Source organism: Diplotaxodon limnothrissa, linkage group LG23 (assembly GCF_057381915.1).
Source record: "Diplotaxodon limnothrissa isolate DT_005_m linkage group LG23, D_limnothrissa_male_GT1.1, whole genome shotgun sequence".
Classification (NCBI taxonomy): domain Eukaryota; kingdom Metazoa; phylum Chordata; class Actinopteri; order Cichliformes; family Cichlidae; genus Diplotaxodon; species Diplotaxodon limnothrissa.
The window spans coordinates 25,961,206-26,104,607 of record NC_140617.1 but is presented as its reverse complement, the minus strand read 5'-3'; the positions used below and the strand labels follow the sequence as shown (position 1 = coordinate 26,104,607).

At 42.1% G+C, this 143,402-nt stretch overlaps 7 protein-coding genes across 7 annotated transcripts; 3 read left to right on the top strand and 4 right to left on the bottom strand.

The window, feature by feature from the left end:
* Window positions 1-17,372: 17,372 nt before the first annotated feature.
* desmb (desmin b) lies at window positions 17,373-30,673 on the bottom strand. Its single transcript, XM_085348038.1, has 9 exons — window positions 30,099-30,673; window positions 26,214-26,274; window positions 25,423-25,518; window positions 20,789-20,950; window positions 20,555-20,680; window positions 20,243-20,463; window positions 20,029-20,072; window positions 19,544-19,629; window positions 17,373-17,414 (listed from the first exon to the last, which is right to left on the bottom strand). The coding sequence occupies exons 1-9, from the start codon at window positions 30,671-30,673 to the stop codon at window positions 17,373-17,375; spliced, it is 1,413 nt and encodes a 470-aa protein (XP_085204164.1).
* Window positions 30,674-39,525: 8,852 nt separating this feature from the next.
* On the top strand, window positions 39,526-56,126 carry dnpep (aspartyl aminopeptidase). Its single transcript, XM_085347586.1, has 15 exons — window positions 39,526-39,615; window positions 39,967-40,057; window positions 41,917-42,005; window positions 44,527-44,640; window positions 45,009-45,134; window positions 45,996-46,120; window positions 46,401-46,485; window positions 46,792-46,899; window positions 49,210-49,287; window positions 49,718-49,798; window positions 50,087-50,247; window positions 50,408-50,447; window positions 50,554-50,655; window positions 52,970-53,137; window positions 54,368-56,126. Exons 1-15 carry the CDS (start codon window positions 39,610-39,612, stop codon window positions 54,416-54,418), a joined length of 1,425 nt encoding a protein of 474 aa, XP_085203712.1. The 5' UTR covers window positions 39,526-39,609; the 3' UTR covers window positions 54,419-56,126.
* Window positions 56,127-56,899: 773 nt separating this feature from the next.
* On the top strand, window positions 56,900-118,044 carry ptprnb (protein tyrosine phosphatase receptor type Nb). The gene is made up of 23 exons (XM_085347571.1): window positions 56,900-57,103; window positions 84,534-84,584; window positions 90,609-90,719; window positions 91,704-91,809; window positions 91,884-92,046; window positions 92,257-92,659; window positions 93,214-93,357; window positions 93,582-93,616; window positions 93,944-94,131; window positions 95,581-95,667; window positions 96,525-96,604; window positions 97,918-97,982; window positions 98,117-98,326; window positions 100,390-100,686; window positions 101,467-101,614; window positions 103,264-103,337; window positions 103,603-103,680; window positions 103,787-103,906; window positions 103,992-104,158; window positions 114,226-114,279; window positions 115,256-115,320; window positions 116,980-117,053; window positions 117,762-118,044. The coding sequence occupies exons 1-23, from the start codon at window positions 57,004-57,006 to the stop codon at window positions 117,831-117,833; spliced, it is 2,892 nt and encodes a 963-aa protein (XP_085203697.1). The 5' UTR covers window positions 56,900-57,003; the 3' UTR covers window positions 117,834-118,044.
* Window positions 118,045-118,870: 826 nt separating this feature from the next.
* LOC146608196 (tubulin alpha chain-like) lies at window positions 118,871-123,756 on the bottom strand. The gene is made up of 4 exons (XM_085347408.1): window positions 123,704-123,756; window positions 121,215-121,437; window positions 120,054-120,202; window positions 118,871-119,968 (listed from the first exon to the last, which is right to left on the bottom strand). Exons 1-4 carry the CDS (start codon window positions 123,704-123,706, stop codon window positions 118,994-118,996), a joined length of 1,350 nt encoding a protein of 449 aa, XP_085203534.1. The 5' UTR covers window positions 123,707-123,756; the 3' UTR covers window positions 118,871-118,993.
* A 1,544-nt stretch (window positions 123,757-125,300) lies between these two features.
* LOC146608195 (tubulin alpha-1A chain-like) lies at window positions 125,301-126,746 on the bottom strand. Its single transcript, XM_085347409.1, has 3 exons — window positions 126,611-126,746; window positions 126,364-126,512; window positions 125,301-126,281 (listed from the first exon to the last, which is right to left on the bottom strand). Exons 1-3 carry the CDS (start codon window positions 126,729-126,731, stop codon window positions 125,301-125,303), a joined length of 1,251 nt encoding a protein of 416 aa, XP_085203535.1. The 5' UTR covers window positions 126,732-126,746.
* A 2,908-nt stretch (window positions 126,747-129,654) lies between these two features.
* Window positions 129,655-131,193, bottom strand: LOC146608194 (tubulin alpha-1A chain-like; the record flags this gene model as incomplete). Its single annotated transcript, XM_085348652.1, has 3 exons — window positions 129,655-130,626; window positions 130,702-130,850; window positions 130,953-131,193. Coding segments are annotated over 3 exons (1,362 nt in total), but the record flags the coding sequence as incomplete, so codon positions are not given.
* A 9,549-nt stretch (window positions 131,194-140,742) lies between these two features.
* LOC146608193 (leukocyte cell-derived chemotaxin-2-like) lies at window positions 140,743-142,010 on the top strand. Its single transcript, XM_085347512.1, has 4 exons — window positions 140,743-140,829; window positions 141,220-141,331; window positions 141,418-141,569; window positions 141,657-142,010. The coding sequence occupies exons 1-4, from the start codon at window positions 140,805-140,807 to the stop codon at window positions 141,914-141,916; spliced, it is 549 nt and encodes a 182-aa protein (XP_085203638.1). The 5' UTR covers window positions 140,743-140,804; the 3' UTR covers window positions 141,917-142,010.
* Window positions 142,011-143,402: the final 1,392 nt, after the last annotated feature.

The window sequence follows — 143,402 nt, the reverse complement described above, 5'->3', positions numbered from 1 at the left end:
TTCTCTGACATCATCACTAAAAACAGCCATAATGCTCGGGTCTTATTTTCTACAGTTGACAGGCTAACAAACCCTCCCGTGTCAGTGGCAGCTGAACTTCATTCGACCATGGCCTGCAATGACTTTGCCAAATTCTTCACTGAAAAAATCCAAAAAATTAGACAAGCAATTGGTACATCAACAGCAGATCCAGTTGACCACAACATATTACTCAAACGACTGGAGAACTGGACAGGTCTTTCAGGAACTGTACTAAACTGGTTCAAAACATACGTAGAAAACAGGAAATACTTTGTATCAATAGGTAACTTCACATCTGAGCAGACAAGTATCACATGTGGAGTTCCCCAAGGTTCCATCTTGGGACCCCTTCTGTTTAACATCTACATGCTCCCACTGGCACAGATTATAAACAACAACAAAATAAACTATCACAGCTATGCAGATGACACACAAATATATATCACAATGTCACCAGGAGACCGAGGCCCTGTACAGGCTCTTGGTAAATGCATTGAGGAAATCAATGACTGGTTGTGCCACAATTTTCTCCAGCTAAACAAAAACAAAACTGAGGTAATAGTCTTTGGCGCCAAAGAAAAACGATTACAGGTCACCAGAGAACTTCAATCTATACATCTAAAAACCACAAACCAGGCGAGAAATTTGGGTGTAGTGATGGATGCAGACCTAAACTTAGAAAAACACATTAAGACAATAACAAAGTCAGCTTACTATCACCTCAAGAATATATCAAGGATAAAAGATCTGATGTCTCAACAGGACCTGGAAAAACTAGTCCATGCATTCATCTTTAGTAGGCTTGATTACTGTAACAGCATCTTTACAGGTCTACCTAAAAAATCAGTCAGACAACTACAGCTCATTCAGAACTCTGCTGCTCGAGTCCTCACTAAGACCAAAAAAGTGGACCACATCAGTCCAGCTCTGAGGTCCTTACACTGGCTGCCTGTCCGTCAGAGGATAGACTTTAAAGTTCTGATGCTGGCCTATAAAGCTCTGAATGGTTTAGGACCAAAATACATCAATGACCTCCTGACCCAGTATGAACCATCCAGATCCCTCAGGTCATCTGGATCCGGTCTTTTATCAGTTCCCAGAGTCAGAACCAGACACGGAGAAGCTGCATTCAGCTTTTATGCTCCTTATATCTGGAACAAACTCCCAGAAAGCCTCAGATCAGCTGAAACACTCAGTTTATTTAAATCCAGGTTGAAGACTCACCTGTTCTCAGCTGCATTTGAATAAAGCACCAAATCCACACTTTAAGCTTAAATTTCAAAACTTACATTTAACTACTGATTTTATCTACTGTTCTGATTTTATCTGTTTTGATTTTATATACTGTTTTGTTTGTTTGTTAATTAGTTAGTTAGTTTATTTGCTTGTTTTATTCAATTTTAAATCATGCTTTTTATTTGTTCTTGTTTCTAATGTCTCTGTAAAGCACTTTGAATCACCTTGTTGTTGAATTGTGCTATACAAATAAACTTGCCTTGCCTTGCCTTGCCTTGCTGACAAGGAGCAACCCATGCAGCTGGGACGGACTAAATTCACCCGGAGCAGAAGACAACTGGTGGGTGAGTGTTTTGTGTGCGGGAAGAAGGGGCATTTCGCGGACTCCTGTCCCTCATGGCTAAAAGACTCAGCCCGTCAGTAAAGGTGGGGATACTGACGGGTGCGCCGGTGAATACATTCCTCCACCTCAGCTGCCCCGCTAAATTACGGTTTCTTTCCCGCACCCATTCTTGTGATGCACTAATAGACTCGGGAGCTGAACAAAGTTTTTTGGATGAGGCTTTGGCCCACAAGATGGGTTTGCCTGTTGTTCCTCTCCCTGAAACGCTCCAGGTGTCAGCGCTTAATGGCAGGCCTTTAGCCGCTGTCACTCACTGCACTCAAGAAATCACACTCACTCTCTCCGGCAATCACACTGAACAGATGTTCCTGTTTCTCTTCAAGGCACCTGACACACCCTTAGTTTTGGGATTCCCCTGGTTCCAGCGACACAATCCACATCCACAGATTGATTGGGCCAAGGGATGCATCGTAGGGTGGAGCACCCATTGCCATGAGCAGTGTTTACGCTCTGCTGTGCCGGGTTGCATGTCAGACGATCCTGCGGGGCCGCCCACTCGCCTCGACTTGTCAACCGTGCCAGCCGAATATCATGATCTAGGTCGAGTCTTTAGCAAAGACGGGGCCCAATCGCTGTCCACCCATCGTCCGTACGACTGCGGGATTGATTTGCTCCCAGGCGCCCCCTTGCCCACTAGCCGACTCTACAGTATCTCGAAACATGAGCGCGAGTCTATGGAGCGCTACATTACAGACTCCCTGGCAGCAGGCATCATCCGTCCCTCCACCTCTCCCTTGGGTGCAGGCTTCTTTTTTGTTGAAAAGAAAGATGCGTCCCTACGCCCCTGCATTGACTATCGGGGACTGAACAAGATCACTATCAAAAACAAATATCCTCTACCTCTGCTCGTCTCAGCTCTTGAACTCCTTCAAAGAGCCACCCATTTCACCAAACTTGATCTCCGCAATGCTTATCACCTGGTCCGCATCCGCGAGGGGGACGAGTGGAAGACGGCCTTCAACACCCATCTGGGCCACTTTGAGTACCTGGTAATGCCGTTCGGACTCACTAACGCCCCTGCCATTTTCCAAGCCCTGGTAAATGACGTCCTACGAGATTTTTTGAACCACTTCGTGTTCGTTTACCTTGACGACATTCTGATTTTCTCCAGGTCCAGAGCTGAGCATGTTAAGCATGTGAGACTGGTGTTGCACCGCCTGCTGGAGAATCGGCTGTTTTGTAAAGCGGAAAAATGTGAGTTTCATGCCTCAACTGTCTCTTTTCTGGGTTTCGTCATTGAACAGGGCCGGTTGCGAGCGGACCCGGCTAAGGTCAAAGCTGTGTTGGAGTGGCCTGTGCCCGGCACCCGGAAGAAGTTGCAAAGTTTTCTGGGATTCAGCAACTTCTACAGACATTTCATCCGGGACTTCAGTAAGGTGGCATTGCCTCTTACTCAACTCACATCGCCCAAACAGCCGTACCTGTGGTCTCCAGCAGCTCAGCAAGCATTCGACCGTCTCAAGAGCCTGTTTGCCTCGGCCCCCATCCTGGCCCAGGCTGACCTCGCCCTGCCGTTCGTGGTGGAAGTGGACGCTTCTGATTCGGGAGTTGGGGCAGTTCTCTCTCAGCGCAAGGCAGGTAAATTACACCCGTGTGCCTGTTTCTCCCGTCGGCTCACTCAGGCTGAAAGGAATTATGACGTGGGCGACCGGGAGCTTCTTGCCATCAAGTTGGCGCTGGAGGAGTGGCGGCACTGGTTGGAGGGGAGCGAACATCCTGTTATCGTGTGGACGGACCACAAGAACCTCGCCTACCTCCAAGCGGCTAAGCGCCTGAACGCCCGACAGGCCAGGTGGGCATTGTTTTTTGCACAGTTTAACCTAACCATTACCTACAGGCCCGGGTCCCAGAATACGAAACCAGACGCCTTGTCACGCCAGTTCGCGCCAGACACGGACCCTGAGGAGAAGGAGAGGCCCATTCTGCCAGCCTCATGCATTGTGGGGACCCTCACCTGGGAGATAGAAAGGGTGGTCCGAGATTCTCAGCGACAAGAACCCGAACCAGGCACCGGTCCAGCAGGTAGATTGTACGTTCCCTCAGCGGTCAGGGGTAAGGTCATCCACTGGGCACACACCGCACGGTTTACCTGCCATCCGGGCAGGAACCGAACTGTCACCTTTTTACAAAGACTGTTTTGGTGGCCCTCTCTCTCTCAGGACGTCCGGGAGTATGTGGCCGCATGTCCTGTGTGCGCCCGAAATAAGACGTCCAACTCCCCTCCATCGGGACTCCTCAGACCACTGCCTGTCCCCAGCCGGCCGTGGTCTTACGTCGCTCTGGACTTCATCACTGGCCTCCCTCCGTCCTCTGGTAAAACTGTTATACTCACCATCGTTGACCGTTTTTCTAAGGCTGCCCATTTTGTTGCCCTTACCAAACTTCCCACCGCTCTAGAGACTGCCCAGCTCTTGACTCAGCATGTTTTCCGCCTTCACGGCATTCCTCTGGACATTGTTTCTGACCGTGGGCCCCAGTTCACCTCTCGGGTATGGAAGATGTTTTGTACCGAGCTGGGGGTCCAGGTCAGCCTGTCTTCTGGTTTCCACCCGCAGACTAATGGGCAGACTGAGCGAGCGAACCAGGAGCTGGAGGCCATGCTGCGCTGCGTAGTTTCCTCCAACCAGTCGTCATGGAGTGAGCAGTTGGCGTGGGCCGAATACGCCCATAACTCTAGCACGTCGGCCGCTACGGGTGTCTCTCCCTTCGAAGCATCCCTGGGGTATCAACCCCCACTCCTCTCCATCACGGAGGGAGAGGTGGCCGTGCCTTCCGTGCAACATCACATGAGGCGCTGTCGACGGATCTGGCGGGCAACTCGAGCGGCCCTACTGCGTACGAGCGCTCAAAACAAGAGACTGTCTGACCGCCGCCGCGTCCCTACACCGGCCTATTGGGTGGGCCAGCAGGTATGGCTTTCCTCTAGGAACATCACTCTGCGGACTGAGTCCAAGAAGCTGGCTCCCCGGTTCCTTGGACCCTTTTCTGTGCAAGCCATCCTGAATCCAGTGACTGTCCGACTGGCCCTCCCGCGCAACATGAAGGTACACAACGTGTTTCATGTTTCTCAAATTAGGCCGGTCCGGACCAGCCCGTTGTTTCATTCAAAATAGTCAACAGGGTCGCAAAATAACTGCCCATGAACTGAGAAAAGTCAAGCGTCCAGCCGCCAAGATGCCACTTGCCACCAGTTTGGCCATATTTCAGAGATGCAACATCAGTGGAGTGCCCAAAAGCACAAGGTGTGCAATACTCAGAGACATGGCCAAGGTAAGAAAGGCTGAAAGACGACCACCACTGAACAAGACACACAAGCTGAAACGTCAAGACTGGGCCAAGAAATATCTCAAGACTGGTTTTTCTAAGGTTTTATGGACTGATGAAATGAGAGTGAGTCTTGATGGGCCAGATGGATGGGCCCGTGGCTGGATTGGTAAAGGGCAGAGAGCTCCAGTCCGACTCAGACGCCAGCAAGGTGGAGGTGGAGTACTGGTTTGGGCTGGTATCATCAAAGATGAGCTTGTGGGGCCTTTTCGGTTTGAGGATGGAGTCAAGCTCAACTCCCAGTCCTACTGCCAGTTTCTGGAAGACACCTTCTGCAAGCAGTGGTACAGGAAGAAGTCTGCATCCTTCAAGAAAAACATGATTTTCATGCAGGACAATGCTCCATCACACGCGTCCAAGTACTCCACAGCGTGGCTGGCAAGAAAGGGTATAAAAGAAGAAAAACTAATGACATGGCCTCCTTGTTCACCTGATCTGAACCCCTGTGGTCCATCATCAAATGTGAGATTTACAAGGAGCGAAAACAGTACACCTCTCTGAACAGTGTCTGGGAGGCTGTGGTTGCTGCTGCACGCAATGTTGATGGTGAACAGATCAAAACATTGACAGGATCCATGGATGGCAGGCTTTTGAGTGTCCTTGCAAAGAAAGGTGGCTATATTGGTCGCTGATTTGTTTTTGTTTTGTTTTTGCATGTCAGAAATGTGTATTTGTGAATGTGGAGATATTATACTGGTGTCACTGGTAAAAATAAATAATTGAAATGGGTATATATTTGTTTTTTGTTAAGTTGCCTAATAATTATGCACAGTAATAGTCACCTGCACACACAGATATCCCCCTAAAATAGCTAAAACTAAAAACAAACTAAAAACTACTTCCAAAAACATTCAGCTTTGATATTAATGAGTTTTTTGGGTTCATTGAGAAAAATGGTTGTTGTTCAATAATAAATTTATTCCTCAAAAATACAACTTGCCTAATAATTCTGCACTCCCTGTAGAGGGGGGGTGCTGTCATGGTCGGACGGTCCTTCCCGGGGCGACCTGCCTGTGTGTGTATGTGTGTGCTTCTCTCTGTCTCTCCTCCTCCACCCAGTGGCTGACACACCTGCAACTAATTTGCCACCCAGCTGTCACTGATCATCCTTCGTTGTGGGCTGAGGTATTTAACTGTGTGTCCGGATGGCAGTTGACGCTGGATTGTACTGGAAGCTCGGTAGTAAAGAGTGTTTGTTACTTGTAACATAGCTTTAGCCGACTACCCTTCTCACCTGTTGTTGTCGTCACTCGTTTGTAGGAGGAAGTGATACGGAGCAGAAGGTTGGAGAGAAGGAGCCCGCTGGATTAAGCTCTCGGAGGAGAAACACACTCGGATAATCACTTGGGAGACTCACCTGCACACCACTGGAAATTTGGAGATGATCACCGTTGAATTTTTGCACTTCGCTTTGTGTTTTGAGACTGTTTTTGAGCACTGTAAATAAACGCACTGTTTGCTTCACATCCAGAGCTCCGCGACTGAGTCCGTATTTCCCCATTACCCGTGACAGTCCCTCTCCTTTATAGAAGCGACCCCATCATAAACCCCCCCACGGTGTGCTGCAAACTCTGTGTCTGTGTCTATGTGCACGAGCACATGAATGCCTACATGTGAGCGTTTCCACGTGTCTATGTTGAGTGCTCGTGTGTGACTGTGTATGCATACCTGTGTGTATGTGTGAGTGCACATGAGTGAGTGTGCGTGTGGATGTGTGTGCGTGACAGTTAAAACACTGTGGGTGTAGGTGACTCCCTAGGTCATAAAACCCATCTCCCTTCCAGATCACAGTTATCCAGTTACAAATGTTGAGACCCCCACCCAAACATCCTCTGGGGAAATTCCACTCTGTGGGGGAGAGGTCTCCTACAATCTACTCCTAAGTTCACAACACAATGAGCCCTTTATTATATTAAGGGCAGTGTCTCTACAATAGTTCTACATTCTATGTTAGCACATTTCTAAACTCTAAAATAAGCTAAACACTCCTACAGGAGTCAGCACATAGGGGAAATCATTTTCGTAATTATAAATCCCTGGAGGCGCACGTCTGATTCACAAACAGTTGGGTACAAGATTTGGCCGTTTTTAAGCCTCCACGTTGTGAGTACGTTGACCATATGACCAAGATACAGCCAGAGGTTGCACATAACATTGACTTCTCCTCAGCACTTGCCCCAAAATTTGCTCTAGATGAACGGTTCACGATTGATGCCAGCTGTGCGTTGCCATGTAAATAGTTTTCATTTCATGTGTATGTACTTGCTAAGTACATGTGAACAGATCTTGAATAAAAAAAATAAACATACTTTTTTCTGTTTTATTGGAACCACTTTACAGAAAGTGCAATTATTTACAATGAACTGTACATGCAACACAGCAGTTTTATGAATATTCAACAAGAGCAAGTTTCATTTGGCCCTGGTTTGACAACCACTCTGGGGCACATATTCACCAAAACACAGCACACCTTAACAATCTTATCAAGCAGTGTTGTGTCTTCACCCTCACATGATATGAGTAATCGGATTGGCATTGTAGTGTGCAGCATTTTGAATTTGTTACGCAAACTACCTATTACTCGCTGAACATGAATTCTCAGGTGGGCAATTGCTCTCATTTGGGGATGGCAGAGAACTCGATATCCGCTCGTCTGACCGCTGCAATCCAAGCCTGACGTCCTCGTTTAGTATTATCGGATACATGAGATCCTTCCCGTTGCCTCCAGGAAGGGAAACGATGAAAAGAGAGCCCATTTTCCAGCTTCTTGCCTTCCCTATGTGATCTACCTCTGCAACCGACAATACAGTACGTATGCGCTTATGGATTTGGGAGCTGAACAAAATCTCTTCGACATTGATTCAGCCAAGCAATTAACTCTCCTGCTAATTCTTCTAGGTCCTTCCATGCCAGCTACCACATTAAACAGTCTAGTTTTTGTCCACATTACTCACCAAGCCAAACCTGTCCGTTTAATCTCTTCCGAAAATCACTGAGATACCATTTCCTTCTTCATTTTTCCCTCCCCTTTAATTCTCAACTATCCCTGGTTGGAGAAACACAATCTGCATATCAACTGTGCTGGGATCAGGATTTGGAGCCAGTTCTGTCTTGCTAAATTCCTGAAATCTGCACGAACTACAGGTTCACAAAGTCCACCTCCTCCACTCTCGCAACCCAGGCATCTTTCTTCTGTCCCAGAGGAATATCATGATCTTCAGGAAGTTTTCACTAAGGATATGTCACTTCCCCTGCACAGAACCTATAACTGTGCTATAGACATTTCCAGAGCTCTGCTGCCTTCGTGCCATCTCTACAACCTGTCGTGACCCGAGAGGTGGGCTATGGAAAAACATATTTGTGGATCATTGGCAGCGCGCATCATCTGTCCCTCCTCTAGGTGCATAGGTAATGCAGTTTTCTTTTTTTGTGGCCAATAAAGATAAGACACTGTGTCCCTGTATAGGTTACAAGGGTTTATTTAAATAAACTTTTTCACATTAAAAGAGATATATGCCTTATATCTCTTCTGCCTTGAATCACTTCAAGGGGCCACTGTTTTTGAGGAGGTTTCAGAGGAGGTTGGAGATTGTTACCATCATGGGCTCATCCGGTCAGGATGAGAATGAACAGTCAGTAATCACTTGCAGGTTTTGCGTTTTATTGAATAATGAACAAAGGAAAGACACAAATGGACTGCTATCTCTGAAAGGAAATAAAGTGTGATTTGAGTAACTCAGTAACTCAAAATAATGAACTCAGGAGACTCAAACAGAAACTCACCTCAGCTGCCGCCCAATGTGGGAGTGAAGAAAGAGTGAGCTGTAGGTGAGTGCAGTCCTTATATAACCGGTGACAGGTGAGTGCAATTAAGGGCAAGCACCACACCCTTTGGACTCTTTGGACTGTGAGAGGAAGCTGGAATAGCCAGAAAAAACCCACGCAATGATGATGAGAATGTTCAAACTTCACTATGTGCGAAATCCATCTCTTCTGGCTATAATCCACCTTCTTGGGGGTAATGAGGCTTTCCCAAGTCAGGGGAGGAATATAATCTTTTCCACGTGCCCCTGGTCTGCCAGTTTGACATGTCCAAACCCCCTCAATTGGATCCTTTTAATGTGGAGGAATCGATCCACGTTTGGATAACTTTTTCTCAATAATAAATAAAAATCTTTTAAAAACTGCATTTTGTATTTATGTGGGTATTTTTGTCTATGTTTTAGTTTTTGTTTGTTATGATCCGAAACATGTAAGTGTGACAAATATGTAAGAAAAAAAATCATGAAAAGGACAAAGTGCTGTACATGTAGGTTAGAATGTAGATTAACCTGTAAATAGGCAGCCTGGCTTTCATTGTTGGGCCTGTTGTGACTTTCTAGCGTCCTCCCACACATTCTGAACAAAATCGCTACCAGGTGGTGACCAGTTGACAGCACAGCTCATCTCTTCACCTGGTAATTAAACTCACCACCACAGTCTGAATCTTTCAGTCCCTAACCTGTTGGTACGACTCACTTCAACTAGTTTTCTTTTACACCTAATGTACTTGCGTGGCCATCATTATAGTAATGGGGCTGAGTGTCCTGTGATGTAATTAGCATGTGACACTAACGCTACAACAAAGGTGAATATCAAGGCGACGATATACCTGCTAGTCTGTGGGTTTTTGTCAGACTCATGGAAAACATGAAAAACCCTCATTGCCAGGTTTCAGAAATGGCGGTTTTGATTTTCATGAACTCATGAGACACTGTCATGATTGACTGCGTGATGCCGTTGATCGGCTGCATACAGTCTGTTGACGTCACATTCTTGGATTGCCGTGGATCAGTTGGAACCAATGTTCCCTCTAATTTTTCATGTGTCTTAGTGAACACACAAACTCCCTGAGCGATCCCTTGGACCACTATGAGCAACAGTAGACGTGTGCACTGTGGTCATGCCAGCATCGAATCCATCCAAGTTACATGGTTCATTAAAATAATCAAATTACAGCATTTACATTTATGTTAGACTACTTTTAATTAACTGCTTTAGCCCACTTACAATGAAAATTTTAAAAAAATCTTGTTCATGACCTGTGTAGTATGTGAACACTATTGGAAGTAAAAATAACTTGAACTCCAATTTTGAAAACACAACTTTCTTTCTTTCCTTTCTTTTTTTTTTATATAAAGCTCTGACTTGTATTATGAGTCTGTGGTCTGGGAGAGTCCTGTAGCTCTCTGTCTACAAAATACAGTATATAATGACCCTTGACTACACTACACACTAACTACACAAGATTTGCGCTAAACGTCACATCTCAAAACAACACCGTCACTCCTAAAACTTCCCCCTTCCTAAACAACTAAATGTTGCCATATCATTTTTTTATTGGTCCACATAGTAAATTTTTCAACAGTTTGAGCCAGTGTCTTATTCTGCTTTAAAAGATATGATTGATCATCTCAAAATCTCTGGTTCCCCGCATGATATTCTTCCTTCTCGTTTCTTTAAGGAAGCTTTACATGTTATTGGTCCTTGTATCTTATCTCTGCTGAATGCATCATTGTCATCAGGTTGTGTACCGTCTGTCTTTAAGCATGCTGTTGTGCAACCTATTATGAAAAAGAAAAATCTTGACCCTAATGCTCTCACTAACTACAGGCCGATCTCTAAACTCCCTTTTATTTCCAAAATATTGGAAAAGGTAGTTCTAAAACAACTTCAGGCCTTTTTAGATGCAAATGGTATTAATGAAAAGTTTCAGTCTGGTTTTAAACCTCGCCACAGCACAGAGACAGCCTTACTTAGAGTTTTTAATGATCTTCTTTTAACTGTTGATTCTGGATATTCTGTTGTCTTAGTTTTACTTGACTTGTCTGCTGCTTTTGACACGGTTAATCACAACATTCTTCTATCAAGATTGGAACATGTTGTTGGTCTCAAAGGTACGGTTTTATCTTGGTTTAAATCCTATCTCTCAGAGAGGTCGTTCTCTGTTGCTATGGGGCAACACTCCTCGGCTTCTGCCCCTATTTATTGTGGTGTGCCTCAAGGGTCCGTGCTCGGTCCTGCTCTTTTCTCTTTGTACATGTTGCCGTTGGGATTAATTTTTAGAAAACACAACATCTCCTTTCACTGTTATGCCGATGATATCCAGATTTATTTACCTTTGAAATCCGATGTGACTGCTTCTTTGCAACCTCTGTTCAACTGTTTGCATGAAGTTAAAATTTGGTTATCACATAATTTTCTTACATTGAACGAGAATAAGACCGAAATCATAGTCTTTGGTAGTCACACTCCGCTAGACCAGTTAGCTGACGCCCTAGGCCCTCTCGCTAGCCATCTTTCGTCCACTGTAAGAAACCTCGGAGTGTTCCTGGATGGCTCTTTTAAACTCGAGAAACAGGTGTCCACTGTGGTAAAAAACAGCTTTTACCAGTTGCGTCAGATTTCCAAAGCAAAGCCGTTTCTTCCTTTAAAAGATCTTGAAAAGCTTATCCACGCATTTATTACATCCAGATTGGACTACTGTAACTCCCTCTACTCGGGCCTCCAACACTCCTCTCTTTGCCGGCTCCAGTTAATTCAAAATGCAGCGGCGCGTCTTTTAACAGGTACGAGAATTCATGAACACATAACTCCAATTTTAGCCAAATTACATTGGCTCCCTGTTAAATATCGTATAGATTTTAAAATTCTTTTGTTCACTTTTAATATTTTGAATAATTTAGCGCCCAGTTATCTTTCTGATTTACTCCATTCATACAATCCCAACAGGGCACTTAGATCATCCAACCATAGGCTCCTAGCACAACCTAGGACTCGAATGAAGTCGAGAGGCGACCGGGCCTTTGCATCCGTGGCACCCAGACTCTGGAATAACCTCCCCATTCATATTCGCACTGCCGAGTCTATCCAGTCTTTTAAATTACGTCTTAAAACTTATTTTTTTACTTTGGCTTTTGATTCTGTCTAGTTGGCTGTTTTAGCTTGTTGCGTTGTTACCTATTGTTTGTTGTCCTCTTCTATTGTTTGTTTTAACTGTCTCATGTTTTTATTGACTGTGAAGCACTATGGTCAACACTGTTGTTTTTAATATGTGCTATATAAATAAATTTTGATTTAATTTGATTTGATTTTTCCACCAATAGGAAACGATGGGGGGTTTTGCTCACAGGCGGAGAGTACTTTTTAGCGCTTTCCTTATAAAACGCTGTTTTTACCGTTTCTTCCCGCTGTAATTGTGTCCTATCAACACAATTTAAAAACTGGTATAAAGTCCACACATTTTCTGTCAATTGTTTCGTCTGTCCTGCTCACATCTCCATTGGTTGTGCACGTTGTCATTAACGTGGCTTCACTCCACATCAGCCACGCCGCTTTGCTAGCTAAAACACCGGTGTTGGCACACAAGGACGCTGTCGTAGCCTGTCGACGTTGATTAGCTGCGTACACGAACGTGAATCGCATTATTGGCTGGACTATGGGATAAGGTGGCATCATTCTAATCCCATACTGGAGCAGCCAGTCACTTACTGACTCCCACTGCAAAAACAGAATTGTTAAAGTATTAATTTTAATTACAATTCAGGTTAGATTTTTTTTCTGTGCGAACCGCAGATTTTCTGTGCGCAGAGACCGTGCCAGCAGTGCGCAATTGCGCACACGCGCAGCTTAGAGGGAACATTGGTTGGAACCCTGGCAGAGTAGGTGCTAAAAAAGTACCTGGTACCAGGTACTATGACCTGATGGAAACTCTGAAAGTGTGGCAAGGCGTGGTGAGCCTGCTGAGTAGGTACTAATAGAAAAGGGACTTAATTCTCCCACAGTTTTCCAAGCCCTCGTCAATAACGTTTTAAAAGCCTGTTTGAACCAGTTCGTTTTTGTGTATCCAAATGACATATTGATCTTAGGAGTCCTAGAACGAGCAGAAGATCACAATCCGCAGAGTGCTACAGTGGCTTCTGGAGATCCGACTATACTTTAAAGCCGAAAAATTTGAATGTACTTGGTTACACCAACTTCTACCAACACTTCATTCTCAACCACAGTTAGGAGCAGCACCACTTTACTCGCCTTACCTATGTCACACAGTGGAAATTTGTATTTATCTTGTATATTTTTTTAATACTGATTTTTAGTGTTTATTTATGAGTGTTGTTTTATTTGCATGGTTTTATTCTGTTTCTATTGCATGGGTTTTAGTTTTTTATGTGACATAGGTTTTAATCCACTGTGGACTGGCTACACATGGGACAAATTAGCTGATAGGGACCACCTGCTGAGGCATGGGTGTGTCCAGAGGTGGCCTATCAGCTGTGTAAAGACCTTTTAAAGCAGGCTAGCTGAGCACTGAAGGAGAGAGGCTGGAAGGTTGATGCTAGATGTCCTGCGTGACACGGCGACCCAGTCATGACCTCATGGAAAGGCAACAGTAGGAGACAACGTGTGTGATTGGCAGCAGGGCAGAGGTTTACCTCTACTGTTGTTTACTGGGTGCAGCTGGGTTGGGAGAGGGTCGCCATGGCCATGAGCCAGGGCCGCTTCTGGGACCCTTGTTCTGGCCCCTATTTGTTATTTTACAGGACACCGACGCAAGGGGAGCTGTGGCGGTGGTCGCATGATGGATTCGGGTGCAGAACGCAAGCTGGGCTGGGATGTGATGGGCCAGTGGAAGGACAAGAAGATGGGAGGCTCTTCCTTGTCTGCCAAAGACGAGGCTGGCGTGGACTCTGCTCTACAGAAGGAATTCCTGGCCTGCTGATGGACCCATAATGAACATGTGGCATAATTATAGCAGGGGTTTTTAGTGAATGTAGAAAATGGTAGTCTTACAGGTTTTAGAATTGTTTTATTTAGTTTTAGAAGATTGACAACATTTTATTACGTACATTTTAAGGGTGTTTTTATTTGTGCTCCCTGGCCTAGTAATAAACTGTTTCTGATCAGACCTGCTTCATCTCTGTGCCCGTGGTATCTGACCCGCTTGCTCCCCCTTGTATTTTAAAGAATCTTTCTTTTTAGCAGGACATTCTGGCGCGACTGCTTTAATGTCTGTGTGTTACACCTACACAAAAGTTCCTTTTATCTGGTCCACAGAAGCCAATGCCAAGTTGAAGCAGGTGAAACAACTATTCACTGTTGCACCCATTTTGGTTCATCCTGACCAGAGATGGGCAGTAACGCGTTAACGTGTTACTGTAATCCAATTACTTTTTCAAGTAACGAGTAAAGTAAGGGATTACTATTGCAAAAACGGTAATTAGATTACCGTTACTTTCCCATAGGAACGCTGCGTTACTACGTTACTAAAACTGGGATTTTTTGCCAGAATGTCTCATGACAGTGACGTAAGCGAGTGCGACGTTCGTGACAACAGCTGTGTGCAGATCAACAATGGATCACATATAGAGTGCGGAGAGAGTATGAGCGTGCAGCGTTTAAAGCGTGGAAGTACTGACCTTACTTTAAGTTTGATTCCATAAAAAGTGACAAAAACATTAGCGTCCGTTGTGCGTGGGAAGAAAACTGCTTTTTACAGTGAAAAAACCCCTAAACTTCCAAGCAAGCACCGAGTGCGCAACGATGTAATGGGAAATTCACAGAGAAACTCGTGGATTCTTCCACTGACCGCTGCGGCACACCTGCACCAGGGTAAACCTCCGCCTACCCTACTCCTGCTTTACAGGTGAAAATAGAGCAAAAGGACCGCTAGTCTTTGATGTTATTTATTTTCTGCTGTGTTTTACTTGCATCTATTTGAAAGACTGAGTGTAAACACACACAAAAAAAATTATGTGCTGGAATGTGCAGAAAATAGGTTTAAATATTAAACAAATTTCTTCCAGTCAGAGAATGTTGCATATAATTAAATTTTTGGTTGATGCATAAAGTTAAAAGATTAAAACTAATAAAACAAGTTTTAAAAGAGACTTTTCCGTTTGATTACATTTTGTATGATGGATTATGTAGAAAAAGTAGAATTGGGCTGAAAGATCTATCGCTTTATCACCACTTCAGGTTGTAAATCGTGTTTTTAAAAAGTAACTAAGTAACTAAGTAATTAATTACTTTTGAAAATAAGTAATCAGTAAAGTAACGGGATTACTTTTTGGGGGAAGTAATCAGTAATTAGTCACTGATTACCTTTTTCAAGTAACTTGACCAACACTGATCCTGACACAAAGAAATAGTTTACTGTCTAGGTAGACACACTGATTCTGGGATGGGGGCAGTTCTCATCCAGTGTTCTGGCCTGCATGGTAAGCTGCAGCCTTGTGGCTCCCCCCCCCCCCCCCCCCCACTGCTTAACTCATTTTGAAGACAATTACGATGTGCAAGACCACAAATTACTGGCAGTAAAGCTAGCCTTGGAGGACTGGCAGCCAGATAACCATTTATAATCTTGACAGATCATTATAATCTGATTTACTTAAGAATCGCTAAAAGACTCAATGTTCAGCATGCTCAATGGTCTTTGTTTTTCGGTTGTTTCAGCTTTTCTATATCCTATCTCCCAGGTTCCAGAAACATAAAATGCTGCCAGTCCCTGCCAGTTCTCCAGCAATGCTGAACAATGGGAACCAGGAAACATCTTACCACCCTAATGCAAAATGGGCTCCTTGACCTGGGACCTAGAATAAACCATCCACCAAGCCCTTCGAGACGACCCGGAGCTCGGTGGGCCAATACCAGGTACTGAGACAGAGTCTGAGTCTGTCATTAGCATTCAGCTGTTAAACTCAAATTGCCCCATCTATGCACATCCACCCTACATTCCATGTTTCCCAGGTTCCCATGTTTCAAATCAGCAACAGTAATAAATATAGATTCTTATAGGCAATTTTATTCCTTGATTTTTCTTCTTTTGTTTGTTGATTTTTTTTTTTTAAATTTTACAAACATTCTGTTGTGTTATAAGCATTCACATATAAATCAGGACTCCTATTTGTACTTGTGGACTTTAAACTAGAGGCAGATGCGGGACTTCCATCTGCCTCATCAGGGACTCATTCTGGACTATAAAGTAGATTAAGCCTACATTTGAATTCTGTTTTTGTATTTATTCTTTACTTTCTCTCAGACCATTAAACACCATCAGGGCTACAGCTGAAATAACAAAAACTCCAACTGTCTGATGTAAATTTGAACATCCATTTAATGGGATACTCAATTATAATGATGTAATGATAAAACAATATTAATAAGTCTGTTAACTATTGGCATTTTTACTGGCCTACACTGTCCATACGTATTCACTGTTGGACGCTTTTGAAGTTGCAGGACTTGTGAAACTTGCCATATTTCAGCATGGTGTGCAGCTTATAGAAGCCAAAGATTTCAGCCAATTCAGCTCCAATCAGATGACTAAAGATAATAAAATACACCATTTTATGCTTCAAGGTCATAGGTCAAAGGTCAGACATTAGCGTGTTGTTATGAAAGCAGGCTGACATCCTTACGTTGTTATAAAAACATCATAAATCATCAAATAGGTAGTATAGCCCTTGCCCTTTGGGGAGAATTGTGCTCCACTGTTTATTCTTTACTTTCAGCCTATTAAACATCATTTGGGCTACACACATCCAATAACCATTGTCTATTAAGCACATTCACAGACTGCTTTGTAATCCTACACATACAGTAAAGTTCAGTTCCTATTTCCTCCATTTCCACCTTTCAGTAAACACCAGATCAAGGTCAGAAACTCAAAGAGCAAGAAGCTTAAAATAATTCAATGTGACAGGTTTCTTAAGAAATTTTCAATCATATAATCTGAAACTGAAAAAAAGATCAAATATGAGTATCAGTGAAAAAAAATAGTTTCCTTAAAAATGTAATCAAAACTATACTCATGATGAGGGAGTTCAACGTTCACTTTCTACTTTTTGTTTTTCAGTTTCAGCTCTGATTTGGCTCCATGGATCAGAATCTGTTATTTATTGGGCATCTGAAGTGATTTTAAACTTCAGAGCTGAATATGTTGCAAAATTCTCCATCTGACCAACTCAGTTAGCTGCAGACTACAACTGATAGACGACTACTATTCTACTTAATATTCTTTTTGCTCATTTATTAGAGATTATAAAGTCTTAAACGGTCAGTAAACACAGAAATTTCCTGATTAAATTGAGATTTTTCCTTTTTTCAGTTTTTGCATGTTAACCTACATTTAACCAAAAATAAATAAATCCTGATGAATTTCTGCTTTAAATACACATATCTCAGTAACTTGCAAACAAACACAGGGCAGGCCGTAAAGACGAGTGTGTAAAGTCTTATTTCTTAGTTTTATTTCTTTTGCTTGTTTCTTTATTGTTTTCATGTGTCCGTCTCAGGCAGGGACACATGAGAGCTTTTTGTTTCTTCTTCTCTTCTTATGTCCTGCAGGCTGTTACATGATGTCTTGCTGGTGCTGCGTGGACTCGCTGACAACCTGAAGGAGAAAAACATGAGACAGAAACATAAAAGCCTTATCAGATGACTTCTCTGTCTGGATGAATGTAAGATATCTGGAAATGAGTGAACACTGTCCCAAATCCATACAAACTACAACAGTCGAGACAGAAAGATTACAGTCAGAGAGCCCAGGTGAACACAGAACAGATTAAGAAACACCAGCAGTCACTTCAGCAGTTAATTACTTACATTAAAGCAATCTTTATTTGTATGTAAAGTTTCTAAAATATTAGGTGTAAATAAGGTAATGGACTGTTTTCTGTCTAAATATGGGACAATTGCATTTGCTGATGTGGCAAGAGTGTTTTCTGCAGCTCTGCTTCAGAGGAGTGGTGTGGCAGTGGGCAGTGCCAAAAGGCTGGCAGAGTAGCTGGGACTGATTGGTATGATCAGTCCTGGTATTTCAGTTGCCAACCTGTAACGTAGAGGGGAAGGCTGTGCCAGAAACAAGTCGGCTGAAAAGCTGCACAGAGCAATTTGGAAAAGTTGCAACTAATACTTACCCAGCTCTTTAACAGTGTGTTTGTGTTGGTCCGTCGTGTCACAGTGCTGTCGAAACCCAGATGCGCTAGGACAGATGTGCAACTAGTACAGCCAGTGGAAGTGCTGACAGCAATGCTGGCAGAGATGGCCATCGTGCACCAAGAACAGGCGACTGTGCATCAAGATCAGCTCCAGTGGCTACAGAATTAGGCCGAGCGCCAGATGAGAGTGCACCTAGTCTCGGTCTGGCATCCCCCTGGCTCCTCTGTTGTCCCACACAGTCATGTCAAGCAAACCGTGACATGGCTGTATGACTGGCCAAAAACCACCCGGCAGTGCAGCCAGCAAACCTGCTGGATCAACCACAGCCAGTTGTGGAGAATTGGCCGGTCCCAGCCCCAAGGAGGAGGTTCCCCAGCTCCACTATAACTTTGCTGGTTATGGAGCAGCCACCACAACAGCCAGTCTCGCTGTCTCCCCACAGGTTCCAGCAACTAAGCTGCCCCCAACTCACAGGGAGCCGTGCAAATGCTGAGGCAGGTATGTTGGAGGTGTGGGCGGCCAGGACACTGACATTAGGAGTGCCCACTGACGGATGTGGGGTAGCTGTTCCGTGTTGCTGGCCCTCCAACACCTACCCCAGGTCCAAGAGGGACATGCACTGTCAAGGTGCCAGTGGATATACGCCAGGCTCTGGTGGACTCGGGCTGCAGGGTGAGTCTGGGCTGCATGCAGACCCTGGTCCTCCAAACCCTGGTACGGCACGGGGCGTTGGTGGAGGTTAGATGTGTGCATGAGGACATACACAAATATCCCATAGTGCCGCTCCAAATTAAATACAAGGGCAAAACACATGGTGTAAAGGCTGCAGTTAGCTTGCACCTGAGGCATCCCTTAATTCTGGGTACAGATGTGCTGGTGTTCAATAACCTGTTGGGGCAATGTGTGGGGATACAATCACGAGCTTTAGCAAGGGGGATGTTTGTGCTGTGCTTAGCGGAGACCTTTAGTTTATTCAACTCTGACTCTAGGGAGGAGGAGGAGGCCATCTAATGAGGCCCTGCTGCCTCCAGCGATTCACTCCACAGGATATTTCCCACTAGAGGAATCTCATGACTAAACTCTATGCAACCTCAGCTTCTGATCAAGTGATAAAAATTGATGGTCACACGTTTGCCCTGACACAGCACTGACCTACCTGTAATTTGTATTGATTAAAGATAGGCTTCATAGAGCGAGTCATAACACTGGCACCTCCAGGCCCTGTTTCAGATCATCTCCCGAGTCGGCATCCCCAAAGAGATACTGACCGGCTTCATGACCGGCTTTGTGGAGCTGACCAGCCATGTAACTAATCTCACTCAAAAGTGTGCCCCAGATCTGGTCCAGTGGACAGAGCAGTGCCAGGCAGCATTTGTGCAGTTGAATAAAGCTCTACCGGTCTTTGATAAGATAAAATGTGATTTATAGAACTTAAATAAATTTTTCATGAATTTCTTGAATAAGGTGCTGGAGTGGATCACATCAAAAGAAAAGCAAACAAACAAAAGAAAAAATCCTTATGAAGGGAACTTAAAAACTTACAAGGCTAATGAATGCAGTTTTATATCTTAGCAGTTTTACCTCTCCATCGCGAGTCTCGATGGTCTTGATGAGGACAGTCTTCTTTGAATGCATCTCAGAGGAGCGCTGCTGCTCAGGGCTGGTCTCTGATTAACAAAGGTCGGAATACATTTAATTTTTATTTAATATGTAAAATGTGTTATGTTATTTTGAAAAATCAATGAAAACTTTATGTGGATGCCTCTTGGACCTATGAAATACAAATTAAATACAACCCCATAACACTGGGGTTGTATTTAATTTGTAGGTTAATTGATTTAGAAATCAATTCATTAATTAACACCCATTTTCTTAATTAAGTAAAATTTTAATCTTACATAGTTTTAATGTGGTAAAAAAGTAAAATATTATTGAAATGTATAACAAACAGTAAAGGAGGCTCCATCTGAACAGACTGTGGAATCAAACAGAATAAGGCCTGTGTCCTGGTTAAAGGAAGCCTAGCCCCTGGTGGTATGTTTAGGTAACTGCAGCTGTGTGTGCACCTCGGAAACTCAGCGTGGAGTAGGTTTGCACAGGCAAGGCAATCCTGCAACGGGAGAAGGGAAAGTGTAGAAAATATCATTTTAAATGTTATTTTATGTGTATCTGGATAAAATATTGACATTCTGAGGCAGTTTTCTTTTCCAAAGCTTTATTGTAAAGGCAGCACACTAAAACAAAAGAATTTTGGCCTGGTTGGATAGTTTGATAAATTACCTGCTCTCCTCTCCTTCCAGCAGCTTCCTGTAGGTGGCGATCTCCACATCCAGCGCCATCTTGACATTGAGTAGGTCCTGGTACTCACGGAGGTGGCGCGCCATCTCGTCCTTCATGTTGGCGATCTCCGCCTCCAGGCGGGCAATGCTATCCTGGTAGTTGCCGGCCTCTCGTCCATGACGGTCCTCCATGTCCCGCATCTGCCTCATCAGAGACTCATTCTGGATTAATCAGAGAGGAGAGTCTGAAATCAAACCGAGCTCAGAGAAGATTACGTTTAAATAAAAACCGAAGAAGGTTTATGAGACCTACGGTGCCTTTGAGGGAGTCGATCTCACAGGTGTAGGCCTGGATCTGGTGTCTGAACTCCATGGTCTCCTGACGGGCCTGCTTCAGAGCCTCGTTGTTCTTACTTACCGCCTGGTTCAGATCAGACACCTGCAGGGTCAAAGGTTAAATAGATTTCACAATTTATTTTAAATCCCCAACTCTTGGATGTCAGAATCGATCTCTAAGTGTCGTTAATACAGACAACATCCCTCTGACCTTGGACTTGTACCACTCCTCAGCCTCTGCGATGTTCTTGGCAGCAATGCCCTCATACTGAGCCCTGATGTCTCGTAGTGCTGCCGTCAGGTCCGGCTTGGACATGTCCATCTGGATCTGGACTTGAGTCTCCTGCATCTGGGCCTGCAGCTCACGGATCTCCTGTGGGAGGAGGAGAAACGTAAGGTTGACTGGCCTGTTATATTTGAATTTGAATTTGATATACCTTTATTAGTCCCACAAGGGGAAATTTCATAAGGCTGCCGACCTATTGCACGCAATGGCGGTGCCAACTTACCCTCCGACCTTACATACATTACACAAAACATCACATGGGGAAGACAGGTCAGAGAGGTATAACAATGGAAAATGCACCACATGAGGAAAGATAAGGAGAGAAAAATAACTCCCCCCAGACTGAGCTCCAACAGGGAGATCAGTTTGAGAACAGAAAAAAACACCTCTGCACATAGCACATGAAAAAACTCAAATACACCAAAGAAACACATGACAAGCAACAGGGGTGGGTAAAGGGTGAGAGACAGCCGATTTAGACAGTGCATCCGGGCCTGCAGCCTGTGCGCTGGTCTCCTTGATCCACCGACAGCATCGGAAGGGAATAAGCGTCGAAGGCATTTGGAAAGGGAGTGGGGATGAGTGTGTGCATATCAGTGTATATGTATGTGTGTGCGTGTCCAGAGTTCAGCTGAGACAGTGTCCTTCGCCCTGCTAGGTTAAGTAAACAGTCTTCCAGCCAACCCAGGTGGCCTTGCATGGAATGGGAAGGAACAGACTCAACACCGTCGTTATCAGGGTGTTTTTGTTTGGCTCCAGCCTTGAGACCGCAGCTGGCGCCAAAGGGGTATCCGCATAAGTGATGGTGGTTTTTACTTTAGTGCGAACAGCTCATATGAATTTCAAAGCAGTTCTACAGTCCAACATTGGTCTCTCAATCTCCCGTTGGAGAGCCGCGAGCTTCGCCATGATGTTATCAAACTTGCGCTCTGTGATATTGTCATTCTTGTGCTCAAAGAGCCGATTCTGAGAACTCACGGCAGTGTGCCTCCCCGAGATGTCATCCAATTTGCGCACAGAGATGTTATTTCGAGCTAGCCCTTCCGAGATGTAATCCAGTCTGCAGTCAGAGATCTTATTCTGAGTGTTCACAGCAGCCGTAGTCTCTCCAAGATCTTATCCGTGCTGACTCAATGAGCCCATTTTTAGAAACTCACGCCTCTTCCCATCGGCTCTCTGTGTGAGCTCTATGACAAATTAGTCATCTGTGCTAGATGTACCAGTGCCCTGGCCCTATGACAGCTGGGATAGGCCTTAAACATCACCAGTTTAATTGAGGAAAATGAATGGATGGCTATCCAATTATAGAGCATAACAAACCTTACGTAGTTTTAAACATCACTATCTCTCCTTGTTGTTTAGGACACAAACCCAGTCTGGCTTAATACAGAAAAAAGCCATTGAAGTCTAACTGTAGTAACCATGATTAAATTACATTCAACCAAAATCAGCAACTTTACCAAACATTAGTGAAAGTCTCTGGTCTGGAGGGCCAGAACTTTATACACCCACCATCAACCCCAAATTCCTTCTGCAGTTCATAAATATGATTAATGAGGACCTGATGTGTGACAGTAAGCCTTGGCAGTGAACGACCAGAAAAGTTGGCATCTCCCAGAAGCTAAAATGATAAATGAAGCTATAGAATGTGCAGATGGTGAACTATTAGCAATGCTATAAAATAAATTAAATAAAATACCAATAAAAAACAAAACAAACAAAACACAAGGAACAAACATCTGAGTAAGTGAGCACAGAGCTTCATACCTGCTAATTATTACAACATGAAGAAGAAAAACAACAGAAACAAGACTAATAATAATGAAGATAAAAAGAATAAAAGAACAACAATAATAACTAGAACAAGAATGAGAGGAAGAAAAATAATTACCACAAGAAAACCAGGAAGAACAAGGAAAAGAACAGTAATAAAAACAAGTGGTACAAGGAGATAATAAGAGTATGAAATTAAAGAATCCAAGTTAAAGACGCTTTAAGATGTTATCAGGATTTTCTTCCTCTTTCTTTATACAGTGTTGCAAATTAATTTGCAGATGTGAAGTAAAACAAGATTCACCGTCATCAGACCTTCTGAGGTTTTATTCCTCCTTTTGTCTAAAAAGTGACTTAATTTTAGTCCAAACTGTTTCTAATACTTTAATCCACTCTGAGTAACCCTAGGCCATGTCGAGCACACTACTTTGGCATCATGTAGTAATTGCTCCAGGCTGGAGACAGAACGAAGCCCATGCTGATCAGAGACGAGGATTTGTCCGCCGGTTGGTACACAGAGTAATTTTAGCCTTACATCTGCTGTGGGAGATTTCAGAGCTCTACTGCCACGCTGCCCAGGCCTGCTGCCAACAATGCAATTCTGTGCGTGTTTGAAAGTGAAAACTCCCCAAACCCTCTCGTTTGTCATCTCGCACACACAGAGACAGATGTTCTAACAGATGCTAAGACAGACCGAGAGCATTGTCACACAGCTCAACACACATTCTTAATCCTGTGAAGCTTGTTTGTGCCTCACTGACAGATTTATTTTAAAGCAACAATTTGTGACACCTTTCCTCCCTAAAGTCCTCTATAATCTACTTATTACTAAATGTGCGGAAGTGCTTCAGGAAGGTGAACGCACGCAAAGCTACTGGTCCGGACGGGATTCCCGGCCGCGTCCTCAGGTCATGCGCGGCTCAGCTGGCTGGAGTGTTCACACACATCTTCAACCTTTCCCTCTCTCTGTCTGTAGTCCCAGCCTGCTTCAAAATGGCCACCATCGTCCCTGTACCCAAATCCTCCACCATCTCCTCATTGAACGACTGGCGACCTGTAGCCCTGACCCCCATCGTAAGCAAATGCTTCGAGAAGCTGGTCAGGGACTTCATCTGCTCTGCACTACCCGACTCACTGGACCCTCTACAGTTTGCATACCGCCACAACAGGTCCACTGATGATGCCATAGCCCTGACACTACACACTGCCCTGTCACACCTGGAGAAGAGAGACACGTATGTGAGGATGCTGTTTGTAGATTACAGCTCAGCATTCAATACCATCGTTCCCTCGAAGCTGGACAGGAAACTGCAGGATCTAGGACTGAGCAGCTCCCTCTGCAGCTGGATCCTTAGCTTCCTGTCTGACAGACGCCAGGTGGTCAGACTGGGCAGCATCACCTCATCCCCCATCACACTGAACACTGGTGCTCCACAGGGGTGTGTACTGAGCCCTCTCCTGTACTCACTCTACACCTACGACTGCACAGCCACTAACAGCTCCAACATCATTGTGAAGTTTGCGGACGACACTACAGTGGTGGGTCTTATCACCAATGGTGATGAGACGGCTTACAGGGAGGAGGTCAGCGCCCTGACCCACTGGTGTCAAGACAACCATCTCACCCTCAACGTCGCAAAGACAAAGGAGTTGATAGTGGACTTCCGGAGGTGCAGAGAAGTACACACCCCCATCACCATCAACGGCGCTGCTGTGGAGAGAGTGAGCAGCTTCCGGTTCCTTGGTGTACATCTGGCTGAGGATCTTACGTGGTCAGTACACACAAACAAAACAGTGAAGAAGGCGCAGCAGCGCCTCTTCTTTCTCAGGAGATTGAAAAGATTCGACATGAACCCCCGCATCCTCAGGACCTTCTATCGCTGTGCCATTGAGAGCATCCTCACTGGATGCATCACCACCTGGTATGGCAACAGCACCGCCTACAACTGCAAAGCTCTCCAGCGAGTAGTGCGGTGCTCTGAACGGATAATTGGAGGTGAGCTTCCCTCCCTCCAAGACATCTACAGGAAGCGCTGCCTGAGGAAAGCGGGGAGGATCATCAAGGACTCCAGTCACCCCAGCCATAAACTGTTCAGACTGCTTCCATCAGGAAGGAGGTTCTGCAGCATCCGGTCCCAAACCAGCAGACTGAGAGACAGCTTTTTCCATCAGGCCATCAGACTGCTGAACACGTCATAGACACCTCAGCTTCACTACTGGAACTTCAACATTATGCACTCCACACTGTATATAAATGCCACTTGTTTTGCACATATTCAACTCTGTATATTTTATATATTTTATTATTATTATTATTATTATTATTATTATTATTATTTTATTTTATTTTTTTTACTATTTAATTTGTAAAAATGTGTACACACACACACACACACACACACACACACACACACACACACACACACACACACACACGTAGGAAAATATTTAGTATACACATCCAGAAATGCATACACTATTATATATTGTACATATATTTATTAGTTTCAGGTTGGCCATTCTTGTATTTTGCTCGTTTGTGTTGTTGTGTTTGCACATCTCTGTTGCTTGTGGGGCTCGCACACAAGAATTTCACTCGCATGTGCTGTGCCAGTGTGCCTGCACATGTGATGTGACAATAAAAGTGATTTGATTTGATTTGATTTGAAATGAAGAACCTACGCTGATGGCAGCAGTGTAATAAAACACTTATGAATGCATTTTAAACCCTGATAAAGGAGCTGGGATCAGCGACTGGTAAAGATGGAAGAGGGTGAAGAACAAACCTCTTCATGGATCTTCTTCAAGAAAGCGATTTCCTCCTGCAGCGTCTCGATGCGTCTCTCCAGGTCCAGACGGGCCAGAGTGGCAGCGTCCACATCCTGCAACATTAAAAATGTTCATTTTATGTAAAAATTAGATAATCATGGAATAATTATCGACATATTTTCCATTGAATCAAAGTGTATAATGATTTTTAAAAATGCATATATTACAACCTTCCATTAAGTTTGCCACACCAGCAGGCTAATTATTGTGAAACATGGCAAACATATGGCCCATGGGCCAAAATGCAGACCAACTAATCCAGTCCACTTGATGGCTTTGAAAATGTTAGAAGTACAAAACTTTTAACAGTATTTTCCCTTTTAAAATGTTGTAACCCAGATTTATAGCCTTCTTACATCCATAGTCTGCCATAGTACACCAAAAAGTAACAGAAAAAACGAAGATAAATTTTATTTATCACATTCATATTATTATATTAATATTATTATCATAATTATATTATTTTGTTATGTTTATAGTTGTTTTTTTATGTTTTTGCTTCTATGATCTTCAGCATTCTTCTTCTATCTTCTAGTATCCTCCTCCTCCTGTGTGTCCTCCTTCACTACATCCATGACTCTTCGCTATGAACTTGTCTTTTCCTCCTGCCTGGCAGCTCTATCTTCAACATCCTTTGTCCAGTAACAAATATCCACTATCCCTCTTCTGCATGTCTGAACCATCTCAGCCTTTCCCCTCTAACACTGTATTTATTGGGGAAAGTACAGGAAATGAGAGTGGGACATACCGCTCTGAAAGCAGCCAGGTTGTTTTCTGCTTCTTCTTTTTGAAGAATCTCCTCCTGGAGTCTGCAGGACAGTGAGACACAAAGCATGGTTTCAGACAGAGAGCCATTAATTAATGAGCAGCTGGATTAATGATTGGTTTGAACACACTGTAGAAGCTGCTGTCCACACACCAGGGAGCTCTGCAGAAAGACGTTAAAGCTGAATTAGGCTAATAAGTTCAAAGATGCATAATTTCATAGCCTGTATATAAAAGATGGATGTTGCCAGTGTGCTCTCACCCATTGGTTAGTGACGCCTCAGGTTTAGCATTTTCATTTTGGTGTTTTTAAACCAGAAGTGACTGCACACAAGGTGGCCTGCCTGATTGCACATCCTTCTTTATCATCCTTTCTAACCTTAAATGGTCTGAAAAATGTAGAAAATAAACATTATATTATAATAAATAAGATTTGAAACTAACATCCAGAGGTGACGCCCCCTGCTGGCAATTAGAAACAATACAGGTTTAGCACAATTCCACATTGGCTTCAGACTTGGAAGTCCATTACTTTACAGTCTGAGCTTAAAAGGACACTTTTCCAAAATAAAAGATGAAAGTGCATACTTTAACTTGAACTTGTTCACTTTTTATACCCTGTAAAGGTCACTGATCGGTTAAAGACTCCCCTTGTGGAATAGATTTTCTAAAGCCTGAGGAGGTTAGGAGGCTTGTTTGATCTTTGACTCTTGAAATACAAAATGCTTATAGGTTATCATGGCAACTTTTTTTGTCCAGTAAAGTCAAAACACACACTGCCTACCACATTTAATTATTTAAGGTGTCAGAAGAGCGCCTTTAAGTCTCAACCACAAGGAAAGAAATGAACTTTTGCTTGTTAAAAACGTAAACTGCAGACAGAGAAAGGACAGATCCTTCAGATATGTGTGAGCTTGTTCCTCTCCTTTTATAGAAGAGAGCCATGTAAACACAGTGTGTGATTAGCACTAACTTTGGTCAGTCTCAAGTAGTAACACACACACTGACACACACATGCCTATTAATCACATCAAATCAGTCGCCAATGCTTTTTGGAGTCAGAGAAAAATGATGCTCAGCTCTGAGATTAACAGCAGTTTATGTCACATTTTGAATGGACTGATTGAAGAATTGTATGCTCAGGAGCACTTCATCATTATGTCAGGCCTAAAGTTAAATCATGGCACACAAGTATATTTATCGATGCAGACTGGTTTGAGCTTTGCAAAATGCCTCTATAATCATCGCCTATTCGCTTTGGAGTTTTCAGGGGATCACACTTCTCTCATTTCTCTGCTTTGATGTTTTCATCATCTCTGCAGGTGTAAAATGAATAGCAAGACTTGTCATGCTGTAAATAACAATGCAGTAATAATATTAATAATTAATATTATTAAATAAAGAGCTACGTGGAAAGAAAATTACAATTTCTATCATTTAACTCAAATTGAATTTGTCAGAAGCGTGGTAACAGAGCTTACAATATAAAATTATTTTATAATAAACATATATATTGATGAAGTTACATTTTATATTTTCATATAAACTTTATAATGCTGTATAAATTAAACAAAATATATAAAAATCAACTACAATGAGGCTAATTATAAGATATTAAAACTAACATAATTTCCCAGCTTTGTCTTTCATTAAATTAATAAATTAAATTTTCTTTTCCAGTTATTAAAAACACAGCTTTTTTATTCAAATAATGGAGTTGTATCTAATTTAACACCAGACAATAGTTAGTTGTTGGCACTATAAGCTAACTGTCCTAATACAGAAATTAAGGTACATATTTAAACTTATCTTATTAAACACACAGTAATTAATCCTGTTCATAAGTTCAATATTCGTTGATAAATTAGAAAATGTTTTTTTATATTCCATAAATATTCCAGTTAAATCTAATCATAATAAAGAAGAAAGTAATAAAGGATGCTTAATTTGGAAATTATTAATTACTACTGTAATTAGCCTACGAGTTCAATGGTATTCAAACAGACACATTAATCAACAGTTTAATTTTTTTTTTTATATTTTAGGAAGTTAATGTATTATATTAAATAAAAAACCAACCAAACCAAATCAACTATAATGGAGAAAAAAGTAACAAGAAGTTTAGCTCAGTAGGTAGAGTGGTGGCCCCATGATCGGACGGTCAGGGGTTTGAATCCACTGAACGGCTACCCTGAGGTACCCCTGAGCAAGGTGCCGTCCTTACACACTGCTCCCCGGTGCACCTGCTTAGTGACTGCCCACTGCTTCACTGAGCGAGTGGGTCAAATGCAGAGAGAGTAATTTCCCCACAGGGATCAATAAAGTATACATTTTTATTACTTTTATTATTATTATTACTAGCGGTTAAGCTCAATATTAAATTTCTTTAAGTCAATACTAATTTATTAACCTAGGTCATTATTTCTATATTAGTTTAAAAAAAATAAAGTAATTTATTATATTACAACAAATATTGAATCTAATCATAACAGAGAATTACTATCTACATAATATTTATATAGATAGTAATTATTGCTGTTTAGCCTAGTTAGCATAGCCAAGTAAAGTAGCAGTAACTACCAAATAACTTGCTTATGAAAATCACATGACTTAATGTTATTAAGCTATGCATTTAATTAGATAAAGATTGATTAATTATGTGGTCACTAATCTTGCTCATTAGTTCAAATGAGGGAAAAACTCATTTGGCAGCTAGTTCCTCGGTAGCTTGCACCCTACACCATTTAAGAGTCCATTGTAATAGTCAGATAGCTTTTTAGCTTTTGTGCCAAGGTTAGTAAAAATAACATTTCACTGATATTCCGATGTTTGGTATAACCCTTTATTATCAGAGATTTTTTACCACAGCATAAACATGTTGTTAGCAGGATTACATAGATTATTTATACTTTTTAGATGACCTAATAAAATACTTTGGTTTATTTTTGCTGATTGTAATATTTTAGCAGCATTATTATTGTTAAGCTTCAGTCAAATATATGTTTTACTTTGATTTATCTGATTATACGCCCCTCTACATTCTAACATCCTTATACCCAAAATACCCCCTGTAAGGCACTCATCCTCATGACTCACCTGTAATCTTCTTCCTGTGATGATGTATAAATGATCCTGTTATATTTTGATTTAAACAGCTTTGCATTTATACAAAATATGTTTAAAATATATTTAGAGTATTTAGGAAATATCTTGAAAATAGCAAACGTATAATCAAGTAATCTGTTGTAAAGAGCACAATCTGTGAAACCAATAAGATGCACAGAGGAACCAGGGTTTAAAAATACTTCCTGTAACTGCAACAAACAGCAGATCATCTCCCACACGGCTGGTTGAATCTAGCACACACAAGCCTATGTATCACCTCATTCCTCCATTCATTATTCCACTCCACACACTTCTTTTCATTTTGCGTCACAATTTTTCACTACTGCTTGTTGAGCAGTTGGCAAGTGTTCACAGAAAAGTGCAATAAAATACAAAAACCTGCAGAGTTTTTGTCACATTTTAGTTCCAGATACACCACACAGTGGGTAAATGCTCCAGGTTGTTGCTTAAATTATGGTAATATCAATATTTCTGTAACTGTTAAGTGTATGGGACAAGGAATATTGTGTACTTGTGTATATATATATATATAATATTGTGTTTTTAAGAAATATTTTCAGTTTACTTATTTTAAAATTATTTTTAAAATTGTTTATTTGTTTGAAGACTCACTATAAGTCTATAAAGATTTTTACTTTAAAATTAAGTAAAGCTCTTTTTTGTCATAATATATAAAGGTCATGTCAGAATAAACAAGAATAAACAAGCTAGTAAGACACATGACTCTTCTTGCTCCTCCCACCTGATTTTGAGTTTATCCAGGTCATCGAGCAGGTTGTCCCGCTCCACCTCTATGCGTGACCTCTGATTGGTCAGGATCTCCACCTGCCTCCTAAGCTCGCTCATCTCCTCCTCGTACAGGTCGGCAATGCGCGTGGGCTCACGGCCTCGCAGGCGCTCCACCTCCACCACTAGCGCCTGGTTCTGCTGCTCCAAGAAGCGGACCTTCTCAATGTAGCTGGCAAAACGATCATTCAGGTGCTGCAGCTCGGCCTTCTCATTGGTCCGTGTGGTGAGAAACTCCTGGTTGAGGGCGTCCGCCAGGCTAAAGTCCAGCGTCTCGCCCATGCCAGCATAAGAGCGCCCAACGGATGCCCGGGAGGTTGTCACCGGCCTGCCATAGTAGCTTGAGGAGACCCGGTAAGCTGGTGTGGCGCTGGTACGGGTCACCTCATAGACCCTGGAGGTGACATGACCCCCGCCACTGCCGCTGTGGCCCAGCAGGGATCGGTTGAGTGATGGTGAGGCGTAGGTGCCATGACCGAAGGTGCGGCGGTACGATGAGGCGGTCTGACCGGAGGAGCTGTAGGAGGCCATGTTGGAGGACACAGAGAGCCTGGCGAGAGCTGCAGCAGAGAGGAGCACTGAAGAAGAACCTGCAGCCCTCAACTATTTGTAGTTACCTCCTTCCTCAATTTTCCCCCCTCCTTCCTGGGAACTGCCCTCCCTCTGTCTCTGTCTTTCTCCTTTAGCCCTTCTTGTTACATTCTTTTTCTTTCTTCTCTCCTTTCCTGCCTTCATTTCTTCTCCAGCTACCTTTTCCCCCTTGCCTTCTCTCCTTTCTCCCTCAGCCCTTTCTCTTCACTTTCTTCTGCTTTTGCAGGCATTCATATTCTATGCAGCCACAAATTTGTTTCCTTAAGACAGGATGTATAAAGAAAAAGGCAAAACAATCATAATTATGATCAAAGGAAGGAACAGACATGCTTAACACACTGCATTTGTTGTCACTAAGTGATTTAAGGCAACTATTGTTGTGATTTGGCACTATATAAATTAATTAAAATTGAATTAAACTGAATTAAAAACAACCATTGTCCAAGCTGTTACTTGAGTTGCTGACATAAGGTTTTTTTCCAATTTGTTTATAACATATTGATATTTTTATTGGCTTTGAGTGGTCATGTGAGTATTCATCAGTATTTTAAGCAAATGATTACAAAACATGTTTAACGAGCGGAAGTCCCTTAAAACATGTGAATTTTAAAGCCACAGTGTAGTGTGAGGTTGGGGTGGGTGGATAGGTCAACAAAATATTGGACATAAACAAAATAGACCTGTTTCATTTTTTTTAAACCAGTCAACCAACAATGTGTAGCATTTCCATATCTAAGTGTACGAAAAGGGTCTGCAATCAGTACGGACATCCATGTGTTTGGCACATCTGTAATAGTTAAAACAAGAAGAAGTCATGCAGCAGGCTATGGCAGCTTTTTTTTCCCCACTGAATAAAAGCTTTTTGCCATTTCAAAGTCAAAAATTCAGGTTACGCTTGCAAAATATTTAGTTAAGTTAAGGGTAAAATCAGGATTAATTCAATCACCCTGCTGGATACACTTGATCGACAGATATTAGTTTGTAGTGGCTGGTGGATGTAACTTTTAGACTTCCCAATTATTTGTCACTCAACTGAGAGAAAGGCACTTAAATGTCCATACTAAGTTACCTAAGTTAAACTAGGCTGACCTAGCTCTTGGTTAGGTTTAGGTAAGATTACTGGGTTAGAGAGAGCTAACATACAGGTCACTACATCTAGGGTTAGTGTTATACTAACTCAAAATTGTGAGAAAATAGTTTGAAATTGACCCAAAATTTAAAACTTCAGGTTTTTAAAGTTGATGAGATTTGCTCTGGAGCCAGCTTCCATATCAGGACCTGCTGCTGAGTGGGGGCAGTAATGTTTATATTTCGCCCAATACACGTGTTGCATTTATTAGTCAAACAAAAATAGAGGCACAATCAAGAGCAAAATAGTCCAAATTTCCTTGATTCCTGTTGAATGATCAATGTGGCTGTTCTCCCAGGTGTTACAATAAAGTTTATTGACAAGAGGATTTAAGGTTTAGCTTAGTTAGAACTTAGCTGGAAGCTAGGTAGCTAGCTGATATACATCCATAGATGATAAAACATGTTCTGAAAAAGGAAATACAGCAGTGCTATAACTTTGATGTAAGTAGAGACAGAAAACTAAATAGAAGTAATATTTGGTAGGTAGTGAATTTGGACTAACATATAATGGTCTGCTAGCCAAAGAGCTATGGTTAAGCTAATGTAAACACATTAGCTCAAGGAAGATGGAAAATTAGGGTTGAGCTATTCTTAATAAAGGTTAATGTTGACAGTTCTTGATGGGCAGAGACAAACACTATCACAATATTGCTGAATGAAACTTTGAAAGTCCAAGCTTCAGTCAAGAGAAAATTCGAGACGATTCATCCACCACAAGCAGTCTGCACTTCCTTCTTAATATGGTGGGGTACACTGACTAGCCAAATTCGAGATGGCCTCAAAACTTTTTGCATGCAGAACGTGGAGTAAAATAATTTTGAGGCTCTCCGTATCTTGTTCCCCATGACTCTTTTATGGTTGTTTGAGTCTTTTTGTAGTAGTTCTGCATGCTTTTGGGGTTATTTTTAATCTTTTTGTGAGTATTTAGGATGATATTTGGGGGGTGTTTATTTCCTACTTTTGCTCAGCAATGTTTTATTTTCAATATAGACAACAATTATAGTCTATACCTACAGTTTGTGCCTACACCAATCCTTGCAGATCCATGAAAACTAGAACCGATCCTTTACAAAAAGGATAAACTTCCAAGGAAGACCTGTCGAGGTTCATGCGAACATCGTCTTTCCCTGCCGCTGTGATCTCACATCATAACAATGCGAGGATGCAAGGCAACTTTCAAGACTTAGCCTCGTCCTCACATGGTGAGGTGGCCCAGGTTGTTAATGACAGCATTCGAGGGGGAAGAGCTCTGACTAACCTGCCTTAAAAAGGAAAACTATCCCGTCCCAAGAGTCTGAGACACAGAGTGCAGCAGTACATACCAGAGCAAAGAAATACCACATTCACAAACAATATGTGCCATTAATGCTGATAACATTACATGTGAGTGTGAAGGGGATTTAAAGGGAGGTTTCCCTCTGCCAGCATTTAAAGTGGCAGATCTGGAGCCGTGTCAAACTTTAAAGGAATTACTAACACAAAAACATACTGAGCCAGATATTCATACTACAGTGCTACTGTAGTATGAACCTTTGATCTGTCCAACAATTTAATTTCATCTACTTTAGATAACAGTTTATAAATTGCTGTTTTATATGTCTCGCTTTTGTTTTTATGTGATATATTCAGTTGTATTTATAGTGAACCCTGGCTGGTTGTCTCCCTCTTTATGATGATGGTAGAAAGTGTGAACAGTAAGCAAAACAATGGAAATAAGTCTGCATTTCCACCCTAAGTACTTTAAGCTTTAGGTTCCAGGAGCTTTTTCTCAAGAAACTAAAAGGTTTCTTCAACATTAATCAGTCGTAACTTTCTTAAATCCCGCGGTAATAAAGGCCACACAGACGAGTCTCTCACAGACACTTTGACTCAGACAGGTTTTAATAATGGGATTAAAAAGGCTGCAGTTCATTCAGGTGTTTCTGCTGAAGGGCCCTGCAGGGCTTTCTGTGACACCTCATTAATGGGATTATGTACAACTGCACTAATCTCTCAGTGAAAACTCACACCTCATCAATGTTTAAAAAGGTTTCTGTGGACTGATCCTAAGCTGGATAACGCTAAATCTTTCCAAATCTAAAGCCTAAACAAAAAGGTAGAATATTTAGCTTGTGGTGATGAAATGCTGACATTTTTTTTAAAATAGTGTTTAGATGTAGTTGCAAAGCAGACATTACAAGTGTGAAATGTGATGCTGGTTTAATCCACTCAAGCTTCTTTTGCTGTCTTCGTAAGAAGAGAGTTTAACATGAGTATTTGGGTTATCTGACAAAATTCTTTTTCTTTTTAAATAGAAGTCTTATTTATTGATATCTGTTTTCTGTGTCATTGTAGGATTCCCCTGTGTTCCCTGGTGTATCTTTGTATAATTTAGTCTCAAAATGTCAAATTCATGTCGGCAGGTGCAAAATAAAATCACGATTATCACATCTGGTCCTCGGTCATTGACCCAATGTCTTGAGTAGGGCTGGGCGATATGACCCAAAATTCACATCTCGATATTTTTTAGCTGGATGGCGATATAAGATATATATCTCGATATATATTTTTAAAGCCATAAAGTAAGAACAAAAAGAGAGTTCTTAGTCAAAGCTGTGTCCCAGAAGTCACACAGGCACTTTTATTAACATAGAGCAGATGTACATAAAATTTACTCAAAAATAAATTATGAGCATTTATTAAATAATAATGCTCCATAAATAAAAGAAAACAATGTTGTTTTTGTGCATAACAAAAAGCTCACAATTGTGCAGTCAAAATGTAAACTAAAAGACGCTGAGCACTATAACAAGGACAGATTTCACAGCTGCTCTGTTCCCAACTCAGCGTGACTGACAGCCTGGAGTTTGAAATCCGCTTCGCAACCACGTCTCTTAACAGGTGCCATTTATGGTCCTTATACACAGGGTAATATTACGTTGAAGCACAGTACGTATCACTCCGCGAGGCTCAGCCGTAATGCTCCGACAATCCATCAAGCGGTGCAGCTCTGTAGCTTACCAAAGTCGTACTAAAACATTTTTTGACAGATTGCTGAGCGCCGTGTTCCACATAAAATCGGTTCGCGGCCATCAAGCACAACCAGAATTCATACATAAGGCGCGCTGTCAACTTTTGAGAAAATGAAAGGATTTTAGTCCGTGCAGCCCCTCTGGGCTGCATGGCGTTAGCGTGGTTAGCTCGTTAGTGTGGTTAGCTAGCTAACACGTTGACGCCGTCCAGCCCCACGCACGGGGCGATGCGCAGTAACTCGTTAACGGAGATTTGCCGTGTCCATCTTGTCGCTTCCTGCAGGTGAAGCGATGGGGGAGGAGGGGGAGTTGTGTTCAGTGAAGGAGAGGCGAGGCCGAGTAACGTTGCGTAAAGACGAAAGTGGGCGAAAGAGAGGCAAACTTGCGGCTCCGCAAGTATAATTATAACGTAACATAGACTATATATATATAAAGGATATTGTCACATCTTATATCTCGTATAAAATATATCGATATTTTTTAAAAACTCGATATATCGCCCAGCTCTAGTCTTGAGCTTATGGACGTTCTAGTTTCAGTTCCATTTGTTTGTTTGTTTGTCTGTTTGTTAGCAGTCAAGTGTTTTTAAGGTATCAGCTCGAGCTAATTTAATTTTGGGGAAATTCAGCTCAAGGTCACACCAAATACACCAAAATCTGTAAAATCTTTATATTACCCACAATTTTTTTGGATCATTGTCAAACTTCACACTCCTTGGGGGACTTGAATGCCGAGGTTGGCTAAGCGTTTGACCTTGACCTTCATTGTTAGCGCCCAAGGTCAAAGTAAACCATATCAAGTAAAATATGATATGAAAGGGCATGAAGAGAGCTGTACAATACATGTTTTTTATTTTCAATACGACACTCTACAACATGACAATGACACTGTAACAGGCTAACGTCAGCATGTTGCAATAAGAACATCATAAAACATCAGTTTTAGTATAACCCTTGCCCTTCAGGTGGAGGTGCGCACTCTGGGTGTTCTTGTTTTAGATATTATCTGGTTATTCTTTCTGTTTGTTGCATCATGGTTTGCTTTTCCTTTGATCCTGGTTATAGTTTTGGTTTGTTGTTCTTTTTGTATTTTACTGTTTAGTAGTTTTTTCAGGAATGACATTTCCTCCCCTGTCACCAAACACTTATGCAGAAGTCTAATAACCATATGAACTTTGATTAGGAAAGGTTCTGTCATTCCATCATGTTTTTTGTCAGATAATTAAGCTAATCAGACGTCAATGTAGAAACAGTTAACACATTCATTTCTGACCAGGCTAACAGGAAGAAACACATTTCTCAGATGTGCTTTTATTAATCATTTTAATGATTATTCTTGTAGACTTTTATTATTATGTCTATTGTGGCTGTATGAAATGAGTCAAATTCATAGTCTTTTGTAGACTCAGTTAGCACAAGTTACCACCAGCTTTTGGGGGGGGGGGGGGAATGATTTTTTTTCCATTTATTTTTTTAAGTTTTCTTTCAAGCCTGTAAATAAATCAATTTAGATTATTTCAGTCCACTGAATTGCCATGAAAATAGACTTAATCCTCATCCTTCCACCTGACATTTAACCTCCTGTAGCTGAATGTTGGGTCTTTTATGGCCAGCACCACCCTCCATGCTCTGGTGTGGACGGTGCAGATGCTAACAGACCTAACAAACCTATCTAGGTCAGTAAGGTTGTGGAAATGGAGCTTGACTCCTTAATACATAACCCCATGTTTGCCTACTGGTGGTGGTCAGAGGGCCCGGTGGCGCCTGTGTCCGGCAGCCTCGCCTCTGTCAGTGCGCCCCAGGGCAGCTGTGGCTACAAATGTAGCTTGCTATCGCCAGTGTGTGAATGTGTGTGTGAATGGGTGAATGACTGAATGTAGTGTAAAGCGCTTTGGGGTCCTATGGACTAGAAAAGCGCTATACAAATGCAGGCCATATACCATTTACAGGTGTAAGAAACACTGATAAGCCTTCACACCCTCTCAATGAGGTGCTGGACAGTTTAGCAAAAGAGTCTTTACACCATGATGCACTACAGGAAATCTTTCCTACCTGTGGCCATCAAACTACACAACACCACCTGGACGTGCTACATCTTGTTTATATAGTTCATGGCATTGCTCACCTTTGGAGTATTTATTTTAATATACTGCACCTTGACTTGCACCTGGAAATGTATCCCTCTAGTAGGTCATTAGTGTCCTCTCCAAGAGCAAAACTGTAAACTAAAGGCAATGAAGCCTTCGTTTATTCAGGTCCACTAGCATGTCTAGTTATTATCATTATTGTTATAAAGTGATTGCAATTAAGGCCTGATGCTCATACCAAGAAATTATTCCAACAACAAATCCTCCAAATGAAAAGTCACAGCAGTTTTTGATTCTCCATGCAGGCATTCCTGATTGATGAGAGCCATGCATCTCTAGCAGGGAACTGGAGTTCAGTGCTCATGTTGTCATGGTTTGAACTGGAACAAACTTGTTTTTACTATGTTAAATACACGTTAAACAACTCAGTTTTCTGTGTTTCTGTCATGGTCCGGAGTCTGGTGACTCCATGTTTATGTTTTGTGTTTATTAATATTTTAGAGATTTCTGTTTTTTGTTATTTTTCTTCCAGTGTTTAGGTGTTCTCTGTGCTCCCCTTGTGTTCGTGTCATTTTACTTTGACGGTCCTTTGTCTCACGTCTGTGTTTCTAGCCTTGACTCCATTTAGTCTCGTCAAGTGTGATCAGTCCAAGCTGTGCTCTCCTCCTGTGTCCCATTCCCTCGTTATCCCTCAGTGTATTTTAGCCCTGTGTTTCTTTCTGTCAGTGTTGGTTTTTGGGTTTCTCCTGTTGTGCCCCCTGGAATCACCGGCTGTGGTTTCCCAGTTTTTTGTTATTAGTTTCTAGGTTTTAGTTTGGTATTGTAAGTTGTGCCACTGCAATAAAGCAGCCTCCTTCAGTTCATCCCTGTGTTTTGAGTTCTGCATTTGGGTCCTTCCTGCTGCCTGCCATTTCATGACAGTTTCAAGTGCATCTTACCATCCATCCAACCATTCAGGCATAAGCGGTGGAAAGACTTCAGTGACGTTACTGCTGTTTGGAGTTTTCTAAGTTTTCGTTTAAGTTTTTTTTTTTTTTTTTGCTTGTTTGTTTGGTTTGTTTATTGTCTGTCAGCAGGATTACACAAAAAAATACTTGATCAAATTTGGCCTTGAAGGAACTTTGGCAATGTGCAACTAGAACAAGAACAAGAACCAACTATCTAAGAACCAGTAGTTATTCTATTTTCTACCACTTATCCAGTCCAGTCTGAAGGTAACTACTCTACATATATTTCACAACCACTTTGTCACTCTGGCCACTAGAGGTTGCCTAACTTTAAAACATAACTGTAAGCTTTCCCTAATTGATCTATCCTGTGATTTTCTGTGTGAGGACTATTCTAAATCCCATACGATCTGAATGTGTTCAGCACTTCCACTGATCTCACATCTATTAATAAAGTCTGAATGCTAATGTGTGAGTATGTATTTTCATCCCTCTGGGCTTCCTCAAGAGCTGACAGCTGAAGTAAACCTCTCTTCAGCATTTTCTGCCTTTCCTCCTCTTCCTCCTCCTCCCTTGGTGTTCAGGACTATATAAGGATGGTTCCCCTGGTGATACAGTGATGAATGGCAGCATGGTGGGGGGATGGAGCATAAACACAGAGGTCTCCAGATAGAAAATAAAACCAAATGAGAACAAAAAAGAGGGTGATTTGGCTCTGTTAGTCTGCCTAATGAAACACACAAGTCTCAACAATGCATTGCAATTTTAAATCTGTTATTGGCACTGCAAAAAGACAGAAAATGATGGATTTTAGGAATTTAGTTTAAGCTCTTGTCAGTATCTGAAGCCTCTGTATGCTGCTGCTTTTGGTATTATTTTAAAACAGCTGATTGCTGTGCTGATTTTTTCTGTAGCAGTGTGGGTGTTAACACAAATATCTGATCAGCCAATAATATTAAAGCAATTCCCAAATGTATCTAAACACGGTCAGGATGACCTGCTGAGGTTCAAACTGAGCATCAGAATGAGGAAGAAAGGTGATTTAAGTTTGGATGTGGCATGGTTCTTGGTTTGAGTATTTCACAAACTGCTGATCTGCTGGGATTTTCCCACACAACCATCTTAGGGTTTACAGGGAATGGTCAGAAAAGGAGAAAATATCCAGTGAGCTGCATTTATGAGGGAGAAAATGTCACAAAGCTTAAATCATGTCAAACTAGTTTCTTGAACATAAGCTAACTGTACTAAAATAACCTCCACAATAGAGCACCTGTGGTATGTGGTGGAACAAAAGATTGTCATCATGGATGTGCAGCTGACAAATCTGCAGCATCTGTGTGATGCTGTCATGTTTTTAGTACCTTGTTGAATCTATGCTATGAAGAATTGAAGCAGCTCCAAAGGCAAAAAAAAGTGGCTCCAATTTGGTACTAGCAAAGTGTACCTAAAAATTTCAATTCAGGGTATAATAAAGTAAAATATATCACAAAAGTGACCCAGTACAAAGTGTAATGACTGATATTAATAATTAAATGAAGGAATTAGTCTGAAAGCGGAGTCCTGTGAGAGTTCCATTGCGCCTCCTGGCCGCTGGGTGTCGCTGCTGCGCTGTTTGTGACTCTGCTCCTTTCTCCGCCGCTGTCAGCTAATCTGTCGTTGCTCGTCTTCTTTGTACCATTTCAGAATATCAAAGTCCGGTTAATGCAGGTAAGTGCCATAACAATGATTACTGTGGAGCCGTCACGTGGAGGCGGTGCTTCCTCACTTACAACTGTGTTGACTTTAGTCGCAAAAGAAAAAGAAAAAAAGAGTGACGAAGAAGACGTTGAAAGCTCGGGGTGTCCCGATTAGGTTAGCTAGCAAAACATAGTTAGTTCCATTATCGGACAAAAACAGATCCTACATAAGAACTCAACTTACAGTCCGAAGTTGAAATTAGGCGCTAGCTGTTTGTCACGATTACTAAGATCTTGCTAGCTTTGCTGTCGCGTTTACTGTGATCAAGTTATTCTTTATTGCGCACAGTTTTCACACTTTTTATACTTTTCCCCCCTTTAGTCGCTGATCATGAAGAGCTCCAAAGAGGCCGTGCAGTCAGCAGCCAAAGAGTTTCTGCAGTTTGTCAACAGAGGAGTGTCTCCGTATCACGGTAAAGTCTGCAAAACTCTGGATTTATCCCTTCAAATGTAATAAAATATGTATCATACGGAACTTACGTACATGGCAGCGTTGAATGTTTTTTATCCAAGTTCCAAACTGTACCGAACCAAACTCCGTTTATAAATCTTTGAATTTAAAGTCCTGTTGAAGCTCAGCACCCGTTTATATGAGGTAAAGTATTATTGCAAACCTTCTCCGTGTTGTCAGAGGCAGGCTTTTACTTCGGCGACCATGTCCAGTACTTAGTAAGCATAATAAGAAAAAGTCCAACTTCTTAAAAATGTTACTGGTGCATGGCTGTTGTAGCTCGCTTATTGAGAGTCTTACTGGCATATTTGTATTGGCAGTACATTAGAGCCACAGAAGGAAAATGAATAAATGGAGAAAAAAGAAGGAGCTGGAGGTGGCTAAAGATTTGAGGAAAAGAAATTTGGAAATTTCAAGATTAATATTGCAAATTTACACAAAATGTGCATGTGGTAAACATTGCCACCCATTTCTGAGGGAAAGAACTACCAAATTTACAAGGAAAACTTGTAATTCATAAGAAAAGATATAAATAAAATTCTATCAAGATGGAAAAAAAATGAAAAATGCATTAGAAAAAAAATCCTCCTACAAATTCATGAGGAAAAAGATGACATTTACAAGAAAATTGGCAAAATTAAAAAAGGGGAAAATTCTGAGAAAGAACTGGTAAAATTACAAAAAACTGAAACAAATACATGGAAAATACTTAAACAGGTAATAAAGAAAAAACACCATTAAATTAACAAAAATCTATTGAAATTATTATTGAAAATTATTTTTATTGAAATTATTGAAAAATTAAGCAGTTATTTGAATTTACCATTGCTCTTATAATAAATGCCCAGCTGGAAACTGAGGTTTATTTTCTGTCTCTAAAGAGAAAGTTTTCTCATTTAATAAAGTTTGTTTAACAAGCAGCTGAAAGTAAAACAACTTCAGTAAAGCAGGTCCAGTCACATACTATCCAGTTCAGTATGTTGTACATGACACATGCATTATAGGAGTCCACGGTATGCCACTCTTTTCTTTGTGGTGTAATTTTAAATTTGACACCTGTTTTTCCTCCCACCAAGTTTTTTATGCTGACAGTTTGTTGCTTTTGTGCTTTAAAACCAGTGAGAATCAGTGAAGAGAAGGCAGCAGGTTGAGTTTGATAGGAAAGACGGCGAGTGTCTCTCTGTTGTAATCAGAGCATAAACGGGTCCTCATGTTTCAGCATTAACCAGCTGAGATGCAGTTCAGATCACCTTTGAGCCAGAGAGATAAGATTGAGATGGAACAGATATTTCATCATGTCTACAGCCTTTGCCCTCTGAACTCTATCCCCAAGAACAAATAAAGAACCAAAGAATTTAAATAATTTTTCAGTTCCTTAACGGGAATGAAGTGCAAAAGGTAATAACGTTTTGCACTTTTTTTGGTTTATTTTGGTAATTTAATTATTGAATTGGTAGCATCTTTTAAATAGCTTTCGCACACTTGGTTGAGAAGAGATAGACATTTTAAAGTCATGTCTTTGCTCTGAAACTCATCTCTACCTCATTTTAGGCTTAACAAAATCTGAGTTTTCACTAGTTTGAAAAACAACTGAAAAGTAGAAAATGGCTCCCATTGATTTACTGAGGAGTAGTTAAATGTGACAGTGAGGTCTCTAAAACTCAGTCTCTGTTGTCTCAGTACTTTAATCAGCGTTGAAAAGTAATCATGACAAACAACGCCCAGAACTGACAGTAAGGCATGTAGTCAGACTGCATAGATCAGTTTGACTTTAACAAAACCAAATAAACTTCATGTTTCCTCCACTTTCTCGCCCTGCAGTGGTTGAAGAATGTCGCCGGCATCTGCTGGAGGCTGGGTTCATCGAGCTCAAGGAGACGGAGCAGTGGGACATCAAGCCAGCCAGCAAGGTGGGGTAAAAAGTAGTAGAACGGAAATCTAAATGGTTCGCACAAGATTGCACTCTCAACTGTACAGGGAGTGCAGAATTATTAGGCAAGTTGTATTTTTGAGGAATAATTTTATTATTGAACAACAACCATGTTCTCAATGAACCCAAAAAACTCATTAATATCAAAGCTGAATGTTTTTGGAAGTAGTTTTTAGTTTGTTTTTAGTTTGAGCTATTTTAGGGGGATATCTGTGTGTGCAGGTGACTATTACTGTGCATAATTATTAGGCAACTTAACAAAAAACAAATATATACCCATTTCAATTATTTATTTTTACCAGTGACACCAATATAACATCTCCACATTCACAAATATACATTTCTGACATTCAAAAACAAAACAAAAACAAATCAGCGACCAATATAGCCACCTTTCTTTGCAAGGACACTCAAAAGCCTGCCATCCATGGATTCTGTCAGTGTTTTGATCTGTTCACCATCAACATTGCGTGCAGCAGCAACCACAGCCTCCCAGACACTGTTCAGAGAGGTGTACTGTTTTCCCTCCTTGTAAATCTCACATTTGATGATGGACCACAGGTTCTCAATGGGGTTCAGATCAGGTGAACAAGGTGGCCATGTCATTAGTTTTTCTTCTTTTATACCCTTTCTTGCCAGCCACGCTGTGGAGTACTTGGACGCGTGTGATGGAGCATTGTCCTGCATGAAAATCATGTTTTTCTTGAAGGATGCAGACTTCTTCCTGTACCACTGCTTGAAGAAGGTGTCTTCCAGAAACTGGCAGTAGGACTGGGAGTTGAGCTTGACTCCATCCTCAACCCGAAAAGGCCCCACAAGCTCATCTTTGATGATACCAGCCCAAACCAGTACTCCACCTCCACCTTGCTGGCGTCTGAGTCGGACTGGAGCTCTCTGCCCTTTACCAATCCAGCCACGGGCCCATCCATCTGGCCCATCAAGACTCACTCTCATTTCATCAGTCCATAAAACCTTAGAAAAATCAGTCTTGAGATATTTCTTGGCCCAGTCTTGACGTTTCAGCTTGTGTGTCTTGTTCAGTGGTGGTCGTCTTTCAGCCTTTCTTACCTTGGCCATGTCTCTGAGTATTGCACACCTTGTGCTTTTGGGCACTCCAGTGATGTTGCAGCTCTGAAATATGGCCAAACTGGTGGCAAGTGGCATCTTGGCAGCTGCACGCTTGACTTTTCTCAGTTCATGGGCAGTTATTTTGCGCCTTGGTTTTTCCACACGCTTCTTGCGACCCTGTTGACTATTTTGAATGAAACGCTTGATTGTTCGATGATCACGCTTCAGAAGCTTTGCAATTTTGAGACTGCTGCATCCCTCTGCAAGATATCTCACTATTTTTGACTTTTCTGAGCCTGTCAAGTCCTTCTTTTGACCCATTTTGCCAAAGGAAAGGAAGTTGCCTAATAATTATGCACACCTGATATAGGGTGTTGATGTCATTAGACCACATCCCTTCTCATTACAGAGATGCACATCACCTAATATGCTTAATTGGTAGTAGGCTTTCGAGCCCATACAGCTTGGAGTAAGACAACATTCATGAAGAGGATGATGTGGACAAAATACTCATTTGCCTAATAATTCTGCACTCCCTGTATATGCTGAAATTTCAGAATTTGTATTTGTAAAATCTGACCATGTTCACTAACTATCCAAGGGCTTTTATTTTGGAAGTATCATGATAAATGTCTGTAAACGTCTAGGGGCTTTTGTTTTGAAAATCTGACATTCGATTTTGTTTTGGGAAAAACAGACCCTTTAAAGTATCCTGGTAAATTTCTATAACAGTTAAGGGTCTTTTATTTTGAACATTAAATGTGTATTTTAACATCCTGAAGTCCTTTACCTTGTGTGTTATGTGTATGTCAGGTAGACTTTTAATACGAAGGAAAATTATCCTGGTGAATTTCTATAATTTTATTCATTTTCTGCAACAATCAAAGGATTTAATTTTCAAAGTTTTGCATATGTCTGAATGTCCTCATAATTTCCCAAAAGTAACTGGGGACCTTTTATTTAGGAAAAAATGACCCTTTATGATATTCTGGTGAATTTCTATAACAGCTGAGGGTCTTTTGCTTTGAATATCTGACTTTCATTTCACATCCTGACAAGTTACTGTAACTAACGGAATTTTTTATTTTGAAAAAGAATAAGAACACATTATTTTGAAAATGTGTTTGAGATTTCTGTTAAGTTATAATAAAGTGGGGGTATTTAATTTATCTGCATATGGCTGAATTTCATGATGCTTCCTGTCATAATAGCTTCCTAACAGAAGCTTTTATTTTGAAAAATGTGCATCTGTAGGTTTCCTCCTATAGTGCAAAGACATGCGTGTTAGGTTAACTGCTGTTTAAATAGTTTTCCATTTGCTCTCTCCATTTGAATCTACCAATCACAAGCAGGTTGTTTCTGATTGGTGGACTTGCTTCAAGGGAGACCATAATGGGGATAAATTTGCCGTCTTTCCCGTCTTCTCTCTGCAGTACTTTGTGACCAGGAACTTCTCCAGCCTCATTGCCTTTGCGGTGGGTGGACGCTACCTGCCGGGAAACGGCTTCTCTATGATCGGCGCCCACACAGACAGCCCCTGCCTCAGGGTGAGACTCCGCCCACTCATTCACCTGTATCAGCTCTTTGCTTCCACTCTGGATGCAAAGCCAAACCATAGCGGGGAGGAGCTGAAACATGAGGAGAGTGAAGCTGAGCCGATGCCGAGAGTCATGAGGAATGGTTTTTATTTTACTATCAGCTTCTTCCTCTCATGTTTAGGAGGGTGGACGCCAAAGGAAATGCTGCGTCTGTCTGGAGAACCAACATGGTTTTGTTTTAGTCATTTTAAGGTCTTAGAATAATCTGAAAACTGAGGCAACCTCATCCAAATTCTTTGTACCAAAAGAAGGGAAGAAAAATCATGATTGTGTTTATTTTTTGATTGTGAGATTATTGATTGTGTTTGTGCTTCCAGGTGAAGCCGAGGTCTAAGAGGACCAAGCAGGGCTGCCTGCAGGTCGGCGTGGAGTGCTACGGCGGCGGAATCTGGAACACCTGGTTTGACCGTGATCTCACCATCGCAGGCCGCGTTATGGTCAAGGTAGTGTGATTGTTTTTATGTTTACTTCTGTGGCTTACTATTAAATCTGTGCTGTCTGGTTTTCTTTGGGGTTTTTTTTTTTTTAATTTTTTTAAGCTGTACAGAATATAACTTACAGAAATGTTAAATTCATTGTAAGGCTCAATTGTAAGGTTTTGGTCTTAAATTTGATATAAATATGTAGCTATTTTTCTGTAAAATAAAATGTATGTAAATTTATGACCAAAAACATGAAGCCATTTTCTTTCTAATCAGGAAACTGGTTTGCTTTCTATGCGGAGCCTGACCATCAGCTTTGACCCATTCCTCTATAAAATGTCAAACTTCGGTGCTGCTTTTTTTGATGACATTTATCGAGCGCACCACTGAGGACGAGAGGCTAAATGTCTCGCCTACAGCTGTCAGCTCGAGCCAGACTGTGACACAACAGTAAACCCGTTTAAATGAGTAGTCGAATCGCTTTTTACAGCAAAACATCACAAAAACGCAGCTGCACGATTCAGAAAATTCAGACAGGCAATACCTTTTTCAAAGACCACTATCAGTCACCTTAACATTATTGAAGCAGCGTGGGATCATCTTCTGTTGAGTCCGTTGAGGGGAAAAAAAACAATATAACAATCAGTAGGAGCTTCGACAACAGTGACATATTCACAACTGTTTCTGATTACATGATCCATACTGTTGATTTCCTCTTAATGTGTGCATGCAGGAATCCCTGTTCAACTTTGGCCAGAAAATAATTAACAAATCAATGTAGAACCGTAAACTGGGATCCTGTTTTCCAAGCTAAATGTGGCCCACAGTTAGTTTATGTAATGTCCTTTTGATATGATGGAAACTCCATATTTTTTACTTCAGAGTGGTGGGAAGCTGGTGAATCGACTCGTTCACGTCTCCAGGCCTCTGCTCAGGATCCCTCACCTGGCCATCCACCTGCAGCGGGACATCAACGACTCCTTCGGGCCCAACAAGGAGAACCACCTGTCAGTTACTAAACGCAACACTTCTATGAAATGCACCACTTTTATTGAATTTGTTACAGTGGAAGCTCATATTAAACATGGACACAGGCACAAATAATAAAACCTAATCCCCGTGAACACTTTATTTCGGGCTTCTATTCTACCCTTGGATCTGCGTGATGTCATAGATAGGCAGGGAAGCCTGTGTGTCATTGCCTTTTCTTGTTCTATTTTTAGTCCATCATTGATGTGACTTTGAGATGAGCTTTGGTTTATAGTCGGTATGTTTCATCTGTCTCAGTGTGCCCATCATTGCCACTGCCGTCCAGGAGGAACTGGAGACAGGCTCGGCGTCCTCTGGAGACGCCTCCTCTGCTGCCAGCACGGTAACCCCAACCTACAGATCTGTAAAAAGCCCTGAATGGGATTACATTCATTCATCCAAAATTTGGGTAAAAAATTGGTATTAAAAGCTCTTTCAGATACCTTAAAATGCTGAGATACCTTGGCCTGCAGAAGCTGGGAAATGCCAAATATTTAGATCATTTTGAGGCCTGAGTAATCTCTGGAATAAGAAAAGATAATCTATCAGATTTGGTGTCTGAAAGCTAAAGATAAACCGCGTACTTTCAGCTGACATCACGAACATGAGTCTTAAAGATGCTGCGTTGTGCTTTGTGTCCCTTCCTCAGGCGGAGAAACACCACCCAGCGCTGGTGAAGGTGCTGTGCTCGGAGCTGGGAGTCGAGCCAGAAGCTCTGCTGGACTTTGAGCTGTGTCTGGCTGACACGCAGCCTGCGGTGAGTCCGCGAGTAAACCATTGACTTCCTGTCACTTTCAATGCAGTGATGATCCCAGGAAGTCGGCCGATGTCTTTAGTTTAATCAGTTTTATGACAGCTGGCACAGAATCCAAGACAAACACATGCAGAATTTGTTTGAATCAGGTCAGTAGATCCAAAATGATCATGTGTTTGACTGCCAAGAAGAACCAGCATGAAGAGAAATGTGGACGAACTGATAAATGAAGGCAGACTGAGGCTTGGGCACACTCAAGATTTAGCTTGAAAATGCCATCAATTGCATTAGTAGGCTTAAGTATCTGTCACAACAAAGGAAGGAGAGCGATGTCTGCACAGTTAGCTCAGGTTGACTCTGCAGGCATTTCAGAGAAACTTAAAGCGACTAAAACTCTAAAACATCTTATGTCAGGTTTCATTTCAGATGTGTGAATAAAACAAGTTGAGATGGAGCTTCTATGGCTCTGATTTTATTCCAGTAAGTTAGATTAATTTGAGTATAGTTTTTAGAGCACCGGTTCTCAGCAGTGTGCTTCATACTGTAAAGACCTACCGATAGAGAGAGAGAAGCTTATAAACGTAAGCCTAATTTTATAAGTAGAGATGGTGTCTGTCTCCTGAGTCCAAACTGGGAGCTTATTCCAGAGAAGAGGGGCCTAAAAGCTGAAGCCTCTGCCTCCCATTCTACTTTTAAATATCCAGGAACTACAAGTAAGCCTGCAGTCTGAGAGCGAAGTGCTCTGTTGATGTGATACAGTTTAGACAAGAAATGATGGGCTCTGATTATTCAGTACTGTGCAAAAGTCTTGAGTCACCCCTCATATCTTTATATTTTTGCTAAGAACGTATGAAATGCGCGCAGCAATTTATTGAAGCATGCAGAAATATGCCACTTCTTTTTTTCTTTTTCTTTTTTTTTGTCCTCCACTTGTACGGGTCCCTCAATTGTTTTTTTTTAAGGACACGCTGCACACCATGCTGAGAGACACCAAGTTTTCAGCTAACCGCTCTTTGGGAATCACCTCGCTGGTGAAAAATACTATTTCATGTCTGTCAAACTGTGTTGTGTTTGGGATTTTTCATAGATTCAACTAAAGAAATGGTAACAAATTGTGTTTTTCTGCATGAAGATACAATTCAAAATTGGCTCTTTGCTAAGTTGATAATTGAGTAAGGTACCCTTTTCATGCTTGAATGATTCATAGGTCAGCGTTAAGGATTAACTAAAAATGGTAAGGTACAACGATTGGACTGAAAAAGCAACAGCTGTCCAAAGAAACACTTTGAAAGAGCTTCAGAAAGTTGGGAGAATTGTCGCTTACAAGCACTTTCAAAATTACAGCAAAGTCTGGAAGCAAAATGTAAAGAAATGATGGGGACTCGAGGCTTTTCAGAGTAGTGTGTGTGAGAAGAAGGATTTTAAATTCAGTTCTTTGATGTGTTTGGGATCAACCGGAGGCTTTTCAGAGAGCTTTTAGAACAGCTTCATAATGATAAGATGTTACAATGAAGTAATAAATGTACCAGTTATTTTTTTCAGCATCACTCTGAGACAGGATTTCTAATTTTAGTGATATTGATCAGATGAGAGAAAGCAGTCTTCCAGATTCAAACACACTATAAGGCATACAGGAGCTTCTCCTCACACTCTGTTTTTCACCTCGAGGACTCTGTGAGACTTCCAGCCTCGGTTTAAATGAAACTCCTCAACAGTTTTATGAAAGAGGGTCGAAAGGTCAGACTCTCATTCTGCTCACTTATTCCAGGCATGTTTGATAGGGACTACTTGCTGGAGTAAAATTTGTGCAGCGTTGGTGACTATATTTGAAACAGTGGAGATATGTCTGTGAAGGTTCTTAGTCATCCAGGTCATCGTAGTCAAAGGAGCTTGCATGAAAGGCGTCTGGACTTCTTTAAATTACTTGAAGACGTTTCACCACTCATCCGAGAAGCTTCTTCAGTTCTAAGGAACTGAGAGGATCATCAGGGGGTCCTTTTGTCCCTCTGTGGGGGGGTCACTCCCACTAGGTTTATATCTGGGACTCTCCACCATTTGACCTTAGAACTGAAGAAGCTTCTCGGATGAGAGGTGAAACGTCTTCAAGTAATTTAAAGAAGTCCAGACGCCTTTCTTTGCAAGCTCCTTTGAAACAGTGGAGAGTTATGATGGTACTTACAGTCTCTTTGTACCAGTGTGAGTTATGTATATGAGATTGAACAGAGTTTAAAGTTTTTTTTAAATCTGACCGTTTATGTTCTGTAAGTCTAGTAACAAAATGTGAGTCGGCGCCTTCCTCTCTTGTCTCTGCAGGCTTTAGGAGGCGTGTACGAGGAGTTCATTTACTCTCCTCGTCTGGACAACCTGCACAGCTGCTACTGCGCCCTGCGGGTCAGTCGCTTTTCCACCTGCTGCAAGCACAATTTCACTTTTACTACCAGGCCAGAAAAAGAAAAAGGATTTATTTCTCTTTTTCTTCTTGTGTCTTTCATTTTGTTCCCACTGCTTGAAAAAAAACCTTTATATGTATATTTTCAGTTTATTTATAGTTCTTCAACATTAAATGCAGCAAATGTGTTTTGTTCTGTTGTTTAGTTTAAAAATAATGGAAAGATTTACTTTAAAAGCTTTAACATTTGAATGCTCTGAATGAAAATGTAAATAACTGGCATTAAGCTGGGATTCAGTTAAATGAACTCGTGCTAATTTCTTCCTCACAAAGACTCTCCCAAATGTTTTTCACATATCTCACAAAGCAGACGGAGGTTTTTAATCACACCGAGCCACGTTTCTCAGTCCTCACTTCCTCTTTCTTGCTCAGGGGCTGATGGAGTCCTGCACAGCAGACTCTCTGGCTAAAGATCCCAACGTCCGTATGATCACTCTGTACGACAACGAGGAGGTGAGTCCACCAAGCTTTTAGAGAGGAGACTGGGCCAGTGTGGGGCAGCCAGGATACCAGAGAAGCAGGCAAACAGCAGCTTTAGTGTCTCATAATTAAACAGTAATAATAATAATAATTAAAAGCTCCTCTGCAGGTGATTCTGAGATGATGCGAAGCTGCTGTTTGCTCTGGATATCTCACGTGAAAAAACGTGAAAACAACCAGCAGAGCGATGAAGAATGATGTCATCGCCTGCAGGTGAAACTACCTGGGTGTATTTTTTACAGTGTGGCCTGTTTCCTGTAGGTGGGATCAGAGAGCGCTCAGGGCGCTCAGTCCAACCTGACAGAGCTCATTCTCAGCCGCCTCGCCTCCTCCCCCTCCAACCTCACCGCCTTCCAGCAGGCGGCGCCGCTCTCCTTCATGATCAGCGCTGACATGGCGCACGCCGTGCACCCCAACTACCAGTCAGTATCAGCATGAGATTACGTGCTCTCAGACATTTGCACTAAACGGTCATTCGAGAAAAAGAAGGCGTTTTAGATCATTAAGATCAGATAAAACCTGTAATCGCTGGTCTTCATTTGTATTCTAGTTTGATATGTTTTTAATTTTGTTTCCTCTCAGGGAGAAACATGAGGAGAACCACCGGCCGGCTTTTCACAAGGTGAGTCAATTTAATTGCTATTTAAAGTTTAGGAGACTCACCAGGTGGTTGATTTCCTGTGTGATTTTTTTTTTTTTTTTGTTTGTTTGTTTGTTTTTTGTTTAAGGGCCCGGTAATCAAGTTCAACAGCAACCAGCGTTACGCAACTACGGCTGTCACCGCCTCCATTGTCAGAGAGGTGGCCAGCAAGGTCAACGTGCCGCTGCAGGTAAATTGAGAACTGAGTGATGGCATTTGTGTGATTGTAGAAGACTGTTTGCAGTAAAAGTTAAGAAACAGGAATTAAAACGGCGGCGTTTATGTCACTGTAATTCATGAAGAACTCAGCTTGTTTTCTGTGATACCAGTATTTGTGTAAAAGCACATTTCCAGATTTTTCCAGATGTTTACATGTTATGTCCTGGAATTAGTTGCAAAGATCCAGCTTCTCCAGTTCCATTACTGATACCAATGGATACTAGTGTTACGTTAATAAGCTGTATCCCTCACTGTGAGGAAGAGACTGTGGCAGCATCAGGTTCGATTTAAACAATAAAATAAAATGTGACAAATGGATCGACCCAAGAATGTCATTTTATTGAAGTGGAATGTATTTGTAAAATAATCAGACAAAAGGACCACTGGGTAAAGGACCGAGTTTAAATGCAATCTGTTACTAGCAGCCTGTCACAAAAGCACATTATTTGTTCTCCTTTCTTTATTTGAATTTATGAAATACCAAAGTTAACACAGTTTGACGGACATAAAATAATATTTTTGTACCAACAAGGTGATTCCTAAAGAGCTATTAGCTGAAAACTTGACATATAAGGACACACTAAAAAAATCTGAGGAAACTGGAGAATTGGAGGACAAAAGAAGACTTGGCAGGAATAAAAAACTATCGATTACTTAAAGAAATGAGTAAGAGAGTTCAGACTGTGCTGAAGAATAAAGGTGGTCACACCAAATTTATTTACACTATTCTCATTTCAATTCATGAGCGTTATTAATTAGAGATGGACCGATCCGATATTACGTATCGGTATCGGTCCGATACTGACCTAAATTACTGGATCGGATATCGGAGAAAAATAAAAAATGTAATCCGATCCATTAAATATCACGAAAGCACCTCGCAAAACTTGCAACACGCCGTAACTCACCTCAGAACGTTAGCAGTCGGAGCAGTATGCATCACGTGATAGAGCAGCTGTGGCATGCCGGACCGGTGGTCTGGATAGCATTTGGAGCTTCGCTAGCAACCTGGCATTTCATCTCCGACAAAGTTATCCCCGAGAGAAGTAAAGCAAGTGTGTAAGTCCATCTCTGAATGTTTGTAAAGCATTCCCACGTTAAGCTTAACAAGCGACTGCCTCTCGCTCTCCGGCTGCTACTTCAATCGTGAAACTGCTTAAATGATCAGCTGATCGGCTTTTCTGTCGCGAGTCCGTCTCTCTTGTTTGTTTTTGGCCCACTTTGCACCAGAAAGAGGAAACCAGCGGCTGAACAACAGCAGAACGTTTAAGCTTGATAAGCTGTTGTTAGAATTTATTTAATATTTCTTTCTACACCAGGATCTTTTTCTACGTAGCTGACGCTGGTAACTGTGCAGGGGCGGATCTAGCAAAGTTTAGCCAGGGGGGCCGATAGGGCATGAACAGGGAAAAGGGGGCACAAAGACATACTTTTCTTTCTTATTCTCATTTAAAATGTCGAGCTTTTAATAAATAATTATCTGACACCCAAAGTTTTAATTTGATGTAAAATGAATAGAAGTCAATTACTGTATATAGTGACTATTAAGTCTAATATATACCCTAGTAAGCTATAGTACTTTTTACTTTGGGAAGGTACCATCTGTGCAGTCTGCAATTTTGTTGAAGAAAGATGTTGAATCTATTTAATATTTCTTGAAAAATAATTGATTTCTGTGCATTTTTTTTCACACTGCATCAAATTAAGGTTGATTACGTCGATTAAGCATCATGAGGTGGCGCGTGAGGGGTGGTTCCTTATTTTTTATTTATTTCTTTTTGTTGTTGCTGGGAGTTGGAACCCTATTAGTTAGGTTGCTTAATATTTACGCTAAGTACTCTTTAAAATACCAGAATAGGGAGGATGGTGTAGGTCTAAGTTTATTAGATTGATCAGTATTGCTGAACTATGAAATATTTTTTTTGTATACAGGTATAACAGAATAGCTTTAGTGTAGTTGTTGTTTTAAACTTGAGTATGAACTTGCAGACTTGCAAAATGCAGCAAGATATTTTAAAAAACAGTTTTGTTGATTAAAAAACACTATATCGGATTCATATCGGTATCGGCAGATATCCAGATTTATGATATCGGTATCGGTATCGGACATAAAAAAGTGGTATCGTGCCATCTCTATTATTAATGCACTTTGCTGTTTTATATAGTGTAACTCGTTTCACCTTTCCTTGCTCCTTGACCTGCAGTGCCTCTTAATACCCACTAGAGGCAGTTTTTATTTTTACTCTAACTTAATAGTCTGAGCGTTCCTGTTGGTCTTCTTGTAGGACGTGATGGTCCGTAACGACAGCCCCTGTGGAACCACCATCGGTCCCATCCTGGCGGCCCGTCTCGGCGTCCCCGTGGTGGACATCGGCTCCCCGCAGCTCTCCATGCACTCCATCAGGGAGATGTGTTGTACATCCAGTGTCCTGCAGAGCACCACCCTTTTCAAGGTAACAGATCAAATTGGGTGTGAATTATGTAGAGCTAATTAATAGACCAGCTGGTTTTACTTTTGAATTCACACACATAATAGCTTCATAAAGTTTGGATTTCCTGCAAGATCTGGCAGCTTCATCAGCAGTTTAATCCAAACATTCTCTGTTGCTTAGGTAAGATTTGTGTGTCTCCCCTAATTCATGACCTTGTAAATTTATGTTTTCTATAAAGGACGTGATTAATGAAGTATAAATACCAAAAGTGATGGTTACATGGTAAAACACAACTGACTTTAATTGTTCTTATCATTGTTTCAGTACTTTGTCGTAAGTCTGCAGCTACTTTTGAAAGTTGCTTAAATAAACTTTAACATACAGACACTGGCCTCAACTTCTCAGATGTAACACTTTAACTTTGTCTTACATCTTTTGGCTTTTTGGTTTCTGTTTAATGGAGACGTCTCTTGCCTTGCTCCTGCTTATCAAACAGATCCCTTTATCTTGTAAAGACAGAATTTTCCTCATCCTCAGCCACCTCTCATGTGGAGTTCCCCAAGGCTTAGTCCTTGGTCCCATTTTATGTTTTTATATATATATATGCTTCCATGCTTTGGACTCATCATGTTTGGAGCCGCTGCCCATCCATCTCTGCTATCTCAATCGAAACAAAACACCACATCGCCCCCATCCTCGCTACACCGCACAAGCTACATATTTTATTAAATTGATTTAAACCTTTTTTTATTGATTATGCCATGTTTTATTTGCTGTTGTTTATTTGAGTTTGGAAAAGCGCTTTATGCTATTTTTTATCTTTCTGTCTGTTCAAACCAAGGCTCTCAATCTGGGGCCTGTTCAGTCATTTTTAAGCCTGTATAAGCCAATTATTGAACATTTTATAAACTTACATTTCTCTTTACATTGTTAATATTTTGAGAACCTCCATGGTGCTTTACTAATGTATGTCTACTTGTCAACTCCTAAGTTACTGAGATAAATAGTCATGAGCGCCTGAGCTGACAACGAAATATCCGTTTGTCACAGTTCTAGTCAGAATATGTCAGGTTTGAACTGTCCAGCTGTGGCATTAGAATCAAATTAAGTGATCTCATTGCTGGCATTTGACAGAGTTCTTTTAGGTTATATTTTTACCTGTTATTGTGCTTTTTCATCTACTTTAAAAAATCTTAGTGATATTAAACTTTGCTGTCACTTCCTGTTTTCTGCTTCTTCTCGCTTCTTCAGGGTTTCTTCGAGTTGTTTCCCACCGTGAGGAGCACGCTGGTCGTTGACTAGAGCTGGGACAGCCACAGCTGATCGGGAATAAAGGATTATACAGACATGTCATTCTCAGTGAACGACTGCATTATTTTAAAATCTTCTGCAAATCTGCAGTGCTTTATTTGTGATTTAAATGCCAAAAAAACACATCTTTTAAAATCACCTGACCCCCTCAGAATCAACACTTTCTTAAAGTATATAGTAACTTTGGTATATTTAATGAAACCAGGCAAAATTCAACCAGTATTTTAGTGTTTTGGATCTTTCATAGCTTCGAGTACACATGACGTTATCAGGGCTGAAAAGCACATTTAAATAGTTTTTTAAAAACTGCAGCCAAATCAGTTTGTGGCACTTTGAGTGGGTGTAAATCTGAAGAGTAAATCTTGTTTCTATTGATCTGTTTTCTGATGATTTGCTGGTGAAAACTTTCAAATGTGCACTTTGGGTCAACTTCTAAGGGACATTATCACCATGCGTGACAGGCGGCCTGTTAAAAAAAGTTTTAGGATATGAAAAGTCTCCTTTTTTCCTTACATTTGGATACCAGGCTTGTCTTCTAGTCGTGATTCCTTCTGCAGTTGAAATAACTTTTAACACTCTGAGCCACATTCATACATTGGTTTATTCTCTCCCCTTTAAGCACTTTTTCACCATCTCACACACTTACACTCCAGTACTGTGTGGGAGCAGTTTGAGATTCAGTGTCTTGCCCAAGAACACTTCGACATGCCAACAGAGACGCATGAAGTTCACATGTTGTGTATAATGATTTAGAAATATAATAATGCAACAAATTAACTTTCAGTGCATCGAGATCAGTGGTCCTCTCTTAGCGATATATGAACCAGATGTTCCCACCTGTACCTCAGACTCACCTGATCATGTTTACATGTTATTTATGTTTGTCACCAATTTAAATCAGATTGGAGCTTTCCAGGGATACTGGATTTTGGGTGTATATTTGGCTCTGTTGCAGTTCTGAGCAGAGCTTAAATGTGTATATGTTCTTGTGAAATTTGAACAGATCAAAAATGCTGGAAAAATAATGCCATGATGCACGTCGAGGGGCCTGTAACATTAAATATACTGAAGTTACTGTACTTTATATAAAATGAGCCGATTCTGAGGTGATCGAGTGGGAGTGAGAGTGGGTTGAATCCTTTTATAAAAATGTCTTTTCTTGTGTGTGGATGATTCTAGGTTTTAAATCTGATCTTGCTGTAATTGTGTTCGATTATATCGGACGAAAAAGCTGCACTACTTCAAGACCTCATGTCTTTCTTATGAAATGAAATTGTGTAGAAGAAACTTTGGAAAAAAATGTTTAAAATCCCTTCTGTCTCGCCCTGTTTTTATTATTTTCTTGTTGGTGGAGTCGGTAAACACGGAGTGGAGGTAAATGTGAACGTTTCATGCTGCAGGAGAGGCTGCAGTAATTGAATTTCACCTCCTCTGTTTTAATAAAATGCAGCGAGGAGCTGGATGTGCCGCTCTGCCAAGTGCCGGACAGTTTCTTGGCAGCATGAGGAGGACTTATGAGCCATATCAAGATGCAGCAAGAAGAAGGCACTCCTTAATCCTGCTTTTAGTCTCATGGGCTCTGTTAGAAAGTCAATTACAATCCTGTTGGGGAATTCATCAAAATAAATCACCTGAAATTACAAAAATTAGGTGAAAAACAAGCAAGAATGCTGAAATAAGTGAAATTAGAAAGAATTGTGGCTGCTGGTTAAAACATATTGAATAAGTTTGTTGTTTTTATTGTCATTTTGTTGAATATTACAATTTTCAAAGCTTTTTAAACTTATAATTTTAACAAGTTTGATCAAACGAATACATGCATGGTACACAGAGGAGGATATTTTCAGTGTTTATGCATTTATGTGTTTTTCTAACCCTTAAACATCTCAAGTGGTTCAGATGACTTTAAAACCGTTCACATATTTTTGCAAATGAGCCTTAAAAGCTCTGGATAGAAACTTTAGCCCTCGATTAAATGAATTTAAAACAATCACTTGTGATGTGATTGATAGTACAAAGAAAAGAGAAGTAGGGGTAACTTTGAAGGACGAGTGTGTGAATAGTGCTGTGAAGGTCAGGCAGGATCGTGGAAATCAAAAATGTGATGTGGAGTGGGCACCTTGCTAACCAAGCTTTCAAGCATTAGCTAATAACGTAGCACTGCACCTGCTTGTCCAAATATGGTCACTTATGGTGACATTAAAAAAGACAACAAAATAACAGGGCTGAAAACATAATTAAAGCTTAAAAATTGAGTTCAAAACAGCCACGTTTGATGTCACGTGGCCACGTCCATCTTTTATATACAGGCTATGGCAAACACTTGCGTGTGTTTGAAAAACAGTGTCAGAGATGATGACGTTAGCTTTTAATGATGTTTCCTTTAGTTTTTGCAGTTTAGCGCCTCCTGTGGCTCGGATTATCCACCCATCCCTCCTCGCTCTCTCTTTCTCTCTGCGTCTCTGTCTCTCAGCCTCACTCTTCCTCTCCATCCCTCCTCCAGCAGCAGCTTCTCCTCTGACATGGAGAGCTGGTAGAAGCGCAGCGGCGGCGGCGGCTCTCCCCTCCTCGCTCCGATGGATGTTGGATGTACCATGCGGTCACCGCGGCTCTGGGCAGCTCTGTGCCTCCTCCTCCTCACCGCCTCTTGCCGGCTGTGCTCGGCCACCCGACACGGTAAGAGAGTGGACGTGGATCTGATGCGATGTGATGGAGACAGATGCACTTCCCTCTTAATAAAGTGGATCTGTCCACCCTGCGACGCGCGGTGCGTAAATCACGATTTCCCCGAAGAGGAGCTCCCCGCTGTTAGTGACCGCAGCACTGAGCCGCCTCGGTGCACTTTGTGCTCACGTTTCACTTTCTTTGCAAAATATTTTAAAGAGTGTAAAACCTATTTTCATCGGCGTTTACTCAAATTCACAGCGGGGTTTGTGAAAGTTGCTCGTTGTCTCTACTGGATGTTTTTCAAATACGGTTGAACATAATCTGGATTCAGCGAGTTTTGCTCGGCTTTGACACTCCTGCATAAAAAAGTGCAGAAAGTGAATAGAAATAACACATGAAGTGCCTGTTCTTGCATTTCCGTTTGTCCGCCTCTGAGGTGTTTACCTCGGTGCTAAATTGCGTGAGTGACGCAAAAGCTGTGACCAGGGGTCGGCTCGGATGTGTCTGAGCGCTCAGATGAATCATTTTGTTGATCACAAACAAACAGAGCCAAAACAGCAGCAGGAGAGGCAGAGAGAGAGGGAGGGGCGAGGGCTGGGTTGGTTTGTTTTGGTTCACAGTTAATTTGCCTTCACAAGGAGCCAACATGATGATGATGTAGAAACTGACAGGGAGTTATTTTCATGCAGGGGCCTCTGAGGTCACAGCAAGATCCATGAGAATCCAGAGGAGCTAAAAGCCGGATCAAAACACCCTTCATTGTCTTTATGTGGAAAATTGTTTTGGCAACGCCGAACATCTGACTTGTAAATGCAAAGTAGAGTGACTGCCACAGTGTGAAAAATAGCAACAGCAGGAGTTCACACAGTCTGCTAACAGAGCAGTTTAAAAAGAGCCAAATGGACAAGACGTTTGCTGCCTGTTTTATTAAGCTGAGCATGAATCTAATAAAGCAGCAGTTAGAAACATTCATATCCAGACTGCAGCACCTGCAGGTGCTTGGGCTGTTTGCACTGTGGTCTATAAAGATGTGCTTCATGAAGAAAATGTCTTTAAAAGCATTTAGGGACTTAAGATCAGACATTATGAAGTCAGTGATGTGCATAAACATACAGGAAACCATCAAAGCGAGCCTGCAGATCCTATTTTTCTTTACTGCTTTCTGTTTAGCCAGAGTTTTACTGACTGAGCTTAAGGCAGGGATTATATTCAGTTTGTGGACATGGAAACAAACCTGTGTGGACATCACGAGTAAGTAGTCATTGTAGTAGGAGCAGCGATATGTGGCCTCAAAATTAAATAACATTTCAAGAAAATGTGTGATAATTACATATTTTCCATCCTTCTTTTCTAATGAGCTAATGAAGCAGATAAGATAAGATGAGATGAGATAGCCTTTATTAGTCCCAGAGTTCAGAAATTCACATTGTTACAGCAGCAGAGGGGACAAGGCAGGAATAAATAAATAAATAGATGATACACTTCCTAATTTGAAATATAAATCTATTGAAACAAGGCGCCAGCAGCATTATACCCACAGGCACAGCCTAATTAAATATAAGTGCAAAAGTAGCCCAGGTAGCATTTTTCCTGGAAAGTTTCAGTAAAAGTATAAAATAACTATTAAATTAAATATTGATGAAGTTTGTCGTGGATACCAGGGTTAGTATAGGTAAGTAAAACTGTTTGGTTGAGTAACATGTTCATGACACAGCAGTGTCTATCTGGGAATTAGCAAAAAAACCTAATGTTAGGTGGCGTGGTGCTAATGTGGTGAAAAACAGTGGAATAGCATTGGTATGTCACCGTGTTTGGACAGGAGCGTCTTCTATCAGTTACGGGAGGGTAACATCAACCGAGTGTTTATTTATTATGTGCAATCCCTCCTAAAAAGCCGCAACACTGCCTTCAAGTCAGGGGACAGGGCTGCGTATAGGGCGGCCAGGGCAGACCTGAGTAGAGGCATCAGGAAAGCTAAGGCTGCCTATAGGAGGAGGATTGAAGATCACTTTGCTGACAACGACCCCAGAAAAATGTGGCAGGGGATCAATCACATTACCAACTACAGAAGCAATAACCAGGCAACATCTAGGACTGATGCCTCACTGGCTGAGGATCTAAACCGTTTCTTCGCCCGCTTTGAGACGACCAAGCCCTCAGCTGCCACACCACTTCCACCCGCCCCCAGCACTGGCACACTAACACTTAGGGAGCACCAAGTGAGGTGTGTTCTAAGGTCAGTGAATCCCAGGAAGGCGGCAGGTCCTGATGGAATACATGGAAAGGTTCTCAGAGCATGTGCTGACGAACTGACCGGAGTCTTCACTAAAATCTTCAACCTTTCCTTGTCATCAAACACCGTCCCGCCCTGCCTCAAAACCTCCACCATCATCCCCATCGCCAAGAAGACAGCTGTGGCCAGCCCAAATGACTACAGGCCTGTTGCACTTACGCCTGTAGTGATGAAGTGCTTTGAGAGACTGGTCTGTCAGCACATCAGGGCCGGTCTGCCTCCCACTCTGGACCCCCACCAATTTGCCTACAGGACAAATCGTTCCACCGAGGACGCCATCACCATAGCGCTCCACACTGCGCTGAGTCACCTGGAGCACCGAGGAAGCTATGTGAGAATGCTCTTTCTGGACTTCAGCTCAGCATTCAATCATATCATCCCGGAGATCCTGGTCCAGAAACTGTCTCACCTGGGACTCTCCACCCCTATCTGCCTCTGGATCAAGGACTTCCTGACAAATAGACCACAGTCTGTCAGACTCGGCCCCCACCGGTCCAGCACCATCACACTCAGCACCGGGTCTCCACAAGGATGTGTTTTGAGTCCCCTCCTGTTTACGCTCTACACATCCGACTGCTCCCCTACCCATCTCTCAAACACCATCATAAAGTTCGCGGATGACACCACAGTGGTTGGACTCATCTCAAGGGGGGATGAGTCGGACTACAGAGATGAGGTCAACAGACTGACTGAGTGGTGTTCAGTTAACAACCTCCAACTGAACACCACGAAAACTAAAGAACTTATCTTGGACTTCAGGAAGGGCAGAGCAGACCCGGCCCCACTTTACATTCACGGGAGCTGTGTAGAGAGGGTACACTCCATGAGGTTTCTGGGCGTGCAGATATCTGATGACCTCTCCTGGACTGCAAATACTACAGCGGTGGTTAAAAAGGCCCAGCAGCGTCTCCACTTTCTGAGAGTGCTCAGGAGGAACAACCTGGAGGAGAGGCTGCTGGTGACATTTTACAGAGCCACCATAGAGAGCATCCTAACGTACGGCATAACAACATGGTATGCAGGGTGCTCAGCTGCAGACAGGAAAGTACTGCAGAGGGTCATCAACACAGCCCAGAAGATCACTGGCTGCTCTCTGCCCAGCCTGGAGGTCACTGCAAACTCTCGGTACCTCAGCAGAGCTGGCAATATCATCAAGGACCACTCTCACCCCAGCAACCAACTGTTTGAACTATTACCGTCAGGCCGACGGTACAGGTCACATAAAACCAGGACAAACAGATTCAGGGATAGCTTCTTTCCCAGAGCTATCACCGTAGTAAATAAGCACAAAAACAATTGAACCTATTCCATACCGTCACTGTCATTATATTATGCTGCTATTCATACTGTCATTATATTAATGCTGCTATCCTGTATATATTGTACATACTATTGTTTGAGTACTTACGATTGTTTTTTTTGTACTTTTTATATTTTACATTTATATTTATTATTGAAACTTGCACCAAGGGAGTGGCACTCCAATTTCGTTGTACTCTGTACAATGACAATAAAGGCTATTCTATTATAGTTTGCGTGGTAATATTTTATATTTGTGAGTGTGAGACAGCACCCATTATCTGCTGCTAATGGTATGTGCCATATTCATTAGTGATGGACGGGTGGAGGTTGACAGGTAGATTAGGGCTTCATCTGTGGTAATGCAGGCATGGGTGTTGTTTTTAGATTTACTGGTCAATCTGCGCTCCTACCATAACCAATGGTCACGAGCTCTGAGTGGTGACTATGGATACAAATGATTGTGGCTGAAATGAGCTCCCTCCATAGGCTCACCGGGTTTTCCCTTATGTAGCAGGGTGAAGAGCTCAGGCTGCTCCTTTGCTACTTGTGTCAGAATCAGTCAGTGTAGGTGGTTCTGGGATTTATTTATAATGCCTCTTGGGAGCCTCCTTTTGGAGGTTTTCCAGGCACAGCTCAGACCTCGATGAGGAGATTATATATCTCACCTTGTCTGAGAATACCCCAAGACCCCTTAGGAGGAAGTGGAAGGTGTTGCTGAAAACAAAAATGCCTGGAATAGCAGCTTAGCCTGCTGCCACCACGATCAAACTTTGAATAGGTCGGGATGGATGATGCAAAGTTCCAATCTTGCTTCCTGTGCTTCTCATTTAAGAACCACTCAAAAACCTGCCAATTAAGCTGCTTTACCCTGTGTGCAGTCACTGCAAATCGCCTTGCAACCCGCCTCCACTCCAGTGCCTGCTTTTCGTGTTGTCTCTGACTTAATCATTGTCATATCTGTCGTCACTGATGTCGACAACTGGGAAACTCAATAGGACCAGAGAAATGATGGACACCCCTAAAAGATAGACAGATGTCCATAAATTGGCTCCAAACAAAAACAAGTCCTTGAAATGTGCTCTTGTAGGAGCATTTTGGGGTTCCTGAGCTCAGGCCTCTTTGTGTCTGATCACAAACGAATAACAACCGAAAGCTTCATTCAAACATTTTCAAAACTAGTGCTGGAGTATGTGGGTCAGGTAGACGCTGAACCATAAATAAAATCTGTACACAAAGCAGCTTTAAAAGCAGCTCATTCTGACAGTTATGACTCATAACCAACCCCTCCGTCAGCTCCGTCTGCTTGCTGTAATTACAACAGCTCGCCGTTTGTTTGATGCACTAAACACGACGCAGTGTTTGAGCACCGCGGGCAGAGAGCAGCACAGAATGTTAAACCTTTCTCATCTCACCGTCCGCAGGCTTATTTATCTTCTCATAATCCAGGAAAAGGACATCATGCAGTTTGACTCATGACACATACCCCTGCAGAGATCCTAAATGCTGTGTGATGTTCCTGAAGGGATCTGTTGAGTTGATGGATTTATGTTGTGGTTTTATAGATTTTTCTAAAAAGTTTGTAGACAACGATGAGCGGTGCTGTGCATGGATGCAATGAGCTATGATTTAAATGTAAATTTCGTTGTTAGTGACTCTTTCTTCAGTTAGAAAAGAAAACGTAATGTGTATGTTATAGCATGCGTGTATTAACTGGCACCTTCTCAACTCAAGGGATTAACCAATGTTGTGTCTACACATAACAGACCATTTAAATTGTATCTTTAGACTCTTTGTTAATAGCAGCCTGTCAAAAAAAAGTAATTTGTTCCCATTTCCTAGTTTGACATAAGATGGTATTTTTGCACCGACAATGTGATTCCCAAAGAGCTATTAGCTGAAAACCTGGCATATATCAGCATGGTGAGCAATGTGTCCTTAGAAAACATAACTGTTCACTGAAGCATCATCAGAAATGGTCTCAGTGGAAGGGCGACTGTCAGGAAGCTTTCTTATGGAAAGGAAACAGGAAGAAAAGGCTGAGGTATGAAAATTACACAAGAACTGGACTGAAAATCAGTGGAAACAAGTCTGATGGGGTGATGAATCCAAGTTTGAGATTTGACATTTTGATCCATCGTCTGGAAAGCATCTGATTGTCAACAGCTTCATCTTTCAGCCTGACAATGATCCCAAACACACTGCCAGTGCAGTAAAATCATCCCTGGATAGAAAAACACACAGTGGAACTCAATCAGTCATGGATTGGCCTCCCCAGAGCCTGGACTTCAACATTATTACAAAGGTACTCTGTATGAAAATAAACATGATGATAGATTTTTCACTCTACTTCCATTTTGTTAGTAATTTAAAAAAGTAAACAATGGCAGTTATTTTAGCTCTGTAGCTTCGTAACTGTAACAAAAAAGGGTATTCTTGTAATGAAAAAGTACCGGATAATCATAAATATACTCCTGCATGTCACATGTGGTAAAGGTTTTAATTATTTACACCTAATTATAAAGCTTCGGTGTCCCCCCAGAACAGCTGTAGGAGGTAGCTTGGGAGTGGCATCTCTGTTTACACAGTTAGCCCCATGATCCAGATCTGAATAAGCAGCAGAGGATGGATGGATGGATGGATGGTATTAAATGTACTTCTATCCGATTGTTCAGTCTGACGTCACTAGCCGTGTCTGGGTCTAAACTCCGCTGCAGGTCCATATATCAAACGATCACTGTGGCATTACTGAGAGTTGAAAAACTGTCTAAAGTCTTTCATCTTTAATAAAATGATCAGCGTTCTGCTCTACCAGATGTAACAATTGAGTTTAACATCCAGGCATCCATGAAAACGGAATTTATGACATTTAACGGAGTTAGAAGTTAGCAGGGAGTTAGCTCGCTAGCTTCTATCTAAATACAATATAGCATGTCCTGACTGCGGGGTTTTGGAAACAAACTAAAACGTACATCTCTGCTATCACTTCCAGCATAAATGAAGACAGAAAACTAAACAGCAGTGACGTTTGTAGGGTTACTGAAGTTGGGCTAGCTGGTATATAATGATGTGCTACGTGACCGCTAGCGACACAGCTATGTTAGCATAATATAAACAAGCTAACTGTTTTTCCACTCGATAAAAGTTAACGTGAGTGTTCTCGGTGGTCAGAAACAAATGTAATCGCATGGCAGGATGCTGTAAAAGGACCAAACTTTAGCCAGGAGAACAACTGAGATAATCCATCCACAATACGAGGTTAGTCATTCATATACTGCTGCATGGGCTGGGCTGTAGTTACATCCTAAGGTTTTAAAAACTGAGCTTAAATAAATAAATGATTAATGGTAATAAAAGCCGAGGGAGGTCAACAGGGATCACTGACTGTTTTAGGAGCTTTTTGAGATCAAATAGAAGAAAATACATAACATTAAACATGTTAACAACACAAAAGCCATATTAAACGCAGACTACTTTAGACCCGGAAGTAGGATTCGTCGCGTCATCACTGAACAACCGGATATGCATTTGACAGACAAGAGGTTCAAACAGTTAGAAGAAAACTGTGCATTGCACAAACAAGAGAAGAAATAAAATAGCAAAGACACTGAATGTTTTCAGAGACACTGCTGGAATTATAGTTTGCAGACTTAAAGTCAGAGTTACTGTGGCTGCACCACCCAAATTAGGCAGAGAGAGGAAGTTATCACTGGCAGATCACTACAAAACTACAAGAAATACTACAAAAAAACTTTCAATTGGACTCTGTGGCAGCAGGTTTCAGTTCATACAGTAAGGTGCTCACTACATGCTGAAGATCTCTATGTCTTCCTGTTAAAAGGTAGTTTTTTTCTTCCCAGTCTCGTCAAGTGCTTGCTCATAGAAGGTCATCTGATTGTTGGGGTTTTCACTCTAATATTATAGGGTCTTTAACTTACAATATAAAGTGTGTTGAGGTGACTGCTGTTGTGATTTGGTGCTACATGAATAAAACTGAATAGAAGTGAACTATCTGGATAAGCCAGTGAAGTGTTGCAATAGCTTTGTGTGTCTCTGCAGTATATTGGAAAGAGGAAGAATGAAGAGCTTTCCCTCTGCAGTGAAGCATGGTGCTGGCTCAGTGCCACTTTGCTCCTGTCATGTAGCACCCAACATGAGCTTCTGGAAGAAAACATCACACCATCAGAGCTCAAGCTTGAGTGTCGATTTACCCCAAGCTTACCTCGAAATCCATCAAGACCTGGTTGCAGATGAAGCCCTGGAATATTGTGTCTACTGTGGAGGCATGACTTACATCTTGCATAGAAAGTCTCTGGTTTGGATTTGAAGAAGGATGTGACAGAACTGGAAGCCTTTTCCAATGAGGAATGGTCTGAAATTCCTAGGGAACACTGCCAATAGATGTTCTGGCAACCCAGCATGTTTGGAGCAGGTTGAAGCTCAGCAAAGGATTAATAACACTTGTCAATTCGGTTGAAGCAGTTTTGTGGTTGCAGTATTCAGTAAAAGTATCATGTTCAATTTGGGAAAAAACACCCTTTTAATATTGGTTTAATAAAGACATTTAAACCACTCTTAGGTAATTGGATTCATACAAACAGCTCAATTATTGTAATTTATACCAATAAAGCTAATATGCAGTAGGGGTTGAATAATTTTTCTTCCAACTATATGAGCCAGATTTTGTTTCACACACCCTGCTTGTAAGAAGGAGGCATTTTTCTGCTTGTTTTCACTGGATTTTATTCAAACTGTCAGTAAATCTTTCCTTTAAAATGCGGCGCCGCGAGCTCCAGTCAGAGTGATCAGTGCGAGCCGGTGTAAAAGTTCACAGGTCGACGGAGCCAAGAAGGGTCTCAACATGGCTTCCACTGCTGCCGGTAAGCAGCAGCCCTCAGGTTTGCTCTGCTTCATCCAGGCTGACTCATTCCACCTTAAATATCCCACCCCGTCAGCCTGCAGAGCAGAGGACGAGTTCACACTCACACCGCAGCGGCCACAAATGCCAGAAGCTCCATTATGAAAACGACACTGAATTCATCCAGTCTGACAGCCGGCTAATGGACGATAAAAGCAAAGTATGGACACTCTGATGATGACGATGGTGATGAGAGGCTGGAGTTCAGTAGATCCACAGCCTTTCATATGAAGCCGCATTTTTGTGTTGATTTTTCTAATTACTGCTGCTTTGAAATTAGTATTATTACTGCGATGCCCTCTGTGACAAAGTGGCTAGGACAGAATTCATTTGCCATTTGTCACTTGTGTATATTGTTATTCTGTGTTCTGTTATTTTACAGTCAGCCATAATGCTTTAATTTAGACAGTGCTGGTGTAACTTCTCTTAACACACAATATCCCGGGTTTTGTTTGTGGTAGCAGTAGTTACATTCTTTACATCCATGCATGTGTTTTAAAGCAAACACTACTAACCATCAGATAATCTGAATTTTCTTTTGTTTACAGGCACATGTCTAGTAAATTATGTTTCTTTATGTTGCTTTGGTTATACTTACCATGGTGTCCATGTTGTGCATTCAGGTCCTGTATGTGAGACGGGTGTATGGGAAGGGCCGCCCACTACTTCCTGTTTATATAGGGTCATGAGGTCAATGATTGGATCACTGGGTGTAACCAAATGGAGGGTTTTTCATTTTGTATAGTATTGTTTGTTTTCTTTAAAGTAGCCTTTTGAGTTATATTGTATGCAGTGTTTTACTTTACAAACCATTTAGTTGAGTAAATGAGTTTGTCAGTTTCATGCATGACTTTATTCCTGTTCTTTGTTTAGAATTGTATTATTTGGTTTGACCTATTTTGTTCAATGGTAGGGACTAACGAGGTCAGGTGTGGGCAAAGTCTTGTATAAAGCCAGTGGGATTTTTGCATGCCTGATTGATTGTTTTATGGTAAAAGGGAGATGCTAGCAATAAAGTATGCTTAAAAAGAACTTCAATTGTCTGCTAATGCTATTTACTTATCACCTTCCTTGCTGCTTAAGTTATGCTACATCACAAATGGTGGCAGCAGTGGCTCCAGGCCAATAGGTTATAGCAATGCAGAAATCAGCCAAGTCAAGGAAACCTCAAGGGCCAACAGATTTTCCCCCAGAGGAGGCCCAAGATGATGGCAACCTGCCAGAAGCTACGGGTGAGCACAGCACGGAAGCACAAAGTCTCTCAGAGCTCTCAACTTTATTAAAAGGCCTGATGCAACAGCAGGCTGACCGTGAGGCAAAATGGGAGCAGGACAGACAACGCCAGGATGAACGGTGGCATAGAATGCAACACCAGTTCAGCCAACTGCAGCAGGAGGTCCAGTCGGAGCGCCGGGAGCATCAGATGCTGTGGGAAGGTGCAGTAGCTGATTCCGGAGTGCCTCTGAGTTCCTCAGTGCGGCAAAAGGTGCAGCAACCTGTTCAACAGCGAGGAAACCCCCCTGAATCTTCCGCAGCACCACATTCATCCAATCTGGGCAGAGTAAGCGGTTGGAAAGGCCCGAAGATGCAGCCCTATGGTGAGGATGAAGATATTGAACATTATTTAACCACTTTTGAGAGGATTGCAACAGGATGTCAGTGGCCACAAGAAGAATGGGCACTGCATCTGGCTCCACTTCTTAGTGGTAAAGCACGTGCGGCATATGTTGCTATGGACACTGAAGAAACAATGGACTATGATAAGGTAAAAACCGCCGTTCTTGAAAAATTTGAAATAAGTGCTGAGACTTACCGAACCAGATTTCGCAACATGACGGTGAAGGACGATGAGACACCCAAAGAGCTGCGAACCCGCCTTAAAGACCTATATGAAAAGTGGATGCTTCCAAAGGAGAAGACAAAGAACCAAATAGGAGATGTCATAGTGATGGAACAGTTTCTCAGAGTTCTTAACCCAGAGCTGAGGACCTGGGTGAAAGAGCGCAACCCCACCACTTCAAAAGAAGCTGCAGAGATGGCAGAGGCTTTTCTTGCAGCCCGATGCCCACAAAAAGGGTACATGGTAGGAAAACCCAGTTCAGCCAATGTTTTTGTGGGTAGGTCAGGGGGTGGGAATGGGTACAAAGCTAAAAGCCCTAAACAAAGTTCCCCAATCACTAGCAGAGAAGTAAAGCAGAGAGGCCCGTTGGTGTGTCATGCCTGTGGTCAAGCAGGTCACTTTAAGGCAGATTGCCCAGGTCAGCAAGTCAGTAAGACTTACATGTGTCTTTCACCACAGTGTTTTGACTTGCTAGAGGAAGAAACAGAGTCTCTAGTACCCTCCAGTGATCAGGAGCACACCATCTGTGTTTTCATTGAGGGAAAACCGTGTGTTGCCCTCTTGGATTCAGGCAGTAGCCGCACACTTGTCAGGCAAGATTGCCTCCCTAGCGACACCACATTTTGTGGTAAAGTTAAAGTCTGGTGTGTTCATGGTGATAATGTTGATTATCCTATTGCCAATGTTTGCCTTCAAGTTAATGAAAAGGAGTACGTACTTACAGTTGGAGTAATGGATAAACTTCCCTACCAGATTGTGTTGGGCCGGGACATGCCAATTCTTGGGGAGTTATTAGCAAAGACAGAGAAGGACAGAGAAGAGAAGAATCTGCATGTTGCATGTGAAGGTCTGCTAGTAGTCACTAGGTCTGGTAATAAAGCTTCTCAGTCAGAGCCAGGTTTGAGTGAGTTGCCCTATGCAGACAGTGAAATTCCAGATATTGACAGACCAAGTAGGCCGCATATAAAGAAAAGTAAAATGCAGAGAAGACAGGAAAAAGTGAGGGGGACTGAAATTGCTGAGTCACTTCCTGAACCAGAGATCGATGAGCTCCTGGTTGTCCCGAGCAATATTGTCCAACTCCAAAGGGAGGACCCCTCTTTAGCACCTCTGTTTGCTAAGAGCACCCAAGAATCAGCACAGATTACAGACAGAGTACGGGAAGTATTCATTGTTAAGAATGAACGACTATATCGTCGTAGCAAAGTTGGTGACCAGTTGGTTGTTCCCAAAAGCTTAAGGCCTGTAGTCTTGCAGTTGGCTCATTCAGTTCCTTGGGCAGGCCACTTAGGACATCTTAAAACCTTTTCCAGAATGGTAACTCGTTTTTTTTGGCCACAGCAATTTTCAGACACTGCCCAGCTTTGCAAATCATGTCCACAGTGTCAGTTGACAGCCCCAAGTAGGAAAGGAGACAGAGCCCCACTCATTCCTATGCCTGTAATAGACGTCCCCTTTTCTCGTGTTGCCATGGATATTGTCAGCCCATTGAAGAGAAGTGGTTCAGGGCATAGGTACATTCTAGTGATTTGTGACTATGCAACAAGGTATCCTGAAGCTTTCCCATTGAGAAGGGTCAAAGCCCGCCAAATAGCTAATTGTCTGATACAGATGTTTTCAAGGGTGGGTATTCCCAAAGAAATCTTGACAGACCAAGGCTCAAACTTCACTTCCAACCTGTTGAAAGAAGTCTACAAACTTCTGGGAATTACCGGAATCAAAATGAGCCCTTATCATCCACAAACTGATGGACTTGTTGAGAGGTTTAATAAAACCCTGAAATCAATGCTGAGGAGGTTCGTAAGAGAATCGGGAAAAGACTGGGACCAATGGCTTCCATTTTTGCTTTTCGCCTATAGAGAGGTACCACAGGCATCAACTGGATTTTCTCCGTTTCAGCTCTTGTACGGCCATAATGTCAGAGGTCCACTGGATGTACTTCGGGAAGCTTGGGAGGAAGCTAGCCCTGAAAAACAGTGCTCTTCCCTCTCTTATGTGTTGAAAATGAGGGACAAGCTTGAACAGTTTCAGGAACTGGCTCATTGTCACCTAGTAAGTGCCCAGCGACGTCAAAAACAGAACTATGATAAGACAGCTCGCAGGAGGACCTTTAAAGAAGGACAAAAAGTGTTGCTCCTTTTGCCAACCACTGAAAGCAGTCTCTTAGCCAAATGGCAGGGGCCATTTGTGATAAACAGGAAAGCAGGTCCTGTCACTTATGAGCTCAACATGCCGAATCGTCGGAAAAAGCAACAGGTGTTTCATGTCAACATGTTGAGGGAGTGGATTGAGAAGCCAGAGCAATCACTTCAGTTGTGGGCTCGTGTTGTACTGCAGGAAGAAGAGCCTCAAGAGCAATTCTTTCCCACCAGTACTGAAGAAAAGCTATTTCCGGATTTGAGCCATCTATCACCAGAACAGCAGGAGGAGCTCGCGGCCATAATGCCACAGGAGCTTTTCAGCACAAAGCCAGGCTACACCCATCTTATTCAGCATGACATACACCTGCGTTGTTCGAATCAACCACCCATCAGGGATACCACCTCCAGAGTTCCAGCAAAGCTAATGCCAGCATTGAAACAGGAGGTGGAAGAAATGCTTACAACAGGGATTATAGAGCCATCTAGAGGTGAGTGGTGTAGCCCTGTGGTACTCGTCCCCAAGAAAAATGATGCAAGACAGAGATTTTGTGTTGACTTCTCAAAACTTAATGCTGTCTCTGCTTTTGATGCATATCCTATGCCAAGAGTGGATGAATTGATTGAGCGCTTGGGTAATGCCAAGTACCTCACAACACTCGACCTTTGTAAAGGTTATTGGCAAGTCCCCCTAACAGAGTCCTCAAGGGATTTAACTACATTCAGGGTTCCCAGCGGACTTTATCGTTTCAGAACTATGCCTTTCGGACTACATGGAGCTCCAGCCACGTTCCAGAGGCTGGTGGACTTGGTTCTGAAAGGAGCTGATGGCTATGCAGCAGCGTATATTGACGACATTGTGGTGTTCAGCGAGACATGGGAGGACCATGTGAAACATCTGGCTGATGTCCTGCAATGCATCAGAACAGCTGGACTAGTCATCAACCCTGGGAAATGCCACATTGCACAGACCGAGGTGGAGTACCTGGGATACGTCATTGGGGGTGGGGTCATCCGCCCTCAGGTGAGTAAGGTCGAGAACCTTGCCTCTTGTCCTCCTCCGACTACAAAGAAAAAGTTGAGATCCTTCCTGGGTTTAGCTGGCTGGTATCGTCGTTTCATCCCTAATTTCTCTACCAGATCAGCTATTCTTAGTGATTTAACTCGTAAATCATGCCCCAACAAAATTAAATGGACTCCAGAGTGTGAGGCTGCATTCATGGATTTGAAAAACTGTTTGTGTAATGAGCCTGTGTTGCAGTGTCCAGACTTTACGTGCCCGTTTATTGTACAGACTGATGCTTCAGGAGTTGGGCTGGGAGCTGTGTTGCTGCAAGGTGATGGAGAGGACCAAAGACCTGTGCAGTACATAAGCCGTAAGCTCTTCCCCAGAGAAATGAAGTATTCCACAATTGAAAAAGAAGCTTTGGCAATAAAATGGGCTTTGGACACTGAGATACTATCTACTGGGAGGTGAATTTGTGCTTGAAACCGATCATCGAGCTTTACAGTGGATGAGCAGAATGAGAGACACCAACGCAAGGATCACGAGGTGGTATCTTTCATTGCAGCCATATTGTTTTAAGATTCGATATAGGGCAGGGAAAAAGAATGTTGTGGCAGACTTTCTTTCCCGTTCCTATGAAGAGTAACGGACTTAAGGGGGGGGAGAATGTGACAAAGTGGCTAGGACAGAATTCATTTGCCATTTGTCACTTGCGTATATTGTTATTCTGTGTTCTGTTATTTTACAGATTTACAATTTAGACAGTGCTGGTGTAACTTCTCTTAACACACAATATCCCGGGTTTTGTTTGTGGTAGCAGTAGTTACATTCTTTACATCCATGCATGTGTTTTAAAGCAAACACTACTAACCATCAGATCATCTGAATTTTCTTTTGTTTACAGGCACATGTCTAGTAAATTATGTTTCTTTATGTTGCTTTGGTTATACTTACCATGGTGTCCATGTTGTGCATTCAGGTCCTGTATGTGAGACGGGTGTATGGGAAGGGCCGCCCACTACTTCCTGTTTATATAGGGTCATGAGGTCAATGATTGGATCACTGGGTGTAACCAAATGGAGGGTTTTTCATTTTGTATAGTATTGTTTGTTTTCTTTAAAGTAGCCTTTTGAGTTATATTGTATGCAGTGTTTTACTTTACAAACCATTTAGTTGAGTAAATGAGTTTGTCAGTTTCATGCATGACTTTATTCCTGTTCTTTGTTTAGAATTGTATTATTTGGTTTGACCTATTTTGTTCAATGGTAGGGGCTAACGAGGTCAGGTGTGGGCAAAGTCTTGTATAAAGCCAGTGGGATTTTTGCATGCCTGATTGATTGTTTTATGGTAAAAGGGAGATGCTAGCAATAAAGTATGCTTAAAAAGAACTTCAATTGTCTGCTAATGCTATTTACTTATCACCTTCCTTGCTGCTTAAGTTATGCTACATCACACCCTCCATGATGAGCCATGTTCTCACCTTACACCTCCAGGAATGGTTAAATTTATAGTATGCTTATAGTATTTAGAGCATAATTTAGTAAAAGTCAAAGTCTTTAAGCTGAAGCTGAGATTTAAGTCCAATTTAAGTGAGTAAAATTTTAAGATAAATTCTGAATGGCTGTGTGAAGGCAGGCAGGAAAGGTGGACCCAAGAGCAGGACTCACGGAGGCACAGGTGAACTCAAAACCCTCGGCTTTATTTGGGATTGCAGACTGAACAAAGAACTAACTAGCCTGGAATGCAAATAAACTAGCAGGCAGGCAAACAGACCACACAGGGTGGTATGAGGATGAACAGACATTAACGACGCGACAGAAAACAAAGGAAACACAGGGCTTATATACACACACGGCAGTAATCAAGGGAATGGAAAACAGGAGGGAGACACAGCTGGGAGAGATTAGGGCTAACGAGACAGGGGAGCAAAGCCGGACACACTAACATAAGACACAATCCTTCAAAATAAAACAGGAAACAATAAACCACTAAACAAAGACGCAGACTGAGAGGCAGAATATAACACATGGCTCTCAAACAATACATGGGACCACAATTCCTTAAACACGGATAAACAGAAACATGAAACTCTAATCATCATCATCATCATCATCAATACAAGCGCTACAAGAGAATAAGAAAACAATCCATAATGAAAAAACACACCAAAACATAACTCAAAATTCTGGGTCAAACTGACCCAGAACCCTGACAGTACCCCCCCCCCCCCCCCCCCCCCCCCCCCCCAAAGGGCTGGCTCCAGACAGGACAACAACAAAAAGAAGAAATGTCACCAAACAGAAAACAAGGACGGACAGAGTCCAAAAACAAACTAAAACCCCCGATGGTCAAGAAAAACTAAACCCAACAAACAGTTCAGGGGGCCGACCCGTAGGCCGACAGCGCAGGAGGCCAAAACAGTTCAGTTCCGGAGGCCGACCGTGCGAAAGGCTGCGGCGGCAACGGGCAAGCAAACAGTTCTGGGGGCCGACCGTGCGGACGGCAACGGCGGCGACGGGCAAACAGTTCAGGGGGCTGACCATGCGGACGGCAACGATGCAGACGAAGCCAATCCGGAGGTCTCCCGCGACGGTGATGACGTCCGGCTGGTGGCCCAGAAAGTGGCCAGCAATGCTGAGGTACTGGACGTACCTTGGTCGGCGGTGCAACAACTGCAGGGCCAGGTGAAGCTGAAGAAGCTGCTGCTGCAGGCGAAGCGGATGATGAGGCTGCTGCAGCTGCGGGTGACGCTGCAGCTGCGGGTGACGCTGCAGCTGCGGGTGACGCTGCAGCTGCAGGTGAGGGTGAAGCTGGACCAGGCGAGGCAGATGAAGCTGAAGCTGGACCAGGCGAGGATGAAGCTGCTGGTGGCTGGACAGGCTCCTTGGGCCCTCCAGCAGGTGCAGTCACAGGACCAGTAGGCACAGGGGCCCCTGGAACACACAGGGCAGAACCAGTAGGCGCACGGCTTCTGGCGCACCTGCTGACCTCTAGGCTCAGAAAGTGAACAGAGAGAGTCTTTCTCACTCACCACCGGCGGCTCAGAGGCTCTGGAATCCGGCTGAGGGGTGAAATGCTGGCGGCGTGTACGCCGCTTTCTCTTGGAGGCAGGAGTGGAGAGTGTAGAGGAGACCGGTAACAGCGGAGTGGTTGGGGCCAGCTCCTCATTCCCCGACCACATTGCTGCCAGCAAAGACGCAGGTGAGCGATAGTAGGAGCAGACCGGAGTCAGTAGATCATTCTGTGGCAGCGGCAAGGGATTGACATCCTGCTGTGGCGACCGCTGTGGCGTTGCAGACAGCTCCGCGTTCTGCTGCTGCGTCGCAGGGAGCTTACGCTGCTTCACAGTGAGCTCCGTCCGCTGTTGCTGTTGCTGCTGCTGCTGAGGCCTTGGCATGGAGTACTGTGAGCGAGCAAAGGCTGCTAGCTCCTGAGCTTGAAGAACCTCCCAGGCTTCGTGCAACTCGTTCATTACACCCATAAATCCTTTAAGTTGGCAAAGATGGGGATTTCCCTCGAGGATTGCTCCGATAGCGTTTAATCCGATCGCCATTGCCTTAGTATCCTTCGTGTGGGAAATCCACTTTTTTAAGCCCATGATGCGGGTGAGATCGCTCTCCCGGGATGAGCCCGCTGGGTCCAGGTTATGGTCGCGTCGTTCTGTCATGGCTGTGTGAAGGCAGGCAGGAAAGGTGGACTCAAGAGCAGGACTCACAGAGGAACTGGTGAACTCAAAACCCTCAGCTTTATTGTGGGATTGCAGACTGAACAAAGAACTAACTAGCCTGGAATGCAAATAAACTAGCAAGCAGGCAAACAGACCACACAGGGTGATATGAGGATGAACAGCCGTTAACGACGCGACAGAAAACAAAGGAAACACAGGGCTTATATACACACGGCAGTAATCATCCATCCATCTTTATCCGAGGCCGGGTCACGGGGGCAGCAGCCTAAGCAAAGAGGCCCAGACCTCCCTCTCCCCAGCCACCTCCTCCAGCTTATCCGGGGGAATACCAGCCGAGAGATATAATCTCTCCAACGTGTCCTGGGTCTGCCCCGGGGCCTCCTCCCGGTGGGACATGCCTGGAACACCTCACCCAGGAGGCGCCCAGGGGGCATCCTTGTCAGATGCCCGAACCACCTCAGCTGGCTCCTTTCGATGTGGAGCAGCAGCTGCTCTACTCCGAGCCCCTCCCGGATGGCAGAACTTCTCACCCTATCTCTAAGGGAGAGGCCAGCCACCCTTCGGAGGAAGCTCATTTCTGCCGCTTGTATCTGCGATCTCATTCTTTCAGTCACTACCCACAGCTCGTGGCCATAGGTGAGGGTAGGGACGTAGATCGACCGGTGAATTGAGAGCTTCGCTTTTACACTCAGCTCCCTCTTCACCACGACGGACCGGTGCAGCGTCTGCATTACTGCAGCTGCATCCCCAATCCGTCTGTCGATCTCCGGCTCCCTTCTCCCATCACTCGCGAACAAGACCCCGAGATACTTGAACTCCTCCACTTGGGGCAGGATCAAGGGAATGGAAAACAGGAGGGAGACACAGCTGGGAGAGATTAGGGCTAACGAGACAGGGGAGCAAAGCTGGACACACTAACATAAGACACAATCCTTCAAAATAAAACAGGAAAAAATAAACCACTAAACAAAGACGCAGACTGAGAGGCAGAATATAACACATGGCTCTCAAACAATACATGGGACCACAATTCCTTAAACACGGATAAACAGAAACATGAAACTCTAATCATCATCATCATCATCACCACCATCACCAATACAAGCGCTACAAGAGAATAAGAAAACAATCCATAATGAAAAAACACACCAAAACATAACAACTCAAAATACTGGGTCAAACTGACCCAGAACCGTGACACTGAATAGATTAAAGGAGAGAAGCGCCTGGGAAACTACGAAACGTACAAACCTGTTTCCAAAACAGTTGGGCTGCCGTGTAAATGTAAAAAAAAAAACCCAAAATGCAGTGACTGAAAATCTCTTGAACCCATATTTTATTAACAATAGAACACAGAAAACTTTTAAAATGTATAATTTTAAGAAGAAAATTAGGACTTTTTAAAAAATTAAATGGCATCAATATATCTCATAAAGTTGGGACAGGGAAACAGCTGCTGGACTTTTGGGAGAGGAATGTTGTCCCATTCTTGTTTAATTGAGGATTCTAGCTGCTCAACAGTCCTAGGTCTCACTTTTTTTTTTATTTCATGATGCTCCAAACATTCTCAGTTTATGCTGGACTGCAGGCAGGTCAATTCTACAGGGTGGGCCATTTATATGGATACACTATATAATAAAATGGGAATGGTTGGTGATATTAAAGTCCTGTTTGTGGCACATTAGTATATGTGAGGGGGCAAACTCCTCAAGATGGGTGGTGACCATGGTGGCCATTTAGAAGTCGGCCATCTTGGATACAACTTTTGTTTTTTCAATAGGAAGAGGGCCATGTGACACATCGAACTTATTGGTAATGTCACAAGAAAAACAATGGTGTGCTTGGTTTCAACGTAACTTTATTCTTTCATGAGTTATTTACAAGTTTCTCTTTGTTCACAGCCATTGACATGTCGAAGAGGTTAACACATGAGGAGCGGATCGAAATTGTGTTGATATCTGGTGAACGCAGTAACCGGGTCATTGCAGCAGATTTCAATGCAAGATACCCTACGAGACCACCCATCTCCCATGCTACAGTTAGCAAACTGCTTGCTAAGAAACTGGTTCAGTGTTGGATTTGCCAAAATGCGGACGCAAGAAAACTGTCACTAATGAAGAAACATCAGTGGCTGTCCTAGCTTCATTCAACAAGAGTCCACAGCGTAGCACTCGTCGCATGTCACTGGAGAGTGGCATTAGTCGAACATCCCTTCGGCGGATATTAGCCATTCACAAATGGCAACCTTACAAACTCCAGCTGCTGCAGCATCTCAACGAGGATGACCCAGATCGGCGCACAGAATCTGCAGAATGGGCAAAACAAAAATTGGAACAGGACCCTCAGTTCACGCAGAAGATTTTGTTCAGTGATGAGGCAAACTTTTATGTGAATGGTGAAGTTAACAAACAAAACCACCGCTATTGGTCTGACACTAACCCACATTGGATGGATCCCTCCAAGACTGTTGGAACAACAAAAGTGATGGTTTGGTGTGGTATATGGGGTACAACGATAGTGGGTCCATTCTTCATCAATGGAAACCTCAAGGCCACTGGATATTTGAAATTGCTACACGATGATGTGTTTCCCTCTTTATGCACTGAAGCTGGCACGTTCCCTGAGTTTTTCCAGCAAGATGGAGCACCACCACATTATGGGTGCCAGGTCCGAGCATTCCTAGATGAACAGTTTCCTGGAAAGGGGATTGGTCATCGTGGGCCAGTTGAATGGCCCCCAAGGTCTCCCGATCTGACCCCCTTAGACTTTTATCTTTGGGGTCATCTGAAGGCATTTGTCTATGGTGTGAAGATACGAGATGTGCAGCACCTGAAACTACGGATACTGGATGCCTGTGCTGGCATTTCTCCTGCGGTGTTGCTATCAGTGTGTGAAGAGTGAAAGAAGAAGGTTGCATTGACAATCCAACACAATGGCCAGCACATTGAACACATTTTATAAGTGGTCAGAAACTTGTAAATAACTCATGAAAGAATAAAGTTACGTTGAAACCAAGCACACCATTGTTTTTCTTGTGACATTACCAATAAGTTTGATGTGTCACATGGCCCTCTTCCTATTGAAAAAACAAAAGTTGTATCCAAGATGGCCGACTTCTAAATGGCCACCATGGTCACCACCCATCTTGAGGAGTTTGCCCCCTCACATATACTAATGTGCCACAAACAGAACTTTAATATCACCAACCATTCCCATTTTATTACGGTGTATCCATATAAATGGCCCACCCTGTAGAAGGTTGCTAAGTATTGTCTTGGTGAGATATGTAAGGCCTTCTCTAAAAAAGACATTGACTGGACGGGAACATATGTTTATACCTTTCAGCATTGATGGTGCCTTTCCAGATGTGCAAGCTGCTCCAAAATTTCCTGTTCCAAGATTTTTGTTTTTGTTTTGTTTGTTTTGGGTTTTTTGCAGATTGGTGAACCTCTGCCTATCTTTACTTCTGAGAAACTCTGCCTCTCTAAGATGCTCTTTTTATACCCAATCATGTTACTGACAACTTTCCAGTTAATATTCTTGGGCAAGATACTAACCCCAAGTTGCTCTCCGATGCATCCATTGGTGTGTGAATGTTGGATAAGAAGCATTTGCGCATAGAAAAAAGTGCTTGTATGAATGGGCTAATGAGGCAAGTGAGTGCTTTGAGTGCTCAGTGGAGTAAAAAGGCACTATATAAGAACCAGTTTATAGAAAATCATCTGTTAGAGTTAATCTTCCTCACAGTTCTCCTGATTATAATCACCTTTATAAACTTTAGGTGTAGTTCAGTGTCAGTCAGTCAGAAATGAAGAAATAGGCCTCAGAGCTCAGAGGGGTAAATTCTTTGTCAGATCTCTTGTTCACAGGTGTGAATGCTTTGTTTTATTTTGCTTGAATCAATAAAGATCATTTTATGTCCAACAGAGATTAATGTCACCTTTCTAACATTTTGGACCTTTTTTCTCAAACGAAGATGAGACATTGAGAAAAAACATTCATCCGGCAGTTAATCAGCATTGAATGGTTTGCTGAGATGCCCATCTACAGTGCAGTTTTCTGCCATCATACCGTGACACTGTGATACTGTTTTCCCCAACCATCATTATTTGAACTGGGTTGTTTTGATGTTGTTTTCTATGGTTGTTTGTTTTCTTGAGTTGCTTCCAGATGTGAGAGCAAATGATTTCTTGTGGAATAGATCAAAACTCACATGAATGCATTTCATCCTCACCCACCAGGGAAACCACAGATAGCAGTGTGGTTTCTAGTGTCTTCTTTGGAAATTAGCTGATCAGAAAGGAGCTTTGGTTCTGATGGCTGCGCTCCTGTACAGATGCCAAGATGGAGCCGGAGCTGTATGTGGCCTCGGAGGAGAGATACTATGTGATGTACAGTAGAAAGCCAGACGGCGACTTTACACAGCATGTACTCTGTTTAATTAATGTGAGCTGAGGGGAGAAGTTTGCCAGAGAAACGAGGAGTTTCCCTGGAGAAACGTGCTACTGTGAGTGTGACAGGCTTTTCTGCTGAAACTGAATCATGCAGGAGAGTGTATGGCAGAGTCTGTTTCTATGACTCCGTGGGTTAAAACGCTTTCCAGGGGCACAGCTTCTAAATCAGTTCAGCTGCAGAAAATCTCCTTAAAATCTATGAGTGCTTTCTGTCTGTAAATGAGACACGGAGCTTCTTTTTCTTAAATCTGTAAAAAAGCAGCTTTTGCAGGCCTTAGCTGAGTTACAGCTGGGGCAGGGATCAAAATTTTTAAAAATGCTTTATAACCAGCATATTTGGGTGATGTGAGAGGAAAATTGGAAAGCCTCCACGTTTCCTGGGTTCTAGCTAATCCATAAAATCTCACCTGTCAGGCAGGTTCGGGCGCACCCCTTTGAACACCTCTTTGTGCGTGTCTTCCTTTTTTTTCTTTTACTGTATTTACTTCCTTCACGTCAGCTTTCAAGATCATTTAGAGATATTTCTTATCACTGTTGTGCTGATGATATTCTGTTTTATATCACTTTTTAAACCTCAGTGAGTTAATCAAGTTTTAATTGTACTGAATTGTTTGAATTTTATAAAATCTTGGATGTCAGTTTAACGAGAATAAAATAGAGATCTTTATTGCAAGCCTGGTCCACCCAAGTCCTTAGAAGTCTGAGTTCACCCTCCTTTTATTTTAACCCATCCACCAGGGATACATTTTGACATCCTATTATATCCAAATCTGAGATGGAGATTGTTTTTCATGCTCGTCCTTGACCACTGGAACTCACCAAACCTCCTCGGAGTGTCTCTAGCTTTGGTTCCTCATCAGATCAAATGTTCCCGTGTCACATCTCTGCTGATCTCACTGCGCTGGCTCCCCATCAAGTTTAGAATTAAACTCAAATTTCTGGTGTTATGTGCCTGGCAAAATATATATTAGTAAACTTTTGCAACGATATGTCACCAGCATCTTCTGATCAGCGGTTATTTGCCATTCCCAGATCTTACCTAAAAGCTGAAGAAGGTGACAGAGCCTTTGTATTTTGTGGCCCCCACTCTCTCAAACCCTCTGCCCTCCAGTCTACGATCTGTGAGCTCTGTGAACTCAAAAAGCAGCTGAAGTCCCATCTTTTTAAAATAGTGTTTGGGTAAAATTTCATTCCACATTTATTTATTTTTTTGTTGTTGTTAATTTTATTTTGATCCAAAACACCTTGGGATATCTTAAAGGGTGCTATTAAATAAATTTACTTACTTACTTCCTGCTTTTTGGGCATCATTTATAGAATTCCAGTAACCTACTAATCCAGGTCTTGTATTTCCTCAGTTTGTCATGGAATAAAGAGGGAACAAGCCTTACTTGGCCATGAAGCTTTTTACAAGTTGCTATGTCACTAGTTGCTATGCTTGCCATCAAAGATTGTTCATCCACCTGTTTTCCAAATAAGTGTCCTGCAGTTTTTCCACACTTGACTCTAGTTTAGCCTTCTGTTATATCACCTTATTCATCTGTCTGTTTTGTGCAGTGCTTTCAATTTGATTTGCATTTGTAATTAAACTTGGCTCCACCCTTCTGATTCCAGGCAGGAGATGCTGCTGAACGGGCCATGGGTGGGGCTCAACTCTCACTGCTTAACCTACAAGGAGTACACGTTTTTTAAGCCATATGAAACAGCAGTAGTACAAATAAAAAAGGAGATGAAAAACAAAAGAATCGATCGATCTTTTTTTCCCTCTTTGGTTTATTGTGCCACTGATGAAGTCCACAGAGATGATGCGTCAGTGAAAGGGAGAGAGCGATGGCTGAGCCACAGAGCGAGCTAGAAAGTGATCGAGATGAAACAGAGAACTAAGAAATTTCTGCTTCTAACAAAAAAGAAACAGATTGGCCGTAAGCGAGCAGAATAAAATAGATGGAGGCGAGATATTACCTAGTGCCTGTTTCTATAAACAGAAACACAAGTAAGACATTTTTCTAAAGTCACCTGTGTAAAAACAGCGATCACTGTATCAGAAGAGTCAGCTGAATACTATTCATTGCAGGAAAAACACAAATAGTGCTGTGGCTCTACCCATCAGGATTTGTGCTGTCTGTAGTGTTAGCTGTCTTTTGTTTATTGCCTGTTTTACTATAAATGGCTATTTTCTTGCTTGTTTTCTATTAGGTTTACCTCTGGGGCTACCCACCATCACCTGAGAGGAATTACTTTCATTTTGTCTCATTTCCCTCCTGTTTTTCAGTCTATGCTGTATAGACCATCATGCCTTCCTTTTTACTCTTATCAAGATAATTGTTGAAGCTCCTCTTGTTTATTTGGATTTATCATTTTTATCTTATTTATTCCAGTATTTCTATTTATGCTTTCCTTTTGGCCTTTAATTTCAGCCCAATAAAAGGCTTGTTTTTTGTTCAAGTTTGTCTTCATGTCGGCCTTCTCCACACATAACGTTTTAGGCACACATGACATAACATAATTTCATGGATATTTCACCTCACTTTAGTTTTATTTAAACAGTACCAGCTCACAGCAAGAGTCATCTCAAAATGCTCTGTACTTTGGAGTAAAGAACCTACAATAACACAGACAAAACCCCAACAATCAGACGATCCCATACGAGCAACGAATAAGACCATACGAATGAATAAGACCATATGAATATGGTCTTATTCATTATGAATATTATTCAATATTCATTATTATTCAATATTCAATATTGAATTCAATATTCAGTCAATATTATTCAATATTATACTTATTCAATATGAATAAGACCATACGAGAAACAGTTGGCGACAGTGGGGAGAAAGAACTCTTATATACTGTACTCCCATGTATGTTTGCACATGTTTCAATAAAATGCAGTACCTATTTCCTGTTTTCCTAACAAATAAATGAGGGGTGGCTCAAGACTTTTCCAGAGCACAGTAAGACACAAGAAAATCTACTGTAAAAACACGTTTTAAGATTGTATGTAGTATTGACTAAGGCAATGGTGATTATGATTTTTGCCGTAACCAAGAAGTTTTAGTGCTGTGTTTCTTCCTACCGCAGCTTTAAGTGGATGGAGGCTTTTGCAGTGTTGAGTGTCTCTAACCTTCACTGTAATTATTAACCTGCTGGCTACTTAGCATCTAGAGCGTTACCAGCAATTCGCCAGCAAAGTCAATCCAGACTTTGTAGTACTACAAATTTTCAGTTCGGTAGGAGTATTTTATGGTTAACTCATTGTCTGTGTATTCAGCTAATGATAATAGAGCATGTCTTTTTTTAAAAAGAATAGTATTACCTGTGTATTTGAAACAAAACCTCAACAAGCAAAAATAATGTTGTGAAATAAGCATCAACAAATCATTTGTAAAAAAATAAATAAAAAGGATTTTCTGATGCACGAAAGCTAAAAAACATCCCCTCTTTTAAAAAGTTTGACTTACTTTGAAAGTTCATTTATTTATCTTTTTAATACTTCCATATCAATGATGGCAATCAGCCACCCATTCTGGATGATTAATTCATAGTTTAATTTATTCTCTTGTTCTGGTTTCTCCTCTGTGTGGATTTCTTATTCTTCTCTCATTTTAAGCTGATTTGATTTTTGATTTTTGTTGTTGTTGTTATTGTTGTTGTTTTTTACTAAATTTAATTTCCTCACATGAAACTAAACAAACTGGTCAGGGTGGAGATTTTTGACAGTGCATCCATCACTCTGCTCATTACAGACTTAATTACACTGAAATTCCTTCTTATTAGCCAGCAACGTCGCATTTCAGAGGCGCTGATTGAGTGACTGAAATCTTCATGAAACAGTCGAAAGGAGGTTATGGATGGATGAATGGATGGATGGGTGGTGGAGAAAGGACAAAGCAGAGATTAGTCATCAGTGTGGAGTTTGGTCAGAGGGGTGGCGAACAGATGGATGGACGGATGGAGATCTCTCCGCTCTATGTTTAGCCCTGTGTCAGATTTCTGCTTTAATGGAGATTCCCTCTGTGATATCTGCTGCAGAGGTGGCTTGTTTGTGTCGTCATGTAGTCAATACTCAGGCGGACTTTGTATAGATTAAAGGTGAAGCAGAAGAAAAGCCTTGGGATTTAAGAAAATAGCAAAATAACACTGACATTTACCTAAAGGGTCCTTTTGCACAGTTTCATTGTCGCTTTCCTGCTGTGTGATACTGACATCCTCCTTATAGATGGTATTTTTTTTTGTTTCCTCCGGCATTGGCCTCAAGTCGTAGCAAAAACAGAAATACCACAGTGGGCAGTCGTCTTCTCTGCTAGATGCAAAAACACTCCCACCAGGAAACACCAGAAGCTTGAAACACAAAAAAAGAAAATAAGTAGTTCAACAACACCAGAAAAGATTGATGTTATTTGATGCTGTTATCTGTAGAAATATATATGGCGTGGGCTCACAAAGTGGCTTGCAGATGTGCATTTGTATGTGCAGCTTTGGTTGTTTGCCATTTATTGGAACGATGCATTAAAGCAGCAGTAGCCGGTGTGACTGGGCGTCCTACTGCATGCATGTCTAAGGAGGCTGAGATCTGCACACATCATAACTCGCAAAAATTTCTTATTGGTTTCAAAACTTATTTGCTATTTTTTTATATTAATCACAGTTTACAATATAAACATAGCACTGTAAAAAATTAACCTCAAAACTTGCAACTGAGACTTTTATCTCAGCAGTAAAATGTTTGATGAAGCCATAGATCAAGGGAGAGGTTTGCCCATTTTCTTACAGGCTTTTTCTTTAATCACACCACATGAGTCGCCCCCTGCTGGACATTAGGAAGAATGTAGCTTTAAGGCTGTGGCTTAAGCCATTTGTATTTACAACTCAATGCAGTCTACTGATGCTGACAAAATATGAGTTAAAAATGAAGGTTAAATGTTTAATTTGTGAGCACTGAACAAAAAAACAAAAAGCCTATATGAAAGAAGCAATTGCAGAAGCTTTGCCGCTAATCTACCCGACCTCTAATGACAATTAGGTCACAAACTTTTTGGGCTGATGGAAAATAACTCTGCTATTCTTATCTGAACCGACCCACGTGCCATACCCTGTTCTAAGGCTTTGTGTTTATCAGAGCTGCTGCAAACGTCTGTGGGATTTTGAATGCCGTTTCTGACATTGGAAGTTTCATTTTGTCACTCGAGAGCTGAGAAAGCTATTAAAGTCTGAATTTTTATTTGTCCTGACAGCTCAGACGGTGGAAGCTAAGTTGGTGGGCACGCAGGCAGTACGCTGCATGACAATGTGCATTTTCTCAAGTTATAAATGGGTACTGTATAGAGGATTATATAAATCCTTAATGAATATCCAACTCAAACACATAAATAAACAGAGCAGAGCGAGTAGCTTCACGTCTGCAGCTGTTTACTGCCTCGCAACAGATTAAGCCCGGGAAAAGGTCAACTGTAACGTACACACATGCACACAGATCCATCCGGACTCTTAGCAACACAATATTGATGTCCAACACAATGTAGCTCTCTGTCCCAGGGGGTTTCCCTGCCTCATTTCTGGCTCTGTTTGAGTCCTGCAATTAAAAAGAAAAAAAAAGAGTTTTACAGAAACGCAAATGAGTTCATGTTTGTCTTTTTGCTTGTAGTGTGACAAACTGGAACTGATAACCCTATTTAAGGGTTCTTAAAGTCTTGAAACAGCCATCAAAGGTTAGGAAAACGTGAAGAACTGACAGAAATAGTCAGTTTTATAGGCTGGTTGTCTTTGAATTCTTATGCATCTTCTAAATTTGTGTCTGCAGGTTGCTTGTTTGAGAAGAAGCTGTGTCCCAGAGATCAGCTGTGCAATGATGGTGAGTATCAGCTCTTTAATCCAAGTTCATACAACACCTTACACCCGTTAGATCAGTTACTGTTCTGTTCAATTCTTTTTATTTATATAGCGCCAAATCACAACAGCAGTTGCCTCAAGGTGCTTTATATTCATATAAATGGAGTTTCATAGGTTTTGCAGCTCTTTGGTTCAAAAGGGTTTATCACAAAAGTCTGGACGATGTGGAGTTGGGGCAAAATTTCACTGCAATATCTCATCATCTTCAAGCTGGGCTGGAAAATGCAGAAGTACCAAAAAACTGCAGGTCCTCTAACAGCCACTTGAGGCCACCACCTAAAGTGAGTCAACCCCCATAGACCCCCATGTTAAATTGTCCAACTTTACAGGAAACAGGTTTGGATACATTCTTTCTTCATAGCAACATTGCACTGGGTGATTTTTTAAAAGATTACTTATAATCCTCCACTTTGAATTTTATTAAGGCTTAAAGTCGCGGGCTCTTTGATTGACAGGTGAGTGTTGACACAGGCGGCTGTAGCTTCTCGCTGTCTGCTTGTTGATACAGACGGTCCAAAATCTCTGTGCTGCTGTTTTGGTGAGTGAAATGGTAGAATTTTATTGATCTGTATTTAGAGCAATGCTGAGGCACGGCCACTGATAGATCCAGAAGAACCTACTGGAGACATTATATATACATACTGTCTTGTGTGGAAGTGGCAAGAGTTCCTGGGGAGCGTGGAACACCTGCTCACCTTCAGATAAGATAATGGATGAACATGTCGCACCAATTAGCTGTTATCTGTGTCCAAGCATTGTATCAATATAGTCTATGAATCCAGCTCACTAACCAAGTTAATTAGCCTTCACTGATAACTTAGCACTCCATGCTCTCTGGTGGCCAGAACACTAACTTTGACTCTTTGAGAAACCAACAGGTGATGAAATCTTTTACTTATATCAGGTCACTGTATTTCCAGTTGTTATCCCATAAATCAAAACTGTGCAACATTATGAAGAAGTAACAAACTCGTTCTCTTATACGTAAAAGATTGATTTCAGGTCAAAGCTGCTGTTCTGCAGTTTGAGATTCATATTTCTATTTACGGTGCTGTGTTTTCACTTTCAGCACTTTCACTTTATCTTAATGTAGAGTATTATTGTACTTCCACTTTCAACATGAATACTGTGAATACTAAATAAGTTCCTTTACTTTAAACTCAGACACTACAAATTTAAAACTACAAACCCAGTCTTGTTTTAGTTAAAAATGAAGCTAGACTGTTTCAGCTTGTAGGTCTTAATGTTTTCATCGTTTCAAAGTTTTTAAATTCTTAATACATAACTTGACCCGCGAAGGCTGCTGTTATTTTGCATTGCATTCTGGGTCGCTGATGTAAACTGGTGGCATTTCAAAGCTACGATCACAGATCTGCTATTTCTTGGGGACGGGAGTTTACATGCATCCATGAACATAATCAGTGATCCATGGTCGCCTACACGGTATTGAAAGTCCAACTTTAAGTCATCAGATACAATCCTATTAAAGGAACATTTTGGATACTATAAATACTGCTACTAATAAAAAGAATAAAAAGAATACTTAGAGTATTAAATTGTTAATAAACAATCAGAATATTCCCTAAAGTACATCATTAATTTTTGTAATGAAACTCAGATAAAAGGCATGTTTACCAGGACAAACCATCGTGGCAGTGGCCAGTCTATATTTATTTATTTATTTTCATAATTCTTTTTAATTCTTCTGCTTGGGTTACCTGACCCTTTAAACATCCAGTTTTTTCCACGAGTTAAATTAGAGCTCAAACTTCCTCCTCAGTAGGGAGCTCATATTTACGATAACCTGAATGCAGCTTAATGGGAATAGTAAATTGAGTGAAAGTGAGTGATCCCAGCAGGCTCCCGTTACCGCGGCACGCTTCAGGAAGCTCTGGCACGTCCCCTGTCCATCACGCAGCCTGGAGCCCATCAGATGTCACGCCTTTGACGGCTCTGCTTATAATCGCTCGCTGGGCTTCCTGTTTCCTCCATGCCTTTTCAAACGTTTTGAGGTTGTCATTACGAGAGCAGGCACACGGGCGTGCACCTGAAAGGGGCGCCTGCATTATTGATGGCATGTTACCCCTTCCTCCCTGAGGATGTTTTGTTCCTTGTTTTTACCTTGAGGTGGAACATGCCGTGCCAAACATTTGATGAATCCAAGAACGAGGCTTTGTGAGAACACGCAGCTCGTTTTCTCAGCCTGGCACATCTGAACTGAATATTCACGTAATTGAAATAATTTCAAGACCTTTGGGGGGAAAAAAGAACAAATCTGATGGATTTAAACATGTTTAAAGTTATTCTAGACTGCTTAATGATTTTCATTTTTTATGTCCTTCAACATTTGCAGTTTGGAATAATGATTACGAATCAATTTGCTACCGAACTTCATTCAAAAATCCTCTCATTTTGTGTGTCTGACCATTTGTAGTCTTACAACATTAAGATTCATCAAAAATGTAGGAGTCTTCAAAAAAAAACACCCACTTTGAAGGTCCTTTTTTTGAAGATGTAATTATTTCAGCCTGTGTCATCATGTATAAGAGGAAAACACCCAGACTGCATTTTAAAAACAGCCCATTTTATGTGCTTAAGCATCTGTAAACACACATTTCCAGACTTCATGAAGATGCACAAAATTATTTCTGAATACATCAAAAGTGACTCACCCCAGTGGTTTCATTTTGGTGCTTTTTCTTGTGAAGATGCATAAAATAGTTAAAAATGAACAAAATAACCCATTTGGTGTGTCTTTATTAAACACCTACAGTTTGTGTTCACCATCTGGAGGGTTTGAATAAAACAGGTTTAGCTCCATTCTGAGGTAAAAGGATTGCAGAAGGCATCTGTAATCTGTGCAGAAATGGCCAGACTGAATTTTGCACACTGCCCATTTTGTGTGCTTTCCATCACATATCCATGCCTCAAAACGAATCTTCACCCAAACTGTGCTCACAATATTTTCTTATGCATAAAAATGATCATTTCTGTGTCCATAGACGTGCAGTATTTAGAGTGTACAAAAAGACATCTTTAAAAGCTTTAATCATTTCTAATCTGGGCTAAAATGCTTGAATAACACAAACACACACACACACACACACACACACACGTTCTCTAGATTTCATTCATGAAAAGGTCATTTTGAGTTTTTCTTATGAGGTCAGATGAAAATATTTCGCAGTAAAGTAATAAAGTGATGCAGACTGAAAGACTAAAAATAGGGTTGAATGTTGTCAGTGCATTAGCATTAGCGCACCCTGGGTTGTTTAATTGTCCTTAACAAAGTCCCGGTCCTGGGTTTGAATCCAATGTCAGTCTGCCTGGGTTCTTCGTGTGTACCTGAAAAGAAAGGTTTGTTAGGTTAACTGGTGATTCTGAACTGGCGATCTGTCCGGAGTGGCCGCTGCCTTTCAGACACTTGTCCTGGATTGCATAAGCGAGAGTGGATGGATGGAAAAAGACACACTGTGTGCAACTTCTGCTGTGTGTAAATAAAACAAGCTGCAGTCTCGCCAAAAAACAATAGAAGCTTTATTCATTTGCTGTCTGAGTTTTCACAGCAACTCCAAGCCAGTATAATCCTAACTAGTTCTGGTTAAGTGGCTGCATAAATGAGGGTGGCTGTTTCATGAAGGGCGACCGACATCAAATCAAAGTCAAATCAAACATGCAGATTGTCAAGAATGAGATTTCCATACCGGGTCATCAGTCAGGACATGGATTAATAATGACCGCTTTCAGTGCTGTGCTGGTGGAAACTGTGCACGTTAGGAGGTAGCGAGAGAGAAGGAAAGGAAAGAGTGTGGAGATGACAGTAGGGACTTGTGCTGGTAAAGGACGAGACCTAGAGCAGGCCCAAGGACAGGCTGGATTAATTCAATCCATTTCAATTTTATTTATATGGCACCAAATCACAACAACAGTCATTTCAAGTCACTTTATATAGTGATGTAAACACCCTACAATAACCCAGACAATCAAATTCCCCCCTTTGCGCAAGCACTTGGCGACAGTTGGAAGGAAAACTCCATTTTAACAGGAAGAAACATATAAGGAGAACCAGGCTCAGGGAGGGACGGTCATCTGCTCCAACTGTACTGCAACTGGTTGGGGGTGAGGAAGGGGAGACAGGATGAAAGCCAGAGATCAATAATTGCATCTCCTGGCTGGACTAGGAAAGCCTCTGTTCTGATTAGGCTGCTGCCCCCACAACCTGGATAAGTGGTAGAAAAAGGATGGACGGAAAAGCTTGAATGCAGATTTGTGTCCTTAAACATCTGCAATATGTTTTCAGTCTCTGTAGTGATGAAATCAAAGAAAAGTGTTTCAAGACTCTAAAAATAGACAGACTGCTTTAAAGCTTTGATCATGTTTGTTTAAAAGCTTCAATGGGAGAGAACATTTCACTGCACTTAAACATCTGTAGTTGTGCATTTTGAGTTTACTAAATGTGATTCAGGACTGTGTAAGACAAAGACATCTTTTGTAGCTTTAAGTATTTGTAACTTGTGTTACACTTCTTATCTTGTAACATCTGTAATCTTAAAAAAGAAAAAACTTCACCCATGTAACTGCCTGCACCTCTGCAGATGTCACCGTTCAATTTGAGCAGCTGATGGATGTTTGTGAGTGTTGTGCTGAAGGATGAGTGTAAAAATTATTTTTCTATGAGCTGCGTCAGTTGGGCAATAAGATTTACAGGAAGTGAGGGAAGCGACGTCAAGATGGAGAAAGAGATGAAGATAAACAGAGTAATGCAAGAGGAAAAGAGTAAACGAGGTCTCCCTCCGTCAGACGGCTCCCAGCCAATCGCAGGTCGATTGGCTGAGAGCCGTCTCTATGACAACAGTGACATCACTTGCCTGACGACCGTGTGTCTCCCTTGTGTGTGTGTGTGAGATGGAGACAGAGGTGATGACTCACCACAGCCCACACTCACACACAAAACCACCACCACAGTGAGTGTGTGTGTATGAAGCCAAGTGTGTGTTTGTGTGTACACGTGTGTGTGCATGTGCTGTGTTCGTGTTTACATGCATTACATACAGCATGTGTAGTGTAAATTATTGATGAGCACTCATACTGCTGCTGCTGTCCTGGTAAACTCAGAGCAGTTGCTTGTTTTTGTTCTTCTCATTCTTCTTCTACAAGGAAAGAAAACAGCATTTAAACTGCAAAGTACGGTGGCCCTGAGGGCTCAAAACAAACCCAGCTGAGAAAAACACAAGCTAAGAAATCTGAAGTGAGAAAATTGCAAAATGCTGAAGCATTGAAAGAATGTTTAACCCGATGTAGCTTCTGGGTGTGAACGGACAAGCAATGCTGAAGTACCTTAAACCTACATTCTTTTTAATGGTCAGCAGGTCAGTCCTCTGGTCCATGGGTACCAAACTGGACTATGTGACGGGAAGGAGCCCACAAAATTTCACCTTTATATTAGTCACCATGGTAGGGGTTTTTAGGGCTAGAAGTGAACATATTTGGGCAAAACAGCCAACATTGGCTCTCACAGTAATCCATGCTGTAAAGCTACTTTTGGCTGTTCCTTTATAATGGAGTTTTCCCTTCCCATTGTCACCAAGTGCTTGCTCATAGGGGGCAACTGATTGCTGGGTTTACATCTGTGTCATTGTAGGGTCTTTGCCTTACAAGCCAAAGAACATAGAGGAGACTGTTGTTCTGATTTGGTGGTATATAAATAAAGCTGAATTGAATTAATTTATTGAGTCTATGGGGATTGACTGGCTTTTGGAGCCATGCTGACGCGGACATTGAAGAACTGCTGGTTTCATTTTTCATGGGTTCTTCCATTGCCCTGCCTCTTCAGTAAGTTCAGTTTAGTAGATCTTTGCTGACAGACAAACAAACCACCTTATGGCTCCTGCTTTAAAAATGCACAAACATTTTTTATGGTGTGTTGATATGTGGAGTTTTGTGGTTGCTGTCATGTTTGGCAACAGTAGAATCTCTTTCTGTGCAGATGGTTTGTTTGGACAGTGCCAGGCTCCTCATCAGGAACCCGTCCAGTATCAGGTGTCTGTACCCGTCCTGCACAAACTGCAGGAAGTCCTCAAAGACCTGATGGTTCAGGGTGAGTCTCTGAATACAGCGGCACACTTTTAATTCAGCTCATGTGCACTAAAACAGAGGGGGGAATATGGTTTCCTCTTTTATGTCTTCGTGATCATTGCATGTGTAACAATTTTTTGGCTCAGTATTAGTTTTTTTTATTTGTTATAATTGAGCTATATTTTGGGTATTTGCAAATATCCACGTCTACATTTGTAACAGCCAATAAATGCTCATTTTGTTCACCATAGCTGCAAATACCCCGTTAACATCACAGAGTCTCGCATAAATAAGTAAATAAATAACTATGCATAACAAATGTTAGGGAACTCTGTTTATGTGTTTGAAAGAAGGAAAATATCTGTCGATATATTGGATTGTTTTTAACAATCACCACATATCAGTATTACCATTGGTCTAAAAAAATCCTCTGTTAATTGGGATTTATTTCTTGTATTTTGCTTTCTGTGGCCATCGGTTCTGGTTATTTTTGTCTTAAAGTCATCACTTTTTGTCATTAAGTGGTCTTTTTTTTCTTTTTGTAGTCCTTTTTTGTCCATTTCATGTAGCTTTGCCATTTTTAAAGTTATTTGGGGCTTTTTTTGGTGCTTTGTGCTAATTTTGCCCTTCCTCATCTTGTCTCTCTTTATATTTACAGATTGTTTTTCTGGTGGTTTAGTATCTTTTGTGGTCATGTTGTAGTCATTTTATGTCATTTTTACACATTTTTTCTCTATCTGTATTAATTTGGCATCTGCAAGTGGATGTTTGATCTTTTTTGTCATCATTTTTGCCTTTTGCCTTCATTTTGTATTATGCTGTGATTATCCTTTGGTTCTTTTTAGTAATTCTGCATCTTCTAGTCACCTTTTGGACATTTTGTGTCATCACTTTTTGTTCTTTAATGGTTTCATTTTGTTCTTTTAGCAATTCTTGCTCCCTCATTGCAGTTGTTTTTTTCTTTGTGCTGTCACTCTTGGTGATATTTCTACATGTGGCTGCACAGGTCTTAACTGGAAGGACGACATGACCCAGGCAATCATCAGCCGAGAGCTGAGCCAAGTTCCCACCGTTGAAACCCACTCTAAACTTAATGAGAAGTCACCCAAACTGTAAGAAGAGCTTTACTATCATTAAAAATGGGAGGGTAGCATCTTAGACAAGACTGAGCTGTTTTATTTCTTAGGTCCTCCAGGTTGCTGGGCCCCAGTCCACAGAGGGATCAGGGTCCTGAAGATCAAGCTGACCCCAAGATGATGCAGCAGTATGTGGACTACATGGTCCTCAACCCCTCCCGGTCTTCTGTCCACATGCAGACACCCCTGCTGGACCCATACACCTACCACAAGGTGGGAGGAATGTTCAGACAAACACTTCAAAATAGTTTACTGAAACCCTGCGGCAATATTTTATTATGCAGGGAGAAATCCCCAATGTGCCGGACACGTTTAAACCAGAACATCTCTGAAAGCAATACATTGTTATTCTACTTTTGTGTTTCTCTGCCCCCTAGTGGCCAAAGCAGCACATGTCTGTTGTGTGTGTGTGTGTTGTTGCAGCAGCAGTACGGCTACCAGGAGGAGGAGGAGCGCTCCCTCAACTCTCTGGATGATAACCCGGCCCTCCCGCTCCATCCCTCCTCCTATCGCTCCAGATCTCGAGGAAGTCCTCTGGACCGAGACCGGCAGCTCCTCCAGGATCTAGTGTCCTTTTACCTCACTTCTCCTTCCTCCTCTTCTTCTTCCTCTTCCTCACCTGTTCAGTCTCTTCCCCGCCACAGAGGAGCAGTAGCAGCAGCAGCTGGCCTCCCATCCTCACTGTCCTCCTCATCTTCTTCCTCCTTTTTCCCGGAGCTGGACTTCCCTCTGGACTATGGTGAGGACTACGTTTCCCAGGTTGCACAGCAGGACCCAGCAGAGAAGAAGGCACAGGATGAGTACGATGCCCTGTCAGAACTGGATGGTGAGCGAGACGAGAAAAGAAGACAAGTCATTATTTCTTTTGTCCATCGTGTTTATTTTTTGTGTATTTCTTTTTTAAATATTGTGTGTGTGTGTGTGTGTGTGTGTGTGTGTGTGTGTGTGTGTGTGTGTGTGTGTGTGTGTGTGTGTGTGTCTTTCTGCTCACTTTTTACTCTTTTTTTTCCCTTTTTCAGGGAAATGTTTGTAAATTTTTACAATTTTTTTCATTTTTCATCCATCCATTGGGCTATCCATACTCCTGTTCCATCCCTCCAACTCTTTATTCAGTTCAGAGCCTGTCTCAGTCGTTATTGGGCGAGAGGCAGGATACATCCTGCACAGATCACGTGGCTGTCTCGGGGCTATCCATTATCTAACTTACATTTATTATAATGTAACCAAAGAAAGGCAAAACTTTGCTCTTGTGAAATGTAGCAGAGGAAAAAACTGATAGTTCACCTAATTAAAAAAATCCACAGTAGTAAAGCTGTGTTGAAGGCTGTTATCTGTAGATGTGTCCTTCAGTGGTTAAAGTGCTCTGTGCTGTATTCGTAGAGCGTTCACTGCAGAGACTGGCTCTGCTGCTCGATCACTACGGTCTCGACATGAAGGACTTGTCCCCCGAACAGAAAGAAGATCTGCCCGCCGCTCTGAAGCAGTTGCAGCTGGAGAGCTCCTACGCCCAAAAGGAATCCAAAGGTCGATCTTTTCACTTCACTAACATCACAAACTTCACTGCCTTCTTTAAAGCTGCAGACAGGCAACAACATCAACAGATATGCTGATCTTTGAAGGACACATTCGAAATTTGTACCTCCAATAAAGTAAAGATCCAATCAGATAAACAAACCTGTCCACCATTTGCATTTAAAGGGTTGAAAAAAAAGTCTCTTCAGCATGTTTTCTTTTTGTTTATTCTTCAGATAAATACGGGAACAATGCTGCTACAGGAAAGAAGGTAAATACGTTGCTTCCCACCATAAACGATGTGATGGTTTATCTGTTTATTAAAAAAAACAAAAACATATCAGAATACAGCAAAAACACAGTCGTGTACATTTTGCCTGTCAGTGCTTCACAGTCTCTGGTTGTCACATCAGAGCTAATCTCTTCTTGTTCAGGGGCTCAAAACGTTGCCTGCATTTAGAGAAAAATTAATCTAAGGCAATAATTTCAAGCTAAATTAATTTGTTTATAAATCTCATAAATCAACAAGTAAATAAGCAAAAATACTCCTTCATTATCTATTTCCAATCAAATGTGTTCATTTATCTTCTTCTATCAGGTCTCAGAGGGCTCAATGGCCTATAAAATGTCTGCCCAGGAGGCTCCACCCTCCAACGCCAAGCCTCCGACACCAGAGGGAGTCCAGAAAGAGGCAACACCCACCACAACAGTCAATCAGGACAAACTGGGGAAGAAGGATCCAGTAGGTCAGGTGGACGAATTTGGCTACATCGTCACCAATCAGAGGTATGCTTCCTGAGTGTCTGGCCAATCAGGACGCCTGAAGGTGTGAGTGGACAGACATCTCGTTATGTGTTGCTTTCATGTTTGTGGTGAAAGGAGTCCACATGCTGCTCACTAATGTGGACGCAGCAGGACAACTAATGCTGAAGGACAAACACTGAAAAATGGAAGAAAAGGATAGAGACACGGGTGTTGAAATAAAAGGAAGGAACTAAAGGAAAGAAGACTGGAAAGAAATAATGAAAGATAACTGAACAAATAAAGAAAGAAAGAAACAGTAGAACAGAAAAGAAATGAAAAGAAGAAGTGGAAAGGAATGAAAGAAGGAGCGAAATGAAGAAACTGGAGTGATGAAATTTAGAAAAGGAAGAAAATAAACAAGAATGAAGGAAAAAAGGAAAGAAAGGAAAATGACCGAAGAAAGCAAAGAAGGAAATGAATAAAAGATATCTGTCCATCCATCTGCCTTTCATCCATTCACCACCAGTCTTGCAATCCATCAGTCTGTCTTTCCACCCATCTGTCTGCTTATCCATTTCAGGCTTGCAGTGGTGCTTCAGCCAGTCCTAGTCGTTAGGGCCAGAGGCAGGATACATCCTGGACAGATAACAGGGCTGTCCATCCATTAGTCTAAAATTTCTTGTAATGTGACCAAAGAAGGTTATTATTTGCTCCTGTGAAATGTAGCAGACAGTTCACAAAAACCATAATCTAATATATAGCAAAGTTGTGTTGAAGGCTATTATCTGTGACCTTGTCCTTAAGTGATTAAACTGCTCTGTGCTGTGAGAAAGAAGCAAAGAAGAAACTGATGACTAAAAGAAGAAAAGGCAGGAAGGAAACACTTGAACATACAAGGAGGGAAATAAAGGAAATGAAAAAATCAAGGAAGGAAATAAGTAAACACAGAGCAGTGTGAAAATGGAAGGATGTAAAAGAACTGACAGAAGGAAAATGGAAGAAAAGAAAGAAACAGAGGTATTAAAAAATGGAAAAAGGAAAACGAGGAAAGGGGGGAATGTATGTCAAGAGAAATTAAACCAAAAGGATTAACAGAGAAAACTGTGTTGAATAAACAACAAGGAAAAAAACTATAGGGAAGAAGACTAGAAAGAAGTAAGGAAGGCTTAATAAAATAAGTGAAGAAATAAAAAGGAAGGAGGTAAGAAAATTAAAAAGAATGAAGAAAGGAAAGAAACTGAGATATTGAAATTAAAAGAAGGAAAGACACCTAAAGACAGGAAGGAAGGAGGGAGCAAACGAAGAGGAAGAAAGTAAAAGCGCCGACCCTGAGCTCAGATCAGGAAATCAGAAGCAGAAGCTGATAAAGTGACTGTCAGATGGACTCAGATTCAGAGGTCAAAGGTCTTCTTTAAATCTTTGAACGCTGCTGTGTGTATGTGTGAGAGAGTGTCTGTTCATGTGTGTGTTAAAATGTGTGTGTTTTGTCAGCCCCCTCAGTCTGAACGACGGGGTGCGACTGCTGGAGCTGCTGTCGGAGAGGATCGGCCTCTCCACCAACTCCTTCATCAGAATCAGGTAGGAGCGAGGACGTCACTGCTCCTCAACCCGCACAAAAAATAAGAACGAAAAATCTAAAAGAAAAGGAGACGTCCTTTCTGGCTTCAGCCTCTGGATCCTCGCTCTTTGGTTCATGAGGTTCCCCAGACCTGGTGAAGCTGGACGGCAAGCTGCACTGACTTTCTGCTCGTGGAAGTGATTCTTTGACCTGCTTCTCCTCCTGCTCCTCCTTCTTCCTGACCCTGCAGAAAGTTCCGGCCTGCAGAAATCTCCTTCTTATCCAAGCGGATTTCTTTATTAACATCGGCATAAACTCCATGTCTTCACAAGATTTAATAAAATAGTAGCAGTTACAGTTTATTCAGGACATTTCAATGAACAACAGAAAAAAAACCCATTCAATTGAAGAAGTAATAAATGCAATAAAAAAATTAATATGCACAAAAATACGCCGCTGTACCTCAGATACAGGAGAACTGTAAGTAATTTTAATGAAATTGAAAGTAAAATACTGAGTTCATCCCAAAGAAACATCTCAAAGAGTCGTTATTATATTAAAATCGTTTCCATGTATCTGGATAAAGTAAATATTAGAGCAGGTTGCTGCTCTAGAATGAGTAAACATTCATTTTTACTTAAATTAAATTAAACATGAAAATATTGAGGACGCTGTTGCAGATTTTCGCTTCTTAGAAGAAAATGAGACTCGTTTAGAGAAGAACTGACCTGAGGAGATTTCTGCAAAGTGTCTGTAAAAAGTAAAAGTGCTCTTTGTTCTCCTGTTGCACAAACTATTAGATTAGGTAACTTATGTTCAGCTGGTGTTTTAATTCAGTGTAAAACTCACCTGCTGGGCATTCTCTGCCTCTCTGCAGTGTGGTCGGACCTGCAATCACCTTCAGGATCAGACCCAACGCCAAGAACCTGACAGCCGCAGATGTGGCCGACAAAGCTGGTACGCCACCTGTTCACTTTTTAGCGCCGCCCGCTGCAACGCTTCAGTTATTTCAGTGCTGTGTGTTCAATCAAAGCAGTCACAGAGGAGAAGACCAGGAAAGAAGGAAGGGGGGAACAAAATGGAAGGACAGAAGGAATAAGGGATGAAATTAAGGGACTAAGTAAGGTAGGATGAAAGGAAGGAAGAAACTGAGGAAGGGAGGGAGGTAGGAAAGATGGATGGCAGGAAAGAAGAAAGAAGGAAGGGAAGGAAGAAAAGATAAGAAAGAAGAAATGTTGGAAGCAAGGAGGAAGGGAAAAAGAACAAAAGGAAGAAGACAACGGAAGGACAGAAGGAATAAGGGATGAAACTGAGGAACTAAGTAAGGTAGGATAAAAGGAAGGAAGGAAGAAAGAAACTAAGGAAGGAGGGAGGTAGGAAAGATGGATGGTAGGAAGGAAGAAAGAAGGATAGAAAAGGTGAAGGAACAAAAAAAAAGTGAGTAAGGAAAGACAAACGAAGGAAAAAATAAAAGCAGAAGTGAAGGAAAAGAAAAGAAACTGAAGGAAGGAAGTGATGAGGAATATGAAAAGGAAGGATGAAGGAATGAAGAAAGGATGAATTGAGGAACTAAGTAATGATGGATGATAAGGAAGGGAACTGAGGAAGAAAACAGAGAAGAATGGAAGTGAGGAAGGAAGGAGGAAGGAAGAAATAAAGGAAGAAAATTTAAGAATGAAGGACAAAGGAAAGGAAGGAAGGAAAGAAAAAAGAAGAAAGGTAAAAGAAAAGAAGATCAGACAGGAAAGGGAACAAAAGAACAAAGGAAGGAATCAAAGACAAAGGAAAGAATTAAGACAGGCTTGAAGAAAAATAAAGAATTGAAGGAAGAAATGTAAGAAAAATAAGGTAGAAAGAAAAATGATTAAAAGAGAAAGGAAGGATGGTAAAGAAGAATAAACTAATTGAAAAAGAAAAAATAGCAAAGGAAGAAAAAATAGGAAGGTAGGAACTGTATAGTGTGTTCAGGACAGTGAAACAAAGAAGGACTGACAGAGGAAAGAATGCAAGAAAACATATGAAAAGGTTTTAAATGTAAAGAAACTAAGAAGAGAACAAAACTGGACGAAAGGAAGCTTAAAAAGTAGGAAAGATGCAAAGGCGGTTTTGTGTCACAAACATCACAGGTGTAAAGTACTTTTTCCTGCTATTATCCAAAACATATTATCATCTGGTTTCTCCATCATTTACACTAACAGAGGTTTATAAAGCCAGCTGATGAGGGAGCATCTTTAAACTTTGGTTTATTGTTGATTGGCTGGTTGAATCAGTTGCAGAGAAGAACTTCCTGGAGTCTGAGACGGGCTTGAAGGTGCTGCAGAGCGGTGTTGGAGAGGTGAGTGCATTTACACATTTATCTACGTTCATCTTAAAATCAGTTCTGTAGGTATTCACTGTTGCTGATACGAGTGGTCAGAGGCTAACAAAAAGGAAGCTGAATTTAGGCTTTTTTCTGCCCACTTGTTACAGAAGAATAATGGGAAGTCTTTGCCCTTGGCGACCAGAGTCCAGCCCCGCTCCCGCTGGGTGTTTGCAATGCTGGTGGCCATGGCCTGCATCGGCGGCATCCTGGTGGCGGCCATGACCATCACCTGCCTGCGCCACCATGCACACCGACTGGCGGCAAAGAAGCTGGGTCTGGGACCAGAAGGAGGCAGCTTCAGCCACCAGGAGTACCAGGTGAGGGCGTACCTCAGGATACAGCAGGTGTACAGAAATGAAATTTCAATGAATGTTACTGCATTGGCACCATGTGGTTGAAATTTTAATTAACTGATAGTTGAAAGTAATAGTGCTAGCAGATGGACGTTGAAATATTTGGATAAATGGCCAAGATGGAAAGAATAATAGGCAATAACAAAAGGTTATAACCAGTATAGGCAATAAAAATTCTAACAGTCCGCTAAAGTCAATAAAATGGAAATATGATGTACAGGGAGTGCAGAATTATTAGGCAAGTTGTATTTTTGAGGAATAATTTTATTATTGAACAACAACCATGTTCTCAATGAACCCAAAAAACTCATTAATATCAAAGCTGAATGTTTTTGGAAGTAGTTTTTAGTTTGTTTTTAGTTTTAGCTATTTTAGGGGGATATCTGTGTGTGCAGGTGACTATTACTGTGCAGAATTATTAGGCAACTTAACAAAAAACAAATATATACCCATTTCAATTATTTATTTTTACCAGTGAAACCAATATAACATCTCCACATTCACAAATATACATTTCTGACATTCAAAAACAAAACAAAAACAAATCAGTGACCAATATAGCCACCTTTCTTTGCAAGGACACTCAAAAGCCTGCCATCCATGGGTTCTGTCAGTGTTTTGATCTGTTCACCATCAACATTGCGTGCAGCAGCAACCACAGCCTCCCAGACACTGTTCAGAGAGGTGTACTGTTTTCCCTCCTTGTAAATCTCACATTTGATGATGGACCACAGGTTCTCAATGGGGTTCAGATCAGGTGAACAAGGAGGCCATGTCATTAGTTTTTCTTCTTTTATACCCTTTCTTGCCAGCCACGCTGTGGAGTACTTGGACGCGTGTGATGGAGCATTGTCCTGCATGAAAATCATGTTTTTCTTGAAGGATGCAGACTTCTTCCTGTACCCCTGCTTGAAGAAGGTGTCTTCCAGAAACTGGCAGTAGGACTGGGAGTTGAGCTTGACTCCATCCTCAACCCGAAAAGGCCCCACAAGCTAATCTTTGATGATACCAGCCCAAACCAGTACTCCACCTCCACCTTGCTGGCGTCTGAGTCGGACTGGAGCGCTCTGCCCTTTACCAATCCAGCCACGGGCCCATCCATCTGGCCCATCAAGACTCACTCTCATTTCATCAGTCCATAAAACCTTAGAAAAACCAGTCTTGAGATATTTCTTGGCCCAGTCTTGACGTTTCAGCTTGTGTGTCTTGTTCAGTGGTGGTCGTCTTTCAGCCTTTCTTACCTTGGCCATGTCTCTGAGTATTGCACACCTTGTGCTTTTGGGCACTCCAGTGATGTTGCAGCTCTGAAATATGGCCAAACTGGTGGCAAGTGGCATCTTAGCAGCTGCACGCTTGACTTTTCTCAGTTCATGGACAGTTATTTTGCGCCTTGGTTTTTCCACAGGCTTCTTGCGACCCTGTTGACTATTTTGAATGAAACGCTTGATTGTTCGATGATCACGCTTCAGAAGCTTTGCAATTTTGAGACTGCTGCATCCCTCTGCAAGATATCTCACTATTTTTGACTTTTCTGAGCCTGTCAAGTCCTTCTTTTGACCCATTTTGCCAAAGGAAAGGACATTGCCTAATAATTATGCACACCTGATATAGGGTGTTGATGTCATTAGACCACACCCCTTCTCATTACAGAGATGCACATCACCTAATATGCTTAATTGGTAGTAGGCTTTCGAGCCTATACAGCTTGGAGTAAGACAACATGCATGAAGAGGATGATGTGGACAAAATACTCATTTGCCTAATAATTCTGCACTCCCTGTATATGTGAGAAGCGAATGTCCAGGTTCTGCTTTTTATTCCCAATGTATGAACTGACTTTAATGTAACTTGCTTTAATGTAAAATGAGGCTTTCCCCAACTCTCTCAGCTGCCTCCAATCACCTTTTTTAGTGACAAAATAGTCCATTCAGATGCTTTATACAAATACAAATCTATATAAACACTTAAGAGGCACAACACAGTGAGAGGAGTGCAGTGTAACAGTGCATGCATAACTGGCTCACCAGGACCTGTGTCGCCAGCATATGGCCTCCAAAGGTGCCTTTGGACGCCTTGAAGCTGCCGCCCTAGGTGCTGTGGGAGGAGCAAGTGGAGGAGCAAGTGGAGGAAGTGGAGGAGGAGGTGGAGGAAGTGTTGCGGGAGGTGCAGTGGGAGGCGGAGGTACAGACTCGAGGGTGAGCAGCGTTTCATCCCAGTTCAGCGACGGCGCCCAGCCAAGCCCCAGCTCCCATAGCAGCACGCCCTCCTGGTGTGAGGAGCCAGCTCAGGCCAACATGGACATCTCTACTGGTCACATGATACTGGTTAGTACTCGATGACACGTAAGTGCTGTGAGGAAGTGAGGAAGCCAAATTTAATAGGTAAAACCTTAGAAAGGGATCAGTCAAAAGGTTCACAAGAAGATTTATGAAAAATTGAAAAATTAGATAAAGTCAAATTTACTTAAAGAGTATCTTTGCCTCACTGCTCATTTTGATGTTAAAAACATTTATAAACAGTCGCCAAATACTCATAACGACAGGACTTGTGTGTAAATATTTTGCTGGCTCTTCATTTTTTTGACGCCATTTGTCTCAGTTGTAGGATCACCAGGTAGCTACAGGATGAAGGATACTCTACGTTATTCTCTATTTTACTCTAAAATGGAAATTGATTTACAAAATTAACATTGTTATATTAAAGAAAACTTAAAATAACAGTTGAGCCCATAAACACATTAGACAAGTGTTGACTGAGGTCATTAATAACGTGAGAAGTAGGCTGATTTTCAAATAGATTTCTATACAGTCAGACTTCTTCAAGCGCCCCCTGCTGGCCATTAGAAAGAATGCAGGTTTAAGGCTTTTATATACAGTGTACATACTGGCATTGGTAAGATTTTTCCCAGAGTTAAACTGCACATGAGTTTGGGCACATCTAAAGTGTTAGATGCTTACTCTAAAACTGGGATAAATTTAGTTTTAATTTGCTTTATTATTTTTAAAATCCTAAACTTTGGGTCAGTTTGTTAAAAGGTCTAGACAACACATACATGGTTCTTCATATAATGGAAAGATAGGACTGAATGTCCTATACTCCTAAAGGCTTACATGGAGGACCACTTAAGGAACAAGGACAGGCTGCTGAAGGAGTGGGAGGCTCTGTGTTCCTACCAGGCCGAACCCAGCGCTGTCTCCGTGGCTCAGAGCGACACCAACGTGAAGAAGAATCGCTGTCCTGACTCGGTGCCCTGTGAGTTCCTCAGCAACTTCACTCCCATCAGCATTAAGTATCCTGTAAAAGTTGCTCTGTTAAAACACGGGGCAAAAAAGCTGTCTGAAACACCCTGAGAGTTTGAGGCTGCTTAATATTGAATTATATCAAGATTTTAAGTGTATCTGTGTTCTCCAAAAAGTTGATTCTGTTCATCTGGACGTAGTGTTTTGTGGGAGAAACGTTTCGTCACTCATCAAAGTGACTTCTTCAGTCTCAGCTGACTGCAGGTTTCCCCAATCTTATAAACAGTACATTTGCATAATGACTGAAACCAGCCCACTGAAGGAACAATGGGCTGGGAGGACAGTTCCTTAATCTTAATTATGCAAATTCTCATGACCATTGATCAACAACCACTGACCAAAACCCACTAATCAAAGACCATTGATCAATGGCCATGAGTACCATTTACAGAGAGTTGCGGAATGGCCGCAATCACAGCATTGTAAGATGGCGAAAGATGTACCCTTAGGCCCCCTCCTGGATTCAGAGATGGTCTTTCCCTTTTCACATAAATGACCTCCTTGACTCCGCGCTCAAACCAGCGTTCCTCCCTGTCCAAGATGTGTACTTCCTCAACCTTGAAAGAGTGTCCACTGGCCTGTAGGTGTGAATAGACTGCAGAGTCCTGGCCTGACGAGGTAGCTCCTCTGTGTTGTGCCATCCGTTTCGCCAGAGGTTGTTTGGTTTCCCCGATGTATAAATCCTGGCAATCCTCCTGGCACTTAACAGCGTACACTATGTTACTCTGTGTTAGGGGACCCGATCCTTGGGGTGGAACAGTTTTTGGCGCAGCGTGTTTTGGGGTTTAAAAGCCACAGAGACCCGGTGTTTTGGTCAGTGATTGTTGGTCAATGTTCCTTCAGTGGGCTGGTTTCAGTCATTATGCAAATGTACTGTTTATAAGATTGGGGACACCTGCAGTCACTTTGATGAGTGACGAAACGTTTCTCCCACAAAATGCTACGTCCAGATGAACAGAATCAACTTTTTGGAGATTTACTTTCCTGGATGATTGAGAATGCATCAAGATGCATCTGTGTTGATTTCTGGTTTCTCATTCTAGGCTTGAATTAGTAATGGTTTTACTTTTTTTTTTTTTTTTTAGCTTAGATTGTTTACTTATTTACTTAAACTAAAACTTCAAGGGAACAGGATAGCAAAGAGAAAGTCAGGAAAATCTATAAAAATTAGACAGGCATACTTGGAGACTAGGTATACAGAGCTGTAGCAAACACAAAGTAAAAAGAAGAAGAGTTTCAAGGATGTGGAGCAGATTAGGGTAATTAAGAAAGAAAGAGAAATGTGCTAACGAATGCATAGAACACATTGAAAAGATGAAAGAAGTATTTTGAGGAGCTTATGAATGGAGAATATGAGGGAGCAGGGTAACTTTTTACAGGGAATTTTTAGTATAATTGCCCATCGAAAGGAAAATGCAGTTCAAAAAATTGACTACTCAAAGTGAAACAGTTAGAACATGCACAAAACTTCAATAAAATGTTGACAAATCTGAATTTTACCAGTTTATTCTGGCTATTGCAACCTGTCTGACCTCTGAAGTCACACACAAATTTAAGATAAATACGTTTTGAATACTTATTTCTGTGACTGTTGTCCTTTAGATGACCACGCAAGGGTGAAGCTGAAGGCAGAGATCAACCCTTCGCGGTCAGACTACATCAATGCCAGCACTATAGTAAGTCTGACCCTCCACTTTCACCTAAGCAAATCAAAATGTTGTCCTGTTAGAGAAAAATTAAGGCCTTCTGGCCAGCTTTGGTCTTGCAGACTATTATGGAATTGTCCAAATATCATTTGTAGATCAAAGACTCTCCCAATGGTCTGGTCCTGGTCAATGAAGCAAAAACAACAAAATAAGTCTCCCAGGAAAATGCAGTCCATCCAGTAGATGTGTCTGTCCACACTCTTGACCCCCCGTTCATTTCTGTCCTCTTCTACAGATCGAGCACGATCCCCGTATGCCGGCCTACATTGCCACCCAGGGCCCTCTGTCTCACACCATCTCTGACTTCTGGCAGGTCAGTTTAGCTGCTGATCAGAACAGTGTGCAGACATATGTGAATAATTTGTATCAGATCGGTTTTAAATGTGTATGTTAATCAGCACCTGTGTACTTTGTGTTAGATGGTGTGGGAGAATGGATGCACTGTGATCGTGATGATGACAGCTCTGGTGGAGGATGGAGAGAAACAGTGTGACCGCTACTGGCCTGATGAAGGCTCGTCCCTCTACCATATCTATGAGGTGATGAGTGCGTGAGAGGGTGTGAGTCTGTGTGCGTGTGCAGCAGCAGCAGGGGTGATTTTATTCTTATTGTGTGTTCGTCCAGGTGAACCTGGTGTCGGAGCACATCTGGTGTAACGACTTCCTGGTTCGAAGTTTCTACCTAAAGAACGTGCAGACGCAAGAGACCCGGACGCTCACTCAGTTTCACTTCCTCAGCTGGCCAGCTCAGGGCATCCCTACCTCCACACGCCCCCTGTTGGACTTCCGCAGGTACTGCAGTTAAATGCCAAACTGAGAGAGTTAAATCCCATTCAAACAAGGTTTGAATGGGAGGTGGATTGACTTTCTTATTTATGGTCTTGTGAAGAAAAAAGCTTTGAAAGGACACTGTGAGTGTAAGCACCTCTATAAAATCAGAAATTTTGGCAGTTTATCTGTAGCATTTAGTTGTGTGTTAACACAATGCAACAGTGTTCCCAGGTGTGGACGTCCCAGTAAATTCACCCCAAGGTCAATGCTGTGCAATGCTCAGAGAAACTGCAAAAAACCCAAGAACTACACCTTAGGCTCTACAGGCCTCAATTAGCATGTTAAAGTTCATGACACTACAATTAGAAAATGACTAAACAAGTATAGCTTGTTTGGAAAGATTGCCTAGAGAAAGCCTCTTTTATTTGAAAAGAACATGGCAGCGCAGTTTAGGTTTGCAAAGGGGAATCTGAACAAAGCACAACACTTCTGAAACAATGTCCCTTGGACAGACGAGACCAAAGTAGAGATGCTTGGCAATAACCAAAACCAGCACATCTGCACAAATACCACACAGTGGAGGAGGGGAGATGATTTGGACTTGTTTTGCAGCCACAGGAGCTGAGCAGCTTACAGTCATTGAGTCGACAATGAATTTCTGTCTATACCAAAGTATTCTAGAGTCAGCTCTGACAGATAAAGCTTGGCCCAAACTGGGTCATGCAGCAGGACAATGATACCAACTCAGCAGCAAATCTATAACAGAATGGCTGAAAAAGAATTAAGGTGATGCTATGGTCCAGATCTCAACCTGACTGCAATGCTCTGATGGGACCGTAAGAGAGCTGTGCAGGAACCTCAATAAACCAAAGCAATGTTGTAAAGACGAGTGGGCCAGAATTCCTCCACAACAATGAGAATCCTGATAAAGTCATACAGAAAATAATTACTTGAAGGTATTGCTGCTGAAGGTGGTTCTACTAACTACTGAATCATGGGGTGTACTTAGATTTTAACAGGACTGCAGAGTCCTGTGAAAGCTTTCTTTTCATTCAACTGTAAATTAAAAGTGCTTTACATAACATAATTACATACTTTAAATTGCTTTTTATTGCCAGTGTCTGAAGAGATTAAAATAAACTTTAAAATTTGAGTTTCCTTGAGTCTCACATTGCCTCTAACAGCTTGTCGATTGATTTCTATGTGAAGTACTCCAACAGTCCAAAGGATGTGTTCCTGACCAACACTAGCTGATAATAGCTTAACGAATGTGAACTAACTATAGGCTACCTTCACTACATAGACTCAAAAACAAAGTCCACATAAGGGCCAAAAGCAGTGCTGCTGTAGAACCACTGAGAACATTAGCACGTACTTGATTAACTTATAACAAGGGCTCCACTAGCTATCATGTGTGGTTTGTCACCTAGGTGCCATGTTTTGTAAGAAGCAATTTGTCCATGACGATACATGAAGTCAATTTCTAAATTATGGTTATTATTTGATTTCAAAACACCAAGAACTCAAGGCTTCATAACAGTAATCCACTAACCGCTAGCTGATGTCATGTTGGTCAAAGTGCTAGTTGGCTAGCTTGCCAATTGACTTCACCAGCTTATCCATGATGATGACTTCTATATAATGTAAAACAGCAAGAGCTCACACAAGCAGCAAATCAAGCATGCATATCAAGTAATACTTGATGTGCATGCTTTGGAGGAGTCTAGAAAATAAGAAAAGATGACAAAATCTTCCTTCAAAAGAAGCACCCAGCTATCCTCCCTCTGACCCAGAAGGAACAAAGTCATGCAAACTAACAATAAGGTAACTTAAAGACGTTACCTGATAAATAAACACTATAGATTCCCCCATCTCAGTCTTTCAGCCATCCGCCTCACTCCCTCCTCTCCTCCCACCCTGTGCGATGGAGGTCAGCGGGCCCCTGGTTTAATTTTGAACACATCTGTCTGTGTCATTCTTGTGGTTTGCAGCTAGTAGTCTGGGTCCAGTTGCATAGTCACAAAAATGATCATTGACTGATGTGGCTGCAGCAGGAGGTCCATCGCAGAAAACCCACTTCTTATCTCTGTCTCTCTCTATCCATCTTCAACATTTATCTATTTCTTTCTTAACCTACAAAAGCTTGTATTTAAAAAATATCTGTCTATAAAACATTTTTAAACACATGAAAAAGGACAACATTTTTGTTTGTACAGTGATAGGTAAATTATGGCTATGCACAGATTCCTAATTTGTGGTTAGGTCAGAGTTCTAAATTATCATCCAGTGCTAAGTAACTTAATTAGCAAGAAGCAAAATAATGAAATACAAAAAAAAAAACCCTCCCAAAATTGATGCACAAACCTCCTGGAAATCCTTTGCCAAACAGCAAACTCGATTATTTGTGAGATATTAGAATTAAAATAAGTATGGCCCATGAACCAGCTCATTCAAAACACCTGTGCTGCTAACTCCAGTATTCAGATAATAATGTGGTCCTGTATTCTCCAAATCCTGTTATGATATTTATTACTGCTCTCAAGCAAAATTTATAATTTTTACCTTATAAAGTGCAGAGCTTAATAATACAATTGTTACGGGCCCCAGGAATGGTGCCACAATAACAAAGAAGAAATCCCTGCAAACACAGGTAAAGTTCAGGATCAATGAAGACAGTGCACTCGGTTTGCCTCTCAGATTGCATCTGACTCGTGGGCGGAAGTCCATCCCCCTAAAGCAACCGGGTTGCACCTGTCTTGGAATAATAGTTCCGCCTGGGGTGTTGCTCCATTTCTTTGTACCTTCTATACAGTTTATGTGACAAAATAATGCACTGGTTAGGTTGGTCATGTTGTCAAAGTCATTTTGGATATTAATAGCCACAGAAAATAACTGATAAACAAATTAAATAAATTAAATTAAATGATTAACACAAAAGTGGCCATGCATTTTGGGTGTGCCACACACTCCCCTACAAACCAAAAGTGGCTCCCGACACTTGCAATTAACAGTGTAAACTTCCATTAACTCTGAATCAAACTTTAACTCTTCACTCAATATACTCACAAATTACAAATACATATGGGTGTGCAATGATTTTCTACATTTTCTGAATACCCAACACTATATGTACCCAAGGTCCTATGCCCGTCTTAAACTCAGCAGCAGATCGGGTAAGTGACAGCGGAGTGTACACCAGGCATAATATGGATGGGTTGGACTGAATGCCAGTACGATTGTGGACACTGGTGCATATAGAACACTGGCTGTACACCCACAGAACTAACAGCAAGACGTGGCTGATACGTTGGCTGGCCAAGAGAAGAATAGGTCAGTATCTGGCCAGGTCTCCTCTGCCTTGTAGATCTCCTTAGTACGGGCTGAGGTTCAGGTTGAGACCCTTGAGTGTTTTCACTGGAGTCATTGGTCTGGGGCGCCAGCTGCTCTTCGCCAAACTCTGGTTCCTCCACAGGGGGCGAAATGTCATTCTCTCTCTCCTGCTCCATCTCTCCTACACTCACTCGGTCAAACTCTGATCCCATAGGAACATCGCCACCCTGCATGTCACCAGGTGTCTCAGGACTAACCAATGACCCGCTCACTGGGACCTGATTAGGAATGTCCCGATTGGTCCTTAATGATTCTCTGGGTACCCGCAGCCAGTAACAAGGTGCCTCCTCATCTGTTTCAGATCCACTTACATCACCAGCCTCTATTTGGTCGACCGTTTCACGTGGCTGATTTGACTTTCCTTTTGCCCTTGGCGGTCTATCAGGCATGCGATCATCTGTAATGTCTGCTGGTAGATCATTAACTTGAAGCAACAAATTTCTGTGGAGGGTGCGAGTATGGTGACCTCTGTTTTCAGGGCTGACCTTATAACCTGGGTTGTCACCAACCTGCTCTCTGACAATGTAGATAGTTTTCTCCCAATAGGGTTTCAGTTTGCATGGACCTCCCCTTTCTGCAACGTTGCGAACAAGAACCCTGTCACCTGGTTGTAGGGTTACACCCCTGTTCCGTTTGTCATAATAGTGCCTTTGGCACTCGAATGTTGGCTGTTCGTGCTGGCTATCTTGTACGCTTCGATCATTTTCTCCTTCCATCGTTTTGCATATCCACTTGGAGTGTGCAGCTACCAACCCAAAGAGGAGATCGACGGAGAGACGTGGATGGCGACCATAAAGGAGGTAATATGGAGAAAACCCAGTGGACTCATGTTTGGTGCAGTTGTATGCGTGCACAACGTGAGACAGGTGATCTTTCCAGTTCTCTCTCTCTTTCTCGCCCAACGTCCTGAGCATTTGTAGCAGAGTCCGATTGAACCTCTCTGCAGGGTTGCCCTGTGGGTGGTATGGGGAAGTCCTAGAATGGTTTACACCGGCCAGTTGCCTGAGAGTCCTAAACAACTCATTCTCAAACTCCCGGCCCTGATCATGGTGAAGCTTAGCTGGATAGCCAAACCGTAGGATGAAGTCACCGAAGATTCGCTCCGCAGCTGTCTTTCCAGCCTTGTTTTTAGTGGGGTATGCTTGTGTGAATCTGGTGAAGTGGTCGACTACAACCAGTATGTATTCGTACCCACCCCGGCTGGTCTCAAGGTGCAGAAAGTCAATGCATACGAGCTCTAGGGGCGAGCTCGATGTAAGGCTCCCCATAGGTGCCCTGTCAGGTAAGGCTGGCTTTTTTTGCTTAATGCAACGACATCGTCTGGTGATATATTCCTCAACCTCTCTCTTCATAAAGGGCCAATAAAAGCGATCTCTTACTAGGCTAAGGACTCTTTCCACACCAACATGTCCCATGTTGTCATGGAGGTGTGAGAGGACAGTTTGTTTGTAGATGGCAGGCAGGACTAACTGCTTTCGGCTGGGAGTCTTCCTATAGAGTAAACCATTTTCCACCGGCAGCCTACTCCATTCTCGTGACAATTTCCTTGTGGACTTGTCCAATGTTCTACGAACCTCATCAGTTAGATCTCTGTTATTCTCCTTTAACTCTAACATTTTGCTGATAACAGGATCTTTCCGCTGCTCATCTGAGAGCTCTTTGCAGCTGATGACTGGAAATGTTCCAGTGTCTGCATGTGTCTGGTGTTGTGATGTTATGTTGAGGGCTGCCACCCATGCTACATCCCCTTTTTCTGCAGTCCTAGTTCCCTCCCAGGTGGCACACACTGCCTCTTCTGGTAGTCTTTCTGAGCACTGATCCATAAAAACACTGATATCAAGTGGACAGCGTGAAAGCGTGTCTGCATCAATGTTCTGTTTGCCTGGCCGATACCTGATTTCAAAATGGAAATCGGCAAGCTGCCCCACCCAGCGATGACCCACAGCATTGAGCTTGGCTGTGCTCATAATGTAGGTCAGGGGGTTGTTGTCCGTGAAGACCGTGAAATGGGGCGCATAGTACAGGTAGTCGACAAATTTTTCACATACTGCCCATTTCAAGGCCAGAAACTCCAGTTTCCCACTATGGAGGTGGTAATTCTGTTCTGCTGGGGTCAGTGTGCGTGACCCATAACCTATCACCCTCATCTTATCATCTTGTTTCTGGTACAGGACCGCCCCCAGGCCCTGTTGGGACGCGTCTGTGTGCAGTATGAAAGGGTGATCAAAGTCTGGGTAGGCTAGCACTGGTGGGCTTGTTAGAATGTCTATGAGACGCTCAAGAATCTGTTGGTGTTGGCTGCCCCACTCTACTGGAGTCCGTGAAGATAACTGCGGCCCCTTCCCCTTTTCTCTTACAAGGTTAGTTAGAGGTGGGCTGGGGTTTGTCTTGAGCAATTCATAAAGCGGTCTGGCTATGCGGGAGAAGTCCTGCACATAAGCCCGGTAGTAGCTCAGAAAACCCAGTAGCTGCCTGACATCACCGACTGTTTGAGGGGCTTTTTGCTTTAGCGCCTGTACTGCCTCTAGGTCCTTTGGGTCTATCCTCACTCCATCTGCCGACACCAGGCGGCCTACATACCTGACCTCTTTGCGGAGTAGCTCACATTTCTCAGGGCGGAGCTTAACTCCATGGCGTTGCAGAGCTTGAAGTACACGCCGCAAGACCTCAACATGTTCCTCAAAGGACCTGGAGAAACATAGCACATCATCCAGATAAGGGATGCAACACTCATCCCTGAGTGTGTCCAACATTTCCTCCATGCTTCTTTGGAAGGCTGCTGGTGCATTAGAAAGGCCAAACGGGATCCTGACCCACTCATATAAGCCCCATGGGGTGGTGAATGCAGTCAGGTGCCTGGACCCCTCCGCGATAAAGCCTTGGTGGTAAGCCTTGCCCTGATCTAGGATGGAAAACCACCTGTAGCCTCCGAGTGAGTCAATCAGGTCCTGTATGCGGGGGAGGGGGTGCCGATCTGGCACAGTCTTTTTGTTGAGAAGCCGGTAATCAATGCACAGGCGCAATGATCCGTCTTTCTTTCTCACACAAACAATAGGGGCAGCATATGGCGAGTGTGATTTTACAATCCACCCCTTCACAAGCAGCTCCTGTATATATTCTTTAACCTCCCTGTACAATGGCTTTGGGACTGACGCATAAGCCTTTTGGACTGGGGTGTCATCTTTGAGTCTAACTGACATTTGGAGAGAGGGTATACATCCAATGTCACTGCCGTCCCGTGCAAAAGCAGCTGATTCCTCATTCAACATTTTCTCGACTATTCTCTGCTGTTCTGAACTAAGGTGACTGAGGTCAACCGGTGGTCGCCACAGGTCAGCAGGGGGAGTACCAGGAGAGGCCACATTAACTTCAGCCTTCAATACACAAGCTTGTGTTGGACCCCCATCTCCAACGTCCTGTTCGCCTGGCTCCAGAACTTTGGCAACATGTTGGATGGAGCCAAGTTGGGACCTCTTTGGCAGAGTGATTACTTGGTTTGTGTGGTTGGAAATTGGCACTCTAACAAATGGTTGTTTGGTGTTACTGATTTCCAACAATCCTTCCCCCACACTCAGCTGCTCTAGCGTGGCGCTATCCTCTAGTGGCTCATACAGGACAACAGGGTTGGAAATGTCAAAGGTAGATGGTACTTTACATCGCACATTTACCGTTTTACCAGGTGGAACATAAACATTTTCCTTCCCTACCCTAATGGTGGTTATACTGTGGTTTGACTCTTTCTGCAGATTGATAAAGTTGACCATGGCTCTTGCCTGTTCTTCCTCCACTCCTAGGGCTTTGCGGAGAAGGCTGAGGATCATAGTGTGTGCATCTGCATCACACTTATGACTATTAATCATCCCTTGGAGGACATTGGCTCCCAGTAGTGGCTGGGGGAGGGGGAGCTGGCTGATTAGGAAGGGTACTTCCATTGTAAGGTTGGGATCGGTGTTCCCCGGGAGATTAACTGTTAGCTCCACCCACCCATCATATGGGATTGGCTGTCCATTTGCTGCACACAGGTCAAGGCTTTCCCCAGGATCAAGAAGTTCTTGTAAGGGCCTCACTGCATATTGGGGAATGAACGTCTCCTTCCAGGATCTATCAATGATGCTCACTTGTGAGCCAGTATCAAATAGTACTGTCACAGCATAGCCGTTGACAAAACAATTTAGTAGGCTCCTTTTACCAATCAATGGCACTGTTCGGGCTGTACTGTCAGTAACTGCTTGGCTTTTCAGTGGGGAGGGCTGGCTTTCTTTGCAGCGTTTTTTTCCCTTTCCCTTCAGACGTCTCAGTTTGCTAGTGGGCATTACTGAGTGGGACTGGGGATTTGGGATGGTCTCTGTCTGTCCCTCAACAGAGACCGGCTCCCGTTTCCCGGCTGGTTGGTTCGTTTTAAACAGCCAATTGCCCTATGCCCGGCATCCCCACACACAAAGCAGTGATTACAGTTTTCTGAGCCTTGCTGCATACATTTGGTGCAGCTGGGTATTTTACCTCTCCTTGCAGCTGAAGGTTGACTTGGTGGAGGAGTGAGTGCCTGGTTAACAAGAGGTTGGGTGCCATGGAATTGGTCCTGGCCTGGCGTTTGGAAAGGTGCAGTCTTTGATTGGGTTGTATGAATAGCTGCCGCTTGTTGGCCCATTAAAGTCGCAACCATGTTAGTCAAAGCCTCTACTTGTGCACTAAGCTGTTGGATCGCATCATTATCCCCACTGTTTGCACTCACATCTCCTCCTTCCACCTGGACACTATGTGTATGTGTTGTTTTTTGACGGGGGGCATGACCTAACCTACGCTGGTGTTCATTTTCATCGCTAATCATCTTCATAACCTGTCTGAGAATCTCCTCATCAGTGACGTTGCTGTTTGAAAGGAGTGGCCTTAGTTGCTGTCTGATGTCAGTATGTTTTGTGCCCAGGCCTTGGTAGATACTGTGAAGAAAGACTTCCTGAATAGTTTTGGGTTCATAACGAATGTCTGTACTGACCTGTTTTGATTGGAACAGGATCTTCTGTTTGAGTCCAATCATGCGGTACAAGAACTGTTGTGGGGTTTCTTGTTCACTCTGTCTTGCACACATAAGCTCTTGGAACAATTCAGTGCTGGCCTTTTCACCCAGGTGTGATCTGAGAAAGCCCTTGAGTTCATTCACAGTGATTTCATCTTTGTTGATGAGCATATCCTTGAAGACACCTGGCTTTACAATTCTCAGTACACCCCGGATAACCTCAGTCTCTGTGAAACCCTCTCTAATGCCTTCATCTATCTGTTTACACATGCTGCTATAAGTTATGTCAGCATTGTGGTCCCCAATCTGGCCACCATGTACCTTAAATTCCCTCCGTTGGAGGTAAGAGAGGTCCTTTAAGGAAACCATTCTCTCAGTGGTTACATGTGATGAGGGGTGAGGTATTGCTGCATGTGTTACTGGGTCACCTATACTGTGTGCCCCACTAGGATGTGTGTTACTTGCATTTCTAAAATGCTGTGGCTCTCCACCCTGCTCATCATTTATGATTCTAGGCTGGGTTGGACTCAGATTGGTGGTGCGAGCCTGTGCACCAAAGTCAGTCTGCTGTGATGTTGTAGGCTCTCTGGGGATGAGAAGTAAGGGGGTGGTATGCTGTTGAGTGTTAGTAACTGGTGGTAACTGGCCTAAGGTAGCATGTGTCACTGTAGTGCGCTCGACTGTCTTAGCACTAACAACTGGTGACTCCAGTGGCTGCGCCACCCCATTAGCAGTGTTCAATAGGCCACGATTTTCAACCATACTGCATACAAGATCATTTAGCACCAGCAACTGACTCATTCCCTCATCCTCAGAATTTAACAAAGCATCTGACTGCATATAGTTGATAATGCAATCCACACAACCTTCTTCATCAGTGGACTCTAATTCACTACTCTGGCTGTCTGTGACCAGGTCCCTTGCGAGCTGATAGGCTTCTGCACCTGAAAGCTTATACAAGTTCTTTTTGATGCTCCAAACCAGCTCCTTGCGCGCTGCTGCCATGATGAGCTTCGACTAATGAGACACAGAGGTGCAGTTCCGTTGGTGGAGTGAAGACCCTCGTACAGATCTTGACTTCTCTTTGTGGACACCCACCAGCTGTCGTCTCGGCTACAGCGATGCCATCTCACGTTGACTTTCTGGTTCTAGTATCTCTGGACCCTCTTCCTTAGAAGACTCAACAGGAAGTGGATCCCGGACGAGCCCCCACAATTTGTTACGGGCCCCAGGAATGGTGCCACAATAACAAAGAAGAAATCCCTGCAAACACAGGTAAAGTTCAGGAGCAATGAAGACAGTGCACTCGGTTTGCCTCTCAGATTGCATCTGACTCGTGGGCGGAAGTCCATCCCCCTAAAGCAACCGGGTTGCACCTGTCTTGGAATAATAGTTCCGCCTGGGGTGTTGCTCCATTTCTTTGTACCTTCTATACAGTTTATGTGACAAAATAATGCACTGGTTAGGTTGGTCATGTTGTCAAAGTCATTTTGGATATTAATAGCCACAGAAAATAACTGATAAACAAATTAAATAAATTAAATTAAATGATTAACACAAAAGTGGCCATGCATTTTGGGTGTGCCACACAATCATAACCACCTGCACCCCATGTACCAAAGGCCATTTGCTACATCCTATTAACCTTTCCTTCCCCACTTCCCTATATGATCTCTCTCCTCAGGAAGGTGAATAAGTGCTACAGAGGACGATCCTGCCCCATCATCGTGCACTGCAGGTACTACACAAATGCCAAGATATGTAAATATTTGCTAAAATCTGCCCCTGAATACCACAAACGGTGTGACATATGTATACACTTGACCAACTTTCATGGAACTTCTGTAGTATAAACAATTAGTTTTAGTACTTTTTAAAGAGTTTATTATCATCTGTAGTTAGTCTTTAATTAAGTAGACAGTAAGCTAGAATGGTGCTAGTTTGATGTTTTGTTTGATGTTATCTGAGTAAATTGAAGAAATTCTCATATTTATTTTGTGGTGTCTAAGGCTACGTTCACACTGCAGGTCTTGATGCTCAATTCCGATTTTTTGATCAAATCCGATTTTTTTGTCTGCTCGTTCACACTACAAATAAAATGCGACCGCAAACGCGCTCTAGTGTGAACGCTCAAAGCGGCCCGCATGCGCAAAAGAAGACGTCACACACAACGCGCTCTGTTTAGACCCAGAGCAAACAATATTGTTTGACTGATGGCCCTTAATATAAAGACTTCCGACTTCACGTTTCCCAAAATAATGATCCTTATTGCTGTTTTAGAGAGGAGCGGTGCTTCAAAGGATAGTTGCAGATTTCTGTAAGAGTCTGCAGATTATACAGTACAAATAAAATGTTAACATTTCTCCAACATTGTCTTCCCAGGAGTTTCACCGGATGGCCAGGAAGCGTTCGCGATGTCTTCTCCGGAGCTGATAATTGGCGTCTGTCTTGTGTCAGTGACGTAAAAGACGGATTTAATGCTACTTGACCGTTCAAACAGCAGTCGCTTTCTGAAACATCGGATATGTATCGGATTCAGTATCACATACGAAAGTGACCCAGATCGGATTTGAAAGTATCGGATTTGTGCCGTTCACACTGTCATACCATGATCGGATATGAGTCGCATAGGGTCAAAAAAATCGGATTTGATGCGCTTTCGCCTGCAGTGTGAACATAGCCTAATATTTACCTTTGTTCTTCTTTGCTTACAGTGATGGTACAGGACGGACCGGGACTTACATACTGATTGATATGGTTCTGAATCGCATGGCTAAAGGTAAACACTTATATTTATGACTGCACGTGGGTTTTTGTTCCATGAGAATGTAGTGTGTAACACGTCCAGGCAGTTATTTTAAAGCCCTGATCTATACAAATGGAGAGAGAGCTGTTTATGTCAATGACCACTACAACATAAAAACTGCATTTGCAGAATTACCAATCAAATGTGATAAAACTGCTGCAAAGGTTTGGTGATCTAGTCTAAAAAAATTTCCTATGGCTCTCTGCATAGTCATTGTCTGTAAGCAGTAAATCTTTTTCGTTGATGTTACAAAATTTTCCCATAGATTTTCTAAAGCTACAGTCATGAAGTGCTAGACACTGGTTGCTGGAATAAAACACTCCTTGCATTTGCTTTGCAGGGATCACTAGTAGACTGTAGCAGTCCCCTGTAGTTTGTTAAAGTCTTTCTTACAAAAGAATAAGTGAGACACAAACTGGAAACATGTTTGTTTGCCTTTAAAGTAGTCGTGCCTTATCACTGGAGTTAAAACGTGTGAAAAGGCAAAACTTTCACTTTGCCCCCCAGCAGTCTGCTTATAATTAAATCAGTCTCAAAGAGGGTTGTGTTGCAGAGTGATTTCACCTGGCAACTGCCTCCAACAACCACTCTCCAGCTAGAAAGGGAATATACATTTTCCCCTACCAACCAGTGTTTTTCAGGGAGTCATAAATTGATCTCTAGGCCTGTGCAACTGGGGCCTAACTGAGGTAAGTGACCCAAAGAAAGATGATTCCTTTGTTATCTCCTTGAGCAGAGTATACACTGACCATCCTTTTTGAAAGAAAAGGAAATTAAGCCGTTCCACGAGTGTAGACAAACGAATGCAAACCAAATTAGCGCAAAACTTAAACTCCCCTTGATCATTTTTAATACAGTTCATAATCTCTAATTGGAGAACTCTGTCTTTTACTGGGTTGTCCACATTTATAGTCTAAGAACTCTTGGGCTCCCCTATCTGGAACACTTATATATAAGCCATCTATGTCCACTGTGAATGACCATCTTTGAACAGAGAGCGGGGCTTTACGACACCAACTGTCTGCTATCTAAAATTCAGTTATGAGATCCCTTCCCAGACGCCTTAACGCCCACTCACATCCTGGGCCATTTGACCTCAATAAATCACGATAGGGTTGGGCTAGGTTTTACTATGGGTTCACCCGAAACCTTGGCTGATTGGAACCCACACCCATTTTCACACCTTGGCTCATGTGATTAGGTAGAGGATCAGTAGGGGGGCTTAAAATCCGGGACTGTCCACCAATTGCGCTTAGAACTAAAGAAGTTTCTCGGATGAGAGGCTTTATTAAGTTTTCTTTAAGTTCAAGAAAACTTAAAGAAGTCCAGACACTTTTCTTTCCAAGCTCCTTAGACTACGATGACCTGGAAGACTGAGAGCCTTCACAGATGAACACTTGTGGTATTATTATCTAGAATTCTTGGGGATCTAGAACTGCTGGGTTGTAGTATCTAAGATTTTCTTTTTGTATTCCATCTTCAGGACATTGTAGTTTAAAGCCATCAGATCACTGTCAACAGCATCTGTAGTAATATAATTCTAGAGTATGTAAAGTCTGTCTGCCCTTTTCCTCAGTCCTTACAAAAAACAATCTTGTAATAAAAGTTTAACCAGTCTATCTCTTTTTGCAGGCGTGAAAGAGATAGACATCGCTGCTACACTGGAGCATGTCCGAGATCAGAGGCCTGGGATGGTCCGCACCAAGGTGAGTTTCTCTTCTCTCTTTTCATTTACTTGCGGTTCATTTTTTTGTTTTTCTGAAGAATAATAAGAAATAAAGAAAAAATCTGTCTTAAACTAGTTTAAAAAAAGAAGCTTTATCTGAATTTGGTGACTACATTATTTTAACTGGTTTTAGACTGGTTTATGGCATAGCTTTGACTTTGTTTAGTTTTTAGCTGGTTTTAGACTGCTTCATGACTTTAAACTAGATTTAGGTTTCTAGTTTTAATTGGTTTCAGTTTTATTCTGGTTTCCAACATTAATTGAAACTAGTGTTGGAAGGAGTTTTAATATTTTAACTTGGTTTTTATAGAGCAAAATCATAGCTCTATAAAAGGTAATATCAGGCAAGGTAATATCAGTTAGTCACATCAAATCATTTTGATGATTCTAATTGAACAATTAGGTCCAAATATGTCTTTGTTCTTTCTCTGATTGGTGGACTAGTTTTAACCACACACTTCATTCAAATGTGGGCAGTTATTGTTGCAAAAACTTTTGATGGGATGTTTTGCTACTAGTCTTTGTGTTCAGTGATAGGTCTTTCAGTCTTACATTAAATGCATATAAGAGTACAATACTTTTGCAGACAGACTTGAGCATTTCTTAGCTTCCAGTATTTTCTACTTTACGCTAAGTTCCTTTAACTTCGGGGAGTACCAATGGAAAATTGGCCTTTTCTCTTTTCCAGGACCAGTTTGAGTTTGCACTGACTGCAGTTGCTGAGGAGGTGAATGCCATTCTCAAAGCTCTGCCCCAGTGAAACCAGTATCGAGCAGGGCTCTGATGAACGGACCCCAACGACTTGACCCACGCGCTTGACTTGTAACCTACCTTTCTCTTTCTGTCTACTGACAAACGACAGCATTAATAGGAGTCACAGAGACTGAAGATTTTAGCAAGGAGTTAATCTGTTTCGATAGTTGACACGGGTGTGTCCAGGGACCTTCAGGAGAAAGAAGTAATGAAAATTAAACCTGGATCATGTGGCTATTGAAAGTGGTTTTCAGTTTTAAATCTGATTGTTACCTGTTGAAATCCAATCTGAAAGTGTTGTAGCTGTTGAAATGAATTGACTTTTGCCTCAAGGAATAAGCTAAATTTAAAATGCATATTTACGTCTACATGTATTTGAAAGCATCTGAATGCTCTAAAAGTGTTGTAATGCAGTGTGAAGACTGACATTTAATTTCCTCTCCTCACACGACTAACATCCTTTGTGCCATTTGGATTGTTTTGTGTCTCTGAATATTGTTTGTTGCCTCACGCAAGATAAAAGAAAATCTTAAAAAAAGAAACTATTCTAAGAGAAAAAAATAAAAGCTATTTTGTATCTGTAAGACCTTAAATAAATCTTTTCGTGTGTAAGTGCTGCAAATACTTCATGCGAGTTCTGACTTTGTCTGAGGCTTCGCGACAGCCAGTTCTTTATTGCGGTTTTGTAGAACTACATCCATGCATACCACTTAGCTATACTTGCACCATTTTAATCCTTTAAATTTAGATCTCTTCACATGTTTTAATAGCTTTTTATAGACTCTTCAATTTGATTAGCTGGAGCTACAAATGTTTAAATTAATTTTTCTGCAAGTTTTCTTCCAGCTAACCAGGTTTGAGTCACTCATTTCCAAGCATTTACTTTGATTACATTTAACAAAACAAAATAAATAACTAAAATAATTCACACAAAACTTAAACTCTAATTCTCTGAACTTCATGTTTCATAGAATGTACACATTACAACTTGAGAGATTGCATTCATTCCGACCCAAAGTAAACACAGACAAAGTATAACTTTATTGTGGTTTTATTTGGAATAAATGCATTGCTGGCTGGAATGTGCAGAACTGCAGAAAGATACAAGTCCAATATTGCTTTGTAAACACTGAACTACAGCAATCAGCAAATGGACCTTCCAGAAGCCTAGTACTCCTCGCCTTCGTCCTCCTCTCCAACACTGTCGGTTCCCACCTCCTCATAATCCTTCTCCAGGGCAGCCATGTCCTCTCTGGCCTCTGAGAACTCTCCTTCCTCCATTCCCTCTCCCACATACCAGTGGACGAAGGCCCTCTTGGCGTACATCAGATCGAACTTGTGGTCGAGTCGAGCCCAGGCCTCTGCGATGGCGGTGGTGTTGCTCAGCATGCACACTGCTCTCTGCACCTTGGCCAGGTCTCCTCCAGGAACCACGGTGGGGGGCTGGTAGTTGATGCCCACCTTGAAGCCTGTAGGACACCAGTCCACAAACTGAATGGTGCGTTTTGTCTTGATGGTGGCAATGGCTGAATTGACATCTTTGGGTACTACATCACCACGGTACAGGAGGCAGCAGGCCATGTACTTTCCATGGCGAGGGTCACACTTCACCATCTGATTGGCCGGCTCGAAGCAGGCATTGGTGATATCAGCCACAGAGAGCTGCTCGTGATAGGCCTTCTCTGCTGAGATAACAGGGGCATAGGTGGCCAGAGGGAAGTGGATGCGAGGGTAGGGCACCAGGTTGGTCTGGAACTCTGTCAGGTCCACGTTCAAGGCTCCATCGAAGCGAAGGGAGGCGGTGATGGAGGAGACGATCTGACCAATCAGCCTGTTGAGGTTGGTGTAGGTGGGACGCTCGATGTCCAGGTTCCTGCGGCAGATGTCATAGATGGCCTCATTGTCCACCATGAAGGCACAGTCAGAGTGCTCCAGGGTGGTGTGGGTGGTCAGGATGGAGTTGTAGGGCTCCACCACGGCTGTGGACACTTGAGGAGCTGGGTAAACTGCAAACTCCAACTTTGACTTCTTGCCGTAGTCAACAGAGAGACGCTCCATGAGCAGAGAGGTGAAACCGGAGCCGGTTCCTCCTCCAAAGGAGTGGAAGATGAGGAAACCCTGCAGCCCTGTGCACTGGTCAGCCTGGAAAATAAAAGTGTCTGAAACGTTAACCCTCAAGTCTTATTAAAAGCACCAGCTTTAACTTGTTCCAAAGATTTGTGCTCACCAGTTTGCGAGTCCTGTCAAGAACCAGGTCAATGATCTCTTTACCCACTGTGTAGTGACCTCGGGCGTAGTTGTTGGCTGCGTCTTCCTTTCCAGTGATGAGCTGCTCGGGGTGGAAAAGCTGGCGGTAGGTTCCTGTACGGACTTCATCTGAGGAACAAACAAATAGACCTTTAGTGGTGGCTCCACTTCATCATGAAACACTGGGCGCCTTTCTTATATTTGTGTCCAAAGCTGCAAAAATTTATGCTATGAGTAAAATCATTTATTCAGAATGAAGCTATATTTAAGCCTATTTTAGACCATTTACTGAGGGGTTATGAAGTGGCTTCCTACAAGAAACTTAAAGTAACTCGACCACATTTATTTAATTTGAAAAAATTGTGAGTCAACACTCACTTTTATTGCCCAAGTCATAATGGATGGCAACCCAACTTAAAAATGAAAAACTCTGACTTTTGCAACTGCCTCCAAAAGCCTTTGGACCAATTCCTATGTGAAGGCTAAAACCAAAGCATGTGGGTCTTAGTTTTGCTTTCAAGTGCCTCACTTGTGCTGCTAGCACCAACAGTGAGCAGCCAACTAGCTATTCTGTTCTATTCTATTAGAATAGCCCTTTATTGTCATGGTACATGTACAACAAAATTATGAGTGCTCCACACCAACTGTGCAGGAGTTTAACAAAATGGAAATGACATCACGAATAAATAGCAAATGGAAGATTGGTAGCATTAGTCAGAAGAAAGCCAGATTTTTGTAGTAAAACCTGTCTGACCAAATATGAATTTGACAGTTAGGGGAAACTTCGATAAACATCAAGAGGCTGTTCCACTGATTGAGTGATACGAAGTCAGAGAACATGACAAAAATGTTCCTAATGACGGCAACAAAAGTAAAGTGGCTAATGTAATCCAGAGCTCAGAGCCAGCAGTGTTGGTATCAGCAGGGAAAGGATCAAAGCAGATTGAAGAAAATGGCACAGAAAGGGGATCGATCTCTTGTTATCTGGTGAAGTTGCAAATATACTGGAGAATGATGTGTACCTTACTGACTTTTTGCTCATCTGTAGTCATTTGTGGGGAACTTCAACATTAATTTAAACTTTCTCATACACAACTGGTTTTAAAATAAGGGACCAAGCTGCACATTTAGAAATATTTACCAATGACTGTCGGCTCCAAGTCCACAAAGATTGCTCTGGGAACATGTTTGCCAGCGCCAGTCTCACTGAAGAAGGTGTTGAAGGAGTCGTCGCCTCCTCCGATAGTTTTGTCACTGGGCATTTGACCGTCCGGCTGGATGCCATGCTCCAGGCAGTACAGCTCCCAGCATGCATTGCCCATTTGGGCTCCGGCCTGGCCGACGTGCATTGAAATACACTCACGCTGTGGAAGAGCAGAGGAAAAGATGAGTTAGCCTAGCTCTTGCTTTGCATTTACAATGTTTATCACAGAACTGCATTTTAAGGCAGTCTATAAATGATCAAATATTTATGACTGTCATGTATGTTTGAATAAGTAACCTTGTTGCCAAAACTGGTTATTTGCATTTGGGTGAGTGCATGAAAAACCCTGGTTAATAGGGCACCATATCAGTTTTAATATTTTGATCTTGGTTAGCAAATACACAGCAGATCATAAACAGGAAAAGTATACTATTACTCTAATTACAGTCCAGATTATTTTACTTTTGAGGAAGGTCAAAGCTTTTTAAGGTAGTAATAAACTTGCATGTTCTCGTGAACAACAGGGCTTTGTAAATATTTGCACCATTTCCAAACACTGAAAGATTTTAATCCAACAGAAAGTCTAAAAAGGTGAACCGACAGTTTTATTTTCCTATATTTGGAAATGAGCTGTTGGAATCCAGATTAAAGTGGTTTCCTGGTTATGTCCATTTCCATCCTTCGTGTGGTTGTTTCTCAAAGTCTTTTTAATCAAGAACCCTCAGAAGCAAAAAGAGAGTTGAATGTGATACTAACAAAGGTGTAACTAATTGTACTAATCAATTTGACTGAACTTTAAAGTTTCTGTAAGTATCTAGACCTGATTTAAAAAACTAACCTCCCATTAGTCTTATTGAAGGTTTAGGTTCTTTATTAAAGCAAGTAACAAAGGCATTGAGAATATTACCCTCTATATAGTGAGTAAACTCGTGGGTTAAAGTACGATCAAAAAATAATAATTCTGAAATGAAAAACAAAGTGGTGTAGGTGGTTAGAGATAAGTGTCTGAATGTTTAATGACATAAAACATTAACATTTATTTAAAAATGTTTAATTCAGAAGACTTAGTAATTTCATTTGTAAGATTTTTGGAAACAAGACACATTCAATTGTAGAGTGTGAAAGGAAAAAAGATTAACTTCAGTGCAGTGTCAGGACATGCCGGTGTTGTGCCAAAAAGTGATTGTCTGCCAAAAACTGATTTCCGGTATTTGCCAAAACGCAATTGCTCATATTTAAAGTGCTATAAGTAACTTGTTGGGCTATAATATGTTAAACATATGTCAAATGCATCCCTTGACATAAAGTCATCTTGAGCCACAAACAACATTCGTGTAACAAGATACAAGCCGCAATCAGTTTTTGGCAGCGACTTTTATATAACCTTTATTTATGCAGTAAAAAAAAAAAAAAAAATCTCATTAACATTAAAAATGTATTTTGTAAGAGTAAGTTGCCCAACAGGACAGCAGAAATGGCAGCAAATATTACAATAGTTCTGTAAAAATATTTTAAATGGGGATAAAGGACCGGATTGGCTATAATGCAAGTACAAGTTGTAAAGATACTTAAAAAACAGATAATTTTTTAATTCTTTATGCAACCCCTTTGTATCCCCTGTTCACCGAAGTCTATTTACGAACATACGTAAAGATATTACACATAAAAAATACACAGAAACACTGGAAATCAGTTTTTGGCAGACAATCACTTTTTGGCACAACACCGGAACATCCGAGCAGCAGTTTTACCCTTAGGTAGGGCTTTCCGCATGCCTGATGAGCTCCAACATGGCAGGGTGACCCCTCCCAAAAACAGCAGATCACTAAAAATCACCCTGCGGGCAGAGGAGTTTTGAAAAAAAAAAAAAAAAAAATCCATTCAGAGCGGAAGCAGCTCTGCTCCCTGCCCCCACTCTGATCCCCACCTCTGTGTAACGTTCACGGACAGGGCGTTATCTAATGGCGCCAGTTAAAAAAAAAAAAAACCCAGAAGTTTCAGTTTCAGCACGACCGCTTACAGAAAGACATGACACGTGTGCACACGACCGTTACAGGCCATTTCTATTTCTTTAAAACGTCTTTTTTATTACGAACTCGTGGGGTTTGATCTGCACTCTTTTTTTTGTCTCTTTAGTTTTAACTGCGCCAGCAGTTTGGCCTGCTTCCACGTCACATAATGTTAAGTGCGCACATGCGTACACAAAACAGAATTTTTTAAAAAAATATATTCAAAATACTTTTACTTAGAGCTATATTTTAAGATTTAAATAAATTAGTCCATAGCGCTTGGCAGTTTTTTTTAATCATTTATTTTTTTTAACAAAAACCTTGCGTTTATTGTAACACCCGTCATTATGTGACTTAAAAAGAAAGCAAGCAACGTTATTTTAAAAAAAAAAACCGACAAACGTTTACTAAGCTTACCATTTTTGTGCTGTTTTCTCCTTCGACCCGACGTTGAAGAATCGGTTGGTGAAGGCAGGACTGAAGAGCGGAAGAGCAGCCGGTCTTATTTATACTTTTTGAGGGGGCGTAGCCAAACCGAAGGTTTGAATTTCCTGTTGGCGGGAACGAACGTTGGGTAGTGCTGCATTCACATACGGTCCGATTTTGTATCTCGTCTTTCAGTATGTCGTCTTTTCAGCTCTAAACGTGTCTTCACATTTCGTGTTAAGACAGAAACAAAAAAGATAGTCTGGATAAAAGGTGAATTAAAAGCCACCGTTGCCTACAATAATTGTCCATCAGGCTTTGAAATAAAGTTTTAAATATTAGTTGGGCTCAGAGAGCCAGATGAAAAATACTTTAAATAATTTGAAAAACTGAAATTAAGGTGCATTAACTCTTGATTTTTTTTCTTTAGGGAAAACAAAGAAAGTTGAACTGACGTTATTGTAGTGATGACATATAACTGTGACTTTTTAACTTTTGTTGTAATTACCCTCTAAAGAATTTGATTAAAACTTTTACCACCAGGTAAAGTGGGTGTTATGAGACATTCTCTGGTATCTACTTTGAGCACTCAAAGTGCTTTTCTGCTATAAGCTTCACCCACAAACACATTCATACAAGTGTGTCTTATACCTAGACACTTTTAACTTTAAAAAAAAATGCTTTTAAAAAGTGTTTACTTTTTTCCTTTGATTCTTACCCCCTTTTTCCCAATAACCTTTGTCTTTTGCCAGGCTGCCATTTCAACTCAGGACGTGTTGTTCATGAATTACCTTGTAAAACAAAGGTTACACTGAAACACTCACTTAATATCTCCTCACCAAAATGAACACAACTAGGACGTGAATTCTAAGTGGTTGTTTCTTCACATCCCGTTGTTAATTTTAGCGATTAAAAAAAATATATTTTTATACTATTTTTAATTGCAGTCATTTAAGGGTTTTTAAACTTATTTCTGAGATATGTCATATAAAATGTAAAAAGCTCGCAAACATGCATTCTTTCGTTCAGCTTCCCTTTCAAATAATGACAAAGAAAACCTCCTTAAGACAACATAATGACATATTTGTTCCAAAACATATGAATAAATAAACTGCAACAAGTGATTACCTCACATTTATTCTTTATGGATGAAGAGCAAACACTACAGGGAAAGCAGGTCTAATCCTGGGTCGTTGTTTTTTTGGTGCGTAAGATTTAGATATTCAGGCTATTCAGGAAGGGCAAATAAAGCTTGAGTTGTGCAGCATGATTAGACAAAGACTTGTCAGTTTAATGTCTCAAGAAAAAGACACACGGTAAACATGATATCTTGTCACTGCAAACAGAGGATTGTAGAGTGGAAACTAGGGTCTAAGAATATTATACAACAATGCAAATGTCGAGGTGCTTGCCAACTTTGAAAGGCTTATAGGTAGTAGTTTTAATTTCACAGAACTGAAGGAGCAACAAAAGGCTTTACTGTGCTACAAACAAAGCTTTTGTCAGATTATTGTCTAAAACCTACAGGAATGTGCAGCTCAGTTTGTTTGAAAGAAACTTAGACTTGATCTCATTGATTAATTTAGCTTTAAAACTCCTCCCCCTCTTCCTCTCCTTCATCGCCGATGCTGTCAGTTCCCACCTCCTCATAATCCTTCTCCAGGGCAGCCATGTCCTCTCTGGCCTCTGAGAACTCTCCCTCCTCCATTCCCTCTCCCACATACCAGTGGACGAAGGCCCTCTTGGCGTACATCAGATCGAACTTGTGGTCGAGTCGAGCCCAGGCCTCTGCGATGGCAGTGGTGTTGCTCAGCATGCACACGGCTCTCTGCACTTTGGCCAGGTCTCCTCCAGGAACCACGGTGGGGGGCTGGTAGTTGATGCCCACCTTGAAACCTGTAGGACACCAGTCCACAAACTGAATGGTGCGTTTCGTCTTGATGGTGGCAATGGCGGCATTCACATCTTTGGGTACCACATCACCACGGTACAGAAGGCAGCAGGCCATGTACTTCCCATGGCGAGGGTCACACTTCACCATCTGATTGGCCGGCTCGAAGCAGGCATTGGTGATCTCAGCTACAGAGAGCTGCTCGTGATAGGCCTTCTCTGCTGAGATAACAGGGGCATAGGTGGCTAGAGGGAAGTGGATGCGAGGGTAGGGCACCAGGTTGGTCTGGAACTCTGTCAGGTCCACGTTCAAGGCTCCATCGAAGCGAAGGGAGGCGGTGATGGAGGAGACGATCTGACCAATCAGCCTGTTGAGGTTGGTGTAGGTGGGACGCTCGATGTCCAGGTTCCTGCGGCAGATGTCATAGATGGCCTCATTGTCCACCATGAAGGCACAGTCAGAGTGCTCCAGGGTGGTGTGGGTGGTCAGGATGGAGTTGTAGGGCTCCACCACAGCTGTGGACACTTGAGGAGCTGGATAGATGGCGAATTCTAGCTTTGACTTCTTGCCGTAGTCAACAGAGAGACGCTCCATGAGCAGAGAGGTGAAACCCGAGCCAGTTCCTCCTCCAAAGGAGTGGAAGATGAGGAAACCCTGCAGCCCTGTGCACTGGTCAGCCTGGTGGTAGAAAATAAATCTTTTTATTGTTACTAGTTACACTGGAAATTTTAACTCATGACATTACAAGTGATAAACTCACCAGTTTACGAATTCTGTCAAGAACCAGGTCAATGATCTCTTTCCCGATGGTGTAGTGACCTCGGGCGTAGTTGTTGGCTGCATCTTCCTTTCCAGTGATGAGCTGCTCGGGGTGGAAGAGCTGGCGGTAGGTTCCTGTACGGACTTCATCTGTATTTGGAAGACATTGAGAGTATACTCAAAGATTAGGAATGGTGGTTTGGTTTGACACTTAATTTATCACTCTCTAGTTATTCCTGCATTCTTACCAATGACAGTTGGTTCCAGGTCCACAAAGACAGCCCTGGGAACATGTTTTCCAGCTCCCGTTTCACTGAAGAAGGTGTTGAAGGAGTCATCTCCTCCTCCAATGGTCTTGTCACTGGGCATCTGACCATCCGGCTGGATGCCGTGCTCCAGGCAGTACAGCTCCCAGCATGCATTGCCTATCTGGGCACCGGCTTGGCCAACATGGACAGAGATACACTCACGCTGCAAGAACAAGTGGTTCAAATGTCAAACAAAGATCTGAAGTAAAAGCTACATTTTAATGTCTTTGTCACAGATTTTCTGTCCAGCTTTAATACACTAATCAGAGGAGATTATTCAACAGAAAACAACCCCAATGGCAGACAGAAATTCTGTTGTATTTTGTAGCATCAAAAGGGGACTTTTTATTGGTAACTTAAAGAACACAAAGGTCTGTACTACAATGGCAGGAAAAACATCTCAAATGAACTGACAAAGGCATATGCACAGACTATATATCAGAGTTATTATAGATGTACAAATTTATCACTACTTACTGTTATTTATTTATGTTTTCATCTTTTTTTGTTTTCAATTCACTTTATTTGCAGTTAGTCTTTAGAATGGCCTGCTCATTTCAGTTTAGTCTTTATTGTTTTTAAATTTTTTGTTTCAGTGTTTTAGTTTTTTCACAAATTAACTGGGGCATTTATTGTAGTGGGGGTTTAAGAAGTTTAGAAAGCGTATTAAAATAAACCACTCTCATACCATCATGAATACTGTCATGTAGACATGCCAGTTTCAGTGCTTGATATGTTGACACATTTGACCAAATTTGAAACTAAAGAAGAAAACTAAAGACATTTCCTATACATTTGGATTTAATTTTAGTTACTTGGTTAATAAAAAAATATCATTTGAATCAGTTTTGGTTTCAGAATAGTTTTTTTTTTTTTTACTTATTTTTATTGGCTAAAAGGAAGAGGTGAATTTAATCAGACATTTAAGAAAGATCAGAAAAGAACAAAGAAAGGAATGGGAAACAAAGAAAACCACACCAGAATATAACCTTCAAAATAAAACAGGAAGTAAACTGAAAGGGGGTCCAAACTTAGTAAGATGCAGAAAAATACAGGAGGCATTTGGAAAGAATAAATACTCCAAGAAAGAGATAAACTAATAAATAAATAAATAAAAAATCACACTCCATTTTATACACCCAATGTCCCTGTGAGAGGTTTTTTTCTCTCAGAAATCATCCGAAGCTGTTCAACAGAGGAACTTAAACAGAAAATGAAAGACTTCTCACCATATTTTTGGAGCTTTGAGGAGTCCCTTGTTCACTTGAGAGGAGTGGCTGGGGATATTGTGTGTGAAATGCGAGTGCAGTAAGCTGCTTTATAGCCAAGCATCACCAAGCAACAGCCTGCAATGTTGTGGTAACTGGAGGAGCTGAAGAAGCAAACACCAGCTCCTTCAATAACAAATGAGGGTGCAGAACACAAAAAAGAAAACCCACTGTACAAACAGAAGGTACTAAAGCTGTTGTTATACACACAAGTAACCAACAGTGAAATATTTGGCCCATAACTGTGTCACCTCACCTAATTTTTCATGTTAGATTTAAGGTAAATCTGCTGTTCTGTCTGTGCAGTCAGTACCTTGTGGTTCAGATCTGAATGAAAAATTTAAATATGATGGAAACATTTATCTGTGGATGGCTCTAACTCATAACTCTTTAATTTAAAAAAAAAGTTTCTGTGTCAAGCATTACTTCTTTAATGAAATACTGCTCAAATTAGAAGTTTGGTCATGTTGAAGTGACACATTTGGCAGCCTGGGTTTTCTAATCTTGCAAATGAATGATAACGGATACCTCCCCAGAGTGAATGAATAGGCTTTTGTTACAGCTCACCGTTGCATCACCACTTTAGTCAAGATTCATTTGCAATGCAAAGGCAGCATATTCCCCAAGGAAAACATTGCAACACGCTTTCCTCAAAGCCAGCTGACATTTGAGATCACCGTTTCTTTTCCAGTAGGTCTCAGTTCAGAGCTTTCAGCTATGTACACAGGAGAAAGAAAAGGGGAGTATGGTGGTACTATTGAGAAAACCGGATAAATGCAATACCTGAGGCTGGAGATTAACAAAGGATTATGTTTTCCTAAGGAATTTTCCTCAAAAGATTAATTTCTTAAAAACCACCAGGTCACCAGTAACCTGTTTGTGGTAGAGGTAGTTTCTTTTACCCAGATAGAAATCATTTGCCAGTAGGCCAGAATATGTAAGATCTAAAAAGTAATATCTTTTAGTTTCTGAAACTAGAATGTCTTCCTCCCATCACCCACAGCTTGTTCTGAAGGAACAATCTAAAGTATCATCAGGCGATTGTGATTTGGTGCTATATAAATAAGATTGAATTAAATAAAACTATACAGTGTAACCCTACACCTAAGAGGGTTGTTGGTGAACTGGAGGAAGTTAACAGGTTAGGTTTAACAAGAACTTCCCCAGTTTCTAAATGGACATATTATATTGACTAAAGTGCTTTAGGAAGTTTATAACCCAAAATGAATTTCAGAACCAATCCTCTAAAGTACAGATTTACTGTCTACTGATGCCTTTTCAGAAACCTGTTTTCCTTAGAAGATGTTTTTGTGTAAACCTTGTGTGCTATTACCCATGTAATCTATTGTTGGGAACTGTTAAATCTTTCACCCGTGCATCTGCTGGTAACCCTAGAGCTGTAACCACAAACTACCACCTAAGGTTTCCAAGAACATGCTCACACTTGGTTTCCCTAGTTACTGTTCTCTCAGGCCTTGTTTGCTTTCAGGTGTCAGCTGACAACAACAGACAAGTCATTATAGTTCAACAGCAAACATGCACATTGCTGGAGGAGACACATATAGTGGGAGAAACTGAAATGCACAGACAGACAAATGCTTTGCACTCTTGGTTTATTTTTGCACACACATGCACACACATATATATAAAAAACCAATATGGCATTGCTCACTGCTGAAATACAATAATGATATCATTATGCAAAACTAAAACGTATTACTCCTCCCCCTCTCCCTCATCGCCGATGCTGTCGGTTCCCACCTCCTCATAATCCTTCTCCAGGGCAGCCATGTCCTCTCTGGCCTCTGAGAACTCTCCTTCCTCCATTCCCTCTCCCACATACCAGTGGACGAAGGCCCTCTTGGCGTACATCAGATCGAACTTGTGGTCGAGTCGAGCCCAGGCCTCTGCGATGGCAGTGGTGTTGCTCAGCATGCACACTGCTCTCTGCACCTTGGCCAGGTCTCCTCCAGGAACCACGGTGGGGGGCTGGTAGTTGATGCCCACCTTGAAACCTGTAGGACACCAGTCCACAAACTGAATGGTGCGTTTCGTCTTGATGGTGGCAATGGCGGCGTTCACTTCTTTAGGAACCACGTCACCACGGTACAGAAGGCAGCAGGCCATGTACTTCCCATGGCGAGGGTCACACTTCACCATCTGATTGGCTGGCTCGAAGCAGGCATTGGTGATCTCAGCTACAGAGAGCTGCTCGTGATAGGCCTTCTCTGCTGAGATAACAGGGGCATAGGTGGCCAGAGGGAAGTGGATGCGAGGGTAGGGCACCAGGTTGGTCTGGAACTCTGTCAGGTCCACATTCAAGGCTCCATCAAAGCGAAGGGAGGCGGTGATGGAGGAGACGATCTGACCAATCAGCCTGTTGAGGTTGGTGTAGGTGGGACGCTCGATGTCCAGGTTCCTGCGGCAGATGTCATAGATGGCCTCATTGTCCACCATGAAGGCACAGTCAGAGTGCTCCAGGGTGGTGTGGGTGGTCAGGATGGAGTTGTAGGGCTCCACCACAGCTGTGGACACTTGAGGAGCTGGGTAAACTGCGAACTCCAACTTTGACTTCTTGCCGTAGTCAACGGAGAGACGCTCCATGAGCAGAGAGGTGAAACCGGAGCCAGTTCCTCCTCCAAAGGAGTGGAAGATGAGGAAACCCTGCAGCCCTGTGCACTGGTCAGCCTGCAGGGGAACAAAACAGCACTATTTTCTCCATACATAACTACACTCTAAACTAATACATGTAGATAAACTCACCAGTTTACGAATTCTGTCAAGAACCAGGTCAATGATCTCTTTGCCGATGGTGTAGTGACCTCGGGCGTAGTTGTTGGCTGCATCTTCTTTTCCAGTGATAAGCTGCTCGGGGTGGAAGAGCTGCCGGTAGGTTCCTGTACGGACTTCATCTATATTCACGAAAAATAACTGTATATGAGTATATGAGAAAACTTTTCAAATCCTTTACGTATAAATATATTTAAATTTATATTAAAAAATTGAAATTTTACCAATGACAGTTGGTTCCAGGTCCACAAAGACAGCCCTGGGAACATGTTTTCCAGCCCCGGTTTCACTGAAGAAGGTGTTGAAGGAGTCGTCTCCTCCCCCGATTGTCTTGTCACTGGGCGTCTGACCATCCGGCTGGATGCCGTGCTCCAGGCAGTACAGCTCCCAGCATGCGTTTCCCATCTGGACGCCTGCCTGGCCAACATGAACAGAGAGGCACTCCCGCTGCAAGACCAGGCCACATCAACATTAGAAAAGGCTTTGTGGAATCTAATAGGCAACACTATCACACCTTTAAAAGTGGACATCACAGAGTCTGTAAGATACTGCAGAAACTTACCATGGTTCTAAATTCCTGCTGCTGACTGCGAGGATCTGCAGGCGAAATCTGCTCTCTCTCAAGATCTCTCTGGTACTTATAGTATCTCCAAACTCTATAGTAACGGGTCTTGTTGTTCACAAATGGGGGTTAACTGAGTTTACCAGAGGGCAAAATCATTGTCCCAACACGCTCGGTCACACATCCATGACCATTTTTCCTGTGGAAAGATAATGTATAACCCTGAGCCCATACATCAGGCACACAAAACTCATTTAACTCACAAGCACCTAAGGAAAAAGCACAGAGTGGTTAATAAACTCAAAGCTCTGAGGGGGGCTCAAAGCTCCATGTGAGAGAGTCAAAGGAATTCTACATTCCCCAAATATTTGTAAACAGAATATTTTTAACAGCCCCCCTCACAGCCTGTTTGTACGTTGCCCAGATGTAAGTTACATTTGTGGGCACTTCAGCAAGTTGAGCTTATAGGATCAATGTTATTTACTGAAACTGATAAGAAGAGAAACTATAAAGTCTGTTCTTTAATGTAAGCAACGTAAGTAATTTTAACAAGAAATTTAACAACTCATGGGCTTCAGTGATAATGTATAAAATAGCTTTTTATAAGCTTTATCCAGTTACATATGTGAAATGTAGCCTAATTAGTTTTAGGATTTGACTTTGGCTATTTCATTTAAGCCCTTTTTTCTGACTACATTTAAATGTTTGCATATTTGCATTTTGTTATGAAGTACCATAAGACCACAAAGAGCCAGGGACTAAATTAGAAAACCACAGAAAAGGGAACATAAACAGTCAGGGAGACAAGCCTACAGTGTATACCCACTGGCCACTTTATTAGGTACTACTAGAACCAGGTGGGAGCCCATTTTGCCTTTAGAACTACCTTAATTTTCATTGCATAGATTCAACAAGGTGCTGGAAACATTCCTCAGAGATTATCCATATTAACATGACAGTGTCCCACACAGTTCAGGTTACACACATGCATCACAGCATGTAACCCCAGTGGCCTAATGGATAAGGCACTGGCCTCCTAAGCCAGGATTGTGGGTTTGAGTCTCATATGTGGGGATTTCCAGCTGTTGAAGTGGGCCCTCAACCCAGAGCGCAATGAATTGCAGCCATCCTCATTTGGCCCGTGGTCTTTACACTGGTTAACTGTGTTGCTACAATTCCATAATGGGAATCTCCCCTGTTACCATAACCCAAATGTGCTCTATTGGAATGAGATCTGGTGACTGTGCAGGTCTAACCAGGAGTTTTTTTTAAGGCTTTCCACATGCACATGTAAAATGCAGATTGGAGTCAACAGATTATATGAATTATATATTTCTTTGTCGCTGGAGGGCACCCAAATGTCAACTAGTCACTGAAACTTGCAAAGTACAGGGAAGGACCGTCACTGTCAAACAGATAGGGGTGGCAAAAGTGCAGACATTCTTTGCTTAAGTAGAAGTATAGACATCTGTTTTTAAAACGACTCTGGTAAACACTGAGGTACTGACTCAACATCTGTATTCAAGTTGAAAGTAATTAGTGGTCCAAAGTAAGCCCTTTAGGAGATTTCCACCAGCGTTTTTTTTTTTTTTTTTTTTTGCCAAGCTAACTGACCTAACTGAAAATGGTATTAATACAAGGGAACAAACTTTCTAATGATTTTGCTCATCTTGACTACATGTGATGTAGAACAAAGTGAATTTTTAAGAATAGCTCTATGCTGTTGTTGAGATAAACCTAAGATGGAAAAAGAATCACTTAGAAATAATTTGTAATAATTTAAACTGTGAGTAGATTATGTTTACAGGCTGTGATCAGCTGACCTGTGATGCTGCTGCCTGAGGAATTCAACAAGATCTAAGCATGGAGACAAAGTCAGAGAGGCAAGGACTGGACATATGCAGAGGACGGATAGTCGATATAATGGACAAAGGTGATGAAGATGGAGTTGCAAGAGAGAGAAGAAAAGAGGAAGTAAAGTAAAAAGTAAAGTAAAAACTTCACTTCAATAGCACCTTTAAAGATATTGGTCCCAAAGTGCTGATCAGAAGCAAGAAAAAACATTACACATCAGTACACTGAAAAAGTTACTTAAAAGCAGTTGTAAAAAGAAGTTTTTAGTTGCTTTTTAAAAAGCTCAACAGAGTCTGCAGACTTCAAACTAAAGGTGAGAGAGTTCCAGAGTCCTGGTGGTAACATTGAGAAGGCTCAGTCACCTTTAGTTTTCAGGACCTTAGGGACCCCCTAGAGTTCTTTTTCTTTAATATATGCCAGTGCTTGACCATTTAGAAACCTATAAGTGAGAACCAAGAGCTTGAAATGTTTTCTGGAAGCCACTGGAGCTGGACGAGTAGTGCTGTGACATTAGAAAATCTCTTTGATTTGGCCAGAATTCTGGAAGCAGTGTTCTGTACAGTCTGCAGATGGTCCAATGATGCTTTAGGAAGGTGAATAATGAGCTACAGTAATCCAATCTCGAAGAAACAGTAATGACCATCTAAAGTAAAACCAGAGTCAAAATTTGATGGAAGGTTTAGCATGAGATGCTAATCCAGCTTTTTGCACTGTCTAAGCACTTGTGTAAGACACGCAGTTGTGATACCTCATGAGGCTTAAAAAAGAAACATATAACTGAATCATTCCAGTAGCAGTGATACGAGATATCTTTAAAAGTGCTTAAAATGTTCTGTAGAGGGAGCACATAAATCGGAAATAATATGCATAATAATAATAAGCAGCCACATCAGAAAGATATGATGTAAAGGATTGTAAGGCAGTGGTCTTGGGAATATTTGTGATTGGGGTGGTCTGCTCATCTCCACTCCAGAGTCTGGACTCTGGAGTGTGTGTATGGTTCATGTCTGTGTGTGTCTGTGTTGGGCGAGAGCTGAGTGTTTGTGTATGTGTACGTAAGGATGGGAATAAATGTTTGTGTCTGTGTCAGGTCGGGTCTTAGATTCCACTCCTCTCTCCCCCTAGGTATGGGGGTTTATCTACCCCCACCATACTCCCTGCCAGTGGCTGGTGCCCCACCTGCTGGTACATTGGTGGTTCTCTGCGTCCAGGGCTGAGTGCTCGGGTGTGCACTGGCTCACTCCTGGTGACTGCTTGGCAGGGCCTGTGCAATATCTCAGTCTGCCCCCCGGCTCTGTCTGTCTTTTCTTTCCAGTCCCCCGGTCCTCTCAGTTCTGATTGTAAATACTTAAAATAAAATACAAATAAATAAATAAACAATCCTGATAAAAAACTTCTAAATATGACAATCAAGTGGTCCAGTATAGCAAAAGAGCACTTAGGAAAATAAATATTAGACAATAATTCTGTTTGCTACAGTGCTGTAAAGGACAGGCAAAGAAACCCCAAACATAAATAAATAAATAAATAAATATTTGTGATTGGCTGTCCAATGGGGAGAGGCCAAGGTTTAGCCTCAGCACTCCCTGATTTGTTCTCTTCATAGTCCTTCCTCATGGCATAGACAAAGATTTAATTTCAGTGTGAGCTCATCTGAGATTGTCAGAAAGAATCAACAGGAAGAACATTTTAATGACCTTTTACAGATTAACTGAACATGAACGTTTGCCAGTGCTCAGACACCTGGTTAAACTTAGGTCTAACCCTGAACTAAGTTTTTTGGCACAAAAAAAAGCAGGTCAGAGTAGATCCAATCAATTCTGAGTATTTTCAGTATTACTTATCATCCTGGTGCACTTTATCATAAGTCAGAGTCCATCACTGTAATCATGTTTTATAGTGGAAACCAGTGCTATTTTGATGTTAGCACGTTTCCCCGTGTCAGACTTTACACAGTGCTCTGTCGGTGTCTGAATAATGAACTGTTTCTTTGCCTGTGTTGTCTTTGGGGAGTTGGACAAACCCAAGTACTGCATCGAGCTGTTGTCTCACACAGTCTGCCTGGTGAGAGTTTGGAGGGGCACGGTGGTTGGCTACACCAATAGCCTGCAGGGCTTCAAGCTGAAGGTGAGCTCCACCCCTATGTGTGAAGAGTAAACTTTGCAGAGGACATTGCGGCAAACAAATCTCAAAAATCTTTTATATAATCAGATTTTATAACTGGGAACATCAGACACAACAGAATGCTTGTACAGTGTTTGTATTAGATGTTCTGAGTAGAAACTTTAGATGACCATTTTTGCCATTCCTGCACCATGGTTCAGGGTCTGGGTCTTCAAAATGACCCTGAATGTCCAGACCATCAGGATCACTTACACTAAGTAACGGTCATTCTGTTGATGAAGAATCAAACTGTAGTGATAAAATATTGTGGATTGACTTCTGATCTGTGAAAGTTTTAATTGCTCTTTAGTTTTTAATTTTGGTTTTAATTATATATCCAAAAGCAGCATAAGGAGTAATGTTTTCTTTTCTTTTTATTGAACAGACACTGCTGAGCTAAAGCAGCAAAGATGCAGTTCTTATGCTTCAGCAGAGCTGTCAGACCCTTCAGGTGTCCAAAAGACACAAAAAACAGACCTTCCCTGACCGTTGTTCTTTCACTCTGTTTTTAAACATGTTTCCAGTGTGTCTTGTTTCGCGACATGTCTACCTGAACCTGCTAAAAGTAGTAATAATTAACAGTGCCCAGATGTAACTATTAGCTTTCAAGGACATCCAAACAAGCGTTTATGGAACCCCTCTGTGTCAACATCCGAGTGTTACAACAGAAGGGAGAACACCATCAGGTGTATACAAATATTTATGCATAATAATAAATTTAACTTTTATCAAAAACACAAAAAGGTTATGAATAGAGTAAAATTATTTAGCTTGGCAGTATTATTAACAATTTCACTAATGAGGACTCAGATCTCAGTGCGTTGATTCTCTTTCCTAGGTTCATCTGATCAGCAGATGAATAGAAAGCGTGTGTGTGCTTGTGTGTATGCGTGTGTTCCTGTGTTTGTATTTATGTTGGGGGGGGGGGGGGGGGGGGGGGGGCATCTCGTTTGCATTATAATTGTAAAATTCTACCTAATACAGCTAATTATAAACATGATTCGGCTTGCAGATATTTTTTACTCCTGAATAAAATATCTACATCTGCCCAAAAATTTTCAGATAAAATTTTGGGCAGTCTTTAATTATCAGGTAGCAAAACCTGAAATAATGAACCCACAGAATGAGGAACTTTTTTCTGCAAATCTTCAAAACCTATTTTTGGGTAATCAAATACAGTGGGGCAAAAAGGTATTTAGTCAGCCACCGATTGTGCAAGTTCCCCCACCTAAAATGATGACAGAGGTCAGTAATTTGCACCAGAGGTACACTTCAACTGTGAGAGACAGAATGTGAAAAAAAAAATCCATGAATCCACATGGTAGGATTTGTAAAGAATTTATTCGTAAATCTGGGTGGAAAATAAGTATTTGGTCAATAACAAAAATACAACTCAATACTTTGTAACATAACCTTTGTTGGCAATAACAGAGGTCAAACGTTTACTATAGGTCTTTACCAGGTTTGCACACACAGTAGCTGCTATTTTGGCCCATTCCTCCATGCAGATCTTCTCGAGAGCAGTGATGTTTTGGGGCTGTCGCCGAGCAACACGGACTTTCAACTCCCGCCACAGATTTTCTATGGGGTTGAGGTCTGGACACTGGCTAGGCCACTCCAGGACTTTCAAATGCTTCTTACGGAGCCACTCCTTTGTTGCCCGGGCGGTGTGTTTTGGATCATTGTCATGTTGGAAGACCCAGCCTCGTTTCATCTTCAAAGTTCTCACTGATGGAAGGAGGTTTTGGCTCAAAATCTCACGATACATGGCCCCATTCATTCTGTCCTTAACACGGATCAGTCGTCCTGTCCCCTTGGCAGAAAAACAGCCCCATAGCATGATGTTTCCACCCCCATGCTTCACAGTAGGTATGGTGTTCTTGGGATGCAACTCAGTATTCTTCCTCCTCCAAACACGACGAGTTGAGTTTATACCAAAAAGTTCTACTTTGGTTTCATCCATAGCTGGACTGGCCATCGGGCATACCGGGCATATGCCCAGTGGGCCGCTGGCGATTTTTTGTTTTTATGGGCCGATGGATTTTTTTTTTTTTTTTTTTTTGGAAGGGTATAATGAAAGGTGTTGGATTGGCCAATTGGTCATGATCGACTCTGGGCTGGACCAATTACAGCCGAGGAGGCCGAATGCACCCGCCCCCTTGTTTAGCAATCACGTGATTTTCGCGCATTGCATGCCGGGAACTCGTGGCAAAACAATCCAAGTACTGCATCAAATGCAAGCATTTGCAGCACCGCAAAACGTTCATTCTCCGGTTCCAACACCTTCTTGTTTTTTCTTTGCCGCACAAAAATGGAATGTACAAAACAAAAGGAGAACAATGCCGGTCCGTACAAAGACAGACTCGACGAAAAGACAAAGAAAAGATACGAGGAAAAAAACTCAAAGGTGTGAAAGGGTCAGACCCTTACGAGCACACAGAGTGGACAAAAGACGTTAGCGTGCTGCCCAACTTTCACCACGCTCAGATTTATAATCATACGGTTCTTGGAGTGAGTGCACACACTCATGAAGTTCAGTAACTTCAGGTCACTGCAACAAGCCCAGGTACAGTTTACCGACGGATGGGTGCAGGACCTTGAAATGCACCGTGTAGAACGAAAGACCATCGTACGAACAAAGGTAAGTTTACCAGTCTCACAAATCGTTGTCATAAATACACATTCGTTAACCGTTTATTAATATAACCTTTGAGCTCAATGGTAATTAATTAGTAGTGGAAATAATTTCTGGTTCATTACAGAAATGTAGCAGTGACAATAATACTGTATGCTGTAATCGTACTGGACAATTGGTGATACAAAACAACTGTTTTATCCTGTGAATAAAAGTATATGTTTTTGTCAATGTACCATAATAACAGAAGCGAAACGCAATATTGTGTCAGGACAATTCACTATTTATGCACAATAAACACAATAAATAAAGGAGCATAGCGCGACAATTTCTGTTCAGCGCCAGACTTGTTTGTTACCTATATCACCAATTATGTTAAGAAAAATGACATATTAACGACTAAAAAACTATGACCTTTGTGGGAATGCTTGGAGCAGACTAACATGTGAGCTGGAGTGTTCTGAGACGTTATATTTGGTATATCCAGACCATCCGTTGGCTCTTACTTCGGAAACATGGCTTAAAAAATTTCTCTTCAACGACGTAATCCGATAAAAAACGATCGGCTTCCTGTGGCTGTCATGCGACCGGCTGTTGCAGTTAATAATACAACAGCTTCTTGCCATTTTTTGTGTTTCTTTTTATCGCTGTGTAACTGAGTTCAATTGAAAGCCTGCGTGCGCTAGTACCTCTTGCCACAAGTTCCCAGAATCCTTTGCGGTTTTACCCCTGAATGACGTCACATTTTCAATCTTTATCCTGGTGGGCCGGTCTCTAGTTAAAATGCCCGGGCCGATTTTTTGTCCCAGTTGGTTTCATCTGACCACATGACATTCTCCCAATCCTCTGCTGTATCATCCATGTGCTCTCTGGCAAACTTCAGACGGGCCTGGACGTGCACTGGCTTCAGCAGCGGAACACGTCTGGCACTGCGGGATTTGATTCCCTGCCGTTGTAGTGTGTTACTGATGGTGACCTTTGTTACTTTGGTCCCAGCTCTCTGCAGGTCATTCACCAGGTCCCCCCGTGTGGTTCTGGGATCTTTGCTCACCGTTCTCATGATCATTTTGACCCCACGGGATGAGATCTTGCGTGGAGCCCCAGATCCAGGGAGATTATCAGTGGTCTTGTATGTCTTCCATTTTCTCATGATTGCTCCCACAGTTGATTTTTTCACACCAAGCTGCTTGCCTATTGTAGATTCACTCTTCCCAGTCTGGTGCAGGTCTACAATACTTTTCCTGGTGTCCTTCGAAAGCTCTTTGGTCTTGGCCATGGCGGAGTTTGGAGTCTGACTGTTTGAGGCTGTGGACAGGTGTCTTTTATACAGATGATGAGTTCAAACAGGTGCCATTCATACAGGTAACGAGTGGGGGACAGAAAAGCTTCTTACAGAAGACGTTACAGGTCTGTGAGAGCCAGAGATTTTCCTTGTTTGAGGTGACCAAATACTTATTTTCCACCCTAATTTACGAATAAATTCTTTACAAATCCTACCATGTGAATTCATGGATTTTTTTTTCCACATTCTGTCTCTCACAGTTGAAGTGTACCTCTGGTGCAAATTACTGACCTATGTCATCATTTTAGGTGGGGGAACTTGCACAATCGGTGGCTGACTGAATACTTTTTTGCCCCACTGTATAATCTGAAGTAGCTTCTTTTTTTTTTAACTCATTGCGTATTTTGGGTACTGTGCTAATGTGCTTTAAATTGGAGATTATGTATCGGAATTTCAGGAGCAGGACCACGCCTCCAAACACACTCCTTTCGGCTGTCATCTATATAGGTTCCCCTAGTTCTTCAAGCTGATCATTCTTGTTTACGTGCCCCACCTCCCCTCCCTCCTTCTTCTCCAGTCTTCAACTTCTTCACTTCTATTTAGTACATGGGGATCTGCCCGGCCCGGGAGCCGCTGCCAGTCCCCTTCGAGGCCTTCCCCAAACCGCAGCTCAATTCATGTCAAAGCATTCACCTTTACCTACTAAAACACTGTCAAACTTAAAATGAGGACGTGGGCCCAGCTAGTGACGTATGAGTTTTTATAACTGATTTTAATATTTGATGTTTAATATGTAATGGGGATGTTTTCTTTTGTTCTGTACCTCTCTCAAACTCAAAAAGCAGAGAAGAGCATCCCGGTATCAAACACTCTTATCCTTAAATGATTCTTAGATGCTTAGATGATTCTCAGTGTTCACTTTTTCTTTATTGTCGATAAATATTTTCAGTTTGCAGTGACTGCAGTAGGAAGTTAGCTTGTGTGGCTAAACCTGTCATATTTACATAAAGAACTTAAGTGCTGTTGTTAATTAATATGTTGTACTCCTTTTGAACTTAATACGAAATAAAGAATATATAATGTATTCTATAATAAAAGAAAAAAAGAATTTACAATCTTAAAATGAATCTGATAAAAAATTTGCTTAACAGACTGATAGACTCATCAGAACATAAGAAATGTGTGTGAGACTGCAAACTTTGTATCAATCCGATACAGAGTAAATACAGGGCCTGTATTGCCGACACCATTACTGATACTAATACTTTTAGCTTACATATTTAACTTTTGAAGTTCTTTACCACGGCTAAAGCCATAGAGTTAGATTTAGTCTCTTGTTTGGATTGCAGAGACCTGGACCCTAATAAAGACTCAGATTTGCAAATACTGGGATTACTTGCGTAACCAAGTGATGCAACACAAGCACAAACAGACTCAAGAGTTTCATCATCAACATTTGAATAATCAAAACTCCAGAATGTGTTTGTTTTCAGCTGCTGACACATTCAAACTGAAGGCTATAAATGCTGTGAGAGTAACAGCAGAAACTCAGTATCTGGATCAAAGCTGAAGGTCTAAAGATGAGACGCATCCTCGTTTTACTGGGTGAGGAAATCCCAACAGCGATTTAGCCGTTTACATGTTAAACCTGTTAGAGGTCAATATTTCTCAATGTTTTGGTGGTTTTATGCATTCAATTTTTTCTACCAACAACATATAACGTATAAAAATTCACTGCGAATGACACGAGAGCAGAAGAAAAAATGAACTTAAAACACAACTTTCGTCAGTAAAAACATAAACTTACATTTGGGCTTGTGTCTGTTTACCTGAATGCACATTTAATTAGCATATTTATAAACTGTTTAAGTAAAACTTTAACCAATCAGCTAATAAAATTGTTTTTAGATGACCAAATTTAGTTTATTGATAAGATTTAAAATAAAACGTTAAGGTTGCATCTATGAAAGTCTGAGTATTTCTGTGTATCTCCAGCTGTGGTGTGGATGTGTGATGCTGTTAAGTTCGGTCAGCTCTGCAGTGACAATGTATGCAACACCCAGAGGACATCAGACAGCTGGGGAGAGGGACACTACGGAGCCTCGCGGTAAGCTGTGAACACATTTTTGTTTTTAATGTAAGGCTGGATGATGTGAAGCAGCTGCTCACAGCTGGATGTCTGCTGGATTTCAGGGGTGGGAGACTTCACAAAGGTGTGGACATCGAGTGCAGTGACGGCTCAGATGTCTTAGCCCCGTTTGATGTGACAATCAAAGGGAGCCTGATTGTCTATAATGACCCCAATAAGAAAGCTATCGACGAGGGCATCAACCTCTCAGGAGAAGGTCAGTCCACCGCCCATCTTGTTACTGATTGTGTTATTGATCCTGGTTTCGATTTAATGACTGAGTGGTTGTGTTTGTGTCCTGCAGGTCTTTGTTTCAAACTTTTCTATGTGAAGCCGATCAAAACCTCAGGAACGGTGGATAAGGGTGAGAAGATTGGCACAATGCTGCCCATGCAGAGCGTTTACCAAGGGATCACCTCGCACATCCACGTCCAGATGTGTAACAGAAGTGAAGACCCCACAGAGTATTTCTCTGACTTATGTCAGACTCGTGTCCCTTCTGAAGAAACGGAATTAATACCAGGACGATTCTGGTGGTTTGATCTGCCACACTATTACGCCTAAGAAAGAAGCTTTTACTTATTCTTTTCTTAACTGTGTCTGTTTTATCTAAAATGGCTTGCACAGCTTTAATCCTTTTGAAAATGGAGCATTTATTCAGCCTTTTGATAATTAAAAAAAATTGAAATATTAATTTGCTTTTGACTTTGACTTTAGAGCTTTTATTGTCATTGTGCTGTTTCTTGCACAGCGAAATTGGGTAGATGGAACACAAAGGTGAAATATTGAAACAGAAACATTGTGGGGCTGTATACAAGTCCAGTTATATAATATCCTTTCAGTCTATTGGTTTTGCACCTGATGGATCTGAACCTTTTTCCAGAGGGCAGGATGGAGGTAGTCTTTTATAATTGCCCTGGCTCTGGAGAGACATCTCTAGCTGGCACGGTCGAGATGTCCAGGGAGACCGTTCACAACCTTGACTGATTGTGAACGGTCTGTGAGAACGTTTTTGATCCATGCACATGTGGCGTGGGAGGGAGTCCAAATTTACCACCTTGGCTATAAGAAGGCCTGGGATGATGGTATTGAAGGCCGAGCTGAAGTCAACGAAGAGCATCCTCACTGATGTTCCAGGATTCTCCAGGTGATGCAGAGCAGAGTGGAGGGCGGTGGAAACTGCATCCTCAGTGGACCTGTTTGCCTTATAGGAAAACTGCTGGGGGTCGAAGCTGGGTGGGAGGCAGTCCTTTATATGCTTTAGGACCAGCTTCTCGAAGCACTTTGCAACCACTGGAGTCAGAGTGATGAGTCTGTAGTCGCTGAGGCTACTGATGGTGGTGGACTTGGGGACTGGGACTATTGTTGCTGATTTCAGGCAGTGAGGGACAGTGGCATGTGACAGGGAGAGGTTGAATAATGGTGAACACAGGAGCCAGCTGGACAGCCCAGGCTTTGAGCATTCTCCCAGATATTCTGTCAGGGCCAGCAGCTTTCCTCTGATTTACTGCTCTTTACACATTGCGAACCTGGTGTTCTTGGAGACTAAAGGTGTGAGGGCTGTGCTCAGAGGAGGCTGTGGGCAGGGCAGGGCGGTGTGCATGGTGGGGGTGTCTGCAGTTTTCTCAAAGCGGGCAAAGAAGCGGTTAAGTTCCTCTGCTAATGAGATGTCTATATTATCTGTATTTGTCCCTTTGCCTTGTGATATGTTTCAGGGCCTCCCATACCTTTCTGGAGTTGTTATCAGAGAGGTGATCCAATAGCTTGTTCGAGAAGTCCAGTTTTGCTGCTCTGATGCCTTTTTTAAGGTCTGCTCTTGCTCTGCTGTACATATCCTGGTCCCCAGATTTGTATGCCGAGTTGTGTGCCTTTAACAATGCCCCAACCTAACTTGTCATCCAGGGTTTACAGTTGGGGTAGACCCGGACACGCTTTTCCATGGTGACAGTGTCCATGCAGTGCGTGATGTAACCTAGCACTGCGGTTGTGTGAGTCTCTAGGTCAGGGGTCCCCAACTCCAGGCCTCGAGGGCCGGTGTCCTGCAGTTTTT

Excerpts from the sequence above, each read along its gene's own strand:
- desmb (XM_085348038.1), bottom strand. The coding sequence starts at position 30,673 with ATGGCCTCCTACAGCTCCTCCGGTCAGACCGCCTCATCGTACCGCCGC. Across the intron at positions 26,275-30,098 it reads CTGGATAAACTCAAAATCAG|ACTCCAGGAGGAGATTCTTC; the intron begins GTGGGAGGAGCA and ends ACTGTCCTGCAG. Across the intron at positions 25,519-26,213 it reads ACCTGGCTGCTTTCAGAGCG|GATGTGGACGCTGCCACTCT; the intron begins GTATGTCCCACT and ends TTAATGTTGCAG.
- dnpep (XM_085347586.1), top strand. Across the intron at positions 46,121-46,400 it reads CCCAACAAGGAGAACCACCT|TGTGCCCATCATTGCCACTG; the intron begins GTCAGTTACTAA and ends CATCTGTCTCAG. Across the intron at positions 53,138-54,367 it reads AGAGCACCACCCTTTTCAAG|GGTTTCTTCGAGTTGTTTCC; the intron begins GTAACAGATCAA and ends TCGCTTCTTCAG.
- ptprnb (XM_085347571.1), top strand. The coding sequence starts at position 57,004 with ATGGATGTTGGATGTACCATGCGGTCACCGCGGCTCTGGGCAGCTCTG. Across the intron at positions 92,047-92,256 it reads ACCCATACACCTACCACAAG|CAGCAGTACGGCTACCAGGA; the intron begins GTGGGAGGAATG and ends GTGTTGTTGCAG. Across the intron at positions 103,338-103,602 it reads ACATCAATGCCAGCACTATA|ATCGAGCACGATCCCCGTAT; the intron begins GTAAGTCTGACC and ends CCTCTTCTACAG.
- LOC146608196 (XM_085347408.1), bottom strand. Across the intron at positions 120,203-121,214 it reads CTTGGAGCCGACAGTCATTG|ATGAAGTCCGTACAGGAACC; the intron begins GTAAATATTTCT and ends TTTGTTCCTCAG. Across the intron at positions 119,969-120,053 it reads TTGACAGGACTCGCAAACTG|GCTGACCAGTGCACAGGGCT; the intron begins GTGAGCACAAAT and ends TTTATTTTCCAG.
- LOC146608195 (XM_085347409.1), bottom strand. The coding sequence starts at position 126,731 with ATGCCCAGTGACAAGACCATTGGAGGAGGAGATGACTCCTTCAACACC. Across the intron at positions 126,513-126,610 it reads CCTGGAACCAACTGTCATTG|ATGAAGTCCGTACAGGAACC; the intron begins GTAAGAATGCAG and ends TTCCAAATACAG. Across the intron at positions 126,282-126,363 it reads TTGACAGAATTCGTAAACTG|GCTGACCAGTGCACAGGGCT; the intron begins GTGAGTTTATCA and ends TTCTACCACCAG.
- LOC146608193 (XM_085347512.1), top strand. The coding sequence starts at position 140,805 with ATGAGACGCATCCTCGTTTTACTGG. Across the intron at positions 140,830-141,219 it reads ACGCATCCTCGTTTTACTGG|CTGTGGTGTGGATGTGTGAT; the intron begins GTGAGGAAATCC and ends GTGTATCTCCAG. Across the intron at positions 141,570-141,656 it reads CATCAACCTCTCAGGAGAAG|GTCTTTGTTTCAAACTTTTC; the intron begins GTCAGTCCACCG and ends TGTGTCCTGCAG.